Source organism: Phycodurus eques, chromosome 1 (assembly GCF_024500275.1).
Source record: "Phycodurus eques isolate BA_2022a chromosome 1, UOR_Pequ_1.1, whole genome shotgun sequence".
NCBI classification, from domain to species: Eukaryota; Metazoa; Chordata; class Actinopteri; order Syngnathiformes; family Syngnathidae; genus Phycodurus; species Phycodurus eques.
Window position 1 is genome coordinate 22010961 of NC_084525.1, and position 141967 is coordinate 22152927.

Here is a 141967-nt window from a genome sequence, read left to right on the forward strand (position 1 = left end):
ATGAGCAGTCCCTGGTTTTAAGGCCAACAAGTTCTATCTTGGTCTCATCAGTCCAGATAATCTTATTTCTCAACATCGTGGAGTCCTTAATTTTTTTTTTTTTTTTTGTTTGTTTTTAATATAAGCAAATTCCATGCGGGCTTTCATGTGTCTTGCACTGAGGAAAGGCTTCCGTCAGTGCCATAGAGCCCCAACTGGTGGAGGGCTGCAGTGATGGTTGACTTTGTAGAACATTCTCCCATCTCCCGACTGCATCTCTGGAGCTCAGCCACAGTGATCTTTGGGTTCTTCTTTACCTCTCTCACCAAGGCTCTTCTCCCCCGATTGCTGAGTTTGGCCGGACGGCAAGCTCTAGGAAGGGTTCTGGTCATCCCAAACATCTTCCATTTCAGGATTATGGAGGCCAGTGTGCTCTTATGAACCTTAAGTGCAGCAGATCTTTTTTGTAACCATGGCCAGATCTGTGCCTTGCCACAATTCTGTCTATGAGCTCTTCAGACAGTTCCTTTGACCTCATGATTCTCATTTGCTCTGACATGCACTGTGAGCTGTAAGTTCTTATATAGACAGGTGTGTGGCATTCCTAATCAAGTCCAATCAGTATAATCAAACACAGTTGGACTCCAATGAAGGTGTAGAACCATTTTAAGGATGATCAGAAGAAATGGACAGCACCTGAGTTAAATATATTAGTGTCACAGCCAAGGGTCTGAATACTTATGGCTGTGTGATATTTAAGTTTTTCTTTTTTAATAAATCAGCAAAAATTTCAACAATTATGTTTATTTCTGGCGGCACGGTGGCCGACTGATTAGAGCGTCAGCCCCACAGTTCTGAGGACCCGGGTTCAATGCCCGCCCCCGCCTGTGTGGAGTTTGCATGTTCTCCCCGTGTCTGCATGGGTTTTCTCCAGGCACTCCGGTTTCCTCCCACATCCCAAAAACATGCATTAATTGGAGACTCTAAATTGCCCGTAGGCATGACTGTGAGTGCGAATGGTTGTTTGTTTCTATGTGCCCTGCGATTGGCTGGCAACCAGTTCAGGGTGTACCCCGCCTCCTGCCCGATGACAGCTGGGATAGTGAGGAAAAGCGACCCTAGTGAGGAAAAGTGGCTCAGAAAATGGATGGAAATGTTTTTTTCTGTCAATATGGGGTGCTCTGTGTGTACATGAATGAGGAAAGAAATTAACTTAAATGATTTTAACAAATGGCTGCAATATAACAAAGAGTGAAAAATGTAAGCGGGTCTGAAAACTTTCCGTACACACTGTATGAGCATGAAAGAGATGGGTGGAGGGAGAAGAGATAGCAAGGGTGGAGGACTTTAGATACTTGGGGTCAACAGTCCAGAGCAATGGTGAATGTGCTAAGGAAATGAAGAAACTGGTCCACGCAGGTTGAACGGGGGGAGGAAGGTGTCAGGCGTTTTGTGACAGAAGAGTCTCTGCTAGGATGAAGGGCAAATTTTGACAGCGGTGAGGCCAGCCATGATGTACGGATTAGAGACAGTGGCACTGAAGACACACCAGGAAGCAGAGCTGGAGGTGATGGAAATGAAGATGTTGAGGTTCTCTCTAGGAGTGACTAGGCTGGATGAAATTAGAAATGAGCTCATCAGAGGGACAGCCAAGGTTCGATGTTTTGGTTACAATGTTAGAGAGAGCAGACTGTTTTGGACACGGCCAGAGGAGAGATAGTGAGTATATTTGTAGAAGGGTGATGAGGATGGAGCTGCCAGGCAAGAGAGTTAGAGGAAGACCAAAGAGAATGTTGATAAATGTAGTGAACGAAGACACGAGGGCAGTTGGTGTTAGAGAGGAAGATGCAGGAGATAGGCATACATGGAAAAGGATGACACGCTGTGGCGACCCCTAATGGGACTAGCCAAAAGGAAAAAAAAGATATCTTTGGCAATAACCCTGACACTGACTGTTTTAGTCTTTGCCGAACCTTAATAGGTGGAGTGCAAAAAAGTGAAATGCAGAATATTCACAAACACCTATCAAACTCACCATCCATAACTCCAGAGTACTCTAACTCAAGTCAACCAAGGTGTACCACAGGGTCTGGACTGGGACCCTCATTTTTCAATTTACTTGCTTCCCTTTGGTCAGATGAGGGTCAGGCTGAATGTTTTACAATTAGTTGCAAATTCTGAACAGTGGAAGTAGTACTGGGACATAAAAAACAGATCTAATTCATTTGCAACTTTGTAATCTTGATAATATTTTCATTGTTTACCAACATTTGACACAATTAAAATATAGAAGCATATAGATTCTGGTCAACAACTGAATAAATGAATAAATAGTAAAAGGGAACTAAACAACAAAATTCAACCAAAATTCCATCATGCTACTGCATTCACAACACTCAACCCATTAAATTTTTGAGTGTGGGCCTGGTAATTTTTTCTGGTGTCCATCCACGCTACATGTTTTGCATGTACCGACACCGAAGGCTTCAGTGATAGTCTTTGTAGCACTAAACACACACTGCCATATTCTTCTCCATGCTTCCACTGGGAAATAAATAAATAAAAATCTATCCAGCTGGCCAATCAATGAGGTTTCATCTTCCATCATGTCGTTAGCCTAACGTTCTCGTTGCTGACATAAACTCAATGCATCATGTGCATCTGTGTTATCGGTGTGCCAAGAATTAGAGCACTGAGAAAGGTTTTGAGTCATTTGGAGTGCAGAGATAGAAAAGTTTGATCGGGTTTTGGAGAACAAAATTTCAACCTTTTAAAATGGGCTCTCAAAGAGGAGAGTTTTAAACACCCCTGTTATCATTTCATTCAATACTTTTAAATGGGTACACGGCAATTGTATTGATATCACAAAACATCCAAATTAGCAAATCAGTAAAAGTATTTTTTTTTTTTACTAAATTGTTTTAGGTCCAAACATTCCCTAATCCACTGCCCCTCCTCTCAACTACTGTTAGATAATCATCATCATCATGTTTTAACTGATCAAAAGCAAAAAAATTTAAGCAACTGATCGCCCCTTTTACTCAGGTTTAAGTTACCTTCCTGAAATACTTCCCAGAGGATAAATTGAGACATTTTCCATGACGACATATGTGATCCATTAGAGTTTACCTCTTTCCTGTGAGGCTATTGTTGCTAAAAGCAATACATTTCCCACCACCCAACATGAAACTGGCATTTGCACTGAATTCAGAAAGATTTGCTCAATTTCATGTGTTTTTTGTCAGTGAAACAATAACAAGGCTTAAAGTTTTACATCAAAGCAAAAAAAAAAATGCTAATATCTGATGCAGAAGTTCCGAGATATGCAAGGTCAATTGTCATATTGAGTGAGCAAAAAATGTATTCAAAGATTATTGAACCATTTGGATTTCATGTAGCCTCAAGATACAACACACAATACTGTTGCTGTGTGACCTAATATAATTCTAATTAGGTATAAATAGCAAGGGTTTGTTTTTCTACCATCTACCATCACCTAAGGGATTTAATATTCCTATCAGAGCTGATACCCAACTGATTTTGCCACAAGACGACTGAGGCACAATAGTTGCGGCAAAGCTCACTCGACTGGTTGTAACTATCAATCTGATAAAGGGAACAATTAAACAACACATCCTAAATCCCAGTGAATGAGATATTCCAGTTGAAAATCTTTATTTATTACATAGTGGAATGTGTTGAGAACCAAAAAACAACAACATAAGAATGATTAATGGATATCAAAATCCTCATTCCAAGGAGGTCTGGATTGAGAATTACTCTCAAAATCAAAGGAGAAAATCATATCACAGGCTGATGCAACTTCTGAGCAAATCCCTTCAAACGAGAGTAGAGTAACAGTCAACTCCTGAACAGTCTGTGGTGCGATGTGGCGTTGGTGGATGCAACAAGAAATGATGGCTCAGATGTGCTCAATAGGATTCAGGTCTGGGGAAGGGGCAGACCAGTTCATAACATCAATGCATTCATCATGCAGTAACTTGTGACACACTGCAGTCACAAGAGGCCTAGCATTGTCATGCATCAGAAGGAACCCGGGGTCCACTGCACCGGCATATACAGTTGTCTAACAAAGGGGCTGAGGATCTCATCCGGGTATCTAAAGCAGTCAGGGTACCTTTGGCTAGTGCATGGAGGGTTGTGCGGCTCCCTAGCCTTCCCAGACCATCACTGACCTTCCACCAAACCGGTCATGCTGGAGGACATTGCAGGCAGCAGAACATTGTCCACCGCTTTGCCAGACTCTATCATGTCTGTCACATGCTCAGTGTAAACCTGCTCTCATCCGTGAAAAGCACAGTGTGCCAATAGCGAATCTGCCAATTTCAGTGTTCTCTGACAAATGCCAATCGGACTGCACAGTGTTTGGCTGGAAGAACAGGCACCACTTGTGGATGTCGGGCCCTCATACCACCCTCATGAAGTCGATTTCTGACCGTTTGAGCAGAAACATGTACATTAGCGGCCTGCTGGAGGTCAATTTGTAGGGCTCTGGCAGTGCACAAATGGAGCAGATAGCGGTCCTGCTGCTGGGTTGTTGTGCTCCTTCGGTCCCTTCCACGTCTCCTGGCGTAGTGGATTGTATCTGGTATCTCCTCCATGCTGTCGACACTGTGCTTGGAGACACAGCAAACCTTGCCACAGTACGCATTGATGTGTCATCCTGGATGAGCGCCACTACCTGAGTAACTTCTGTGGGTTGTGGTGAGAGCACTGGCAAAATGCAAAAGTGACAAACAATCAGACAGACAGGATGAGGACAAGGAAATGGTCTTTGGCCACCACTTGCAGAACATTTTCTTTATAGAGTCACCTGTTGACTGTAGAATTTGCATAGCAGCAGGTGAAATTGATTCACAATCAGCGTTTCTTCCTACCTGGACAGGCTGATATCCCAGATTGACTTGGAGGCACATTGTGTTGTTTTAGTGTTCTCTTTTATTTTTGAGGAGTGGATTTAATACTGATTCAATTGAAAAAAGTTTTCATTCTTTTAAATACAGGGGAAAAAAAGACACCTTAACATCAGTACATGCATTGTCAAATATTTCCTCACATCAATGTTTTCTCATGAGAGAAAAAAATAAGCAGACCTAGTTTTCCTCTGAGAGAGGGACAACACCTGGTGTTGAAATACTTTGACTTGCAAGCCAAAATGAAGCAAATGCATTAAAATGTTGCATGATAACTGGGGTGGAATAAAACAGGGATTTAAAGATAATTGCCCATATTTTGGTGAATGTTGCAAGATTCCTACCTATCTTTAGTGTGACTATCACAATCAACAAGCACAAGATTACCCCTCAAACAAATAACAACTAATCCATCTTAATCCGGCACGGCAGCTGTGCAACTCTGGCCTCCCACCTTGCCGTTTGCCATCCAACAGATCGAGGTCTAATGCTGCGCTAATGAACATTAGGCATAGTATGTTTCCTCACGCTGCTGACTCACCCGGCCTGGAGACATGCGTGATTACATAGACTAATGCAGCTTATGATTTTATGTGATTAAACAGAATTCCTAAAACCAGCCAGTGAGAAGTGCGGTGTTCGTCGCAACCTGCCAGCCGTTAATGGGGTCTCAGTGACCAACGCCAGTGAGCTGAACGCTCATGTGCATGACCTGATTTTTACATGTCAAGGTCAAAGACTTTGGCGTTTTGCTTCTCTATAAACTGTCCCAATTGTGTGTGAGAGATTATGAAGGCCATGTGATGCAGCTAAAAGCGCTCAAGGCTTGTGAAATAATTCTAGTTAATATTAGTTTGGTCAAACTACAACTGAGTTCAGAGAGGCGCTCTCCTGGGTATAATACAGCTGTGAAATTCTGTCAGTCGGGTGGTAGCGGGGTCAGCTCTTAACCCAATGGTTGTGGGTTTAATCTTGACCATGCCGAAGTGTCCTTGATCAAGACACTAAACGCCCAGTTGCTCCTGATGCTGCGTCATCTGCAGTTGAATGAGGAGACGGTGTTAAAGTGCTTTGAGTAAAAGCCCATTTACCCATATGACATTATTGTTCTTAACTTGCTTTTAAGCTCGCTTCTGCAGTCCTGCCTATTCAGACTTGAAATCTACTGTAAATACAAATCAATAAAGCGGGACGTTTTTTTTTTGTCTTACCTCTCACTAGTGAAATTAAATCATGCTGATTTTGTTTCTAAATACGCAGTCATCAACACTCGAGCTGCAGTTTGTCAGGAAAGAAAATGTAGTGACAATAGACAACTTGAACTTGTTGCCAAGTGGTCTGAAGCCTTCTCATTCATGTGTCAACATTACACTCCTGAATAATATCAGGTCATCATGCCTCATCGGTCCTTTACTGCCTTTTTGTGTCTTTTTACAGCACTGAGGCCATGGGAATCATCTGTGCCCAAACACAATGGGAGAGAAAAGACCTCTCCCTTCTTCGCTTACTGCCACTGTTAGTCTTAATCGAGAGGCAAGCTTGTCACTGGTGAAGTATTTAAAGCCACACTGGCCTCATCCCCAGGCACTGCTGTAAGTCTACAGGTGTGACAGCGTATTCACTCAGCCAGGAAGCGCATGGCTACATCCTACATCCTTCCTCAGTCCATTATTACACAGCTGCTAGGTTTACCTGCGGCCTTCACTTTGTCTCCATGCTGCACAAATGTAAGCTAACCATTTGAACTAGCATGTAAATCCTCATCATGACAATCTTTTTTTTTTTTTTTTAATGCTCAAATTATCCCAAGATTTGTGTCAAAACAGAAAAACCATGATGTATGAAAATACGTTTTATGATGTTTTCAACAAGTGCCTCCGTTTGGTTGCTCAAAGTACGCATCAAACACGTATACTGTAGCAGTCTGCAAAAGTCTTACGTGATCAGTGTTATTGATGACCACATGAAGATGTTATGGATTCAATTATTATCCTGATTATCCTGAGAAAAATGATAGCTACCTATACAAATTTTACAAACCTTAATTTTATCCAGTTAAAAGCATTAATTGGCTAAAACATGATCAACAATGATTGACAAAAAGTTTGCTGATGATAAAAGTTTATTATGTATGTTTGAATATTAAAAATCCAGATTCTTTTTTTAAACAAACAACAGTGTATTTCACCAACCCATGTGATCAAAACAATATCCAAAATGGGTAGTGATAGACTGACGTTTTTTTTTTTCACTACTATTAGTAGTCAAGGAGGCCGATAACCGATAATTGCAGCTGATATTCTTTTTGCGGTAAAAAGGAAAATATTGGCGTCAAAATTTTAAATAATAAAAACTCCAACACTTGACTTCATTTAAATGCCTTTAAGCATTTTTATTAAATAGCTTTTCATATATGCAAAATGTTACTTTTTTTTAAATCTTAGAAAATAGGCATCTTTGTTTTAAAATTCTAACAAAAAGCGCAAGCAGCTCCCAGGTTCCGCAGAATGTCTTACAAAGTTAAATGAAAACTTTAACAAATAAATACCTCTCTAAAGTTTTCTATAGTAAATAATGTGTTCCAAAATGTCAATACAATTGAAATGTTTTTTTTACATAATAATAATAATAATAATAATAGATCACTGATGGTGTAGTGGTACACTCACCTCACTTTTGTGCGTGCAGCGTGGGTTCAGTTCCCACTCAATGACGATGTGAATGTGAATGCGAATGGTTGTCTGCATCTATATGTGCCCTGCGACTGACTGGCGACCAGTTCAGGGTGTAGTCCGCCTTTCGCCCGAAGTCAGCTGGGATAGGCTCCAGCGCCCTGCAACCCTAACCAGAATAAGAGGTACAGAAAATGGATGGATGAAAGGATGGATAATAATAATAATAATAATAATAGTGCATTAAATTAATTGATTTCTACACTGGTTCAGAGGATTTGATGCCTACTGTTCACATATTTAAGAGTGGAATGGCTATACATATATATATATATATATGAAATTTTTTGACTTGAGTTCATTGTCACATTTCTGTGGGACCAATTATGTATTACTCGTGCACTCACTGTAGTTGTCTCGCCATGCTGCGAGACAACTACTTTGCACAACCATCATTGTCCCAGATGATCGCACTACTCGTCACTTTAAACCGCATACACTCCTTGAAGTCTCAGCGCCCTTTGTACAATGGTCATTGCACCGGACTATTGCAATATGAGTCGTTCGAACTGCTCTAAGTGCTAGAGGACTCTGCATCTTTTTGCACAATTGTTTTTTGTCAATGTCTTTATGTCTCCAAAGTGTTCTGTAAATTGACTGTCTGTTGTACTAGAGCGGCTCCAACTACCGGAGACAAATTCCTTGTGTTTTGGACATACTTGGCAAATAAAGATGATTCTGATTCTGATTCTGAATGGTTGTTTGTTTGTATGTGCCCTGCGATTGGCTGGCAACCAGTTCAGGGTGTACCCCGCCTCCTGCCCGATGACAGCTGGGATAGGCTCCAGCACGCCCGCGACCCTAGTGAGGAGAAGCGGCTCAGAAAATGGATGGATGGATGAACTAAATGCCTAGTTGAGGTGACATTGCATTAAAAGTCCAACCAACAATCATGTATTTCTACATTTGTTTCTCAAACAAGGAAACATAAGTTTTTCCAACTAAGCCTATTAGTTGAAACAACATAAAATTTTAAGGCAGCCAGGTTACTTTTTCAGTAAAAGATGACCTCACTGACAATCTTAATTGTGATCAATACCTCCAAATCGCATTATTTGTCAGGTCAACTAAATCACTTATTACATACATATGGAATACATAAAGACATTACTTTTCTTTTCTTAACAAATTACATTTGATCACAAATCTATAAATTCATAAAACAATGAAAATATAATTAAAAACATAACAGTTGCAAATTTAGAGGAGCTTTGAACAGCTGCACTCCAAAAATGTTGAACATTTTTCATAAGTATCTGAATCTTACACTGCAAGTAATGTCTATGTATGGAGAACTGACAAAGGTACAGTTTGAAATGCATTGACACTCATTTTGGCATATTATGTTGATATTTTTGTCTCCTTCAATATTTAATCTCATCAACAAATGCTGTTCTCTCACTCCCACGGTACCTTCTTTATTTAGGTAATGTACAAAGACAAACAGAAAGATCGAAAGAGGGAGACAGTCTTATAGCATATGGCCAGGAATTTGAGCTATGCAATGTTTACCACAGAAGAGTATCAAATAAATGAAAATGTTAAAAAAAAAAAAGAAAGAAAAAAAGGAGGCTGCAGAATTCACAGGAGCAAAAATCTTTACTTACCTCGTTATGTCGACTTCTGATCAGAATCAGAATCAGAATCATCTTTATTTGCCAAGTATGTCCAACACACACAAGGAATTTGTCTCCGGTAGTTGGAGCCGCTCTAGTACAACAGACAGTCAATTTACAGAACACTTTGGAGACATAAAGACATTGACAAAAAACAATTGTGCAAAAAGATGCAGAGTCCTCTAGCACTTAGAGCAGTTCGAACGACTAATATTGCAATAGTCCGGTGCAATGACCATTGTGCAAAGGGCGCTGAGACTTCAAGGAGTGTATGCGGTTTAAAGTGACGAGTAGTGCGATCATCTGGGACAATGTCGGTTGTGCAAATGTTACAGATACTCCTCAATCAGTGTACTCTGTCTTAGCCTTGTAAAAGAAAATGGCCTCCTTTGCAGGGGGCAGTCTTGACATGTTGGCCTGTGTGGGTTCTCCCGGGGAGTTTTGCAGGGGCTACTCATATTTAATCTAGTCAACTCAGCAATCTGAATGACCTGAACTGCTCTGATTTAACTGATGAGTTGGCAATATTAGAACTTAATGTTTCAAGTTGACCCAATGATTTAGGTACTTTTAGTTGGACTGATTCAGAAAAATGAGTTGAGGTAACAAAAAACCCATATTCATTTTTACAGTATACTACTACTACTAATAATAATAATTGAGTTTAAATTTCAGAAACACAAAGTGCAGGGAGTTCCCAGAGTCAACAGCATCTCATTAAGTTATCTGCAAATTAAAACAAATGAAGTTTTATAAAGTAAATAAAACAGAGTTGTCACATCCACCACTGGAGAGGTGGTGGATGTGACAACTCCACCTGTTGCTGACTTTCTCTGAGGTACAGATGTAGCTCATCCTCAACGCAGCTTCTGGCCAGCATGTCACCAGTGTGATGTGCCAGCACAGAGCTGAACATCTCATCAACACGACTGCGGAAGGATGCGTGCTCTCTCCGTTGCTTATGATGGGTGTTTCCGTCATTCTCGTTTGTTCATATGCAGCTGCCTGCTCCCCCTGTAGCGGCAGAAATAGTTAAACAGCCATTATTTCCCTACAGTTTTAGACATTAATGCTTTGCTGTTGCGTGCACACATGCGATTCTCTAACCGTCCCCTCAACGTGCGTGCTTCCCTGCAATAAATCTAAATGAATTTTACTTTCCCTCTCTCTCACTTATACACACACAAAAACACAAACACTTCTTACTTTTATCACTGACCATTTCCCTATCAATATTATTAGCAACTATGTTTCACGTGGTTAAACCTCTGCCCGGAACCACCTATGTGGTTGACGTAGCAAATTAGCAGCTAGCTTGGTGTTAGCTTGTGAGCGAACCTCTTCACATTGTCTACTAGCGGGGGTTAGCTCAAGGCAAGGCACTGGCAGCTTTATTTATTCAGTGCATTTAATACACAAGGTAACTCAATGTTCTTTACATGATTGAAAGTACAACCAGGGTTTCCCACATGTACATGTAATTGTGGCGGGGTACCACAGTTAAATTTTGTCCGCCACAAATTTATTTTGGCTTTTTTGCGACGTGAATTTGTGCCCCGATGTGCTCCTTCTGTGTGTCTGCTAATGATCCATACCACTGATTTCCTTTCTGATACAATACTGAAAACACAGTCCCTCAAATGACTGAAGTATCAAATGTATCAATATTTAATTTTGAGATACGAGCTTCTGGTATCAGCGCCATTGACATTTGAGACAGTATTGACCCTTCCCCACGCCAGTGACGCTGTTCCAGCCGGCGTATCTCATCACAGCACATTCGGAGCTGTTTTTGTTTGTATTCGTGTGTATTTTCGCTCGGAAACGTCACTCCGTGTTGGGAAAAGCCTACATACGGTTGTCAGGACCTTTCGTGTTTGGATTACACCGCGAAAAGACTTACGGAAGCAAACCAAAGGTGCAGTGCCGAGCACGGCGAGTCCCCCCATGTCTAACCTAACTCTGTTGACTCCTTTATCCACAAATATTCATTTTCAAAGTTATGTAAATTATGTAAATAACCACTTTACTGTAAGCAAATTCACGCGTGTAAGACTAACATGTACGTCTGCAAGGACTGCGATTGAGCAGAGCTGCTGCATGTGTTTATATATATATATATATATATATATATATATATATATATGGGCTCATCGTAATGTTACAAGTAGTTGTACGTTGTAGAGGATACTCTATACTGGCGCTGTGGCGCAATGCGGGCAGAGAACTGACTGACATATTTCTGTGTATATATCAGTACAACTTTGCTCTGGCTTAGGGCTGGATCTCACTTCGTACCCGGAAACGCAATTTTGGTTGTGAAAGATTATGTGATACAGCATGGCATTTTTGAATAGCCGTTACATCTGCGACATTACGACGCTGTTCACGTTCAAATTTCGAATCACAACAAAACTAGTTGACGATGGTTGGCCACTCATGAAAACTAGTTGCACAACCCCACACACTACCTGACAGTTCAGTCACATTCACTTGTGTCGCAAGGTGTGCAGCCGGTGTTATACCTGAAACAGCTTGTGGTGCTTATCAATCTACCAAAGCCGTATGCTCCCAATGTTCAAATTTACGACCAGAATCTCTAAAACTAGAATGGGAGGCAGCACCTTTATTTGGCTCCTCTCCTGTGGAACCATATTCCCAATTTTGTCCAGGGGGCAGACACTCTAACTATTTAAGAGCAGACTTAAAACCTTGTTGTTTCATAAAGCTTATTGTCAGGGATGACTCAGGGTTGTCCTGAGTCATCCCTTAGTTATGCTGCCATAGGCCAAGACTGCCAGGGGATCTACTGTGACACACCAAGCCCATCTCTCTTCCTCGTTACCTTTTCACATTCATATGCTGTCCATGGATATCACTGAGCTCTCTCTCTGGAAGTATGAGGTTTAAAGGCACAATATCTACTGATTCTGCATCTATACTCCAGGTCCTCACATCTTGGAAACAGTATATGGTGTTCTAAGTTCTAAAGCAGCTGCCCCTTTGGCAAGCCGTTTGAGCATTTATTTGAAATCCTACTCGTGTGCTAAATTGTCCTTGTACTAGAATGCTATTTGTCCTCGCTAGCAAGACTATTCAGTGCACGAGTAGAACGACTGGGGTGCAGTAGTTGAACAACTACATGTTATTAGTAAGCAGAGGTGGGTAGTAACGCGCTACATTTACTCCGTTACGTTTACTCAAGTAACTTTTTCCATAAACCATACTTGTCAGAGTACTTTAAATGCACCGTAGTTTTTACTTTTACTTGAGTATTTATGTGAACAAGGATCGATACTTTTACTCCGTTACAATGATCAACATGCTGTTTATTTATTCATTCTGCGTGTCTATTTTTAGACTCCATCTTTGACTTCCGCATAGGTCGCCCGTTGCGTCAATCAAATGGGATCACTAATGTCATTCGACTCCAATTCAACAATCAGACGACACATGACCTTCCACGTAGCTTTTGCGAGCCAATCAAAATGACTTTTTTTTTTTTGCGGGGGGGGGGAAACAGCCGGGCGACTGTTTATTTTACAGACTCCAAAAAACAACAGATTTGTCATGCAGCTCTTAAATTGTGACTGCCCAAACTTGGATATTTCAGCCCACTTCTAACTTGACAAAACACCTTGCGCTAAGTCTCAGATGTTTCTATTGTTGTTTTGGCAGTGGATATGGAAAAATTAGCACTATCCCTATGGTGTCGCACACGCACACACAATCACTAAGTCTATTCGGCAAACAGCTTCTTCATGAAGTCATTTCAGCGAATAAAGCCAATAATGTTTCTGTAGGCCCCAATGTATGTGTTGTTGCTTTTTGGGCAGTTAAAAATTGAAATTATTGCAGGTGTGTGTCGACGCCCATATATATATATATATATATATATATATATATATATATATATATATATATATATATATATATATATATATTATTTTTTTTTTTTATTTGATTTGATGTTCATGCTCTGATTTAAAAAAATAATAATAATAATAAATCAGAAGTTACTCACAAGTTACCTTTTACTTGAGTAGTTTTTTTCAGAGAGTACTTTCTTACTCTTACTCAAGTAAATATTTGGATGACTACGTTTTACTTTTACTTGAATCATATAATTCAGATGTAACAGTACTCTTACTTGAGTACAATATTTGGATACTCTATCCACCTCTACGAGTAAGGCAAAACTGTGCACTAGTTGACAACTGTGTACTACTTGTGCTACTTAGGACATTATAAAATTATATTAGTTACCATATAATGAGTCACTAATAATACTAGCACAGACATGTCAATTAGTGCATAATTTTGCCTAACTAGTACCATGTAGTTGTTCTACTATTGCGCAAAAATGTTGTACAGTAGTGGAAGGCAGTAGTGGAAAAAACATCTCTAGTAAGACATAGTCCTTTTACTAGTGTGCAGAAATGTCATACAGTGTTGGAAGACAGTACTGGAATAAAAATTCACGAGTAAGATATAGTTGTTCCATTAGTGGTCCCTAATCGTTCTACTACTGTGCAGAAATGTCATAAGGTAGCGGAAAGCAGTCGTGGAAATTGTGTCCCCGGTAAGACCAAATTGTTCTACTAGTGCACCATACTTCTTCTAGCATTGCTCAGAAATGTTATGCAGTCATGGAAAATAACATTACCAGTAAGACATAGGGTAGACATTCTACAAGGGAGCTGTATTTGTTTTACAATTGTTCAAAAATGTCATACACTAGTGGAAGACAGTTGTGAAAAAATTGTCACTTGTTGAACATATTCGTTGTCACGGTGCACTGAATTGTCTTAGTAGTGAAGACAAAGAGTATACTAGTACACGGACAGCGCACTAGTAGGGTATTGAATAAATGTTCAAATAGCTTTCTGTATGCCTCCAATCACAAGGCATTGACTGCTGTTTTAAAAGCCTTTTTGACATTTGACAGCAGTAAAATACTCTAAATGTAATTCTTTCACTCAGAAATTGTATGACATTTTCTAAAGTGACCCCAAATCCACAAAGATGTAAATATTTAAAAATGTCATTCCTTTGTAAAGGTGCTGCAAAGTTTGTGTAAAGTCCAGGCATGAGTAGGATAAATTGTATACAGTTAATGATGAGTAAAATTGATTCATTTATCTCTTGGTTGTCTCATTTTATGACACAACATCCAGTTTAGGGTGCATCAACATTTTCCTATTGACTCTCGTTCTATATTTTCCATGCGCAGTCGGTCCTCGCGAAATACAAAAGATATTGCCGAGGTAGACGTTGGATTCCAGCACCCTTTAACGTTAAACAGGGTTACTGTTAAACACTCCCACCCCCATCAAGTTACTGTAAAAAAGGAATTTGGTAACAAAAAATAATAATTGCTTGCAATATCTCAACATTATTTTATTTTATTACATATGATGATTTGAGGCGGCACGGTGGCCGACTGGTTAGAGCGTCAGCCTCACAGTTCTGAGGACCCGGGTTCAATCCCCGGCCCCGCCTGTGTGGAGTTTGCATGTTCTCCCCGTGCCTGCGTGGGTTTTCTCCGGGCACTCCGGTTTCCTCCCACATCCCAAAAACATGCATTAATTGGTGTCTCTAAATTGCCTGTAGGCATGATTGTGAGTGCGAATGGTTGTTTGTTTCTACGTGCTCTGCGATTGGCTGGCAACCAGTTCAGGGTGTACCCCGTCTCCTGCCCGATGACAGCTGGGAGAGCCTCCAGCATGCCCGCGACCCTAGTGAGGAGAAGCGGATCAGAAAATTGATGGATGGATGATGATTTGACATTTTGGTACAGATTTTAGCAAGAATCATGGAAGTTGATGCAAAATATTTCCTTTCATGGGCCAACTAAATGATATGGCAGGTCGGATGTTCCGGGCCTCAGGTTTGACACCTATGGTGTACACTGAGGCCGTTGCTGATCAAATAGTTGTAATGTTGAGAACCTTGAAACTGCACTTGCTATAAATGTGTGTATTCTTTTAATGGGACAGTGGTAACAGTGATAAAAATGGCGCTCGAACAGCTGTCTTTGTTCCCACCAATTTACACAGGTTCCCACAGAATACGCAACCGTTGGTTGGTCTTTGATTGTCACCATTCTCGGAAAATAAATAAAGAGTAAAAAAAAAGACCCATGCAGTATATACTATGCATGGAAAATGAACAAAATCTAAGGGTTAATAAACTTCACTCTGTGTTGTCCAATTGCAAGCCAGAGAGAGAGAGAGACAGCGAGAGAGGGGGGGGGGGGGGGGAGAGAGAGAGAGAGAGAGTGGGAGAGAGCGAGAGAGAGAGAGAGAGAGAGAGAGAGAGAGAGAGAGAGATTCTCCTGCTTTCTTTATCGCTCATCTTGTCCCACCGATGCACTGCCTTTCTGGCACCGCAGTTGGCTCCATCAGTTTCCAGTGCGGCTGCAGTGACACATTGAAACATCTTCTGTGATCAGAAAAGCTGGTCTATCTTCTATACGCACAAGGCGCACACCACGGGATTTTCAAGAGTTGTGCTGCATTGCGCGCGCGCGCTTCCCCGATTTGGATTTCGACAGCACCGATTTAGTGGAGCTGGATTTAAATGCGCGTCTGTCTGGACCGGCACAAGGGAGTTTAAAGGGTCGAGGTAAGAATATTCTGGTATTAACCAGGACGCAGTGCATGCCGTCATTTTCTGCGCTCTTCCTCTTCTTTACTGCTGTCAAAGTGATGTATTTGCATGTGACTATTTAATAGCCTTTTAAATCGGCAAACGGAACAGTTTTCTCGAAGCCTTTAAGGCTTCGTTGGAACACTTTGGTCCGAACAGAGTTGCGGTTGCGCTCGATGCGTCCAAGAAACGGCGCATCGGCCGAATGATTGAATGACGGCGCAGTGGAGGAGACTCGATGGTCACGTGGGCGCGTACATTTTTTGGTTTTTGTGTTTGTGCGTCTCCACGTGCGTCATGTTCTGTTTGAACTGGGCCAACGCAACAGCGCGTTCACTTTTATAAATATTTCTATTTTAAATGTTTGCATTGGAGGAGAGAGACGGAAACACATCAATGACATCCTCCTTAAGTGTGTCATCAAAATGCAGGCTGGCATCCCATAGTCTGCACGCACGCTCTTTGCCAAGCAACCACAAGATGGTGGTGTGTGAGAAGAGGGGTTATTATTTTTTTCGGGGGGTGCAGGAGGGAGGATGATCTCCTCTGGCACCTTAAAGTTTTAAGTTGTTGGAATATTGGAGTGCAGCCTCTTATCACCATTTATTTATTATACTGATTATAATGTCTCACGGGTAAATTCAACCTACACTATATTTTGTGTTGCACACCACACACAAAGAACCACATCACATACGTGCAAAAATGCAAGGAGAATCCGAGTGCAAAAAGTGCTTCACCTCTTGAGTTGGCATCGATGCCTTGCTCAAGGGCACCTTGACAGTAGCCTGCAAGAAGCATAGCATCTCTCTAACAGCTGGTCGCCATTCTTTTTTTCCCCTTTACATTTTGTCCACAGTAGAACATGAACCCTCCAATCCCATGGCTCAAGTCCTTACAGATAAGATGTACCACCTTCAAGGGAAATCTCATACAAGAACCGATACCTGTCCGTCGTGTTTTAGTCGCTTGTAGGACCTGCAGAAGCCCAGACATGACATAGGGGTAGGGAGCAGCGCAATATACATATAATATGCACACAAAATGCAAATTTATGTCCACAAAATACAAAATATAAACAGAGAAATAGATACAACGTGCGCACAAAATACGTATTTGTGGATTTAATCATTTACATGAACATCTTGGACATGTGAATAAGCAAATGGAGTGCACCTTTGCAAGAAACTATAATACGCAATGTTTTCAGGTCATATCTCTGCCGGTACACTCTTATAAATACAGGTCTTACATAGTACTCAAATGCGGTTCTTTGGCATTCCTAGTAGTGGTTATGGGTGCTAAATAGTAACTAAAAGTGGTTCCCCTATGCATACCGGCCCCAGAACTAAGTACAACCTTTATGTTTTCGGGCTCTATTTTCCTGACGAGCGGAAATCCGGCCCAGCGCATGGCGTAACTCTGCGAGGGAGCAGGTTAGACCGGCTTGTTGTAATGTCGCAGATGTGCGCAGCCGGCGTATTTAACCAAAGGGGCTGTCTGCACCGGTGGGCTTAAAGGGAGTCGACTTTATTTGCCGCCAATCAAAGTAGCTTAATTCATTCATTCCCGTTAAGTGAGGCACAATGACAGTCTCACATGCATGGAGAGAGCGGTCCGTGCATCACAGGAGCATTGTCACTTGGCAGGTGTGCTTAAAAGACAATGTGATAAAATACAGGATCACCTGGCGATAATTGTAGGTGGCTTAAATATGTCCGCGAACCTCAAGTATCTATCCCCACCCATGCAGGATCGTTCGCGCATGTGCCTTTCCTTCCCCTATGGCTGCGTGCTGGCCAGTGGGGTAATTTAAAAAGGTGTGTGTGGGGGAGGGGGGGGGGGGGGGGTAATGATGATGATGATGCATTCAATGAAATGCTTTCTACAATGACTCAGAGAGTTCAATGTCCATTGTTCACATATTTATGAATGAAATATGTCAGATCCACCCGACATATCCGTGGAGCTCGTGTATCATTTGCCCACTCTGCGAGAAGGCGGGCTAGACCCAGGTTTGGTACTTTTGTGGACCTGCGTACCCCCAGCGCACGGTTCTGCGCTGGTGTGGGCAACACAAGCCTCTCCTATCAAAGCGGGCTATGTTATACCCTTTAAAAGCGGCTCAATTAGTCTCGCATGGTGACGGTCATATATGCGGTAGAGGACTCAGTGACACGTGTGAGCACTGAACGTTAGCGGTATATCCATCCATCCATTTTCTGAGCCGCTTATCCCCACAAGGGTCACGGGCGTGCTGGAGCCTATCCCAGCTATCATCGGGCAGGAGGCGGGGTACACCCTGAACTGGTTGCCAGCCAATCACAGCGTTAGCGGTATACCCTTAATAAATACAGAATGAGCTGGTGACTGGTGGCTGGCAAATGAAATGTCTCCACGGACTTCACAGATTTATATCCTCTATGATGATCAACCAAAGTGTCACATGCTCCGGGCAGAAGCCAAAGGACACATCCCCGCTGCGCCGACACTGCCCAACTTGACGCTGACAGGTCTGCCAAATAGACATAGCGAGCCTTGCGCTGGCGCAACTATCTCGATCCACACCATTGGCACTCTGTTGCCCAGTCCACGAATACATAGCGCTTAGAGTGTAAAGCAAATTGGCTTTTAATTCTTTATGTAAATCCCTCTTGGTAATAATCATTCCTTGCAGTGCCAAGCTTTTCAGAAGGTCTTTTTTTGTTTTCAATCAAATGATTAGCATTTGTTAGTGGTTGAGATGAGGAGGATTCTCTATTCAAACACTCAATAAGCACGAGAACAAAGCAATGTGTGGACTTCCAACATGGCGGCGCATGACGTCACAGGACAAATTGTGCAGCTTTCGCCCCGTCCTCTACCTCAGTGACTCCCAACCTTTGTTGAGCACATGTTTTACTGTCGAAAAATCTCACGGCACACCACCAAACAAAGATGTGCCAAAAGTAGATACATCAGTCAATTATACACTTTCTGCCATCTAATAGAAGAGCAGTTATTTGTTCCGTCTATCTCTATATGCCACTGGCATAGATACAGTAGATGAACAAAGATACATTATTTGTTGTGAATAAATAATATTCTGACCAATGAAGTGGAATTTGATATTTTTCCGCAGCACACCAGAAGAGCTCTCACGGCACACTAATGTGCCACGACACACTGGTTGGGAATCACTGCTCTACCTCTGCCTTGCCGTTTCTAGAAAAGGTATTGCAGATTTGTCAGTGGCGAATGGTGAGTTTGGGACCTGGGCCTTCCGTGACCTAATCTGCCTCTTAATAAGACCATGACATTGCAAAAATAATGTACAAAAATGCTACAAATGTACAACCCCAATTCCAATGAAGTTGGGACGTTGTATTAACCTTAAATAAAAACAGAATACAATGATTTGCAAATCATGTTCGACCTATATTTAATTGAATACACTACAAAGACAAGATATTTAATGTTCAAACTGATAAACGTTTTTGTTTTTAGCAAATAATCATTAACTTTGAATTTTATGGATGCAACACGTTCCAAAAAAAGCTGGGACAGGGTCATGTTTATCACTGTGTTACATTACCTTTTCTTTTAACAACATTCAATAAACGTTTGGGAACTGAGGACACTAATTGTTGGAGCTGTGTAGGTGGAATTCTTTCCCATTCTTGCTTGATGTACAGCTTCAGCTGTTCAACAGTCCGGGGTCTCTGTTGCCGTATTTTATGCTTCATAATCCGCCACACATTTTCAATGGGAGACAGGTGTGGACTGCAGGCAGGCCAGTCTAGTACCCGCACTCTTGTACTACGAAGCCACGCTGTTGTAACGTGCAGAATGTGGTTTGGCATTGTCTTGCTGAAATAAGCAGGGGCTTCCATGAAAAAGACGTTGCTTGAATGGCAGCATATGTTTCACCAAAACCTGTATGTACCTTTCAGCATCAATGGTGCCTTCACAGATGTGTAAGTTACCCATACCATCACAGATGCTGGCTTTTGAACTTTGCGTCCATAACGGTCCGGATGGTTCTTTTCGTCTTTGGCCCAAAGGACACGACGCCCACAATTTCCCAAAACAATTTGAAATGTGGACTCGTCGGACCACAGAACACTTTTCCACTTTGCATCAGTCCATCTTAGATGAGCTCGGGCCCAGAGAAGCCGGCTGCGTTTCTGGGTGTTGTTGATAAATGGCTTTTGCTTTGCATAGTAGAGTTTCAAGTTGCACTTACGGGTGTAGCGCTGAACTGTATTTACTGATACAGTTTGGTTTTCTTAAGTGTTCCTCGCCCCATCTTTGCTTGTGAATGACTGGGCAATTCAGGGAAGCTTCTTTTATACCCAATCATGGCACCCACCTGTGGGAACAGGTGGCACCCACCTGTTCCCACAGGTGGGTGCCATGATTGGCCTGTTCACCTATGGAATTTTCCAAACAAGTGTTTGATGAGCATTCCTCAACGTTTTTTCTACCTGTCCCAGCTTTTTTGGAACGTGTTGCAGCCATAAAATTCTAAGTGAATAATTATTTGCTAAAAACAATAAGGTTTATCAGTTTGAACATTAAATATCTTGTCTTTGTAGTGTATTCGATTAAATATAGGTTGAACATGATTTGCAAATCATTGTATTCTGTTTTTATTTATTTTTAACACAACGTCCCAACTTCATTGGAATTGGGGTTGTATAACTGTGTGTGGCATTATACAAGAGACAGAAGCATTCCCCATATTTGAGGATGAATTCTATTACTATAGCAAGAAACACAGTTACCTTTATCTTCTTATACATCACCTGCAAACAACTCAAAACCTCTATAGTCATTGTAGTGTATAAACTACAATATATCTGTTCACAATAAATATTTATCTCATAACATGACAAAAGCGTCAAAACATTAAATAAAATACATCATACTCATCTGAGATGCTGATGGAGATGCAGCAGATCTCCTTTTTTTTCTCCTGCTTGTCTTTGTAATCTACCTCATACATGCTGCTCTGAAAGTGCCCGAAAATCCTTTTCTGGGTTGAAAACAAGCCTGACAGTAATATGTTGGTTGAACTAGCCCCACAAAGTCATTTGGCCTTGACAGTGAATTTTTAATCATGTCCAAAATCCTTCTCTTCAGTAAATGAATTCTCATGCACATACAGAGGCTGAAATAAGTATTTAACACGTCACCGTTTTTCTCAAATATATTTCCCAAGGTGCTACTGACATGAACATTTCACGTTGGGAGCAACCCAAGTAATCCATACATACAAAGAAAGTAGAACAAATAAACTCAGAAATGAAGTTGTGTGTAATCATGTCAAATGGCACAGGGGGAAATTATTGAACATGGTAACTGGTATTTATTTAGTACTTTGTACAAACGCCTTTGTTTTCAATGATAGGTTCAAGACAGCTCCAGTATGGAGAAACTAGTCACATGCATTGCTCTGATGTGATTTTGGCCCATTCCTCCACACAAGCAGTCTTCAAATCTTCAAGGTTCTGTGGGCTTCTTTTATGAACCTTGACTTTCAGTTCTTTCCATAGATTTGATTGGATTCAAGGTGCTTGGTTGGGCCATTCTTGCAGCTTTTTTTTTTCTTTGAAACCAATTGAGAGTTTCCTTGGCAATATTTTTGGATCATGATCCTGATGAAATGTCCACCCTCGTTTCATTTTCATCATCCTCGTAGATGGCAGCAGATTTTTGTCAAGAACGTCTCAGTACACTTGCCCATTCATCCTTACTTCAGTAATGTGAAGTTTACCAGTACCATTTGCTGAAAATCAGCCCCACACCATCATGTTCCCACTTCCGAACTTCATTGTTTGCATGGTGTTTTTAGGGTGATGTGCAGTGCTATTTCTCCTCCAAATGTGGTGTGCATTACGGCATCCAAAGAGTTAAATTTTGTTCTCATCCGACCAGATTATATTCTGCCAGTATTTAACTGGCTTGTCCAAATGTTGTTCAAGAAACTGTAAACAAGCTTTGAGATGCTTTTTTTCAGTAATGGGGTCTTGCGTGATGAGCCTGCATACAGGCCATGGCGGCGGAGTACATTACTCACTGTTTCCTTGTGACAACAGTACCTGCTAATTCCAGGTTTTTTTTAAGATCTCCACAGGTGGTCCTTGGCTCTTGGACAACTCTTATGATTATTCTTTGCACTCCTCTGTCAGCGAGGAACACCTGATTGAGGAAAATTTATGGTGGTAGTATTTGCTTTCCTCTTATGTATTATGGCCCCAACCGTGCTCACTGGAACGTTCAGAAGCTTAGATATGCGCCTGTAACCAATGCCATCGTTATGTTTTGCAGCACTTAGTTTGCAATGGTCTTAAGATAGCACTTTGCTCTTACCCATCATGAGATTTTTCTTGACTCACTTTTTTTCTAAATAAATTGTCAAACATGCATACCACATTTCTTATTAAGGCATAAAAACAATACAATACTCTACCTTGCCTTTCATAAGAGGTGAACGAGGTCTTGAGTGATATTATCCACAATTGCGGCTCAAACGTTTTGTGGAACGCTGATCGGGATTTGGCGTCCTGTGGAAAAAATATCACTTTGGTCCCCATCATATCAGTGCTACAAAACTGAAAATACTATTTTCTTGGGAATCGGCATCACTTTTCTCTCCCAGAAAGGAAGTGTTCGCTATAATTAAGAACATTTGGTGCGGTCATGATGTTTGTTTGCTTTTAGTTACTTCACTGATTACTTGATTTCAAAAGTCACTGTGTTAGAAAAAAAGTTACTTTTTAGTTACTTTCAGCAGCTGTCAAGTGGCAGGAATATCACTTATCCACAGTACAAAAAAAAGCATTAACTTAACCGTACCCATTACTTGGTAGTGACTGTATTTCCAGTTTAAGTATGCCAATCCCTCTTCAGTCGTCAGCGTCCATTGTTTGCGCCGGTGGCCGCTTGATTACATGTGAGTTGACTATGTGCGGAAAACGTGCAACACGTCACGTGACGTCATTGCCCCAGACGGCTCCGTTTATAAATATTTTGCCTTTTTTCGATATTGTAGTTAGTCGTTGTGTGCATGTTAGTTATGGATAGTTGAGAATATAGCTTGTTTCGCCTGTTTAATTAGTCATGACTAAAAGAAAGGCTGAAAATTGGTCTACACTTATGGCATGCACCGTGACTGAATCAAATGTCTTGGTTATTGACTTGCCTCATGTTCCCAAGCACTGTAGTTTGTTATTGATAAATATCTGTTGCATAAGCATTAACAGCATATTATTATTCAAAAGCAACCTCTGTCTTTTTTTTAAACAAAAAACTAACTATTGGCAGATAAATCAAAGTAACTGTAATCTGACTACTCTAATATAAAAAGTAACACATTAGATTAGATATCACCGTATCACATGTTTTGTAACCGGCATCACTGGCAATAAAAAATTCTAAATGATTGAACACCATATTTTAACACCCCATCTTTCAGAATTGACACCAACAAAACATCCATCCATCCATTTTCTGAGCCGCTTCTCCTCACTAGGGTCGTGGGCATGCTGGAGCCTATCCCAGCTATCATCGGGCAGGAGGCGGGGGTACACCCTGAACTGGTTGCCAGCCAATCGCAGGGCACACATAAACAAACAACAATTCGCGCACACATTCATGTCTACGGGCAATTTAGAGTCTCCAATTAACCTACCATACATGTTTTTGGGATGTGGGAGGAAACCGGAGTGCCCGGAGAAAACCCACACAGGCACGGGGAGAACATGCAAACTCCACACAGGCGGGGCCGGGGATTGAACCCCGGACCTCAGAACTGTGAGGCAGATGCTCTAACCACTCAAAAAAATAAAATGAAAGCTAAATATTTTACTCTGTCTGGATATAATTTTCTTTGTATTTCACTGATAATAATAACAATATAACACACATATGTGTCACATAATTATAATGCTCTTTCTCAGCATCAAAACCAATGTTATTTCAACAATGTTAAGTTGTTTAAAAATAGTTAAACAAACAAACAAAGAGACCATATCTAACAGCCTCAAAGACATACGGTGAGATTCATGGCCTGTGAGGCACCGACATTTGAGTCTGATTTACATTTACATTTATGAGCCAAACAGTGCCGTGGCAGCCTAACGGGTAAAAATAAAGAAATGAATAAAATCTGGCCATAAGGAGCGTTGCAGCTCCAGCGATTTAAAGAGAGCGAATCAGCCATCCCAATTTTTTACTTACTCGATAGACATACTGTAATAGGCTGCGGTTCAAAACTGCAGCCCAGCTGAGCCAGCATTACCTACATCAGCAAACAGGTGAAAAACAGCAGCATCGGGGAAAAAAATACAACACAATGATAACGATGCAGAGATGCATAAATGGCACCAGCAACACATTTCTACAGTGGAATTAAAATCAGGTTTTTGATATTTCTGCATAACACATGAACAATTGTGAATCAGTTTAACACGGAAAGTAGATTTTTTAAAATGACAATGAATAAGTCTTGGCTCATAACAATTAGCAGAGGTTTTTATTAGTATATTCGACGGTAAAATACAAAATATGAAAAGAATATGAATACTTGATAGACAATTCAGAGGGATCGTTCAAGAAACGTTCCTTACCACAGTGCACATTCTGTCACGTTTAAAAATCGTATATGAATTGGATTGGACCCAAGAGCAGACTGAGGCGGAGGGAGTAAATTTAGTGCTAAAATTTAATGCTTTATTGTGGGTTGGCTCAGGGTGAGGATATCCAAGGCAAGGTGGTGAACCATCAGGACAAGGAAAAAAACAATAACCGATCACAGATCCGGAGATGATGGAATGTGTCCATTTCAATGACCTGTTCATTTACTGTATATACTTGTGTACTTAATTGCTTAAAAATTATATTTACAATAATGTATCTTTGTTCATCTATTTATGCCAGTGAGGCATAGTGACAGACAGAACAAATGAATGGTCTTCTATTCGATGGCAAGAATACATACACCATTCATGTATCCACTTTTTGTGACATTTTTGTTTGTTGGTGTGCCGTGAGATTTTTCAATTGTAAAATATGTTCCTTGGCTCCATAAAGGTTGGAAATCACTGCTCCAGTCAGATTATGTATTCTAATCAGTCAGGTCAAACCAACATTACATGACAGAAATAATGGGTGCTAACTTACTCTAATTAAATTACTTTATTTTTTATTAAATTACTTCACCCACACCGAAACTTTAGAGCATGAGTCGACAGAACGGCAGCATGTTTCCAACCGTTCCTTGTACCACTAGCTTGCTAGGCTACATAACGTTTTGTTGCCCGCTTGCGAGCCGTATCGTATTCAAAGTACGTGAACATACCTTAAACGAACGTCCTCTCCTGTCCTGAGCACCGGTGACCACCAACACACGATTTCCCCCATTTTGTCCTTGTAATACAGTCGGCACGATTCACTCTTGTTGTCGTTGCCACGGTAGCGAGTGTAGCCGGTCGCATTTGAGTTGACAAGATAAAGCCCAATGATCGTAAAAAACGGGATGCGGTGGATTTTATTGCAGTAGTCTGACAAAGTGTAATCCTGAAAGACGAAATTTGTCTTGTAGTCTGATCCAGTCATTACGTGTTGTCTGTCCCAGACCGCCGAAAAGTTTTTTTTAGATAACTTTATTCACGGTCAGATATTTACAGTACTACGTCAAAAGACTTGCGACAAGGCTAAAAATAAAATAGCTTTTGGATTAAAATATACTGTGCACGATGGCGACGCGGAGTAAATGTCTTTTGCGGAGCCAATCAATTATGTCATTGATCGGATCGGCGAATTATGACATTACAGTCGATCAGCATAAAATGCTAAATATCGTCCGACACCGATCAGACATATAAAATTGGTGTAAAGTCGAGTAAGTAGGGTCAATTATGTTTTTACACAAGTTCAAGGGCTGTACAATGAAAGACCAATAAAAGCTATACATGCACTGATAAAATGAAATAGTAAAACTAAATACAACATATATTAGAATACAATATATTTTCCAGAAAAAAAACTGCAAAATAAAAATGAAAAAGTAAAAACAAATAAAAGAAGCACAAAAGCAAATAGGTCAAGCTCAGTTTGTGTTAAAAGTTAACCTGGTGCGAAGAAAATCTACTCTTCAGATGAAGACAGTTGTGGATTTTATAAGCAATTTACTTAATAATTAAAGTAAAAATAGTTATTGGATTTACAATAAATGCCAAGGCATTTATCCCACATGGCAGGAATTCAGAAACAAATCATAACAGCAAGTTGTGATTATACCTCATTATTGAAACCAAAGTCAATTTCTGTGAAACAATCTCAAAGAAATATTGGCAGGAAAATCAACCATAGCAACACTATGTTTGTCAAGCAGCAAAGCACACTTTCTTGGCTTCGAATTGCTTAGTCAGGAACAAGAAGTGTTGTAAACACCAGCTGGTCTCAATTTTTTAAACGAGAGAATTCAGTTGAATGCATCTTACTGTATATCCACCCATGTTTTTTTCTATTGGTTTTTAAGCAATAGCAATTTTTGGTTTTCTAATATTGTATAGGAAATAAGCAGAGGTGGAAGTAAGTCACATATGTGCAAGTCTCAAGTCATAACCTTCAAGTCTCAAGCAAGTCCCAAGTCACTGCGGGGAAAAAAAACAAGCAAGTCAAGTCGAGTCGCCACTAAAGTTCAAGAAAGTGGAGTCAAGTCATTACTTGGTTTAAGCAAGTTGCAAGTCAAGTCATACAATCTTGCTCCAGTCACAACATATATTGGAGTGGTAATACAATGTTTTTTTTTTCACAAATCATAACACTAAAAAATTATTTCCACTTTATAAAAGTGAAACGAACACCGAGATTATGAGTGATTGAATTAATTGCACTGAATTGTTTTAAAGTTGTATTTCAAACTCAATTTAACTTTGCTTTACTTCTGAACAAACTATGCTGATTACTTTGTGGTGACAGCCTTCTAACCCCCATAGTTCTTAAAAGAACACTATTAAACAAAACCCATATATTAAAAAAAAAAAAAACTTTTTCACCTTTATTGTGACACAGAACCTGTACAAATAATTATAATTTTTTTTAAAATCGTTTCAAGAGAAGTAAAAATAAACAACATGCTTACTGTATATGTGGACATGCTCCTATAACTAGGGTGGCTGGGTTTAGAATTAATCTAATTTAGAAGCACTGACTCTGGACAATTGACAATTGTCGTTAGATTAAAGGTTTTGTTTCATATGCTGTGGTCTCGATTTTAAAAATAGTGCAGACAGCTTTATCACGGAGCCGACACAACAGATGACATTTTAATATTGACACTTCAGTGAACATATTCAGTATTATGAAAATTATATTCACACATAGCTACTCACAATTTGTAGTGTACTTACTAATAGTAGAATGCACTTCTGTCAACGACTATTTTATTGGTGTGATCATAATGCAAGGTGATCCAATACAATAGACCGCACAACACTGCGGTTCGCCGCGAGTTGGCGACCTATTACCGTAATGCCTAGTATGAACAAAATTAGGGGCGGCTGGCTTGACTGCTACTTTACGAGTGGAGGCTGGCTTGACCGCAGTCGCACAACACACCTGTCATCTTCTAGCGCTGACTCTTTCTTCATGCCCGCAAACATCGCCGCACTTTTTTTTTTTAATCTCCACAACTGACCGCCAACAACGCAGCTTCACTTTTTCTGCATTCAGCAGTTAGCATTCTATTTTAGATGCTACTTTCTACTCTGCTCTCGCCTCATTAGTAAATGAGAGAGAGAGTTTTGCGTGGCTATGAACCGAAACGAAAGGTTCCGAAAATTATCATAAACCGTCCCACCCCCCTTGTTACTTAGCTGTACTAAAACGTTCACAATGACATCATATTTTTATTAATGCGAGAGTTGCAAGCCTTGCAGGTTGCCACCCTCTTTTTGCAGACTTCATCGAAAACATAATCCTTGAAAGCAAATTGTATTATCTTTAGGAGCTCCCTCCATCGTTGTTCATGCAGGTGGCTCCGTCACACTGGCAAGTGCGCAACAATGCAGACTGTGTTGCCCGGTTGGCGCAAATGACCCCTCCAAATCATTTCTTTCTTTAAAAAAAAGGCAAACTCTCTTAGTTAAAATGCTGATTTCCAACTCTAAACGAGATGACTTGTCAAGTTATGTAGTTCAAGTCAAAGTCACGTCTCGTGGCTACCAAGTCTAAAGTCAAGTCTTTCTTCAGTATTTGGCAAGCAAGTCGTAAGTCATAAAACTGGCAACTCAAGTCGACTTGAGTCAAGTCAATTGACTCGAGTCCTCCCATCTCTGTAAATAAGTCTGTGAAGTCATTATACCTAAAAGGTGAAATGTCATGGGAACCAAGGTGTCTAGCCTGACCCCTGAAAACAATGTAGCAGCTTTTTGGGGGCCTGGAAAAAGCACAGTTTCATTGAAGTCCATTACCTATGAGCTATGAGTGAGTAGTGTTCAGCGTTCAGTGTTCAAATGGTCTCAACCTGGAACAACATTTTCCCATGCTCATTAAGTCACTAAGCATTGTTAACAAAGTCAACCAAGCTGACGAATTTGTCAAAAATAGTCTTTGTCATCCTTTTTAAACACAAATAAAGCATACATAACTACACTCAGAGTGCATTTCAGAGCACCTGCTTAAGGAACTAAGAGGAAAGGAACAGTAAATCTAAAGGTTGCACAAAGTAACTAAGACCACCTCCAGCATAATGTGTCTGAATTAAGCACAAACTGAGAAGGAAAATGACAAATGCATGTATACAAGTTAAATAAATCCATCCATCCATCCATTTTCTGAGCCACCTCTCCTCACTAGGGTCGCGGGCGTGCTGGAGCCTATCCCAGCTGGTATCGGGCAGGAGGCGGGGTACACCCTGAACTGGTTGCCAGCCAATCGCAGGGCACATAGAAACAAACAACCATTCGCACTCACAGTCATGTCTACGGGCAATTTAGAGTCTCCAATTAATGCATGATTTTGGGATGTGGGAGGAAACCGGAGTGCCCGGAGAAAACCCACACAGGCACGGGGAGAACATGCAAACTCCACACAGGCGGGGCCGGGTATTGAACCCGGGTCCTCGGAACTGTGAGGCTGACGCTCTAACCAGTCGTGCCGCCACAAGTTAAATAAATATTAAATAAATATTAAGATCACAAAATTAGACGTTCCACTTAAATCTCTCTGTTGAGCCCAAACTGAGGAGGAACATGACTGAACTGCATTGGAAAAGTGCAAATTCTTTTTTTTTTTTAAAACAACACACATTAGAAAAGTCCCTATATCACACAACCTTTTCAACCTCAGTGTATAAAAAGCCACATTTTAAAAACCTCTGGTCTTATTACCATTTGCCATCGCGAATATCAGCACACATTTTTTTTTTTAAATTGCTGTATGTGAAACATCGAGAGCAGGTTCATGTCCCATGTTCATGTGCTGATTGTGGAGCACCACATGTTTACTGTTGGAAACGAGGATAAAGAATATATCCCTGTGAGTATTGTTATATTACCTGTCAACATGTGTTGCTCCACCGTTTGTATTCAAATATCCGTTATTTAAAGCGTGATAAAACCGCCACATAGATGCTAGTTGTTAGTCCATCTATGGTGTTTAGCATTAAGGTAAGCGGATTTTCCTCAGGCAAAGCTATGTGATTGTTTTAAAATACACATTATGTGATTTTCTTTGTTTTCTGTTTAGTTTGACAGTAAACTTAACTGGGAATGGCATTAAACAACTTGAAGCATTTTTGAAGAATGCTTATTTATCCATTTAAGGCCATTGAGAACAGATTCTCATTTGCAATGGCGACCTATGCACAGACAGCAGAATAAAACAAAGAAAAATGAATGTAAATACAAATCTATATTAAAAAAACTGCATAAATGTGAGCTACAGTAGTTAAATATTTACATATTCCATTACATTTCACCATAGCACATGATGAATAAAATGTTTATAACAGGCTAAAAACAGGAATTGTTCACTATCTGCCAAACTGCTGCTTGTTTTGAAGTGTGTTGTGTTAAATTTACGACCACAATACAGCGCACGTATCGCAAATGTTTGCTTGTACGTCAAAGCAAGAAATCTGGCTTGTATCCCGAAAAACCTGGGTCACTTGTATATCAAGGCGCCACTGTATGTCTTTTGAAGCCTGTCCTGGAATTTTTCTGACACACCTTGCATGTAGTAGTATATCGTGACGTGGATATGTGAATAATTGTTAGCAGCTGTAGTTCAAAGTGTCAGTCATTTTACAGATAAGACCTGAGTCTCAGGCTCGATCATGTTGTGATTGGAATGCAAATGAGAATGCACTCCTCCATTGGTATTCATAAGAGTTAGCCGTGATAATCAGTAGGAGTGAGAACAATGTAGGCCATCCTTGTTCATGGAGATTGGCAGCGGTGGCGGAGTGCACCCCTCACATTCAGCCCCCTCACTCACCATAAAGAACAATTTATCGTTATGTAAATACACACAAATAATGTACACAGTCGGTTCATGAAAAAAATAAAAATAAATAAACATTTACAAGCCTTAAACCTCGCTTGAACGATGAGCAACAATTGCAACTGAGGGAAGTGTCGCCACATTCATCCTTTTTGCCTTTTGATGTTTTTGTGCTACCGTGTGAAGTGCCCGCAGATGTGGCCGCTATTATCTCTCTATATAGTGATTAATGTCATCATTACATAATCACTCACATCAGCAGCAAATGATGGAAACCCTGTGGGTGTACTCAAAATGCTTAAGGCAAAAAGATCTATTACTGTAAATATAGGGGGGGGGGGGGGTGGGGGGATTTCAAATCAAGCTGTCTTACACTCCAAGTTGTATTTACTAATAAAATAAGAAGTATGCATACAGGTAGGTCACATATTGTATGTAATCTTCTTTCTTCAAATGCTTTTAAACGTCACGATGTTTACAGCCACCATGTCTTGTAACAGTGACTGATTCAGAATGCTACACCGGTTTGTAATAAGTACCATGTCATCGATCGTTGCCCTGGTCACTCCAAAATACTTACTTCAAGGCTTTATTATACTTCTGGATATCTCTTGTGCTGCCAGTGCCTTGTATGGCAGCAGTCGCCCATTGGTGTATGAATGTGTGTGTGAATGAGTGGCTGTGAGGCTTTGTAAAACGCTTTTGCCACTGTGATAGTGTAGATAAAGCACTATATACAGTAAGTGCAGTCCGTGTACCAATGTGTACACTGTATTATTTTACTGTAATATCTTTAGTCGATTCATACTTTTTGTATTGCTCTACCAGGTTTAGGGGAACATGGGCCCAAGACAGCAAAAAATAGGGTGACACGATTATAAATGGATAGTTCAGTGTTCCTTTTATATATATATTGGCATATAACCAAAACATCTTGTGAGGCTGCAGTGGAATGGACCTCAGACCAGGTACTACAAGAAATGAGTTAATTCAATACTTGGCGAATGCATTGTCCATGACGGTGTAGGAGACAGAGGTTTGCCATGTAAGTTTCAGGACAATCTCCAGACATCATATTCCATCAAGCTGAGTTAAAGCATGTTGAACCCTTTAGCCCCTGATGGTGCTGTGGCTTTGTTCTTGCCTGCACACTGCTTTAAATCCCACTGGGAGGCTTTCACAAGTGGAGCGTTTTGTCTGCCCATTAATGGTCTGCAGGGTTTTAGTTTATAAAAAAAAAAAAAAAAGCTTTAACCCACACCCACGCGGTCAGTATGCCGTGTCCAGATTGACTTGCCGTCTGTCAAAAATAGACCAGCTGCATATTTTTAGTGCAGAAGGGGAGGCTTCTGGGATTTTTTTGGAAAGGCATCATGCCCCTTCCTGGAGAATCAAAGTAATTGTTTCGATTGCGCATGGTCAGTTCCGGTGACCGATCTGATGCCAGATCCAGAATGACTAACCCAAATGAATGGTTCTGTTATCCTGGGTTCTTTCTCAGATTTAGATCACGTATGAAAAGGTACAGGCTTGTCCTTAAATTTACTTTGATGTTAAGTATGGTGTCCTGACTACTTATGCAATGTCCTGAACTGACCTTGAAGACCACAAGTGAAGCATTTCATTAAGAGGTCAATGGTGTTTAGTGAGTGTGTGTGTGTGTGTGTGTGTGCTCGTGTGCGTGCGTGCAAGCACATGGGCTTGATGGCATTGTTTTTAACATTTTCTTTGATGTATAAAATAATAAAATCCAATTAAAAAATAAAATAAAATATTTAATATTTAATTATCATAATTTGAAATATAAAAATGAAAAATCTAATTTTGAAATATCCTGTATATGGGAGTAAACTCATGTAATCATTTGATTTCAAAATTACATTTTTGGTGCCTTTCTGTTTCCCCCAATATATTAGTGTATTTGAACGGCTAAATGAGAGTTACTAACGTCGTTCATTTTGTAGGTTTCCCCTTTATGAAGTTCTGTCTGTTAACTTGCATTACTTTACAAGTGGATCTGCCACATCAAATATGGTGGACGCCCTGCACAGTAAAAAGTTAAACCATTACGTGGCCCTGTCTTCGCTAACATGTTCACAAACATATTTTAAATGGTCTAGTTTCCCATTTAAGTCTTCATATTTTCAATAATTTTTATATCTTATCAATTCAGTGCATAGCTAACATGAATATTAGTTCGTATTTGACCAGCTATTGGTGAGTTAAATTGTGAAGTTAGCATAGTTTACCTATGTCTGCAGTGACACATAAAGTTGTGTCTCTCATCTTTGAGCTTCATGTTGCCATTCTCGTTTTCCTGATTTGTTCCAAAACATAATCCTTGAATTGAAATGTAATCATTTTAGGATCTCGCTGCATGATGGGTATTTCATGAGGTGGCCTCATAGCGTAGTGGTGGGTTGCCAGGTTAGCAGCATGCATGACTAAAGAAAGTCAAATGTGTTTAGTTTCCTTTTTGACACATTCTCCAGTGGTGAGCACTACTGGTATTTTATCACAAGTTGTTAGATTTGTGTGAGATATGTAATACATGTTTGTTTGTTAGCATTTGGCATGGTTACAACTAAAACTAATGTCATTCATGTTTTTCCTGTTTATTTCAGGCTCCCATCAAGCTGGAGCTAAGGCAATTGTGTCTAAGATCTCCTTCTCCTGATGTTCGGACCTGAGAAACTCAGGATGGGAAATTCTGAGCAAGCCATGTTGTTTTGCGAGGCCGCTGTCTCCCAGCTTTTAGCCTGAGGAAAGAAGGAGACAAAGGGGCGGTGAGGAACCCGAGTGTGGACTTAAACCACTACAGACTTGGCTCAACACAGCAGGAGCATGTCTGCTTACAGAGGCCCTTCATGGATGGGTTCCACCATGGCTTTCCTGCTGCTCTGGATGGGATTCATGTCCATCTGTGCAGTCACAATCCAGGGTCAACAGTACCCTGTGGTCACCACCAACTATGGAAAGTTGCGAGGAGTGAAAGTGACATTACCCAATGAGATCCTGGGACCAGTGGAACAGTATTTGGGGATCCCATATGCATTGGCCCCAACAGGTGAACGGCGGTTTCAGGCCCCGGAGCCCCCGATGTCCTGGCCGGGCATCAGGAATGCTACTCAGTTTGCTCCCGTTTGTCCTCAGTTTTTGGAAGATCGCTTCCTGCACAATGATATGCTCCCTGTGTGGTTCACAGCCAACTTGGATACACTGGTAACCTATGTGCAGGAGCAGAGCGAAGACTGCCTTTATCTGAACGTCTATGTACCCACTGAGGACGGTAGGTAGAATTTCTGTGGGTGGATTTTCTTTTCATGCCTGTATAAATTCATTTAACTTTACTGAGGCAAAATGGTGGAACTTTTGCTTCCACTACGCAGGAATGATGAACAGCAGACAGTTCTGCCCTGGAGTGTGTAGTGTATATGGGTTAAATTAAAAAAAAAATTAATTTAGGAGAAAAGAATAAGCCAGAAGCGACGCCTGTGTGACTTCCGGTTTAGCGTAATTTTTAAGTTTAATCGTTAAAATCAAACTACCATGTCTCAAAAAGGGGCACAAGGTCACTTTTTATGTGGATAAAATTTAGGGAAAGTGAGGCGAAACCTTTTTCACCTCACTTGAAACTTTTGAAACTGAAACCTTTTTCTCAGTCCATAATCTGAAGGTTGCTACACTTTATGACATTTTGAGATATAAATGAGAAGTTTACTTAAACTCAGAACACACACAAAATATGACCAAAAGTGGAATTTTATAGTATATTTAATGACATCTACAAGGGATCTAGAGGGAAACACACAAAGGGCACAGCAACTGTTCGGGAGGCTTAGCAGCAGGGTTCCACGGAGGCTAGGGAGCAAGATCTCCATCCCCACGGCCCGCGGTTACCGAGCCGTGTGCCCGAACAAAGAAAGGGCAAAGGGGGGAGGGGTAGCCGAAACCAGCCCATGGCTAGCGAGCTGCCAGACAGAACACTTAATAAGTCAGAGGAGAGAAAAAAAACACAGAGAGCCAGAAGGCGGAAGTTAAGCGTTAAATACCCTAGAGGCGGGGCGTGGGCAAGAGGGATTGACGACTTGGAGAAGACCACACCCATTATCTTGAATATAGACTACAAATTTGATAAAATGGGTTTAAAATCATATATTAATATAAAATAACCTCAATTTGGTACTCTCTTTACTCAGAGGTCAAGCATATCAGACTGACTGTTTATACTTTAGTTTTGGCAAATCAACTGCTTATGCTGCAAATCACATTTCATGCTGCTTGGAGTCAAATCAAGACAAACAATTGTCAAAACCTCACGCTTGCACTTGTAAAGTGACACAGACATCAAGGCATGCATTTGGAAAATTTCTGCAGAGTTCGTGAAATATCAAAACAGACATTTATCCTTGGTTAAACATCAAATGAGGGTCCGGTTTTACTTTGTAGTTCCTCTCGACGCCTACGGGTATCGCCTTGTCCTAGCAATTGTTCCTGTTCCCAGACAGGTGGTCCACCGGTGGGAACCTTTGACCTTTGATGCTTGGGAGTTCAGACTTTGAGTGTAGACGTTAATTAGTTTAGGGTCCACGAGGAGGAGTCTCCTCACAGCAGGGCCGCTTGAAAGAATGCATTTTATCTAGGTGGGTGGGTGGGGGTTCTGTCAACTTGGTCAGATTCATTTTATTTAAGTTCTTAATGAAATGATCTTAAATTAGAGTACAACTCAATACAACAAGAACCAATTTATGGAGCCTCGTCTTATGATGCAAGGTGCAGGAACAACAGTGTGCTGGAGGCGCAGAAATACTGGGCAGAGTTTCCTGTCCACCCAGTCCCGTTAATCTTACAATGTTTGAGATAGGATTCAATGGTTTATTAAGACTAATTTACCAACTTCTCCACAAGCAACTACAACCTAAATGTGCTCTTATCCAATTGTTATCATCTATGACCACAGGTCACTAATTCTCTGGTTTGAATTCAGTCACCTTTGTTGGCTGATGTAGCTGCAGGTGTGCTACGCATAACTTCATGTGGGTGGAAGTTGGCGAGCTGGCAGTTCTAGGGGGGCCTGAGATGATTTGTAAAAAGAAGGAAGCCTGTGTGGTCGTCATATTGGACTGCTCTGAAATATACTGATCTATCATTGTTTCAGGTTTTTGCTACTATTGTGTCAGGGAGCTGGTCAAAGCAATGTTTTTAAGATCAGCAGGGAATGACATGTCCATCCTTAGTATATACTGTACAGTAAGTGCTCCCTTCACTGCACATCATCTTTTTTCCCCCCAACCCACCCTGAGATTTGGCCTTTTGTAATAGGCTTTCAGTCAAGGATCAGGATGGGAGCTCTTTTTTTGCCACATCTCAAGTGGACTGACAGATAAGTGACATACATTCTTTATTTGAGTGGAGATTTGAAAGCTAAAGTCCATTTTACAGCCAGTGCCAGTGGCAATGCTAAAATAACTGCTATCACAGGCTGTCACAATAAAAGGCAAAAAGAAAAACCCAAGAAAAAACAAAACACATGCGTGAAGTTATTCCTTTAGGCTGGATTGCAATATAGTTCTATAGTCCCCAATTCTTAATTTGTGTCTGTATCCCTGTATTGCACATGTCAAATGACCCATTTTCAAAAAACCACACATGCAGACATTCAAAATGCAACTGCGACAACACAGGTTGTATTAAGTAACCAATAATACATAATAAGACACATATTAAATGTTGGATACCGTTTAGTTTACCTGGACTTACGCTTTCCCCCACTCATTTGAATGAGAGTAAACAGTAAAACACACATAAGCAAACTCATGCAGGAGCTTCTGTCTACCACGGCTCACGCCCCGACACTCACACACAGACGGCCCGACGTCACACGTCACACAGCAGGCCCCGCCTCTTAAGGGCACATGCATGAACACACTTTTTTTTTGATAAGTTTTATGCTTGCAATTTTTTTGTGGTTTCCAATGTTTATAATGTGTTTAAAATGTGTGTTTAAATATTAACATTAAATATAAATATTTTGCTCTGGAATGCCACTTCACAAACAGCATCATGTTCCAGTCGTGCTCATGATTTATTCAAAGAAAGCTCCTGAACCAAAATTTTTAAAAATAATTCAGGTGTTGAAGCAAGCTGGTCTTTCCATTAAAAAACAACCACCCTTCTTGCACTTTATGGGATAGAGATAAAACCCAGCAGGATCACTAGGTGAGCAAGTGACCACTTTGTGTGATAGATTGCTGTTCTGCCTTTTTTCTTTTTTTGTAGATAACCAACACATTAAGCAATTAGGTCATTTCTTCGGGTGTAATGTCAATGGGTCCACTTTTCATTTTGATTTTAAGTGCTCATTCTCAAACTCATGGCAGTTACTTCTGACCACATATATGCGAGTTGAAAAAATGGATGGATGGATGAATTTGTTGAATTTCTCCCAAAAAGTTTCATTTCTTATCAGCTTCTTTTTAATAACTGACATTCCTATATATGGCTTTCATGTTCCATGTTCTAAAAGCCATCCTCTGTGTTGAAACGACTTTTGGGATGTAGTGGACCAGATGAATCCTCCCGACAATGTTCAGGTCACAGATTTGAGGGTCAGAGTGAGGACCAGCCAAGTGTACATATGAATACAGCTGGTAACTCTGTTGATATTGTAATTATAGTGATATTGCTGGACCATAAAATGACAACAGACATACTAAATTGACAAAACTATTGCGACTAGAGGAAGCAGAAGAAAATACTGTATATGTAGAAGAATCTAGTCCGTGTTCCATCCAGCCCTGCCTCTGATTGATTAATTAATAGATTATACCGTGGTGCCCAAGACTTTTGATTATTGTCTTGGACATAAAGGACTTACTTAACTTGAATATTTTTCACAGAACTCATTATACCAATTTCTGTTAATAGTGGAATAATGCTGCCCATGTAAACATGGGCACTGGCAGGGCTTGTTGCTTTTCATAAGGGCAATCAACTTGCAGGCTTGGCGTGCAGCTATGACAGTTGTAACCTTTAAACATTGGAGAAATCAAAAAAGAATGGAGAAAAAAAAGTTCATTTCTTGTTTTAGTTTCACATTTAAGAATGCAAGGGAAAAGGAAATCCGGCAGTTTTGAACTGCACATGACTGCTCTCCCCATGCACGGCACAGTAAACTCAAACTCAATTCGTGTCTATAAATGTAATTGCACTTTCAAATAAAATCACAATTACATGTTTCCAAATTATACACGTCTTCTTTCATTTGTTTTTATTCTTTCATGTTTTTCCTCAACACTAGGAGTGAACTATCACAGAAAAGGTGCAGATTTCAACAGTAATGATGGTGGCAGTGATCAAGGTATTTTTCTTTTATATTTTTGCCCTCGAAAATAAAAGCCTAACTCCATTGCATGGCGGAAAACCCCTTTCCTACTTAAAGTTGTTTTTCACGCTTAACTTCAAGACAACAACATCGCAGTAAACATCACATCTGACCTGTTTCTGCTGAATAAAATATAGACTAAAAACAGCAGCTCTGCATGTTATTTTGCAATGTCAGATGAAAAAAGAAAAAAGAATAAAGCTCATTTTCTAACCCAGCTCCACCCTGCATGATAATAACACAAAATACAGAGGTGGTTTTGTTTTCGTATTGTTGGGGGATATTTTTTAGTGAAAGGGGAACTTCTTCAGTCGGGAGATGGGCAAGTGCCCAGAAAAGCGCTGACATTTCTGAATTACATTATTATGGACAATTGTTCATTTTTCTTTCTTTCTTTCTTTCTTTCTTTCTTTCTTTCTTTCTTTCCAATCCTCACTGCGCATTCTTCCGCATGGGTTGGCACTAGCAAGGGAAGCTCTGCAGGTTGTGTCAACCGAGAGACTGCCTTTGAGGAGTTGTATACTAGTCATTCAACTTGGCTCGTTTTTAAATTTTTATTATAATTTTTTTTTTTACTTTTGTCATTTTAAACACTTCATCTAGGAAGCCATATTTGAATCTCATGTCCCAAAGCCTACATTTTATGCACCACCATATGGACAAAAGTATCCGGGCAGCTTGTCATTACACCTACCTTCAGGAAATAAGGGTGTCCCTTATTATTCACACAAGGGTAGTGGTTCTCATTCTTTTTACACCAAGTACCACCTAAAAGAATAATTAGCTTCCTAAGTATCACCATAATGACCAACATGCAAATACAGTAGCAGTAAGGTGTTCATCAAAAATGAGAAAGAGGTTTTATTTTTAATTGAATGGTTATTGTGGAATATAATCATAAAAATAAGCACACGACCAGTGTACTTTGTAACGCGTTACTCCAAAAATCCACCATTTTTGGGTAACGCATTACTTTTCCCGGGAAAGTAATTAGACTACAGTTGTTACTTCAGTCTAACAATAGTTACTTTTGCATCATCAATGTCTCTCACCAAACAGTAATTTGTAGCTAGTGAATAAAGCAAAGAGCAGTCCAAGTGTACAGTTCTATTTAACCAAGACCTCTCTTTTTTTCCCACGAATAGAAGAAAGCGATTGGGAAGTGATTGTTGATTCTACAATGCACAGTGACGGTGCAGTACCATAAAAGTGCAAAGAAATGCACAATTTCACTTTCGCCACACTATATGTGTTATTTTCCTGAGTAAAAAGCATATTTGATTTTGGTTACTTTTTTCTTTATAATACAGTTTTACTCGTGTGTTAAACCCGCCATGCGTTGTGGATTAATTATTCATACCGAGTACTCGATCATCCATCGGTCATGGAGGGTAAGGACCGACTCACTGAAGGACTTTACAATACTTAGCTTAAATAATATTTACAATGAAAAGTGAGAACTCTCAACTTCGTCTGTGAGCTTGTTGAACGTGCTGCACGGCTGACGTCACGTAGTAAGAAAAAGGTTTTCTTGCTCTTCGCATCAAAATTACTGTGGTGGGAGCAATGCTGTGTGTGTGTGGGTGTGTGTGTGTGTGTGTGTGTCACTCACTTTCACGTTCACGTACACGGATGCACAAAGGTACGCACACACACACACACACACAGTTGCTTTCATGGACCACAACCAGCATTGTACTGAGAATGGTGTGCTTGTTTACATTTAGGAAATTACTATATTGTGTTGGCATGTCAAGTCTGCACTAAGTTGCTGATTTAATGTGCCTAAACTACACTAACATTTAAGTTATTGCTTCATCTAGATGACATAATTCTGTAACTTGTGTGGCGTACATTACCAAAGAATGGGTACGGTGAAGCTAATGCTATTTTTTGTACTGTGGATAAGTGCCATTCCTGCCACTTGCCAGCTGCCAAAAGTAACTTAGTTATTTTTTTAGTTATTTTCTAAAATCAAGTAATCAGCAAAGTAACTATGTTACTTTTAAGCTCAAGTAATCACTAAAGTAACTAAGTTACTTTTTTCAAGGTAACTGTTGCGACACTGCACACAAGTCAATTTACCCTCGTTTTTGGTGATCTAAAGTCACAACCGAACCCGGCACCTGACAACAACGGGCCTTAGGAGGAAGCCTAGGTAGTTAGACAGACGGCACTGCCCTATTCACTAGTATCAATATCAAAAGTGCCAATAGCAGGGCACATATAAACAAACACCCATTGGCAATCACTTTTATACCTACGGGCAATTAAGAGTCTTCAGTTAACCTCCCATGGATGTTTTTGGGATTTGGGAGGAAACCAGAGTACCCGGAGAAAACCCACACAGGCACGGGGAGAGCATGCAAACTCCCTACAGGTGAGACCTGATTTGAACCCGGGTCCTCAGAACTGTGAGGCAGATGTGCTAACCAGTTGCCCACCGTGCCGTCAACTAACATTTTTAACATTACTAACATGTCTATGACAGACTTTCAAAGTATCTAACTGTCGGACAATTATAAAATGAATGCAACCACTAATGTAAGTACACTACAGTAAAACATAACAAGCTTATACATATATCAACCTTTGTCAACAAGTGGCAAGCGTATGGTGAGTGGTGTTGCAAGAAGCTAATGCAGCAGCATAGAGTTGATATAAAAAGTCTACCCACCCCTGTTCCAATGCCTGTTTTTTTGTTTTTTTATATATAAAGAAAATATTTTTTCTTTTTTTTCTTTTTTTTTTTTAAATGATCCAAGATCATTTAAAAAAAAAATCAATCATTTAAAAACGTTTTCCCAAATTTAATGTGAGCTTTAACCTGTATTAATCAATTGGAAAAAAAATAATTAGAGAGGAAATTAAACAATAAACAACTGAGGTAATGTGGTTGCACAATTGTGCAGACCCTCTTAGCACAAGGGGATGTGACTGTGTTCAGAATTAACAACATCAAATTCAAACTCATGTTTAACTCATTGACTGCCAGCCTTCCCAGTTAACATGCATATTTGACTTCTGAAGCCATCAATGGCAGTGAATGTGTTAATGTGAGTCAGCAGACACATGCCACCATTTAATGTGCTTCTGAGTAACTCCAAATAACTGTCCCGACTTAAGCCGCAAGCCATGGTCCACAGAGAGTGTCTAGTAAAAAGGTACTAAACAATTTATAAGGCATTATAAATTGTGTTCTGTTATTGGACTTCTGTGCTCATCACGGATTGTCCATAATGAACACCATGTTCAAACATAAGAGTGTCCACATGTGCACTTGGCACCAGGGCACCCTAGGTCGCAGTTCGATGATCGACTTTGTGGTCATGTCATCTGACTTGCGGCCGCATGTCTTGGACACTCGGGCAAAGAGAGGGGCGGAGCTGTCAACTGATCACCACCTGGTGGTGAGTTGGCTCCGATAGTGGGGCAAGATGCCCGTCCGACCTGGCAGGCCCAAACGTATAGTGAGGGTCTGCTGGGAACGTCTGGCAGAATCCCCTGTCAGAAGGACTTTCAACTCCTACCTCCAACAGCACTTTGCTCATGTTCCGGGGGAGGCGGTGGACATTGCGTCCGAGTGTTCCGGAGCTGTGGCCGTAAGGTGGTAGGTGCCTGTCGTGGCGGCAATCTCCGAACCCGTTGGTGGACACCATTGGTGAGGGATGCCATCAAGCTCCTATCGGGCCTTTTTGGTCTGTGGGTCTCCTGAGGCAGCTGATGGGTACCGGCTGGCTAAGCGGAATGCAGCTTTGGTGGTCGCTGAAGCAAAAACTCCGGCATAAGAGGAGTTCGGTGAGGCCATGGAGAAAGACTTCCGGACGGCTTTGAGGAAATTCTGGTCCACCATCCGGAACGTTGTGAGTCGGAGTGGCGAATACTTCCTCAACTCCACCGACACGCCTTCCCATGAGGAATCAGAGTCTGAGTTCTCTGAGGCAGGCTGTCCTATCTCTGGGGTTGAGGTCACTAAGGTGGTTAAAAAGCTCCTTGGTGGCAAGGCCCCGGGAGTGAATGAGATTCGCCCGGACTTTCTAAAGGCTCTGGATGTTGTGGGGCTGTCCTGGTTGACACACCTCTGCAACATCGCGTGGACATCGGGGACAATGCCTCTGGATTGGCAGACTGGGGTGGCAGTCCCCCTTTTTAAGAAAGGGGATTGGGGGGGTCTACCAACTACAGGGAAATCACACTCCTCAGCCTCCCTGGTAAGGTTTATTCGAGGATGCCGGAGAGGATCGTCCGTCTGGAAGTCAAATCGCAGATTCAGGAGGAGCAGTGTGGTTTTCGTCCTGGCCATGGAACAGTGGACCAGCTCTACACACTCAGCAGGGTCCTCGAGGGTGCATGGGAGTTTGCCCAACCAGTCTACATGTATTTTGTGGACTTGGAGAAGGCGTTCGGTTCGATACCCCATACTACTTCGGGAGTAGAAACCAACCGAACCGCCTGATATGGGCTGTTTGGTCCCCGTACGACCTGTGTCAGAGTTTGGTCCGCATTGCCGGCAGTAAGTCGGGCTCGTTTCCGGTGAGGGTTGGACTCCACCAAGGCTGGCCTTTGTCAGCGATTCTGTTCATAACTTTTATGGACAGAATTTTTTGGCGCAGCCGAGGCGTAGAGGGGTCCAGTTTGGTGTCCTCAGAATTGCATCATTTGCGTCATATTTAGGAATCGATTGTTCAAGCAGTTGGACTAAAACATCGACATGCTATAGAAAATGCTTCCCTTTCATTCATTTTGAATAAAAAACAAAAAAAACATAGAAGGACACCAGTTCCTTGAGCTTTAAATCATTCTGCAACACATTCCAGGATGAGGGTGCAGAGGATCCAAAAGCCCTTCTCCCAATTTCCGTCTAAGTGTTTGGAACAGAGAGCATAAAGAGGTCCTGAGAACACAACGAATACTGTCCGGTACTTCTCTGTCTGATAAAAACACATGGTAGGAGGGAAGCAGAGCAAGAATTGCTTTATAAATAAAGGTGTACCAGTGAATGAGCCTGCGGGTCACAAATGCAAGCTGTCCAAACCGAGAGTACAACTCACAAGGGTGACACCTCCAAATACCAGTCAATGTTTACCTCTTGATGTCAGGAGAAACTTAATCGAGCATTTGAACCTTTTTGGGGGTTAATCAGAGGTATTTTAAATGGTGGCAGTTGTGTGCGGACTCCCATTTAACATGAGTTTAAATGTGAACACACATCCCAGTTATAAGAGGGTGTGCACACCTTTTTTTAACTTCTTCTGAAAATATTTATTTATTTTTAACACTTGAGTTGTACATGTTATACATCACATTAATTGTAGAAAAAGTTATGAAATTATGTGGCATTTGAATTAGGGGTGTGTAAACCTTTTATATCCACTGTACATCTCTGCTCGTGCTCTTGCTTGTCAAACAGCACAGATAGGACTAAACCGCGTGTCACATGTCACAGAATATCCTCCTACCAAAATAAAACCTGTGATAGCACTAAAGATCACTTAACAGAAACAACACTTCTGTTTAATTGTGCTGCTGCGCCGTAGATCATCTCCAAATGACGTGGCACTGAAACGCTTGGTAAAGCTGGACAAAAGTATGTGGACAATGCTTCTGCGAAGAATGTGAGTCCTTCAAATGTTTTATGAGGTGTTCCTGCTGAATTTAAGACCACAAAGCAGACAAAACAAAAAACTGCATTATTGTGTTTGTCTAATTGCTGAAAGTGGAGAACGGAGTTTTTGCATACGTTATTCAATGTTATGCCTTTTAATGCCTTTTATGGTTGTGATTAAAGGTGAGCCTACACCTTTTTGATTGTGATTAAGGGTATTTGCAATACTAAGCAAAAGTCAGTAGTAATAAACATATTAATCCACAAAGGGTCCATATTCAGTCACCCTTTTATCTTACATCCATTAAATACACAACCGCTTCAATAGCGAAGATCCATTTATGAGTGCTGGGTTACACCCACTGCCTATTTAGTTGTGCATGTTTTATTGCCTGTCAGTGGCAGAAGAACAGAATTAGCATAAATAGAAATCTCACTTATTGGAATACTCATGCACGTGACACAGGCCGGTCATAATGTTGATGTGATAACCTCCGGCCTGTCATCAGATGAGGGATTTAGGAAGATAAATTGAGCCAGTGTCTGAGGAGAGGAAGAAAATTGAGTGATGTGTGTCGGTGATTATACAAGCATGTCACACAAAATACAAATACTTTATATAATGATTATGTTGGGCAATCGTGATCCTTTGTAGTCCGAAGGGCTTTGTACCAGTCGGAAGATCCAGTACATTTTATTTTGTCTTATTGATGACAATGACACATTCTGTTATAATACAGAGTGTAGAAAAAGACAGAAAAAACACATCCTGATGTTATGATATGTAAAATAATTCAAATACATTGATTAAAATGCAGTCTATAGCTTTCCTAACAATAGCATTTTATTTCATTTTCAACCTTATAACACTTTTAATACTGCATTATGACCACTTCTTCTTAGCGGGACTAACAGCAACGGGTCAGAAAGACCTGGGGCCTCATTTATCATGTACGTGTATGCGTAGAAGTGAATGTAAAGCGTAGTTACGAACAACTCCACGCAAAGTACGGGATTTATCAACTTGGACTTATGCGTGGCAATGTGCATAAATTTACACAGCTCTGACCATGTGTACACACAAAATCCCTGCAGGATCTTTGGCCTTTTGGACATTTCAGCGGAAGATTGGAGACATGTGAGACACCATCACCAACAAGAGGAAATTAAACAAGGGTCTCCCAAACATATCGGAGCCGTATAACGACATATCGCCAGTAATGCTTGCAATACGGGTATAATCCATAATTACTTGTACTTCCCCCAGTTGACTAAAGATAATTCTCATCTGTTGGCCGTGACATCTTTTTTCGGCATTGAGTTTGATGTCAAAGCATTTATTTTGACTGCATGCTCTTTTCTCTGATCGATACAATTAACAGCAGCAGTTAAATTACTCCATGTGTCCCACATCTTTTTTTCCCATGAATTAAGACCGCTGCTTAACTTGCCTGGAGACTAATTGGCGACCTGATAGCGAATCGACTCTCCACTGGTTGCGGAGACGCCTCTGTGTGGTCTTCTGGAGTCTCCCAGAGATGAGCCAGTTCACCACGGAGTCGCGGTAAAATCGAACATGCTCGATTTCATCGGAGACCTTTTGGCGACTCCTCTATATGTTCACAACAGAGAAAAATCTTTACGTAGCTCAATGTCACAAAACTGCACTCAATCTTCAACAAAATGTATGCGAACATCTCTACTAATGGCCACTTCTGCCTCGGAAAATATGGATTTTATGGACGTTAAAGCGATGTTCCCAATAGAGGACTGTACCGGTGTCTGTGCTTCGCCGGCTGGGCACGGAGCAAGCACAGCACGCACATACACACACGCACACAGACACACACACACAATATACACGATACATTTATTAAAAGAATATATATATAGATAAATATATATATAGTACTGTATATAGGCCTATATCAGCGACATCTGGGCGATTCATCAGCCAGGGCTGTCTCGGCGACGTCTCCAGCAGTGAGATAGGCCCTTAATTGTTCCAAACAGTACTGTTTGGTTTCTGTAACCCATAAAGCGAAATTACAAATGGTTTACATTTCCACTTCTCAGTTGCTCAATCAATGTCAGTCTCGCTGAGATATTCATTTCCTCCGCCCACTTTTTTTGAGAGGAAACTCCATGCCCACATTCTTAAAGAGAGTGTTGCTGACATAGAGCATATGGTCAATTGGAGGCATTTCTCCATGAAAATGAGCTTCAGCATACGCAAGCTTGACAGTTTAGAACAGGTGGGATTTATCAACACACATTACGTACAGGTGTGCATGCCACAGGTGCCTGGCCCACGTTTGATACATATTGATTTTTTGTACGTACACACATTCTACATTTTAGTTGTACAAACAAATTCACTCTTTGATAAATGAGGTCCCTGGAGATGCTTACCACCAAGATGTTTCCACTATCTGCTGAGGGTGGTTACTACCTTTTTCAGCAAGATGGTGCATGGCCGCACTGGCATCTCACTGTCGAGGATTTTTACAAACCCCCAATTCCTGCAACTTTGGATGAGCTGAAAAATTGCACCAACTCCAACCAAAGCAATACTGATGATTGCTCTGCATAGGCCGCAGAGAGTCTGAACAGAGCTAAACTATGGACGAGTTGCATCAGGTCCGTGACGTAGTTCCAATCTTGCAAGTGATTGGAAAATTTGTTTCCGGTTAACTTCCCACTCCATTCATAACAGCGAGAAAATTACTTCTTCTTTTCCTTTCGGCTTTTCCCTTTAGGGGTCGCCAGAGCGCGTCATCCTTTTCCATGTAAGCCTATCTCCTGCATCCTCCTCTCAAACACCAACTGCCCTCATGTCTTCCCTCACGACATCCATCAACCTTCTCTTTGGTCTTCCTCTTGCCTGGCAGCTCTATCCTCATCATCCTACCAATATACTCACTATTTCTCCTCTGGACGTGTCCAAACAATCGAAGACAGCTCTCTCTAACTTTGTCTCCAAAACATCGAACGTTGGCTGTCCCTCTGATGAGCTCATTTCTAATTTTATCCAACCTGGTCACTCCGAGAGCGAACCTCAACATCTTCATTTCCGCCACCTCCAGCTCTGCTTCCTGTTGTCTCTTCATTGCCACTGTCTCTAATCCGTACATGATGGCTGGCATCACCACTGTTTTATAAACTTTGCCCTTCATCCTAGCAGAGACTCTTCTGTCACATAACACACCTGCCACCTTCCTCCACCCATTCCAACCTGCTTGGACCTATTTATTCACTTCCTGACCAAAAATAAAATCTATATAAAATATCCCATAATGACACAGTAAAAACATATTTTCAGACATTTGTGTACATTTATAAAAGATGTAAACATGTAAACATAATATGTACATAAGCATTCACACCCTTTGCTATGACACTCAAATTTAAGCTCAGTTGCATCTGATTTCCACTGCTCATCCTTGAGATGCTTCTACAACTTGTATGGAGTCCACGTGTGGTAAATTCAGTTGATTGAACATAATTTGGAATGGCACACTCCTGTCTATATAAGGTCTCATAGATGGCCGTGCATATCAGAGCAGAAACCAAGCAATGAAGTCTAAGAAATTGTCTGCAGACCTCCGAGACCGGATTGTCTCAAAGGCACAAATCTGGGGAAGGATACAAAAGAATTTCAGCAGCATTTAATATCCTGAAAAGCAGTGTGGTCTCCATTATTCGGAAATGGAAAAAGTTTGGAACCACTAGGACCCTTCCTAGATCTGGCCGTCAGACCAAGCTGACTAACCGAGGAAGAAGAGCCTTAGCCAGAGAGGTGAACAAGAACCCTATGGTCACTAAAGAGGCGCTCCAGTGTTCCCTTGCGGGGATAAGCGAACCATCCAGAAAGTCAACCATTGCTAACACACTCAACCAATCAGGCCTTTATGGTAGAGTGGCCAGACGGAAGCCACTTCTAAAATGCACATGGCAGCCCGCTTGAAGTTTGCCTAAAGGCATCCTAAGACCTGCAGAAACAAAATTCTCTGGTCTGATGAAACCAAAATATAACTTTTTGGCCTGAATTGCAAGGGTCATATCTGGACCTATATCATACCTCGCTAACCATCCCTAGTGTGAATCATGGTGGTGGCAGCATCATGCTGTGGGGCTATTTTTCTGCTGCAGGAACTGGGCGACTAGTCCGCATAGAGGGTAAGATGACAGCTGCCAAATATAGAGAAATTCTTCAAGAGAACTTGCTCCAGAGTGCTCTGGAACTCAGACTAGGGACTCAGGGACTCAGAACAAAATGATGAGACAGGTGGCCTCACAGTTTGAAGTTCTTATGAAAATGATTCAGAAGAAGGAACCAGTTGGCACAACACCTGATACCACCACGGTACCAATGTTTTCATGTGAAGCAGGTACCATGCAACCAACTGCCAACTCCGCTGCTGTCTGCCCACAGCTCTCTCGACCGGAGAGGTTCTCTGGGGATTCTGGGAGTATTAAGCCGTTCATCACTCAGTGCGAACTTAGAGCTGCAGGCAGCTGCCTTCCCTACCGAGCGGGCAAAAATCGCTTTCGTCATTTCCCACCTGACTGGCCGTGTGGTGGCGTGGGCTACTGCTGAATGGAGCCGGAATTCCGCCGCGTGTCATTTGAGGGCTTTTTTCGTAAAGACTATGGAGCAAATTTTCGAGTTTTCCACACCAGATTGTGAGACAGCTCGCTCCCTTGTCACCTTACACCAAGGCAAGAGCAGGATTTCAGATTACGTGATCGAGTTTCGCATTCTAGCAGCTTAGAGTCAGTAGAATAATAGGGCACTGCTCGATGCATTCTTTCAAGGACTATCCCCTGCCGTCAAGGATCATTTGGTCCCGCTAGACCTGCCGACCGACTTGGACACTCTCATCGCTCTCGCCATAAAAATCGACAAGAGGCTTTTGGATCGCGAGCTGGACGGAGTTCGGCGGAGGGCTGCATCACCGCGCACTTGGAGGACGAGCCTCGGTGACCAGCCAAACCAAGGCAGATCCCCTGTTTCCGGTCTCAATCCACTGGCTAGCGTCACCACGGATGAACCCATGCAACTGGGCAGTGCCGTCTCTCCCCTGAGGAACGTCATGCCGGCTGAGGGAAGGGCGGTGCTTCTACTGCGGGCAGTTGGGTCATTCCGTGAGCAACTGTCACATCAAGGTTGCCGGTGTCGGTACCTAGGGCACGGGAGCGGAGAGTCTAAATTTCATTAAGGAAGACCCTACCCGGGTTCTTCCTAAAGTGACACTATGCTCTCCTGATCAAGAAATTCATACACTTGTGTTAATTGACTCTGGTTCTGACGCAAACTTACTCAACTCCCTCCTCGTTAGACGGATGCACCTTAGAACCTTTCAAATACAGCGCCACCGCAATACCTATGCTGCCGACGACAGTTTTATGGGCCATATCAATCACTGCACCCAAACACTCACATTGACATTTCCTGATTCTCATTCGGAACGCATTATTTTCATGTTTTTGACGCCATGAATCATGACCTTATTTTAGGGAACCCATGGTTGAAATTACATAACCCCCACATTGACTGGTCCTCTGGGCAGGTTATGTCATAGGGCAGCAATTGCGCCCAGAACTGTTTCAAGCCTCCATGTGGTGTTCAGGGCTATGTTTCAAATGACAATCCACAGACCCCATCTTGGGATCCTGACTTATCTCAAGTGCCCTCCTGTTACCAGGACATTAAAGATTTTTTTTCCAAGTCCAAGGCCAAATCCCTTCCACCGCACAGACCTTATGACTGTGATGTTGACTTGCTGCCTGGAACCACACCCCCACAAGGGAGGTTATTCTCTCTTTCAGGGCCGGAACACAAGGCTATGAAGGAGTATGTGGATGAATCACTGGCAGCCGGGATTATTCGCCCTTCTCCATCCCCTGTGGGAGCCGGATTTTTCTTTGTGGGCAAGAAGGACAAGACTCTGTGACCCTGTATCGATTACCGGGGTCTCCACGACATAACTGTGAAAAACAGGTACCCTCTTCCTATCATCTCCACCGGCTTAGAGTTCCTGGAGGTTGTCAAGGTTGTCACCAAACTAGACTTAAGAAATGCATATCATCTCGTCAGGATAAGGTAGGGGGATCAATGGAAAACGGCATTCAACAGACCAACGGGACATTACGAGTATTTGGTGATGGCTTTTGGACTAACTAGCGCTCCAGCTACGTTCCACTTTGCCAATGATGTCTTGCGGAACATGTTGAATGTGTACGTTTTTGTATATTTGGACAATATTTTGATATTCTCCCCGGATGAGGAGACTCACATCATTCATGTCCGCTCTGTGTTGCAGCAGTTACTGCAGAATGCACTATATGTCAAGGCTGAGAAATGTGAGTCCCACAAGGCGTCCGTTTCTTTTCTGGGGTTCGTGTTGGCTCCATGTGAAATCAAAATGGACCCTTGCAAAGTTGATGCCGTGACAAATTGGCCCACTCCCACGTCACGCAAAGACATACAAAGGTTCTTAGGGTTCGCTAATTTCTACAGAAAGTTCATTAAAAATTCCAGTTCTATACCCTCGCGTTTGCATGATCTTACCTCGCCACACAGACCTTTCGTATGGAACCCGCTTTGTCAGGCAGCTTTTCAGAAACTTAACTGGAGCTTTACCTCTGCTCCCATCCTCACTTTGCCATATCTCAAACAGCAGTTTGTGGTAGAAGTTGATGCTGGTATAGGAGCAGTGCTCTCCCAGGAGCAGTGCTGTCCCAGAAATGTCTCAGGGATGGTAAGCTACATCCTTGTGCTTATCTCTCCAAAAAACTGACCCCAGCCGAGAGAGATTATGACATTGGTGACAGTGAACTGCTGGCAGTCAAGGTCAAGTGTATGGACAGATCACAAGTACCTGGAATATCTTAACTCTGCTAAGAGATTAAATGCGAGGCAGGCTAGATGGGCTCTGCTCTTCACTAGATTCAATTTCATATTATCCTACCGACCTGGTTCTAAAAATGCTAAGCCAGATGCTTTATTGCACATTTTCTGCACAGAGAATTCTTTGTCCGACCCTAAAACCAAGTCATGTTTCGTTTCTGCTTTTGTTTGGGACATTGAGACTGCGGTAAATGAGGCTCTGAAGAACACTCTTAGCCCTGAAAATTGCCCTGAAAACTTTATGTGGTTCCGACCTTAAGGGGAAGAGTCATCCACTGGGATCACACTAACCGGACTGTATGTCACCCAGGCACTCCCAAGACTCAAGCTGCCATAGCATAGCCCCAGAATCCACAGTTCCAGCGGGATTGACCTTGGTGAGACACTGCAGGAGGACCTGGGAGCGAGCCTGCCAGATGCTGCTGCACCAGGGACGGTCCTACAAAACCGCTGCTGACCGTCCGAGGACAGCAGCCCCGAACTACAAAGGGGTTTAGCGAGTTTGGCTGTCCAACAAGCATATTCCACTCCGGGTGGAGTCCCAGAAGCTTGCTCCCAGGTTCGTCGGGCCCTTCCCCATCACAAAGCTCATCAACCCTGTCACCGTGAAGCTTAGGCTCCCAAGGTCGATGCGGGTCCACCCTGCTTTTCATGTCAGCGTGGTCAAGCCCGCCCGGGAATCCCCTCTGGTCCCGCCTTCCACGCCCCGTCCTTCTCCCCCGGTTCGTGGATGGGGGGCCCTGTTTTCACTGTGAGGCGGCTGTTGTCGTCTCGTAGGAGGAGGAGGGGGTTTCAATATCTGGTGGACTTCGTACACATCTGCTCCTGAGAGCAGTGCCTCGTTCACCCTAATTACCCCTTCCATTTAACCTCGTGTCTCTTTTTTTTCTAGTCGCTAGTTCATTGTACCTTCTTGTCGCGTTCCAGCATTCCTTGTTTCCACGTCACAGACTCACAGTTAGACTAGACCCTTTTCCGATTATCGACCACGCCTTTTTGCCTCACGTTTTTGGATACTGTTGCCTTTTTTGGATTGCCTACCTGTGTACCGACTTCTGCCTGTATATTAAACCTCTCTTTTTGAAACTGTCCATTTGTTTTGGAGTCGTGCATTTTTGGGTCCTATCCTCTGTTCCGTTCATGACAGCCCTGCGATTGTCTGGACAACCAGTTCAGGTGTAACCCGCCGCCTGCCCGATGATAGCTGGGATAGGCCCCAGCACTCCCGCAACCCTTGTGAGGATAAGCGGCTCAGAAAATGGATGGATGGATGGAGGTTACATTCATTTGATACTTGTAAAGAGTTTGGCAACACTTGTTTGGGCCTGTTGAAGAAAAAGATGTTTGTTTGGCACATTTGACCATTTGACATTTGAATGCTATTTTTATTTTCAGCCTGACATTTTCAACCCATCTTGGCCTCTTCCATCTGTCCATCCTCACTGTTTCTTATTGCGACAGTATGCTCTCAGGAGCGGTAAGGTAACTAATTAGAAAAAGCAAGCTATACAGAGCTAACCAACTCTATTTGAGATGGCAATGCGCCAACCAACCGTAAAATCTATCTGATGTATTGCATTGCCATACAGAGAGGCTGCACTATCAGTGTAACTTATGGGACAAGTGTCTTTTTTTCCCATTTGCCCTAAAGTGAAGTGAAAGTGAAATGGCCCACTGGGAATTCTCCTGATTCTCTCCATTTCCCACCTAGAAGGTTACACGGAAGAAAGAACTGAAACATTTGCACCAGACACACACGGAAAAAACAGTAAAAGGGCAAGGAAATGAGGCCTTTGTGAATCAAAGGCAGTTGAATAATTGTGGGCAGGCTGATCGAATGAAGGTTGGCATATTGAAACCTATTACTTGGCCTGGGCCACCAACCTCACAATCTTAGCTTTGATCCTCCAGGAATTTTGGCTGTCGGAAAAGTAATTGCCTTGACACACCTACAGTAAATCTCTCACTGAAAAAGTTTCTATAATTGATCTGCAGTTTGTTACTTGGTTCATTGTGTTATGGTTGCTGTGGCGTTGAGGCATGGTGGACCAAATGCAAACACTGGGGTGAGGTTCTGGCAGAAATACTCCATCAAAGGTATATTACATTTCAAAACCGGAAACATAACAGGATTTAAATGACAATGAAGAAAGAACAACTTTACTGAAACAAGGGAACTAAATGCTGTACACCGAAACTTAAAGGCAATAAGGTGAGCAAGACTTGAGGAGAGAAGGAGATGATTGGACAACACAAGGAACATTACATACAGAAGAGACGGACACATTTAAAACTATTGACTAATTAGGCAACAAAAGAAAGCGCATAAACAAAACAGGGCCAAACATGAACCAAAATTGAACTTAAATCATGTATTTAGCAACATCCAAAAAAAACTAGTCCACCAGTGAACCCTGACACCCTCAGTGCATTGGGACAAATTAAAAAATGGTGGCCTACAGTCTATGTTATTTATTTAGATATAAACTACTCACAAAAATGTAGGGATATTTCACTTAAGGGGGAAATGTATGGATGTTCCTTTTTGCACAACTTGCTGTCAAAACACGAACAGGTGTTTTTGGGCTATGATGGGACCTATACGTTTCCTGGTTCAGTTAAACATTGGTATTTAAACAGTCCTCTTCATCATGCTGTTCACATCGTGATATCAGGAAAACAAAATGACACCTAACGATTGATCAACAGTACATCGTCATTGTGATGGTTCAAACAAGTTGTTCCTTAGAGGGAAGTGACCACTGATCTGAGAGTGTCAGAGTGTCATAGTGGCATCAGCAGGTTGCAAGAGATTAAAAAACATTGGAAGAGTGAGAGAAAGGCATATTGGTGAACATCCTTGGAATTTTTATTGGGTCTACAAAAAGGACGTGCATTGAGATGTTTCGAGAAGCTAAAAATAAGTTCACCTGTCAAGGTTATGGCATAGTTTACTGTTCCTGAAATGTCATTTGAAATCCTAATATGCCCAACTTTTTGTGAGTAGTGTGTGCATCACATTGGGCTTGTGTAGTAGGCGGTCTATTTGCTTTACAATGAAGGTCACACTGACAGGATTAGAACATGATCTCCTAAGACCACCCTCCTTTATCATGGTCAATAACATGCCTTTGGATCAGTAAACCACTGCAGACTTCTGACGACAAGTTTTAGTCCATAACAACACAAGCACAGTAACGGTCTTTTTGCCTTTTTATTTATTTATTTATTTAGCATAAGGAAGTGCTGACCTTCACGGCGCGTGGCATGCATTGGATCATTAATAGAAGATGACGACTCATTTTATACTGTTTAATGCAAAAGACAGGCTGTTTAATTTATAATGACCACCAACTCATCAACTAATCACCAGGTTTAATCACAACTGGCCTAACTGCAAATTAAGCAACATGAACAAATGGGCCGATCCACAGAGGAGACAGATGTTGAGATTGTCGGCTTAAAGCGGTTGGGAATTTCTTATCAGTCTGCAGAAGGTTTTAAAGCCTCTGAGCCATCCCATTGCTGTCAGGTAGAAATGATTGTTGAACAAAAAAGATTCAAACAAAGGTTTTCTGTTTAGACTGATACTGTGTTCTTTTGCCCTCTTGGTTACAACAACAACAACGAATAACTTAATATGGCAGAAGTACTTTTTTTACTATTTTTTTTTTTATTACTGTTGGAAACGGCATGTTTAGGAAAAGTTTAAATAAAACTGCTAATGGTCTTCAAGGTATAGTGCCAAAGCTACAACTGGGGTGAGACAAAGCTTGCAGACTTTATTTGTCATGTAAAAGTACACGACACCTTCATAAAGACAACTTTTAGAATACTGTGGTGTGGATAAAAATAATACTGGGTTACAAAAATATTTGGGGGTAAGTTGTCTGTTTTTTCACCTGATTTAGCACAATTTTGCATCCCTGAATCAGAAAAAAACAACAACAGCAACAGCAAAACAAAACAAAACAAAAACAAAAAAACACATGGCCATAGTTCAAAAGGTTGACCTGATTGAGCAAAACCATTTGATATTAGGATTCAGCACATCAAAATTGTCGAAATAATCAGCTAAAAAAATCGTATACAATAAATTTGTTGTTGACCGGGGTAATCCTCGCTGACAGAGCTTTTCAGAGCAAAAAATAAGCCATGCGGTTGAAGGCACACCATTTCTATTCAATAAATCTGTAAACTTTGAAAATTAAATTTTGTCTTTGTCTTCATGGGTTAATGGGTAGAGATTAATGAGGAGAGAAATGAAAGGGCATCTAAACGTTATCTAAATGTTCTGCTGTTTGCAATGGTGCATACATTTTCAATTACTTGGTAATGAAAAATGAATAGTATATTATCCAGTGTCTTAGTTTTACAAATCCGTGTCTGATTTTCCATGCCTTAACAATTATTAACAAAAAATAACATACCTCGGTGGCACGGTGAACGACTGATTAGCACATCTGCCCCATAGTTCTGCAGACCCGGGTTCAAATCTGGCCTCGCCGGTGCGGAGTTTGCATGTCCTCTCCGTGCCAGAGTGGGTTTTCTCCGGGTACTCCGGTTTCCTCCCACATTCCAAAAACATGCATGGTAGGTTAATTGAAGACACTGATTTGGCTGTAGGTGTGAACGTGAGTGTGAATGGTGGTTTGTTTATATGTGACCTGCAATTGGCTGGCGACCAGTTCAGGGTGTACGCTGGCTCTCGCCCAGAGTCAGCTGTCCAGAACGCCCACGCCCCAAGTGAGGAATGAATAACACACCTCTTCCGAAACATAACATGGACCAGTGCTGATGATGTACCAGTGGCATCAATGTCAAAGCCATCAATTCTTAAGCTTTTTTTCCCTCATTAACATGTGTATTATTTGCAGATATTCACGACGAGAATGGGTTAAAGCCGGTCATGGTTTACATTCATGGCGGCTCCTTTATGGAGGGAACCGGCAACATGATTGACGGCAGCATCCTGGCGAGCTACGGCAACGTCATTGTCATCACAATCAACTATCGTCTCGGCGTTCTGGGTGAGTGCCCCAACTGGGACCTTTTAATTATTTTACTTATGGCTGATTGAATCTTAAAGTGACATTGGATGATCAATTTAATGACGAATTTGCTCTCACTATTGTCACCAATGAGCTGATCATTGAGGTGGAGGACATTTGCTATATAAATGCAGGCAGTACAGTCCCAGACACCCAAGCGCCTTGTTAAGCTCTTTTTAATGACATTTTTCAAATATTTAATGACTTAGGTCAGGAATTGTGTGTGGATGTGTGTGTTACTTGTGAATCTATGTCCCTCATTTTAATTATTCACAGATATCTGATGCACCTTCCAAGGACTTGATTGCTTTGAGAGTGTAAGCTCACACTTTTGCTGTTTGTGTGAGTGCAAACATGTCACTGTTTCATTCGTTAAAGAAACAATAGTTTGTCCTTTTAGCCGAATCCCAGTTTTATAATAATTTTGCTGCACTAGGGAGAGTAGCATATCTGTTGTGGCCATGGCAACTCTGTATCGCCCACACGTTAACACCGCTCATGTGCTAGTGTAGCGGACATGCTCCCCGCAAACGGAGGTGACTCCCCACACAGTGACTCCCCACGGTTTGATAAACTGCATCGTCCGAAGCCGCCCTGCTGTGAGACTCCCACAACAAGACGCTTTGGACCCTGAAGTAATTAGCAGGTCCCCTTGAAATCTTGGTTTACAGTCAGCAAAGCGTCCTTTCTTCGTTTGAACTCACAACAGCCCAAAAGGGACCGATCGATGACGTGATGCAAATACAGCAACAAACTATTTGCTTAATATCCAAACGTGCATCCAAGGCGCCACCCATTGGCGTTTGAGAGGACTGCAACCCGTGAACTCTCATCTCATGTTTAACCAAGGATCAATGTCTGTTTTAATATTTCATGAACTCTGCAGAAATATTCCAAATGTATGCCTTGGTGTCTGTGACAGTGTGTCAACTTTACAAACGCAACTGTGAGATTTTGAGAATTGTTTATCTTGATTTGACTCTAAGCAGCATGAAATGTGATTTGAATCATAAGCAGTTGATTTGCCAAAACTAAAGTATAAATATTCTATGTGCTTGAGCTGTCAATAAAGAGAGTACCAAGCTGAGGTTATATTATATTAATATATTATTTGAAAACAATTTGATCAAATTTGTAGACAAGATTCAAGCGGGTGGGTGTGGTCTTCTCCGTCCCTCTTCGACACACCCCTGGGGTGTTTTTTCTCTCTCCTCTTGTCTTGCTGGCAGTGTGCCAGCTGGGCCACCGTGGGCCACCCACCCCTTTCTTTGCTCGGGCACACGGCTCGGTAACCGCAAAGGTTGTGATGAGAACAGACTTGGCTTCCCAGACTATCCATGGGCCACCGCTAGGCGATCAGAGCAGCTACTACGAAGGTACCAGGTACGCTTCCAGATAAGCGTGATTGTTCTGAAATTGCCAGCGAGCCACAAAAAAGGCCGGAAGATAAACAGTCACGACTCTCCCAACAAGGTGTGACAAACAACAATTTTTCTTCTTCCACCTCTTGTGTTTTGCTTTATTTTTCTACATCTTTTTCTTCTGCAACCAAATCTGTCGCCTTGCTTCCTGAGCCACTTCCGGAGAAAGAGACGACCACCCACCAGCTTGAATTTACGCTCGTGAGTAGACACGGCAAAACGTTTGCCAGACTGTACAATATTAGTGCCTAATAATTTCGGGGAAATTACTAGCTTCAGACGAAATCTCAACATTGTCCTCTCTCCCGTACGCACTGGATCCAGCAAACGCTCAAGTTTCCAACTTTAGTCCAACACACGATGTTCTATTTCCCTTTTCGTACACCTATTTTCCTTCTTTTTATTATTATTAGTGTTATTTTCGTTCTTTAGTTAGACCCGTTTGTGTGTTTCCGTCTAGATCCCTTGTAGATATAATTAAATATAACCATACAATTCCACTCTTTGTTGTATTTTGTGTAAATTCCGAGTTTAAGTAAACCTCTGTCATCTACAACTCAAAGTGTAACAACCTTCAGATTACGAGACTGATAAAAAGGTTTGTCGTAACTTTCCCTGTATTTTATACCTATAAAATGTTACGTGGTGCCCCTTTTCGAGACATATTAATTACATTTTTACCAATTGAACTTAAAACTACGGTAAACCGGAAGTAATGCAGGCATCGCTTCCGGTTTATTCTTTTCTCTAAATTACATTTTGAATCAAAATTTTTATTTGACTAAAATACGCTACACTAGCAAAAGTCACATATTAGGTTTAGTATCATGTAGGCCAATTTACAAAGCTTGATTTGTAAATGGCATCTTATTTTTAATCTAGAATATTTGCAAAGCTATGCATTCATACTAATTCTGCACAACAACGTTAAGGCCTGATATACTAAGATCCCAGTGAATGCGAGCTTGCATGTTCCCTTTAACAGATTGCGCATTCTGTTCATGAATAAGATTAGGATCTTGTATTAGGAACAGCGGGCGCTAAATTGCATGTTTACTCACGCTAACCCAGGGGTCTGCAACCCGCTGCTCCAAAGTCACCTCCATCCTTCTGCTGTGGCTCTCTGTGACAAAATAAATAGTGAGCATTTCATTTAAATTTAAATTAGTTTTTCAAATGTAATTGTTTGCATTTTTTGGTCCACTGCAGAAGGATAATTAAACTGTGGCTTTAATTTCATAAATACAAGTAGGACTCAAAAAGTCATTGACTATTTTTTTGGGAAAGTAAGCTTCAACCAAGCATCTTTTTCGAGATTTCAAAATGTTTTAGTTACATGCAGAAAAAAAGCAAGTCATTGATTTCATAAATGCAATACACTATACAGTAGTTTTGTTTTTATATATCTAGGTAAAAAAAAAAAAAAGATATTCTAAATGCAGTGCTATCGTCACTTTAAAATTGAAAATTTTGTGTTTTCTGGGATAGGCTCCAGCACGCCCGCAAGGAGAAGCGGCTCAGAAAATGGATGGATGAATGGATGGATGTTTAGTGTTATTTATTTATTTTTTTCATTGGGAGACTGTCCAAAGGACTGTTTGACAGTTTCAGGTTGCCAACCCTGCTCTAACCGATTCTGTGCACTGTTGGCAACAGGTGTAAAAAGGAAGGATGTAGTGGATGTAACAGACAAGAATTTAAAGTTGAAATATTCCATGTAAACTACATCCGCACATCCGTTCTGTCGTGGTGAGTTCAAGACTTCAACTATTACTAATATCACTTCAGATTAGCAGCGAGTTCTCCCGGGGTCAACAAGCTGTTTGTATCCGTAAGGGAAGGCCGTTTTACCAGGGAATTGTCTTCACGGATGACTGAAGCGCGGCACGTCATCTCCATGATGATGGTTTTGCACAGGAAACATCCCAACAGCTCATATCCCGTACCTAAAAGGGTTTCGTGCTCTATGTAGCTCTAATTGTTTTCACTCTGAAAAATTTGGGAGCGCACTGCAAGCACAAAATGAAGTCTGAAGTGATGTAATTGGAAGTGTTAATAAAAGAAGCAAGAGTTAAGAGAAAATAAATTAATTGCGCTGATAAATTTAGGTAAGCCTGCAACCACAATAATGTTTAATTGGATTTACCCCCCCCCCCCCCCCCCCCCCCAACTAGTGCATGACATTTGGATGTATATACAGGTGCCCATCCTGTGCAACACTCAATTTAAAACTTAGGACAGTACACCCGGAAAACTGCTCTGGAAGAGGCCAGCACCAATTGTCACATTGCACTGAAATGACCAAGACGCATGAAAATGCAGAATTGATTCATACATTTGTCTTAGGTGATATGACATGAACTTCTTTTGACTTACCCCAAATCAGCCCTTAGGTCGTCCAGAAGCTCCAAAATCACATTTTATCGATGATCATTTTTGTTGGCTCTCATTTTGCCTGCCCTATGCTAGCGCAATCAGGTTTGATAAATCTATCTACTTGCATATACTCCTCCCACAATCCTCAAAATGAACTGTGGGGCAATTGGCAGACGCAGTCCTCATTGCGTCCGGTTTAGGTGCCGAATCAAGTTTGCGGCCGTTTTTACACGTGCAAACCTTTAGGAAATTATGCCCTTAATGTTTTAAAGGCGGCGGCACGGTGGCAGACTGGTTAGAGCGTCAGCCTCACAGTTCTGAGGAGCGGGGTTCAATCCCCGGTCCCGCCTGTGTGGAGTTTGCATGTTCTCCCCGTGCCTGTGTGGGTTTTCTCCAGGCACTCCTGTTTCCTCCCACAGTCCCAAAAACATGCATCGATTGGAGACTCTAAATTGCCCGTAGGCACGACTGTGAGTGCGAATGTTGTTTGTTTGTATGTGCCCTGCGATTGGCTGGCAACCAGTTCCAACCAGTTCAGGGTGTACCCCGCCTCCTGCCCGATGATAGCTGGGATAGGCTCCAGCACGCCCGCGACCCTAGTGAGGAGAAGTGGCTCAGAAAATGGATGGATGGATGTTTTAAAGGCACATCGTGTAACTGCGTTGCCATTTCTCAACTGATTCTAACTCAACCAACAAAAATAAGAGGCTCATTTGGATACAGTTGATTATTTTTCTCACTTCAATTCACTTTATCCCTTAACACTTCTAAAATATTCAAGACTTTTTGCAAGAAAAATCATGGAAAAATAAAAAGCAACTAGGTTTGCAAATACCACAAGGAATATTATAAATTAAATGATTCTATTTTACACCGGTAAAATCCCCTTTTCTCTTTTGCTGTCTGGTATTTATCCTTCAATGTTGATGCAAGAGTTTTTCTGTCGCAGTGACGCTAGTCTGAATCTCTGTGCGCATGCTGGTGCCGATCCGCTCCACTTTATTTGCCATTCATTACAAGGCCTAGCCTGTCTGCCCCACTCACTATATTTAGTTCCCTGGGAGGCAAGGGGAGAAGGTGTTCTGTGAGTTATGCTGTGTGGAAGTGGGAAAAAAGGAGGGAGTGCAGATAAGAAAACCACTGAAGAAGAAAAATGGAGCAGAAGATGGAATGTTGCAGGATAATGTGAGGCTTTGAATAACCTGCCGCTTAGACGCAATGCAAGCACTGAGAAGATCAGAGGGCTCTTTCGCTACTTAATTGACACTCATTTGAGTCACTGAGTGTGTTTCTTGCAGGTTAGCGTCATCAACAGGAACTGATGAGCATAGTGTAGTTGACACAGGGGACGTCTGTCACCTTGCTTTATATTGCCATATGCTTATACATGTTGTGAGAGGCTTCCTTATTCCCATATGACGGATCCAGTTGAAGGAACTAATGATTATTGTCATAATCATCCATCAATCCGTAGATTATTTACTTAATTAATTGAGCAATAAGATTGAGCAATGATTCTCAAAGGTCACAGTATTGGTAGCTATTCTCAAATTATCAATAAGGAATCATAAAACTGCGATTGATTGCAAAAATCTCTACAAAATCCATACAAAAACATACATGTTTTGAAAGATGAGCAAATAAATTGCCTGATTAAATGTTTAGTATTTTTTAGCTGTTTTAGGCAACTTCATGTTGATTTTGGGTTTAATGGTTATGAAAGATAATTATATTTGGAGATGATTGAACCTAGTCTAGCAAGAGTGATGTTTTACTATGTGGTTTATATTCAGTGTTGCCATTGGACATTTCATTGTCTGACTACTTACGCACGCTTTACTGTCTTTGTGCTTTAACTCAACCAGAGTTTGACAGTTTGATTATTTAATCCTTTGGCCACTAAGGAGAGGAGCAGTTGAATGCAAGACGATGGTCATTTGCACATAAAAGTTGACTTACTCCTGAACAATGTATCCCTCTCACTTCGGAAATGATGACTGCATGCCCGCTCACAGGTGACACATCGTTATTGCAGTTAGTGTATGTAGCATTCCATAAGAAGTGTGGTCACGACGTAATGTTGGGTTATGCTCACTGGTTCTTGAATTTTTTAGTAACCAAAGATTGAGTTATGTTTCCTTTATTCATCTCCAAAGATTCCTCATAAACTGAACTGGAGGATGTCAGAGATGTTGCCTCCTCGATGGGGGTGTGCATGTGACTGCTCAGCTCTACTCAGCTCTTCTCACCTCAGTTTGGGGGAGGGGAGTAATTTGTTTTCATCGGCATTACCACATTACTGGTAACCTTTCATTGCTCAGTGACTCTCCGTATTGTGTTTTCATGTCATGTCTCAAAAGTATTTTCTGTCAAATGGCTGTCTGTTGTCATACTAGAGCAGCTCCAACTACCGGAGACAAATTCCTTGTGTGTTTTCGACATACTTGGCAAATAAGATGATTCTGATTCTGAATCCACTCGTGGATTGAACATGCAAGGTTGGGAAGGTGCAAAATAGGCACCAAAACAGGCCAATTGTCTTAGTGTGTACCGGGCCGTAATCAGCGGATGGCAACCAGAAGGCCCTTTTGAGCCCGATCCAATCGGTAATAACTCAAATCATAGACAGAAAACCCCAAAAGAAAACAAAATCAAAACCTCTGCAATAGCTTAGCAGGCTTCCACCCCAGCCAGCAAGCAACACTGATGATCCAAGAAGAAAACAAAGAAAACTTGAACAAGAGAACCATAGCGATAAGGGAAGGTGTGAGACAGATGACTTGTCTAAGGCAAACCTCTATGTTGTGCACCTGCAACAAAATTAGCCACAAACAATTTCAAAAGGAGTTAGCACTACAACACTAAGTACAAAGGCAAATACAACAAATACACGAGAGCTGCTACCATTGCAGACTTACAATACCATAATATTCCTCGTGTTTTTGCATTGCTTTGGTGTCCTATACTGTTGAAATGAAGCATGTTCCAGAAAAGAATCCCTTGGCAGACATTGAAGAAGTGGTGCGCCGTGGAGCTTGCTAATGCTTTTGGAGATTATAGTAAGGATAAAAACTTTGAAACGGCCTCTCTGTCCTGGCGCACAGGAAGCCGAAACTAGCCATGCATGAGTAATACTTCGTCTTAGCTGTGGACGAGGCTACAGATGTGATGGATGTCATCCAGCTACTTACATTCACAAGCGCTTTTGACAGTTCATTTGAAGTGCATGAATAGATATTACAATTGGTGTCTTTGCACGGCACTACCAAGGGCACACATATTTCCATCACTGTTAATAGCGTTGCTCTGGAATATCATAAATGTGGAAAGTTTGATTTCTGTCTGTTCAAATGACTATATGCAGAAGAGGACTGCGTAACTTATCTATGTATGCTGGCATAATATGTTTCATAAATAATTCTACTGCCGACAGTTTTGTCCCTCTAACTATTTGTGGCACTCTTGATCATCAAAGTTGCGCATTTGTATTCTAAAAGCTCATTGCTTCATTCACATACTGTATAGATACACCGTTATAATGGGGTTAGCCCTTGAGATGATCATCTCTCTCACATATTGGTTGTGTCAGTGCTAGGACATGACAGATCTCTCAGGTAACACGAGGCCCCGTCTAGTTATCACATGGCCTAATCTGAGTATAAAGGTTAATTTATCAGATGTGTCAGGGCCACATGGCTCTCATAGTAGCACAACAGACTTTAGCTTCTAATTTAGTCGACACAGCAGATACAGCATAGTGTACAGTACAGTGGTGTTGCAGGAACAGCCTCATCCTCTCTCGATAGTAATTCACACATTTTAAATCACACCTTTTCCACCTACATCGCCATTTTAATTTAATAGTGAATCCATACATGGAATTGTATTCAACAGGCATACATACATTAATTCAAATGAAGAGTGACAAGTTATTATGACTAGATTTGAATAGTTACTGTTAGGTTCATTGAAGACTCTAAATTGTACATAGGTGTGAACGTGAATGGTTGTTTGTCTACAGTATATGCACTCTGAAACTGCTGTGTCAAGTGATTGATTTCTCAACCAGTGAATGAAGACAGCAGTGAGTGAAAATTCAGCAAATGACCTCTCTATCGTCAGGAAGGTGGGACTTGAACAGAAACACAAACCACAGTACAGCAGTGGTATAATTCAATTTTATGGCCATGTCCGAGGATAACAGAATATGTAGTCGCCCTAATCAATGGACAGCAGTGTGTCTAGTACTATTCTGTATTGTGTACTGTACTACCGTGACCAGTACTCAAATGAAAGAAAACGAAAACTCTAATAGTCTATTTCGATACAGAGCCCCTAAAGGGACATGGGGGAAAAAAAATAATAAGAAGAATTAAAATTACCAAAAAAGAAATGTGTACCAGAACAAACTGATGTGTAGAGACAGACAAACTCAATCATCAAAATGGCGGCTGCTATTTCATGCGCTGTTGAACTGTAGATTACAGCATTTTAAATGTGATCTGAGCTTGAGTGCATGATGGCTGTACTCAACATGCACTAAACTTTCCCCAAGCGCCGGTGAGTGTGACAGTCTCACGGCATGCCTGCTGCATGTCTGTTCAGTGACTCTCTCTGCCTGCCCGCTTGAAAATGAAATAATCTGATCTATCAATTCAGTGAAGTAAAATTCAGTTGTATTTACAGTATATAGAGCCTAGTAAGACCAAAGGTTAAAATAAAAGTCACTTTCCATATGGAGCAGGTGCAGGACCACGCTCCCCGCACATGAAAGACCCTGTAAAGTGAAATCACAGATTTGTTTCTATAGTCAATACATTATATATGTTTGAAGCTCATTGCTAAAAACATGCATAGACGGAGAACTATGTAGTACTGAATTATGGAAATATAGTGTTAAACTGTTTCACACCATTTCAGTTTTCTGGATTTTTTTGCACCTGGCTAAGTGCCCAGTTACACTCTTGGATGTCCAGCATGAGTCACCCCTTCTCCACTATATAAAAACTTGATTGCCTTCATTCACACCAGTGGTTATCTGGCACAATTGAGAGTTACTTAGTTTACTAGATCCATTTTTTTGACCATTACAGTGCGCCGTTAGCGAGATAGCTATGCCTGCACACACAAACCTACAGAAAAAAGGATCTTTCTTGAATGCCACTATTTGCAGAACAGCTTGTGTGGTTATTTAAATTCCCAAGCGAGAGTAGCCCCGGAAGCCTGTTAGCTTACTAGCTAGCTGATGGCTAGCACCTCTCGTCGCAGCATAGAAAGCTTCAGGACGAGCCGGTGGGATATATTCCAGCCAACAGAGTTTTTAAGCATATATATTTTCGCGGTTCATACATGCAGGGTTGTGTAGGCATAGGGAAGATGCAACACAAAGTGGTATTTCATTGCCGACTGAGCGGGGCGTTGTTTCAGAGTGTTACATTTAAAGAAAATATATATTTTCATTTTACAAGGACCAATAAAACCAGATGAAGCCCACATGAATAAACAAGTTGGTAACAGAAGCAAGCAAAAAAACCTTTTATAAGGAAGTAACCTCAAAATGAAATAAGACTCCATCCATTTTCTGTACCGCTTTATCCTCACTAGGGTCGCGGGCTGCTGGAGCCCATCCAAGCTATCTTCAGGCGAGAGGCGGGGTACACCCTGAACTGGTCGCCAGCCACTCGCAGGGTACATCTAAACAAACAATCATTCATGCACGCATTCACACCTACGGGGAATATAGAGTCTTCAATCAACCTACCACACATGTTTTTGGGATGTGGGAGGAAACCGGAGTGCCCGGAGAAAACCCACCCAGGCACGGGGAGAACATACAAACGGCACACACGCGAGGCCGGGATTTGAACCCCGGTCCTCAGAATTGTGAGGCAGGTGTGCCAACCAGTCGTCCACCGACTCACAATACATCTCTTGAGCGGTTGGCTCAATATAGATGTGACCGGTGGTCTTCTGCGTTGTGTCGGTTTGAAGAATGGTGTGACACCGGGACCTTTTTGGAGACAATCTCCTTTTATTCTGACAGAATAAACAACAGCAGAACCTCCGTGTAAATTGGACTGTCCACTCGAGCCCCTACACAAAGAAAATACAGATGACGACATCGGCAACCCGGAAGTCAGTTCGGCTTGTCACAGCTTTAAGCCAGTGTTAAAAATACTATTTTGAAATGTAACTCCGCTGACACGTACCCATTATGTGACAAGAAAAGACATAACAATAACATTGAGACTAAAGATGCATAATAAACCAAGAGAAACATTAGGATGGTTCAGGATTACCAACTGATTGAATTATGGTCACCCACCTCTCCCACAGGAAGATTGTACAAAAGGGCAGAGGCGGGGCCACAGAAAACATTTATAGTGGGGAGCACAGAAGAAGACCTTACAGGAGGAGGAGCACCGAGCTACATACACACAGTTTACACTGGATCGGGAGGCATTTTCTTGTCAGGCAGTAACAGGTTTTGTGTAATTATGTATAAACTTCATTAAACACACAGATTGACCCGGTTACATAGAGAGCCACAGAAGAGGGATCAACTTGGCTGAATTGGTCACGCGTTAATTCTGCTCATTTAAAATGTGTACTCACTGGCTGCATGTTTCGACAGCACAAAACAGCTGTTTGATTACTTTTCACAGTCCAAACAAAGGTGAAAAGCAGACAAGAGAATTTACTTCAGATGTTCTTGTGTAATCTCTATACCACATGTATTAATCAGTGTTGTAGTCCCAATATGTTTTCTTTATCAATATTTTAAGAGAAATATGGTTTCTGGGACCATGCTACTACCCAGCTAAACAAGTATTTTGTCTTCTTATGATATTGTTTTCTTTTTCAAAGCATCTTCAGTCACCAGAGGGCAGCTACTCGGCCTTCCCGCAGCCTCCTCTTTCTCCTCCTTCATAAGCTCTTCTGACTCCGCAAGGACAAAAATGGCTGGCAGGAGGTCATGACCGCTCCAACATTGTCTCTGCCTCCCGGTGATGGAGTGACAACAGCCGGAAATGTGCAGCCTCTGTCTCATGACAATTGTCACAGGCGACTATCCACTGTGGTCATGACTCAGATGCTGAGGTGATGCCTTCTGACATGACACAGCAAGGCTGCAGCTGCACTTCAGAGGAGGGGAAAAACATGGCCGGCACACATGATTGGGAAAGGTTTGGAGCTTCTGTGGCTTTGACACAACAATCAATACAAAGACAAATGGATCTCAGTGTGTGCCTTAGACCACGTGTGGTAAATCGTGGTTCACACCACTGACAGGCCCCTTGCTTGTTTTTGTTTCAGCATACACAAAGTTCGGCGCAAAGGCTAGTTAAGATAATTACTGTTGCAAATGAATTTCAAGAAATTGCAGCATCGAAATGTGGCAGGCTCATTTCTTTCAAAAAGTGAAAGTGGATCATCATGTGTGGAGGATAATGAAAGCGAACAACAAATGGCTCTCACAAATGGAACCTTGAACAAAATGGTTTGCATAATTTGGGCATAAAGCTTAATCCTCAAAACATGTCAGCACAGAGTTATCACAGAGATAACAGAGTTGTGGTCAGTCGGACAGTTGATTTCCCATTTGTGCGGCAACTTCTATTATTATTATTGGTTAAACATGGAGATGGGCGAACCGTGGATAACATTTCAGCCTCATAGTCAAAAGTTCTGGGTTTTGAGTCTCGGCTGTGTTGAGTTTTGCATGGGTTTTAAGTGGGTACTCCAGTTTCCTACCACATTCCAAAAACTTGCATCCGTTTGCTTTATTACATGATGGAGGATCCCCCATTCAGTTTTGATGGCATCTGTCCTAAACCGATGAATGGTTTCTGCTGTGGCCGCTGTATTTTGTTCATGAAGTCTTCTGCACAACAGGAGATCACCTCTCTCCTGCCCTCTGGAGGTGGTTCCTGATGTCAGTCGGCATTGTTTTGGGGCCTTCATTACAGCTCTTACAATGTTTCGGTTATCAACTGCTGCAGTTTTTCTTGATCTACCTGAGCCAGATCTGTTACTTCTTCTTCCAGATTGATGTTCCAAGAGGTTATATGAGCATTGTTTGTGTGATGACTCTTAATTGAATTTCATCTCTTTGGTATCTTGTAGGTTAGACCTCTATATACTGCATTATCAATATAAACCCAACCCTGACCCTTGGAAATGACGCATTCCAGTCAGTCACACGGTCCAGTACTTTTGTGTCAATTGAAGAATGGGTGAATTTACACAAAAGGTGCTCTCTTTTAAATTGTGTATCAGATCAACCTGGAAATGTAATCTGAGATGTTGATCTTGCCTCAGTGTTTTTAATCTACAGCAAAAACAAAGGGATTAGCCTCACTCCACCAATGGAATTTTTGGAGGAGATTTTGTGTGTGTGCGCATGCATGTGTGTGTGCGTGCGTGTGAACGACTTTATAGTCCTGCAGTGGGATATTTGCATGGGGATCTGGGTTTTGCTATAATATGCTGTGATGTATTAAGCGGTTTTGTGCTCCTCAGTTCATTGATTTCTATGTCAGTTAGACTAAACAGTATCTCAGCTCTAGTCTGTAGCTAGCCTGTGACTCAGCTCAAAATGTTTTTCAAGCCCCATATCATTAGTGTGCTGCGTCTTTGGGCCTTCACACTATTTCATTTCAAGCCATATCCTTAGGTTACATGCAATTGTGGAAAAATCTGATTTAAAGTAAATGTTTGTCATATTTTTTCTTGGACTCATCTTTTATTTTAGTACCTTTTCGTGTTATCATATAGCCATTATCTACACAACACTGCAAACACAACATAAGCATTTTATTGCTTGATGTATATTCATCTGTGACCCTTCAGATGACAGTCTGCTGGGCGGTTTCGAATGACAGCTGAGGTAGAAGTGGTAATATGAAACACTAAACAGTAGTGGGGCAAGATGACTGGCTTAGCAACTTAAGTCGCAGCGACTCAAGCGTGTCTGTGAATATACAGATGTCATTGTGTGGCTCGAGGCTAGAAATTGCACTCCAGTTATGGCTGGAGAGCACATGAGCTTGTGTGCACAATGGACTTCCCGCAGACAAGCTAGTACATCAACACAGCCAGGCCTTTTCACTTGAAAAGAAAGTCTTGCACGAAAGGATGTTACAAAAAATTCTGTCTGCAGGCTGTCACAGGCTCTTTTTGATGCAGTCAGAAAAGCAGATATCTCAGTTGCTCCAAAACCAACAATTTAAATCTTTAATTAAATCCTAACTCAGTATTGCAACCTGCCATGCAATCTGTAACAATACAGTACTTCACCCTTTCTCCACAGCTGTGGTCAGGTTTCCGCATGCCTATGACTCTCATGTTATAATAAATCTTTACTTTAAATTACATATTTATTTTCCACAGCATAATGATTATACAATATAAATTATCATCACTTATTTTTATAAACAAGAATTGGGTTCACAAGCTTAAATTCATTTTGCATTAAACTTTCAGTACCACAACTGAAAGTTCTTTGAACTGAAAGATAATAACTACTATTATCTTATTGTTAGTGATCATAATTGATTTTACCTTGTAGTTTGTCTTTACCAGCATAAAAGGGTTTGTTTGACAGCATTTATTAGATTTATTAATATGCAGAACAATGGGGAAGTCTAAAAAACATTTCACCAAGTATGGAAAGACTTTTGAAGCCATTTCTAATCAACTGTAGATCCCAGTCAGTTCAAAGAAGACTGCCACCGATTGGTTACGATGTTCAGTAATATCCCAGGAACCACCTCGGGCTCATTCTTTGTGACTAGTACAAATCTAGGGCTGCACTTGGCGTAACTCTGTGAAGAGGCGGGCTAGACACGGTTTTGGTAATTTGTGGACAGGTGTACCCCCAGAGCGAGTGGGACATCTGCGCTGGTGTGGGGGTTGTCACAGCCGACCTTAATCCTGTCCAATCTAAGAGGGTTCTTTCTTTCACTTTAAAAGTGGCGCATTTAGTTTTGCATGGAGACGTCTCTACATGCGGAAGATGATGCAACAATCCATGTGTGACTGGAGCTTTGAACGTTAGCGGGTACCCTAATTAACTACAGAATGGAATGAGCTGGTGAAAACCGCTGGCGATTTAAATGTGTCCATGGACCTCATGCATCGATATCCCCTCCAACGATCGTTTGTCCCCTCCCCCCGGATCCCATAGCTGTATCACACCGTCATTGATGAGAAACGTGATTTACTCATAAACAAGAGGGTAGTCTTAGGGTAAAAAAAAAAGGCTGATGTAGGTCACAGAGAGACATTCATGTAGTCATGACACTTTTCTGCGTCAAGATCAAAATGAAAATGTCTTTTAACAATGTTTTTCAGTCACGGCATCAAACTCCTAACTACACATCAGAAGGAAGAAGAAAAAAAGGGTGGAAGGATGAATATAGTGTGGATGGATAAAGTGAGTCAAGGAAAACCGTTGAGGACATCTTTTACTTGTCATGCTCATCAACAGTCCATAAATGTGACATCACAAAATACACACAGGACCCAAATAGACTTTCTATAACATTTAGCCTACATTTGTTTCTCCATTTTGCTGTTTTATTGCACAATGACTTTGATGCTGTAATGGTAAATTGAGAGAGTTTGATATTTTATTGCAATTTCGAGATCCACATCATAAATCATGGCTGGTTTTGTGTCATATTACAAGTGGCCGAGTGGCTTTATCAAATTACAGACAAAAGGTTTACCTAACCGGGTGCAAATCTGGCATTGGCTGGAGGGCATAAAAGAGCTGATGTGATGTCCTTTTTAGGATCTTGCCACTTCTATGAGTTAAGTTCTACAAAAACAGAATAACTAAACAGAAGGAAAAAGTTTTACTCCATCAGATGTCAAATGCATCTCGATGAGGAATGGGAAACTTTGATGATCACATGAGCCACATACATTCCCCTAAACAAATAGTGTTCTTTTTGGACAATAAACCTATAGGCCTCACAAAATCTTCTCCTTGTCTTTCAACCAATCACTGGGACAACCTCGCCTAGCTTGTATTAGAATTCCTGATGCAAATATTAGCTGTGGTGTTAACGTGTTACCATAAGCTTGAATCGCTTCATGGTAAAGTCTGTTTTGTCAAGTCAAGTTTATCTGTATATCCCTTAATCACAAGAGGGCTCAAAGGGCTTCACAGGTGCACAGGGACAAAGACTGATGATATCCGCTGATCTATATCCCCCAATCAGGCAACGAAGAATTCAATATCCCATTTGTGGAGAAATAAGAAACCTCGAGAAGGGAGTGCAGATGGACGTATCTCCCTTTCAGGATGACCAGACTGCAATGGATGTCGAGTGGGAAACATTTATCACGTTGTATGGTGCTGTACAATGTTAATTAAGATGGCATAAAAGTCAATTAAAAGAGATGAAGCACGGGGGAAGGAGAGACTACTTGAACTAAAAGTGTAAAAATACGTTAAATAAGTTAATTCATTCATCTTCCGTACCGCTTATCCTCACTACGGTCGCGGCCGTGCTGGAGTCTATCCCAGCTAACTGCGGGCGGGAAGTGGGGTACATCCTGAACTGGTCGCCAGCCAATCGCAAGGCACAAGGAAACAAGCAACCATTCGCACTCACATTCACACCTCACCACACCACAGTCTTCAATCAATAATTGACGTGGGAAGAAACCGGAGTACCTGGAGAAAACCCACGTAGGCACGGGGAGAACATGCAAACTCCACACAGGCGAGGCGGGATTTGAACCCGGGTCCTCAGAACTGTGAAGCAGATGTGGTAACCAGGCGCCCACTCTGCTGCCTAAGGTAAAATTGTGATTTGAAATTTTCTGAGGCACAATTTGACACAAGACAAACATGAGCCCTCATGTAGTCCTATCACTTAAACTTATCGAGATGTATTCAGAAGCTAAAATGTGCGTGCTATATGCTAACAAAACTACCATATATAAAATAAAACTGTCTGAAACATATCAGCACACAAGTTCGTACAAGCACTGCACTCAACTCTGCAGAATAATGTTAGCCTTGGTGCATTTGCTGAGTCGCCTACACCACACGATATATTTCCAAGCAGGTGCACCACAGCAATTAAAGTGAATTGCATTTCACCTTAATACTACTTAGTATACAATAAGAGATGATTAAGGGTCAAAGACTGACAAAGGCCCAACAAAATGTCATTTTCTCTTTGTGGCGTTGCCCTCAACGGGCCCAAAGTGAGTTTTTCTCCCCCTGGCAATCCCTCAATATCCTCACCATGCAAGCTTACATATACATGGCAGTTTTAAAACACTTTCTGAGGGCATCCTCTTGACCATTAAACCACCTCTTGAACTGCCAGGTTGTAACAGGCTACCTCACAATTGGGTTTTGCATGGTTGAGTTCGGATTTGCCAAAAGGAGTGAGAAGGATTGAGTATGCCTCCTTAGCATCATCACAAAGAAAAGTAGTAGTCCAGTTTTTCCTTGTTGGACATTTTACATGTTGGTGGAGAGACGCCTGGTAAACATGATTTGATATCCTCAGAGTTTGCAATAAATGCTTAATGATGCTAAGTTTTTCGTGCTGTAATGAAAGTGTAGAATGGACTCATCCCTTGTTGGAATATAAATATGGATGTCGATGGCGTGTGAGAACTTCACTGGCTATGTGATATGGCCTGACGCCAACAGCTTGCATATCCGGATTGCGACAGCGTATCTCAGTTTTTACCGTCAAATGTCTGGGGGTTGTGCCATCTCTTGTTAACATAGAGAATTAGCCCACCACCTTTACTTTTTCAGTGTAACCGTCACGGTAGTTAAGAGCAATAGAGTCATGTTAGCATCTGCTATGGGACTTGTTCCTGTGGGAATGACTGATTCTTCTCGTAACATTGCTTGCCCTGTGCTGTCAGTTCATACAGCTTGTTGGACAAGGCATCAACATCAGCACAGAGGGGAATGGATGGTTTATAATTCTGCTGGCTATATATATTTTTTTTTATTATACTGATTATTATGATATACTGATTATCCCTAAAGATAGTTTTAGCCCTAAGCTCAGCTTTGTGTTTCCGACTGGTTCAACATCCGTAAAGTCCTGCTGACTGGGATGACAAATACTGGCTTCTCTGTTTCTCCTTCACGCCAGAAATTCTACTCTCAAATAGACGAGTCTACTAATACAGGCTTGTATTAGCACACTAGGATAAAGATAGAAGTAAAGACGAATGCGCATCGGCCCTCAATGAGCAGCAAACTGACACATGCACTTTCGCAGATGTTCTACAAGATCACAAACATGTCTTTGGTGATGGCGATGTTAAAATAAAGCTGCAGATAACAGTGAATGAGGTTTAGCCTTCAATCTGATGTGGGATCAGTGAACTGAGATTTAATCTGAAAAAGTTGTTGGTGTAGCATTCCATACTTCACCTCATCTCCTTTCTTTTGTCTTCCTCTGGTTTCTGTTCTTTTATGGTCACTTGCATTTGCATGGCTCTCTGAGCAGTCATAGCCAAGAATGGTAATGCTAGCATGAAGATGTCTCTCTGAAGAAGACAGTGCGCTGTTGATGTGATACACTGTGCATAATGTCAATGTATGATTACTGAATCATGCCATCTTTGCTTGCTTATACTGACTTAAAAAGCAAGCAAAATATGGCATGATTCATCTCATTGACAACAGAAGTTGTCAATGAGTGCAAGGCACTTCAGATACAGCAGGTCCACACTGCATGAAAAAGGCAATGAAAAACGGTCTAAAGAAAAACCTCAAACAGACCCGAGACGCGTCTCCCTTGACCGGTTGGGTTGGGACAGAGAGAACGAGAGAGCAAGAGAGAGAGAGAGAGAGAGAGAGAAGAAATAGATTCAAGATTCCATTTATCTTCATATGCAGAGTAATAACACAACAATAGCTAGGAGCAATGAAATTCTTACTTTGCTAATCTCCGTCCACTTATACAACGAATATAAAAGATGAAAAAGAACAATTTTAAATAATGTTAGATGAAGAACAAAATAAGTATATAACTTGCAAAGATGCAGGTATTTGACTTCAAGTATAGCAGGTCGGACTGTAAACATTCAAGTGAGCAGGATTACAAATGAAAAAACATTGCACAGTGTGATTCACAGATTGTGATGTCATTTGTTCAGGAGTCTGTTGGCGCGTGAAGCTCTTTTATGTCCCGTCGTTCTGGCCGCGACGCTCCTGTAGCGTCTGCCACATGGAGATAGGATAGAGGATTTGAGGAATGGATGAGGTGGCCATGTGCATAACATTCATTTTGTTAACAATAACAGTGATATGGTGTTTGGCAGTATTATGCTACTGTATTACTACTACAAAGTTAATCATAGCAGATGTAAAGGCATTGCTGTTGTCTACACCTCTGGAAGCACAGGCACCTACTACGTGTACAATGTAAAGGGGAAAAGGAACAATACATTTCATAGCTTGATCCTTACTGGAATAGTACACGTGATATTTGCACCATTTTTTTCTTTGTACTTGGCTGACATTTGCCAAACTTGGTTGGAACATCGGGTACCTGCCGGTTTATACAGTATGTATCAAAACAAAACGATCCCTAATAGTTTTCAGAATATCAAGATGCAACATTACCAAAATAGACGCACTTATGACTGAACATTTTTAAGCGCTTGAGTACTACATTAAACATAGGGAGTTATTGCTGTTTGTTAAAATGATAAGCCTATGAGCAAGCATAATGAATTGTGTTAAAAACAGCAGGGTTTTATTTTTTATTTTTATTTTTTTTTAGCTGGCTGCATCGAGTACATCCTTTTTGACCTGTTGGACCCCCAATAGATTTGATAAAACGGAGTTTAGAGGACAGATGGTATGCGGTGAGGGTGACAGTAGTGGCTTATTCTGTGTGTGAGTGTGTCTTGTGGCTGCATGTGTGTAAGGGCAGCTGTTGAACAAGAGGATTTAATAATGCCTTGTGACCTAAATCTAGCCGAAGCAGTTCCGCTCAACTGCCGTTGTATTAGAGTGAATAGGGATGAAACGCATTGACAGATGAACTGTGATCAAATATATCTATTACATTTTAAGAATGCTTAGTATAGTTGAGGAGTTCCAACACAAAAGCCTACAAAGTGCCACACCAACTAGCAGATTGCCGATCGATGTTGGTCGCCATCAATTGGGTCAAAAGAATCTTCAGGATAGCAGCAACGAAGACGATAACTGACTGTGCAATCAGTGTGACTTGTGCCTCCCTTTGAAAGTTTAGGATTCAGGGTTAATTTAAGTTAAGCGTTAGCTCAAGCAACTAGTTCTAATACACTCACCTCTTCTGTTATGAATTTTTATTTAGAAAGCACCAAACCATTTTAGTGTAATTTTATTGTCGTGAAAGTTTTGCACTTATGTTTCTGAAGAAAATGTTTCTCTTTTCAATTGTCTGGTTTTGCGATGAAATTACATGAACGACCTCTTGAAAAGACTTTTCAAGAGGTTAATTCTTCAGTTGTGTCTTTTGAGTTCTTTCATCCGGTGTGAACACATAAACAGATAAGGATGAAGATGAAAAAGAATGGGGGTGGGCAACAGATCTTTTTTTGGGTCACTGTCACTGTTGTCTTTGAAATTTTAAGTAGATATTGTTGGGTCCTCTTTTGTTTGTTTCCATTTACAGTTTCTAATGTACGGACAAGTGCATTAGGTTTCTGGTTTCATGTTTTTTCTATCCAAATTCAAACTTGTTTCCATGCTTTAGGTGCATGTATCTGCAATATTGTGATAATATTGTGGTAATTTTGATCAGTACAGTCGTGATATGAAATGCTCATACCATTTCATCTCCAAGAGTAAATGCGGGTATAGCGATTCATCCCATCCACAGTACTGTGTTATCGCTTGTTGCGGCCCGAATCTGCAAACACTCCTGGGTTTGCAACAGGAAATCTGCCTAGAATACAAATGACAGTTAGGACGTGACGGCAATGTGTGTCGAAGCTGCTCGCACTCCATCAATGTCCACTAGCTGTCCCCTACCAAGACCAAGTGTCACTCCTGAGAGTCCCCCAACCTAACCCCTGTAGTAATGTCACCTTAAACTAACAGCTTCTAAATCCTTTGGATGCTGCACTGGTTTGAAAAAGGGAAAATACAATCCCAGTCATGTTCTTTGTGGGCTGAATCTGCCACACAAAAGCTTGCAAACTATATAATACATTGCTATGGAAATATGTTCTATGCGCCTATGACTGATAGTCGTGCCAATGAATGTAATGCCCTACAGTTTATCTTCATGTTTGGGTCACTATGTCTTTTATTTTTTCTAAGATCAGTCATAGCCAAAAAATGCTTTTTAAGTCAATCGACTCCATTAAAACGAAATTAGAATACTGGTACTTACAAAATGATGGTTGATGTGAAGGTAAGGCTTTGTTCATCCATCCATCTATTCTCCATTTAGGCGGACTACACCCACATGGTTGCCAGTCAGTCGCAGGGCACCTATAGACACGGACAATCATTCGCACTCACATTCACACCGTCACTGAGTGGAGACTGACCCCACGCTGCCCGGACCAAAGTCAGGCGAGTGTACCACTACACCATCAGGGACCCATCTATTCTCAATACCTCTTATCGTGTTCAAGGTCACGGGGTGCTGACTGCGCGAAAGATGGACTACGCCATGAACTGGTCGCCAGCTCGTCGCAGAGGCTTCGTTTTATTCATTTAGTTTTACAACTAATAGGAACGCTTGCAATCATTAAACAAAAAATATGCTAACCAGAGGGAAAGAAGATTTCTTACTAATGAAATTAGATTGCCTGGTTAATTAATTACATTTAATTTGTCAGGCATGTCAACAAAAGCCAGGGAAGAGTGCAACAAAAATAAAACATAAAAAAGTCACTTTTTCTTATTTTTTTTCTTACTAATCACACAAAAAGATACAAAATTGAGCTAAATTTATATATTAATATTAATTCAGTCAATGAGTGCTTCAAAGTACCATGACAGGTGAGTCCATAAATAAAGGAAATAGGGCAGAAAAGTGGACAAGTGATTAGCACTGCTGTCTTACGGCAAGACGTAGGGCGGCACAATTCATTGAATTTTAATCGTCATTGCGATATTTGCTGCCACGATTAAATGAGCCTGATTGTCGGCAATTTTTTTACATTTAAAATGCAAGCACTGCTGCATATGAAAAGTGCTTCATTTGAAGCAGTGCCCGCAACCGAGTCAGCCAGCCACCAGGGGGCGAACACATGGTTCATGCTTTACTAAGGGTCGGGCCGCAGTCCATGGCCAACTACAAAATAAAAGCTTTAAATGGCATGAATGTCCAATGTAATATGAAGCTTTTACTTTGAAGTTGGCTCCCGCAGCACGTTGGCGGAGAGGCAACATGTGACATTATGACACTATTTATAATCATTGTAGCGGCTGCCTTGACTTCAACTTTTCCATCGGCCTGACCGCAATGGAAAAAACGCCACGAGTAAAAAGAGAGGGAAAAACACAGCTGTCGAGTTCTTTGCAGTTTGTGACCATGTGCAACTGAGCCATGGTCAAGCAGTACAACGGAGACATACCGTCCTTGACCATTCACTATACTGACGACGGGGTTTTCAATTGAAAAGTCAGTGCTTGCAGCCTAATGGCATTGCCTGCTATGCATTAACTACATTTGCTTCCATTAAGTTGCAATTTGTGATTGCACTTTGCAATAATTTATTCAGTTAGCCCTTGCTAAAGAAGAATTTTTTTGGGGTACATTTATTTGTAATTATTATCTATTGTTTATTATTTAAAGATTTGTTTTAACTGAAAATGTACATATTGTTTGTTAAAAAGTAGTGCAATAAAAATAAGATTTTTCCTTATCATGAGGAGTAATCATTGAGCCAAGTAATCGTGATCATTATTTTGGCCATAATCGTGTAGCTTGTTCTTTTCATAGTGGAATTTTCCTCTTCTGCGTGTGCCTTTGTGGGTGTTAGGACTCTGGGGGATGTGGAGGATCCAAATGCAGAGGCTGGAGGCAAGGTGGCAGAAGTTTATTTTACAGTGGGCGTCATGGACATTGCAGTGATCCAGGGGTGTGAAGTTCCAGGTGGTGAATGGACTCTGTGGCTGTGTTCCAATTCAACAAGTGCAGGGTACAAGGCCGGCAGGCAGGCAAGGAGTGCTCGTGAAATAGTCTGGGGGCAAGGTAACGAGGCAGAGACAAAAACACAAAAGATACTACACTAGGAATACTTTACAATAGCTAGGTGCATAAATGTTCGAGAGTTGTAGATCTGGCAACGAGGTGGCGTTCGGGACCGGCTTAAGCAGACAGCAGATGATAATTGCATGCACCTTGTGTCCCTGCTCTACTCGTCTCATCCTCCACAAGGACACACACACACGCACACGCACACAGAACATGTGGGGTGGAGCTCATGGAGCAGAGGCAGGAGCCCTAACGGTGAGTTCTACGCCAGCTCCTTTCTGAGGTCCAAACACGTTACTCCAAATTGTTAGTAGGTGTGGGTGTGAATGGTTGCGTGTGTCAACCCTGTGACGTCTGGGATAGGCTCTCGCCCCGACAATCAAGATAAGCAAAACAAAAAAATAAATGTATGAAATGGAAGGACCGGAAAAAATAAAATAAAAAAAAGCGGGAAATAAAACAGACAAAAATAAATTAATGTAGAATTGTAATCAAACATAGTTGCCTTCCTGTCCTTGCAGGGGCGACCTCACCATTGGTGTGTACGCATTGCCAAGATTCTGTTGTAAAAGCTTACTTTCAGAAGACATGATTCACCAAAACATTTTATTTCGGGAAACCTATACCTCTGCGTTTGCCCTCATTCCGTCCTCCGCCCAGTGCAGATCTGCCATGGCTGGCTAAGTTTCAGAAGCAATTTGGAAATGTAAGTAGGGGGCTGCCATTCCAGCTCTACTCAGTGATGGAGAAAGGCTATGTGGGGGGAGAGAGAGCAGGGCAAGACAGACTTCCAGGCCTGCTTGTGATTCTTTCATTCTGAATATTTAGTAGGCGCTTTGTCAGATATTCTATGCCAGTCTTGCCAGTTCCTAACCGCCTGTGTTAGAATGCGTGCCATCACATTTCCATGATGATAACACTTTAATGATGTGGGTGTTGGAGCAGCAGCAGGCCTGCCCCGGGCCGGCCCATCATGATTGCAAATGAAAGAGCGGAGGCGGAAGACGCTATTTGGGAATGACACGTGGTCAGATCTGACAACTGCTCTGACGTTAATGGACACTCGCTGAATGCAATGCCTCAGGAGCTGAGCCTCCTTTTCTATTGTCAATAATACGTATGATATTTGCAAAGTTACTCAACTGACAGTGTAGAGCAGGGGTGTCAAACTGAGTTTTGTCACAGGCCACATTGTAGTTATGACTCCCCTCGGAGGGCCGCTACAACTGTGAACCCATATAAATGAAAGATTACCTCCTATACTGTAACTACATAAAGTATACACAACACATTGATGAATTGTCATGAACGGAACAGAGGATAGGACCCAAAAATGCACGACTCCAAAACAAATGGACAGTTTCAAAAAGAGAGAAGTTTAATCAACGGGCAGAGGTCGGTACACAGGCAGGCAATCCAAAAAAGGCAACAGTATCCAAAAACGTGAGGCAAAAAGCCGAGGTCGATAATCGGAACAGGGTCTAGTCTTACTGTGAGTCTGTGACGTGGAAACAAGGAATGCTGGAAGGCGACGACAAGGTACAACGAACTGGCGACTAGAAAGAATGAGACACGAGGTTAAATGCAAGGGGTAATTAGGGTGAACGAGGCACAGGTGGTGAAGATGCTCTCAGGAGCAGGTGTGTACGAGACAGGGGGAAGACAACAACCGGAACACACACCCATGACAGTAACCCTCCATTAACGGCCGGCCCCAGACGGCCCCGGAGCCCCTGGATGCGCAACGGGGAAGTCCCGAATGAGCGAGTCATCCACGATAAACGCAGACGGATCCCATAAACGTTCCTCAGGCCCGTAGCCCTCCCAGTCCACCAGATATTGAAACCCCCTCCCCCTCCAATGAGACGACAACGGCCGCCTCACAGTGAAGACAGGGCCCCCATCCACGAACCGGAAGGCGGGACCAGAGGGAGTCGGGCTTGAGCAGGCTGACGTGAAAAGCAGGGTGGACCCGCATCGACCTTGGGAGCCTAAGCTTCACGGTGACAGGGTTGATGATCTTTGTGATGGGGAAGGGCCCAACGAACCTGGGAGCGAGCTTCCTGGACTCCACCCGGAGCACATACTCCTTCATAGCCTTGTGTTCCGGCCCTGAAAGACACCCATGACATGAATAGCCAGTTTTGAAATCAGAATCCTATAAAAACATGTTTTTCAACTATTACATTTCTTTTCAAATGGGGATTGGTTACCAAAAGAATCCTTGAAAATATCTCAATGGTATTACACCCGAACACAATGAGCAATTTTGATTCGCTTTCGTGGGCCACATAAAATAATATGGCGGGCCGGATCTGGCCCAAGGCCACCAGTTTGAAACCTGTGGTGTAGATTGAAAATGTTTCCTTGATTGTCTCTCTTATTCATGTATCCACTCTTTCATCCATCACAATAGCAATGGGTGACTTCAATATACAGTGGATAAAAAGTCTACACAACCCTGTTTTTGTTATATACCAATAAGAGATTTTCGCGCATTTGGGAGATTTTGTTGTGGTTTGATGAAATCAAAGTTCAACTTTTTGCTGTAATTCCAAAAGGTACGTATGTTTGGCGCAAACGCAACAGTGCTCATCACCAAAAGAACACCATACCTTCAGTGAAGCACGGTGGTGGCCGCATCATTTGCTTCTACTAGAATTTGGTCCTTAGACAAGGTGAAAGCAATTCTGAACAGTTCGAAATAGCAATCCGTTTTAGCACAAAACCTTCAGGCTTCTGCTAGACAGAAAAGGTGAGGAAAGCCAATCCTTGAACATCTGAACTAAATGTTTCAAATTGTGTCTATGTGTTTGCTTTTATTTTGCTTTTTTTTTTTTTTTTTACTCTGCTGTCTATCACCAGGTTGGCATCAGAAATGAGAATCTTTCCTTACCTGGATAAATAAAGGTTAAATATGAATAAATGAAATTGGGGTTAATCAGAGAAACATGCTGGCAGGTTTGTGCTAACTCCCATTTCCATGAGTTTGAATGTGATTCCGAACACAGCCAAGTCCCACTTGTAAGAGGGTGTCCACATTTGTGTGCAGGTTATAGGTCACATTAATGGTTAAATATGTTTTGAAAGAATTTATCTTGGTCTCATTTTTTATATCACAAAATCCTGTCATTTGCACAGAAGTATATAGAGTATTTATCTCCACTGTATGTTGTTTTTTCCTGTCTTTTTAGATTACTGATATCAATCTCAGAGAGGTTGGATAATGAGTTTCCCATCAGTGAAACAATGAAACATCAATGAAACAAAAGCAGTGAAGGCAACCTCTGATACTTGTTGTCACTGCTCAACAATAACGTCAGATGCGTCTCTACACCACAACCTCCACTCAAACTCAAACTGCAAACATCTGCAAAGATCTATCAGCAACTCCCTTCCAGCAATTCTCCTCACTCCCGCTCTGATACTCAACGCTCTCCTCTGTCGTTCACTGTCACTCTCTTCCCTCTACCTCAGGAAACCCAGACACACTCTGTAAAGCAAAAATTTCCAACTGTCAGTCATTTACAACACCCTCTTGACAGCATTGGTTCAAACCTGCCTCCTCATTCTGCTCCCTCTTTTTTTAACTGGCATCATACATTCCTATCTCCCTACTGGAATTGTTCCTACCATGTAAAAATTACAATAGTAACCTCTGTAATGGTCCGGTCCACAACAATTTTGGACCCCAAGGCTCTGTGCTATGGCCACTCCTCTTTATCACAGACACTGTTTCTCATTCCCATCAGCGATTTAAAAAATTGTTTTTTTTTTAACTTAAATTCTACTTCAGTGCCAATTTTGTCAAACTTACAGCGACAAACCTGAATTCCTCCTCGTTGGGTTGAGTTTTCCATTACCATAGGCAACTCCTTCATTTACCCTTCGGCCCACGTGCCATCCTCGGCAGTACCTTATCATTTCAAGCCCTCCTAAATAACATCACACGATCGGCATAGTTTTATCGATGTAAAAATGTATCACCTTTGCTCCTCCCTCATCCCTTGTTCCACTGCCATCCTCATTCACAGGCTCATTGCCTCTGATTGATTACTGGAATTTCCTTCTTTTTTGATCTACCTTCAAATCCCTTCATAAACTCCAACAGGTTCTGAATTCCATTCACACACAAAAATCCTCCTTCCACCACCATTTACAACAGCTCTACTGGTTACTGGTTCAATTTGGAATCTATTTCAAAATTCTTCTGCTTATTTTCAAGGCAGTACATAACTTTGCCTCCCCCCATACCTTTCCAACCTTATTCAGATTGTGACCCCTTCAAACTTCTGCCCACCTTACTACTGTGGGAACAGAGCATTCAGTCACTCAGCGCCCCTGCTGTGAAAGTCGCTACCACCTGACCTGCGCAACAAAAACTGTAATTCCCTCTTCTAAGCCAAACTCAAATATCTATATCTGTTCATACTGCCACTATTTTTTATTTTACGCTGATGCTTTCATGTTTTAAAATTAGTTTTTCCTCCCTCCTTTTTGAAAGCTTGAGTCTGCAGAGTCCTTGGGTCCTCTGGAACATACAGTATTATTGAAAATGTAAACTCCACACAGAAAGACTGAACTGTACTATACCCCATTTAGAATCAAAATAAAATTTTACAGCATTTCTATTTTTTAAATGCTTTTTCTTGCACTGTACATTTTTTTGTAATTTTAGTAAACTGTCTTTTCATTTTCTGTACTTAGTTTTTAAATGCTTTTAAATGCATTTTAAATTTTTAAATGCTCATGTAAAGCACATTAAGTTACCCTGCCTTGCCTTATAATGTGCTTTATAATATGGTACATATAAGGATTACAAAAAAACATTGTAGTTGAGGAACATGTGAATTAAGTGAAACTGCATTAGCCACTAATCACTTTTTTCTTTTTTTATCCCAAATTTGTTATGAAACTCTGGTAGTATCATAATATGCCAATATTAGGATGATAAATTATTACAATGTAGTTATACTGTTATACTGTGTAGCAGTAGATTAGGATGATAAATGATTACAATGTAGTTATGCTGTTATACTATGTAGCAGTAGATTATGATGATAAATAGATTATATTTATAATTATATTATATTTATTTTATTTATAATTTTTATATTATATTTATTTTATTTATATTTATAAATATATGTATAATTTATTATACTTATAATTATATTATATTTATTTTTCAATGTATACTGTGGATCTACATGCTTAATAAGCATGTGCTTCTGACAGTTTGATCTGAAAAAACACAAACAGGCAATGTGTATTTTTTAATTTGTTGTTATTAGCTAATTTAGCATTTTTGTTTGTCGGGTCACAACCTTAGCAAACCTATGAGAACAAGTTTTGATGGCATGTCAAATCTTTTTTTTCCCCTTCTCAGTGCGAGTCTTATGCAAGTTGATTAAAGAGAGAAACTGTTTTTGTGTAGGGTTTTTTTTCCTGATGTGCCAAGTTATCAAAATTGGTATTTTATGTACAGTAATTGACAATAAAAACTAAATGTTCCTTTTGTACATCAACATTTAAAATGTCCTGTTTTTACTGTTACTCATTGTAAGTAAAGATGTTGAGTCAGTATTTTTATTTTTTATTTTTTCTACTTGAGTACAGTGTGAGTACTTTTACCACCAGTCTAGACCAGTTCAGAGTGTAGCCCGTCTTTCGCTCCAAGTCAGCTGGGTTAGGCTGAAGCTCCCTACGACCCCGAAAATGATAAATGGTATAGAAAGCGGATGGATGGATTTAAAAGAAAAACATATTTATTGAGTAAGCATTGCAAAAATGTTTATTATTATCTCCCAGGGCCAATTACAATATTAGAAAAGCAGGGAATTGATCAATTGGTCTGTGATACATTAGCATGATATACTGTAATTACATGCTTTATTTACTTAAAGCCTATAATATGCGTTGTTTACTGTAACAGAATCTTTGCCTATTTAAAATGGCTGCACTGCACAAGGCTGCTTGTGCCTGTGAGTTGTTTGTGCAGCTCTGCAAGCTGTGCAAATGTCTCCCTACGGATGTCAAATAGATTCTAATTAGCTCTGCAGAATTTAATTACCATACGCTGGTGGATCACTAGGATAGCGTCCCGGCTGAATGGATGTGTAACCAATCACACTTTTCCACAGTTGAGTGCGGCTCACTGCAGAGAAATATGTCCCTAGCACATGAATGCTCTTTTTTTGTGTGTGGGGATGACCTTCCTTTATTTTTTTTATTAAAAAATGTTTTTTGCCATGTTTCAAGAACTGTACACACATATTCTTGTAAGATGAAATGGATCAACTACCAAAGCAAATTGAAGCAGTTATTCATTTCCACAACCCAATTAATCACATTGAAAAGGTAAGGCCAACCTTTATGAAGGACCCCTCTCAGAGATGTGTTACATTCACACGAATCTGATAGAAATTGATTTTTTTTTCCTATTATTTAAATTGTTTCTTTCTCAGCAGACCCTTTGAACTCATAATTAATTAATTCTGCCAGTGCTGTTTCTTATGTAAATACATAACCATTTCTACCAGGGATTATTTACAAGAACCCTATTGATTTTGAAACCCATTCAACAAGGGAATGTAAAGACGGTTGCTGAGTTTGTGTTGCTTTTCAGGATTCCACCCAGTGTATAGTTTTCAACCAACCCTCTCCAAACGTTTCAGATTGCTTGTATGTCTCAAAGCAAGAAGCCGAGTGACTTGGAAGCTTATGTCTCACAAGATTACCTCGATATGACTTCAAACGTTACATAACATGTTCTATTCCATGTACTTAACGCTGTTTGTCAAAGCAAGAACACTAAGCAATTCACTAAGCAAGCAACAATCATTTTGACTAGTTGCTTCATCTGCAGTTAAGAAAAAAATTATCCATGCCATGGCCAAATTTTGAGTTACTGTTATTTTTTTTTAATTTGTAGAATTGGTTTCTTTTGGCTCAAACTTAGTTTAGAAACAGTAAGTTTTGGGAAGTAATAAAAAGATTTATTCATGAAAATGCTTGCAATTTTTCATTTATTTCGAGATACTCGAACCAGTCCTGCTAACTTGTAACTTAGACCATTCTAATCAACTATAAATGTCAAACTGAGAATGAAGCAGAGAAGTTACCAAAGTCAGTGGCTAAAGATTATTTACTATCATACTGTAATCAGTGGCAGTCCTTTTGGCTCCAGCATAGCCGCGACCCCAGTGAGGATTATTATTTTCATTTGCTGTTGTTATATTATTGTAAGGAAGTAGACAGGGGTATGATATATAAAATAAGTTTGACCTCTTCCAACTCCCTTTTAAATATGTATCATGTAACTTTTTTTTAAAATTATTTTGTGTTCAAATTTCGCTGCTTTTCATTTTTTCACATGTTCAAAATAAAGAATTCAATTCAATAAAAAAAAAACAAAAAAAAAAACACTGCCTCCATGGCCAGGGAATGTCATTTGGCTTGTGGAAAAATTTCAGTCAACATAATACAAAAAGTAAGGAATGTTTGGTCGTTTGTTTATTTGTTGTTACAATGCCTCTTGGCATAAATATTATACCGTTGGAAAGCCTGTTTATTTCCCTTTTTAATGGTGTCAGAGGGCGACACGGTGGATGACTGGTTACCACATCAGCCTCACAGTTCTAAAGGTCCTGCTTTCAAATCCAGCCTCACCTCTGTGGAGTTTGCATGTTCTCCCTGTGTTTACTCCGGGTACTCCGGTTTGCTCCCACATCCCAAAAACATGCATGGTAGGTTATTTGACGACTCTAAATTACCCATAGGTGTAAATATCAGTGTGTATGGTTGTTTGTCTCGATGTGCCGTGCGATTCGCGGGTCGCGCAGTTCAGGATCTACCCCGCCTCTCGTCCAGAGTCAGCTGGGATAGGCGCCAGCATGCCCGACCCGAGTGAGGATAAGCGGTAAGGAAAATGAATGGAAGGATGGAGGTATGGTGCCACATTTGTAATGAACATGTGTATTGTGACATGAGCAGCAAAAATGAATTGTAGGTTGCATCAAATCTTCCCTCATAATTCCAAATATCTTCTTCAAGATAAGATTCTAGTCTGGGAATGAACTCTATCCTCCACGCTTTACCCCCACAGATCGGAGGTTCATCAGAGGTTACCGCCAGAATTTGGGAGTGGAGAGGATGGCACGGCCTGCCAGCAGTCCTGACCTCAACCCGACTGAACATTTGTGGGATCAGCTTGGCCGTGCTGTTTGTGCCAGAGTGGCCAACACAACCACGCTGGCTGACATGAAGCAAATGCTGGTTGAAGAATGGGATGGCATCCCACAGCAGTGTGTGGTCAGGCTGGTGAACAGCATGAGGAGGAGATGACAGGGTGTTGTGGCTGTGTATGGTTTTTCCACACTCTACTGAGGCTCCTGTTTTTTAAATGAGTACATTGTTAAATTGTCAATATGTGTTGTTTCGTCAAACTTCAATGATCTAATCCACTAAACAGCAGTCAATAGCAACAGCAAAATAATCAGTTTGGCATTGGCAGAGAAGATTTGTCAAATCTTTCATGGGCGCAACCCACATAACCCAGAGTTCTGCTGGTCATTCCTCAAATGCATGTTCCTTACAAATGTGGCACCGTTTAAAAAAACAAATAAGGTTTCCAACAACATGAGATTTATTGCCAAGAAATGTTGCTACAACAAAACCTGAATGAGTTTTTTTTTTTTTTCGCTTTAACCCTTGTGAACCAATCAGCTCATCACCTCCCAAGTCTTGTTCAGCTGTAATCATGTAATACATTTTTTTTTCATAGTATTGTCATGCTACGACCTGCTGCTGAAAGGTTTTGTCGTGTTCCGTTTCATGTCGTATTTTGGGAGAATTCAATTATTCTCTTATTGTCCTGCCTGCGGTCCTGTGTTTTGCTACATTTGGGACCACCTGCCACCAGCATGACAATGAGGCATTGTGACACCTTCAGTAAAGAAATAACTAATTTTGGATGATATTCAGTCCATCATATTTGTGGTAGTTGTGTCAAATATGTCAGTGTATTGTGTCACTCTTTGGTATTTTATTGTGGAGGACACAGAGCTCTTTTTAAGTAAGAAAAATAAAACATTTTGAGATTATGACCTGGTTTTGGTCCTGGTTTATTGTGTATGCAGTGTTCATACATACTGTAGATATGCGTGTTTGTGAAAAACAGGCTTGTCCTAGATCAGCAGATGAACTTGTTGTTTCCTCTGATCTGGTGCAGAACATCCAGTGCTGTCGAAAGTAAACAGACAACTTTTCCTTGTTACTTGAACAGAAGTGATACATCAAAGATGTTCACATTAGTACAAAAACTTGAGCTTTGTGTATTGATTATCGATTCAAAAGAACACCCAGTCTATTAAACTCTGCAATATTTACACGTACCCTTGCATTGTTTTTGACGTTAAGCATACAGAATTTAATGCTTTATTGTTCTACTGCATTTTCATTTATCTGTGATAACCTTGGAATTTTTGTTAATCAGAATCAGAATCATCTTTATTCGCCAAGTATGTCAAAAACACACAAGGAATTTGTCTCCGGTAGTTGGAGCCGCTCTAGTACGACAACAGACAGTCAATTGACAGAGAACAGTTTTGAGACATAAAGAAAGACAAGACAAGAAAAGAAAAAAAAAAAAAAAAAAAAAAAAAACAGTCACTGAGCAATAAAAGGTTGCTAGTAATCTGGTAATGCCGGTACAATTTTCTTTTTTTTTTCTTTTTTTTTTTGACAATTGTGCAAAAAGATGTCCTCTAGCAATTAGAGCCGTTTGAAATGACTAATAGAACAATAGTCCGGTGCAATGACCATTGTGCAAAGGGCGCCGAGACTTCAAGAAATGTATGCAGTTTAAAGTGACTAGTAGTGCAATAATCTGGGACAATGTCGATTGTGCAAATGTTGCAGATGCTACTCAAGCACATAAGTGGCCAACAACATATGCAAATAGTGCAGCGTGGCAAGACTACTACAGTGAGTGCACGGGTAATGTATAATTGGCCCAACAGAAATGTGACAACAAACACAAGACAAGAAATTGGCAGCATGTTACAATGGAATTGTAAGTTAACTGTTTAAGAAGTTAATGGCAAGAGGGAAGAAGCTGTTGGAATGTTCGGTAGCGCCTACCTGAGGGAAGGAGCTGGAAGAGGTGGTGACCAGGATGTGGAGGGTCAAAGAGGATTTTGCATGCTCTTGTCGTAGTTCTGGCAGCATACAGTCAAAGTTTATCATTTTTTGTAGCAGCACCAAACCAGATTGTGATGGAAGAACACAGGACTGATTCGATGACTGCTGTGTAGAACTGCCTCAACAGCTCCTGGGGCAGGCCGTGCTTCCTCAGAAGCTGCAGGAGGTACACCCTCTGCTGGGCCTTTTTGAGGATGGAGTTGAAGTTGATCTCCCACTTCAGGTCATGAGAAACTGTAATTCCCAGGAACTTGAAGGTTTCAACGGTTGCTACAGGGCAGTTGGACAGAGTGAGGGGCAGCTGTGGCGAAGGATCGACGATCATCTTTACAGTCTTGAGCGTGTTCACCTCCAGGTTGTGTCGGCCGCACCACAGCTCCACCCGCTCCACTTCCTGTCGACACGCAGACTCGTCACCGTCTTTGATGAGGCCGATGACTGCAAACTTCAGGAGTTTGACAGCCGGGTGCGTTGAGGTGCAGGGCTTTTACCAATTTCATTTACTTGTTCAGCGAGCGTTAGCAGTGCAGCATTCGTGTTAGTTTGGGGCGGAATGTAGACACCGGCGAGAATGAAAGATGCGAACTCACGAGGCAAGTAGAATGGGTTACAGTTCAAAAACAGCGACTCTAAATGCGGGATGCAGTGTGTGCTGAGCTCCGTGACTTCAGTACACTATTTTACGTTGATATAGAACCATATCCCGCCACCTTTTGTTTTCTCCGATAATTCCATGACGCGGTCTGCCCGGTGAAGATGGAAGCCCGGAAGCATTACGGCACCATCGGGGACAAGTTCTCAAAGCCATGTCTCCATAAAGCACAGGGCGGCAGGAACGTCCAAAGTCTTTACTGATCTTTGTCAGAAGATGAAGCTGGTCCATTTTGTTGGGTAGGGAGCATAGATTCGCGAGGTTGATCGACAGGAACGCCAATCTGTATCCTCTCTTGTGGAGCTTCACTTGGGTGCTGGCTACTTCGCCTCCGTCGCCATGCACCAAAGACCGCAGGCCCCCCCCTCAGACACATAAACTGACCTACATCAGGAAACACATCACTTACGAGTCGAGCCGGCTCAGGGACTAGACAATATAGGCAAATGCTAAGGGTGCCGTGGCCTCCAGGGGGCGCCACAAAAATCGGGAAAAAAATAATCTTCAAAATAACTGCGTTTTTACATTTAAACTACTCATTACAATGAACTCTTGAAATGGAAATGCTAAAATGAATGTAAAGAAATGGCCAAATAATAATATTGCAAGTGATAAAACCAAACCACATAAGATACTGTAATGAAATGATCAGTTGTACTACATCACTTATTTAGCACAGTACACTGTAAAATTGATAACTTGCTTCTAGACGAGTTGCCTCAACATGGTATGCTAATTCGTAAATAACCAATTTTATATTTCTGTAGTTGAATGGCATGGAGGTGTCCGCTGATCATTTTGTGTATTTGTGTATATTACTGTATACATTCATAGTAGACAATGCGTATCGATTAGGTTTTTAAAAAATATATATAATAATTATTCTAAATTTTTGTTTATATCTTAAATTGGGTGACATGTTATCTTAGATATCAAAGACAATGGTAAAAACAATGCTATTCGATTTCTTTTATAAGAGTACTGTATTTTGGCGACCATAAGGTGCACCGCATTAAAAGGCGCAGTCTCAGTTATGGGGTCTATTTCTGTATTTAACACACACATAAGGCGCACCGCATTATTGGGCGCAGGCATGGTAAAACATACGCTAGCTTAAAACATACGGTAGAATGCTTGCTAGCGTATGTTTTTAAAAAGGCAGCGGGAGCAAAACTGAGTTCGGTTGTACTTTATTGAAGTATTTAACAATGTACTCAAGTTATTTTTTGATCAACCCTCATCCACAAATCCATCAAAGTCCTCATCTTCTGTATCCGAAATGAACAGCTGAGAGTTTGGAACTCGGTGCACACATCAGGCGCGCCACATTATAAGGCGCCCCGTTCATTTTGGAGAAAATTTAAAACTTATAAGTGCGCCGTATGGTCGTGAAAATATGGTATATGTAAATTGCTGATAGACGGGGGCGCAGTATTAATCTTGGCTAGGTCGCCTCATTGATTAGGGCTGGCTGGCTCGGCATACAAGAACAGATGAACAAACGGTCGGTAACTACAACTTGCAGATGCCTGACAAACGATTTTCTAGGAAATGAGCAAAGAAAAATGTAAGGCTGATGGTGAAAAGCAAAGCAAATACCCGCCGTCTTGCTTTGGCTTCTGCTGCGTTTAAATACTCAGCTGACGATCATCAACAGCAGGTTCAATGCAAAAGGCTGTGGGCAGCAACGCTCAGCAAGAACACTGTGGAGACAAAAAAACAAAACAAAACAAAATAGCACATAGGCAGGCTGAGAAACAGGAACATGAAACGCAGGATATTGTTTTGTGTATGTATATATGTGTGTGTGTGTGTGTGTGTGTGTATATATATATATATATATATATATATATATACTGCACAAAAATATAAAATAAAAACGCATCACTTTTGTTTTTGCTCCCATTTTTCATGAGCTGGACTCCAAGTTCTAAAACTTTTTCTACATGCACAAAAGGCAATTTCCCTCAAATATCGAGATAATCCATCCCACCTCACAGGTGTGGCACATCAAAATGCTGATTAGACAGCATGATTATTAGGCTGGCCACAATAAAAGGACACTATGAAATGTGCAGTTGTATCACACAGCACAATGCCACAGATGTCACAAGTTCTGAGGGAGCGTGCAATTGGCATGCTGACTGCAGGAATGTCCATCAGAGCTGTTGCCCGTGAATTTAATGCTCATTTCTCTACCATAAGCCATCTCCAAAGGCATTTCAGACAATTTGGCAGTACATCCAACCGGGCTCACAACCGCAGACCACGTGTAACCACACCAGCCCAGGACCTCCACATCCAGCATGTTCACCTCCAAGATCATCTGAGACCAGCCACTTCTGCATCTGAGACCAGCTGCTGCAACAATTGGGTTGCATAACCAAATAATTTCTGCACAAACTATCAGAAACCGTCTGAGGGAAGCTCATCTGCATGCTCGTCATCCTCATCGACCTGACTGGAGTTCGTCGTCGTAACCGACTTGAGTGGGTGAATGCTCACATTCGATGGCATCTGGTTTGCTGATGTCAACGTTGTGGATCGAGTGGCCCATTGTGGCGGTGGTGTTGTGGTATGGGCAGGCATATTTTATGGGCAACGAACACGGGTGCATTTTCTTGATGGCATTTTGAATGCACAGAGGTACCATGACAAGATCCTGAGCCCCATTGTTGTGCCATGATGCAAGGATCTGTACACAATTCCTGGAAGCTGAAACATCCCAGTTCTTGCATGGCCAGCATACTCCCCAGACATGTCACCAATTGAGCATGTATGTGATGCTTTGGATCGGCGAATACGACAGCGTGTTCCAGTTCCTGCCACTATCCAGCAATTTCACACAGCCATTGAAGAGGAGTGGACCAACATTCCAAAGGCCACAATCAACAACCTGATCAACTATGCAAAGATGTGTTGCACTGCGTGAGGCAAATGGTGGTAACACCAGATACTGACTGGTTTTCTGACACCCCCCCCCCCCCCAGACCCCCCACAATAAAGCAAAACTGCACATTTCAGAGTGGCCTTTTATTGTGGCCAGCCTAAGGCACACCTGTGCAATAATCATGGTGTCTAATCAGCATCTTGATATGCCACATCTGTGAGGTTGGATGTATTATCTCGACAAAGAAGAAATGCTCACTAACACAGATTTAGACAGATTTGTGAATAATACTTGAGGGAAATGCTCTTTTATGGAGAAAACGTTTTAGATCTTTGGGTCCAACTCATGAAAAATGGGAGCAAAAACCAAAGTGTTGCTTTCAGTATAAATTATATATATATATATATATATATATATATATATATTATATATATATATATATATATATATATATATATATATATATAAAGACATGTCCTGAGGTCTCTTGCAGGTATCAACACTTCCAAATTCTAAAAGTAAATTTGGCTCCTCAGTGGCATAGATGCTAGTTGACTGTTGGAGCTGAGCTGGCTTTGCTCAGCACATCTCATACCTCCCTTCCCTGTCGTTCCCTTTGTTAATTAACATTTCAACTTACAGCTATGGGGGTAATTATCTTCTGGACACAGAGCACAATTAACTAGTATAACCGTCATGTTGTCAGAGTGCAATGTCTCTCTCTTGAAAAGTGTGATGGATGAAGGCCTCTGCATGGATGCTAAAATGAATATGCTATTTTCAGGTGTTGTTGTTTGGGGGTTGATCCAGGGAAAAACAAAAAACGAAATCAAGGCCTCTGGCTCACGTGGACTCAGAACATTTGTTCCGCACTGTCATGGATGGAGGGACAGACAGATCGATAAAACGTACACTGCTCAGTATCACATTTTGTACTGAGGAGGGAGAAAGTTTTGTCAGATAATTGATGTTTTTTGTTCATTACTATTGAGAAATGGAGTGCAAATGACATTAATTTTTTGTCTGGGTTAGAGAATATACTAACAATGATTTTCCATCATTGGTGTCACATCATAAGCAAAGCTCTCATATCGCCAATGTTATTTACATCTCATTAGTGTCATAGGGAAGCTCTGGTAGTTGGGGAGAATAAATAACCCCAGCTGCAAAATGGGCTGGAATTTTGCATTATGAATTGAGCCAAGTCTCTTGCTCTGAATCTCGTTTACTGGAGCTGTGTTGCAACATTCTTTTTTTCAGTACACAGAACAGGCTGAACGCTATTCTCTAAAATTCTTAATATACACTGCAAAAAAAAGGAAATGGCTTGAAATTGGTTTTGTTAATGGAGGATGGACAAAGCACAAATTGTTATGTTCTTCCTATTCTATTTCCATTTTCACATGAAAGTGATTTCTGTCAATAGTTTAATGGACTGCTGTGTGTCTAGTTCTAGCCAGGACGCTGACTGGGGTGGTGGAATCTTTTGTACTCAACGCTGAAGTTAAAAAAGTAGGGTCAAAGTTGATTAATCAATGGCGTCATTGATAGTTTTTCAGCCCAGTACGGCGATCCCCAACCTTTTTTGCGCCACGGAATGGTTTCACGTAAAAATATACGGTACTTTGACGGACCGGAATAGAAACAAATAAAAACAAATTATTAAAATTATTATATTATTTCTACAGGTACTCCTGTTTCCTTCCATGTTCCAAAAACATGCATGGTAGGTTAATTGAAGACTAAATTGTCTGTAGGTGTGATTGTGCGTGTGAATGATTGTTTGTCGATTTTTGCCCTGCGAATGGCTGGCAACCAGTTCAGGGTGTAACCTGCCTCTTGCCCAAAGTCAGCTGGGATAGGCGCTACGGCACCTGCAAACCTAGTGACGATAAGCGGTAAAGAGAATGGATGGATGTGACTGTGCAACCGGTCTCATTTCCACACGATTGTCTAAGTATGGCCGATCATGCTGCAACAAGTGTGACAACACTGTCAGTGTCATAGAGCGACATAAGTGTTGTGATGTATGATAAATAAAGTTGGTCTTAGCACAGTTGTTGTCCGCGAATCTCGGCAAGAAAGATATAGCTTCACTTCGCGCTGCTACCTGCGTATCTCACCACCAGTCTCGTGGGTCTGCTTGTATGAATCTTTCAAGACTAACGGCTAACTGAAGCTAGCGACCCGAGGCTAACCACTATGCTTATTCACAGCAAGTTGAATTTGACTCTCAGAATTGCACAGACATATGAAGACTGCGTCTGCTCCACATAGCATTAATAGTCTGATGACAGTAGCAGATGGGCAAGTCAAAAGTCCTCGGGAAATTGCCCATTGGAAGACAAGATGCCAAAAACAAGTGGTTAGCAATTAATCATCTTCAAGTTCTAAATGTCAATGCAGAGTAGTAAAGTCAATCTATCAACCAGTAGACTTGTCTATCCAACCCCTATTGGCTACCTGTGTGCCTCACAATCAATTTTAAGATGCTTTTTTTAAAGATTGTTAATTTGGTTGCTTATTTACCACACATGCTTTTACTATATGAGTTCCTTATCGTTCCTAGAATAACAACAAAAGGCAGTTTTCTGTTATTCTGGCCCATGTATGTGGGATTGCCTTCCAGGGGGCCTGAGGCATGCTCGGGAAATTCATATTTCTTAAAGCAAACTTTTTATCTTTTAGATAAATTTTAATTTATAGATTTATATTATTCTAATTTCATGAACTTTTACAACTTTTGTATTTACTTATACACTACATTGCCAAAAGTATTTGCTCACCTACCTTGAATGACATGATTTTAAGTGATATCCCATACTAAATCCATATGGTTTAATATGATGTTGGTCTCCCCTTTGCAGCTGGAACAGCTTCAACTCTTGTGGGAAGGCTTTCAACAAGGTTTAGGAGTGGGTTTATGCCCATTTTCCCAGAAGCATATTTGTGAGGTCACACACTGATGTTGGATGAGAAGGCTTAGCTCACTGTCCACTCGAAATATAACCCAACGGTGTTCTATTGGGTTGAGTGCAGGACTGTGCAGGCGTGTCAAGTTCCATCCATCCATCCATTTTCTGAGCCGCTTCTCCTCATTAGGGTCGCGGGCGTGCTGGAGCCTATCCCAGCTGTCATCAGGCAGGAGGCGGGGTACACTCTGAACTGGTTGCCAGCCAATCGCAGGGCACATACAAACAAACAACCATTCGCACTCACATTCACACCTACGGGCAATTTAGAGTCTCCAATTAATGCATGTTTTTGGGATGTGGGAGGAAACCGGAGTGCCCGGAGAAAACCCACGCAGGCACGGGGAGAACATGCAAACTCCACACAGGCGGGACCGGGGATTGAACCCGGGTCCTCAGAACTGTGAGGCTGACGCTCTAACCAGTCGGACACCGTGCCGCCGCGTGTCAAGTTCATCCATACCAAAATTTCTCATCCATGTCTTTATGGACCTTGCTTTGTACACAGACATGATGGAATAGGAAGGCGTAATCCCTAAACTGTTTGACTGTCCAAAATCTCTTGGTATGCTGAAGCATTCAGAGTTCCTTTCATTGGAGCTCAGGGGCGTCTGGGCGTCCCTGCTAAAGCTACTGCCCCTGCGACCCGACCCAGATAAGCGGTAGAAAATGGATGGATGGATGGATGGAGCTCAGGGGCTAAAATGTTGGGCATTTTCAACTTTTTGGGAACAGTCTGGAGTTGGCCCCTTCCTGTTCCAACGTGACTGTGTATCAGTGCACAAACCAAGGTTCGTAAAGACACGGATGAGAGAGTTTGATGTGAATGAACTTGACTGTCATGCACAATCCTGACCTCAACCCCACAGAATACTTTTGGATGAATTAGAGTGGAGACTGAGAGCCAGCCCTTCTCTTCCAACATCAGTGTGTAACCTCACAAACGTGTATCTGGAAAAATGGTCATAAATTCCCATAAACATACTCCTAAACCTTGTGGAAAACCTTCCCAGAAGAATTTAAGATGTTATAACTGCAGAGGGTGGACCAATGTCATCTTAAACCCTATGGATTAAAAACGGAATGTCACTTAAATTCATATCAAATACAAAGATTTTTAACAAATCTAAAATTGTATTTATATGTCAGGTCACTAAAATTTGATTTGTGGGAAACCAGTGTACAATCACCTGTCGTTTCATTTTCTGTAATGTTTGTCCTCATTAAATTCAGTCCCTATCCCAGCGAATGCAGAGTGCTAATTTAATTAATAATATAATAATTACAAGTGTTGCACTGGTGAGAGGTTAACCACATGATTTTGGCACATTACATGTGCCAACTTTATTTACTTCAATGTATGGTGTTTTAACAACAGTGTGAAAATAATTTAGACAAGCTAAAAGTAATGATTTGTAATGATGTTTGCGAAGGACTGAAGAGTGAACCTGTCGAACTCCTCACTGGACTCCTGCTATGCTTCATTTGCCACAAACTATAGCAGCTCTTATACAGTCTATTTTTGGTTTTGAAATTAGTCCTTATACATTTCCAGAAGTGCCTTGTGGGCATGTCTGAACCATTTGCAAAGAGGTGAGAGAGGAAGTAAAGAACAGAATTTACACAAACTGCATGATGTTCAAATGAGTGGAGATGGCAAACAAGAGCACGGCCAGGATTGGTGGTCGCCGAAGGCTGCCAGAGGCTATGTAATTCTGACCCGCCCATTTGCTATCATCCCTGAAACTTGCTTTGACAAACCTGAGGCTGCTCTCTATCGTTGAGCCACAGGCTTCCTCTCTTCTGCCTTATTTCATCTTTCTCTCCAACCCGGTGGCCGTTTCATTTTTATTGACACTGTAATTTTGGAAGGCTCACGGGCAAAGACTTTTGTTGCCAGGCATTGCCAGCCAAGCCTGCGGGCATGGCAAGGAGGGGCCAACGGTTATCTCCAGGCAATCTTTTTGGGCAAGTTGTCTTTTTTTGTCAGTCAGTTCTGAAAGTTTGTCGGTGAGCATGCAGCCAGACAACCTGATGTTTTCATCAGTATGTCACTGGACAAATTTGTAGTGAGTGACTTATACACAAGTTATATAGCTAAGTGTTACCTTCATTGGATTCGTATTAAAAATCTTAGTACACCCTAAAAAAAACTCAGCAAACAAATAAACAAACTACAATAATGCTTTTGCTTAGACTATTGGCAAATTGAAATTTAGATACCTAACCCTGTGATTTACTCTGACCTGCCATTCAGCCATAAAGTAGAAATATCCGCTTCACGAATTCATGCAAAACTGCCAGTTGTAAAACTGGCGCCTGCTTATCTCCTGCTTTTATTCATCACTGCAGGGTTCCTGAGCACAGGAGACCAGGCAGCCAAGGGCAACTACGGCCTGCTTGATCAAATTCAGGCTCTCAGGTGGATCAAGGAAAACATCCAGACCTTCAAAGGAGACCCAAAACGAGTGACCATTTTCGGCTCCGGTGCCGGGGCCTCGTGTGTCAGCCTGCTGACTCTCTCGCATTACTCAGAAGGTACAACTTTGCTTTGACGATATTTGACAGACCATATGACCATGTTTCATCATTTTGTCATGTCTGGCCTTGTTTTAGGATGTAATGAACTCATCACAATACATTAAAGCTACAAGCCCCTATAAACAGGTCTTCTCATTTTTTCCCTCTTGCTGAAGGAAATTAAAGGAAAAGCTCTGACCACCTGGAGGGAAGTTATGACAGCATCATTATTTCAAAGCGTCCTCTATGGTTGTTATATTCTGTCATTATATTCTCCATTTACTTGTTTTCATTCCCTTTGCTCCTATGACATCTGGGGGTTGGGGGATGATTAGTAGGAACTACTTGTTAACTAGAAGGGTTACACCTGATGCCATCGAAATGACTGGAGCATTCGACAGCCGGCACGCACTCAGCTAACCAGTTTGTTAGGCCTACGCAGCATTACATACAGTATACACAAACTAAGATAACGCCAAATAATTCATAATTATTGACTACAAAGAAGAAAGGAAGGGACAAACTTACACAAAGAAGACTATTTTAGCCCCTTGTGGCTGTGAACCCACAAGGTTTGTGTACCTTTTGTTTTACTCCTTTGTCTTTCAAAATGTTTCTTTTATTGTTTCATAAGGGTGACATGTGTTTGTTTTATGTTTGTGTTTGTGACCAGCTCTCATGGGTTGTCAAGATCAAGAATAAACCCTGTTTTTTGCTCAACTTCGTGCCGTGCTTATGCTACATCCGCAGGGTGCTACAATGGTCATCATTCAAACCGCTTTCTTTTCTGCCAGTTTGGAGGCATGAGATTTTGGTTAAACCCAGAGTTACTGAAAGTTAGTCATTTACTTAACTTGCTTTTACTCAGTCTGTTGCTAAAATTTTGAATCAGTAAATGAAGTTCAAACAACAAAGACTGCAGTTTTAGGTGAAATGAAAGGATGCTAAACCTTGCTGGATGCCTAAAACTGTACCTGTGCATTCACTTCAGGAGGGAACTAGTTTAGGGGTTATCATGACACCATATGTATAAAATGGTGACTGATTTGACCCAAAAGGAAGTATTCACAGTCCTGTATATGCACCAGTTTCCTTAAATGTACCCTCACAGTCATCTTTCCTTTTAATTATTCCCATTTTGTGTTTGACTGATTCTAAATGATTGGTTTTGATAGGTCCTCATACTCAAGAGGGAACCAAATATGGCTGATACCCGACATCTTAATTAACAGTGGCAACAGCAAAAGCTTGGATGTTGCTAAAAAGGCCTGAGGGCGGGCGGTGGGGGGGGGGGGGGGGGGGGGGGAGACAGGGAATGTCTAATGTGAGGCCAAAACCTCCTTTTGAAGTAGGCTTCGTTGAGTCATCATCTTAACTTGTCTGCATGGGTATAAATACTGCAAAAATAAATATACATATACTGAGGCTGCAATCAATTTCATCATCGAGACATGGGCCAATATTTTAGGATTTCTAATTGGCTTAATGTAGGTATTGGTATGGTGGTATGAGGATTTATTCATCTCATGATTGCATTCAACACAGCACATACACTGGATTATATAGTATGAGATTTTATGTGTGCTCAGGTCAGTTTTATTTGGATAACATTTAAAGTATTTACATTTTTGTTATAAAATGTCAATGTCTGAAAATTAGCTTTCATTTTAAGTGCAAATTTTTCATGCCGCATACGATATATTGTCATCTAAGAGGAATGAATGGATTTATTGAAATTATCCAACTGTATTTTTTATAAATCCAACAAAACAAATAATGTTTATTTTATCTACTGTATTTAATCCCTCAGTTAACTTGTTGTGGCTCAGTTTGGTTGTACAAACTCGTTATCATAAATCCCAAACCAAAACCCTTGTATAACCCTGACCCTATCCCGGAAACATCACACTTTAGCGGAAATCGTTACAAAGCCAACAATCCAAATCCAACTCTAAGCGTCTTTTCATAGCTCACCTAGGAGAGGAGAGCGGTCTGACATCACAATTCTGTGTTTGAAACATGACATGTTATTGTACTTTGATGTGTACGAGGAGTGACCTGCATGAGTTGCACTAATTCTTGATGCCATTTTCAGATATGTTCCAGAAAGCTATCATACAGAGCGGCACAGCACTTTCCAGTTGGGCAGTCAACTACCAGCCCGCCAAGTACACACGAGCCCTGGCCGAGAAGGTGGGCTGCAACATGCTGGACACCATACACCTGGTGGAGTGCCTGCAGAACAAAAACTACAAGGAGTTGATTGAGCAGTATGTGACGCCGGCCAAGTACCACATTGCCTTCGGTCCTGTGATCGATGGCGACGTAATACCCGACGATCCTCAAATCCTCATGGAACAAGGCGAGTTTCTCAACTACGACATTATGTTGGGCGTCAATCAAGGCGAGGGATTCAAGTTCGTCGACGGGATTGTGGACAGTGAGGATGGTGTCTCCGCCAATGATTTTGACTTCGCTGTGTCCGACTTTGTGGATCATCTTTATGGCTACCCCGAGGGCAAGGACACTCTACGCGAGACAATCAAATTCATGTACACCGACTGGGCAGACAAGGAGAATCCAGAGAACCGCCGCAAGACCCTGGTAGCGCTGTTCACAGACCACCAGTGGGTGGCGCCAGCAGTGGCTACAGCTGATCTCCATGCCCAGTATGGCTCCCCTACCTACTTTTATGCTTTTTACCACCACTGTCAGAGCGACATGAAGCCCAGTTGGGCCGACTCAGCCCACGGTGATGAAGTACCCTATGTATTCGGGATCCCAATGATTGGCCCGACGGATCTCTTCAACTGCAATTTCTCCAAGAATGACGTGATGCTGAGTGCTGTCGTCATGACCTACTGGACAAACTTTGCCAAAACAGGGTAAATATTATTTTCAACCAAATTTAATTTGACAGGATGTGCCACATATACACATTTGTCACATAAGACACGATAAGAAAACTAACCTGTCTTTACACTTATATAAAAATGTTTAGCTTGGTTATACAGGTTCTACTAGGCTATGTTGTTGTTGTTTTTACAGATTTTCTTGAAAAGATAAATTGACACCAACTTAGATTTTGATCCGCCGGTCTCACACAACATCACAAAATAGCAACCAAATATGTCTAATACTGGATTTGTCATTTAAAACAAAACCCAGTAGATTCAATATTTTATATGACAAATATAATACAACATCAAATTAAGATGTTTTTCGATTTTAGAGAACAGATCTATTATATAACACCAATGATAGTCATGTCAGTGTTATTACATACTTACTTGAAAGCTTAATGGAACCTTACGTGAGAAAAGTTCACAGTTCAATGAGCAGGGAAGAGAAGGCCTTTAGCACTGTGTTAATGTTTGCTAATTCATCTGCAGAGGAGGGGCATATTGTCGGAGCATATGTTAGCGCTGCGATGACAGGCGTTGTGTAGAATCCCACCACATGCTAGCATGCTGTGTATGATCCCTAATGTAGTCACAGTTCAGAAAGCAGACGTCGTAATATGGCACCCTTCACTCTAATCTTAAAGCAACAGTAGTGGCAGTTTGGGCCTAAAATACAACAAATCATTTGGATGACGTAATGGCTTGTTGTTGCTGGTTTGCAACCTCAGATTATTTATGCTCTAATATTAGTGACGCATTCTGGAAAGTTGATTACAGTAGATGGTGTTAGTCCTCTTCTGCAGAGGATGTAATTCTGTAGCAAATCAAGCATAACAAAACGTTACAGCTGTCTGTGGACTCAGAATACTAAGGTTACTGTCATGACCAACCAAATTTCAAACCTCAGATAGTCTATATTTATTTGGTCGAGAGCTGTCCAGGGCTCCTCATTCTACCTTGAACACTGCACAACTAACAATCCTCAATGAATGAGAGCTGGCACACTAATATTACTGTTTCTTAGAGTGACCTGCGGATTTTCAGGAAACGAATCAAATTGTCTGGTGGCTTGACGTAATCCAAATATAGCAATTCCAGGATCAAAGAGACCAACATATTCTCATTGCATGGATCCCACAATTTATGAACTGCGCTACAAACTATTATGTGCATTGGATTTAAGTTAAATGAGCATTAAAGTTTTAGTTTTTCTGGGGGGTTTGCATACGTTGTTTTGTCTCTCTTTTAGCTAGCGCATATATAAATCTCAAACCGTTTTGATCAGTAATTCCCCGGGTGAGCCTAATTAACGGAAATTTACTGAAGGAGGTTTGGTCCACATTAGCAAAACACAACTTTTATGCATAATAGGGAAGAAGGTTCTTTCTGCTGAATTGTCCAATCCACTGCGAAAGGAAGGAAAACACAGGATATTTCAAGGAAAGTATCAGCCTATTAAATTGTTTGTGTATGACTCAGACAGAAAATTAGTTTATTCCAATAAATACCTGTTATATTAAGTTTCTTCCGTGATTCAGAAAGCTTTCAGCCACCCCTAAATGATCTCACAAGGAGAAATGTCTACAGTGAGCTCAGAACACATACATAAAGATTCATAATTATTCACCAATAAATTCTGTGCTACTTTGGATGGAGTTCTCGATAGTAGCTGGAATGCCACCATGTCCAGACAAGGTTGCAATGTCAGCAAGGAGGTGGCAGAGTAAAGGTCAAAACGACCTCTTTAAAATGTGCGGCATTTCTAACTGACTTCGCATTTCCTGGCATTGCTTTAAAAGAAGAACCATACCTTCCACAGTAAAAGATTACTCTTTGATTAAAAACACACCATCTCATGCTACGAATCAAGCTATAGTTGCCGAAGCAAAACTAAGTCAAACTCATGGTGTGGCCATCATCATCCCATTACCTCAACGCTATTGAGAACCAGTAGTCCAGCAGAAAGATGGCAGCTACCTCCAAACAACAACTCTTTCTTTCAACCCTTTCTTGCGTCCTATGAGATACAGGCATAACCTATCTGTGGAATTCATGTACTTTTAATGGATGAGAAAGTTGTTAGGTGAGATTGAGTACCTGATCATTCCATTAACATTTTGGTTCTAATAGTATTGTTTAATTATGTAAATGAACTGTAATCCAAAAAGGCGACATTTTCTTTACTGCCTATTTGTTTTCTTTTTAACTGTGGTGCTGAATCATTGATAACACTGTATTTTAAACAATTTGTGGGAGAAATAATAATAATAATAATAACTGTGGATGATTGAAAAATGTAAATCACATTTATATTTTAGCCAAAAACAGAGCATTAATCTAATAATTTGGAACAGTAGCATAAATAGTGATTAATTCTGCTTCAGTATATTGTGCCCTTTTTTGCTTACACAATACTACACCTTTTTTTTTTTTTTTTTTACCACTGTCGAGTTGTATTAGCACAGTAGTAAGTGTAAATCATAGCTCTGGATATGTTTTTTAAAATATCTTCCCTCTGTTTTTTGCTTTGTTTTTCAGTGACCCAAATCAACCAGTTCCACAAGATACGAAGTTCATTCACACAAAGCCCAACAGGTTTGAGGAGGTAGCCTGGACAAAGTATAATCCCAAAGACCAGCTCTACCTTCACATTGGTCTCAAACCTCGGGTCCGAGACCACTACCGTGCCACCAAGGTCGCCTTCTGGCTGGAGCTGGTGCCGCATCTCCACAACATCAATGAATTCTTCCAGTACGTGTCCACCACAACCAAAATACCGCCGCAAGACACCACACCGTACCCTTACACCAAGCGCTTTCCTGGCAAAAACAATTGGCCCTCTACCACTCGCCATCCAGGGGTGCCATCCAGCAACACCAAGCACACCACGGATCAGCGCAAAAGCGACGACCTCATTGACGAGTCGACCGTGTTGATCGAGACCAAGCGGGACTACTCCACCGAGCTGAGCGTCACCATTGCTGTGGGCGCCTCCCTGCTGTTCTTAAACATCCTGGCCTTCGCTGCGCTATACTACAAAAAAGACAAGCGACGTGCCGAGTCAACCCGCCACGTCCCCACCCCGCAGCGCAATTCGACGCCAGTCAACGTGCCCTCTACTGCCAACGACGTGGCCAGCATGCAGAGCGAGGAGTTGATGACGCTGCAGATGAAGCAGCAGCAGCTGGAACACGAGCAACAGCGCGAGTCCATGCAAGTCCATGACACACTGCGCCTCACCTGCCCACCCGACTACACCCTCACGTTGCGCCGCTCACCCGACGACATACCGCTGATGACACCGAGCACCATCACCATGATCCCAAACTCAATGGCTGGCATGCAGCCTCTGCACAACTTCAATACTTTTGGAGGCAGCCAAAACAGTACCAACCTGCCCCATGGCCACTCCACCACACGGGTATAGCTCTGTTGGGATCGGACCGCACCAGATTCCCACAGTGGGGGGGAACTGATTTGACAAAGGCAAATGGTAGTGATGGTCTATGTGAAGCACAGACTCCAAAATTTCACAGAGACATTATTTTGCTACGCTGCCTTCTTGACAAAGCATACATAGTAAAAAATGATATCTTTTTAAACAAAGAAAATATGAATTGTGAATGTCACTGTAGTAATATGGAGCTAAGCTTCATGGAGTTTTATCAACAGAAAAGCGGAGACAGTGAATGACTGAGTTGATATTCATCTTATAAAAAAAGCAATCTAATGCATTGCGACAACTGATATACAAAGACATCCTCTGGAATCTCATTTTTATTGATTATAAATGTTTCAGACTCCTTACTGGGTAACAGATTATTATTGACTTCAAAAGAGAACTCTTGAGACAATTAAAAAAAGACAGTAAAATACTTTGAGAATTCTTCTATTGCTGATTTTAATTTGATTGTTTTGTTCTGAGCTTTCTGTTGAGGTGTAAATACTGTATATATGAACAGAGCACATCCTGTTCCCCATGATTCAATCTTTTTTTTTTCACTTGCACAGCCAAAACAATTTCAGCCTTCGAGAGTTGTGCATTTTGGGCCTCCAGGCCATGATGTAAATATTATGTCGTTTTGCGAGATCCTTTTTTGTCAATTCAGGATGTTTGCAATGATTTTTTTTTCCCATTTACAGACTTCTAAAAAAGAGTAATTTGGTCTGCTGTCAGGTGGTTTTGCTTTTTTTTGTGTGTGAGGGCGGGGATTTTTTATTGTATTTATATTGTTTATTTCTGCTTGCACCAACAATGTGGCCTGAAATATATAATTACATTCATTAAGGCAGTATCAATATTAGTTGTAAAAGAATAAATGTTGTTACATAGTTCAAATTCTACTCATATGTTATCAATATGTAAAGTATTGTGTCTGGCTTGTGATATATTTTGGGTTCAAAAGCAAGTGAATGAATGTCAATAGTCTTATTTATTATGAAATGAAAGCGGAATAACTCAATGTTCATTTTGTTTTGCATCTGTTATGCTACAAACAGGAAGACACTACATCTGCTAAATCCATTTAGGGAAAAAAAGTGAAGATAAGGACATTTCACAATTGTTGGTTTCTTATACAGTATTTGTTTGCTATTTTGCCTTAAGTGATGATAGAGATACTATTTCTGGCTGGACACATGTATAAAGTTTTTCTGCAATGTTTTTAATAAAATAAAGTATTTTCTATAAGGAGAGAGGGGAAAACATCAAAGGCTCAAATGAATTTGATTGGGTTTATACTGTCAAGGAGTCACATTTCCCCACAAATTAAAGCAGCAATTGAATGCAAAAGACGATAAACGGCAAGTCTTGCAAACGACCCGATCATATTTCCGTCTGTTTGTGACGTAGAAATTGCCTAATTATTCAAGTACCTGCCCACTTCATGGTTGGTCCATGCTCACTTATCTCAGGAAAATACAGCTGCGTCATGTGCAAAGCTTTGCGTCACTAGCCAAACTCAAGACGGGTGGAGAAATAAATGGCTCCAATTTATGTTTGGAACTAGAGCTGTCAAAGTTAACAATTTAACTCCCGATTAATCACAAAAACAATTATCACAGTCAACATGTATTAACACACAATTTAATTTGACCACACACCCTCCTTTACCGTAACCTCCCAACCCTTAATATGAATGATTGCATTACCATAATGGTGGTTGTCTCCTCATTTAGATCTATGTATTAGTAATATCAGGTGCATTTGAGACTTACCCATTTCACCCAAATAAAGTTTTCATTTTCCAATGAACTTTATATTCATTGTAATAGGTAGATGTTACAGTATGCTGTTATAAATGCATGGGTCAAGCTCCCACAGGTGTTTTTTTTTTTTTAAATACATTACAGTAACTGCAAACAGCAAAATATGTGAGCGTGCTCACAGGGTGGACAGTGACAGGGTGGACATTTTTGGCCAATGTTATCATTAAATTACCACATGGTGGACCTTCACTTAGCCAGTGTTGTACCTGAACGAGTTCAATCAACAAAAGTTAATGAACTAGTTCATATTTTAGGAAAACGTGACCTGAACTTATTGAGAATGCGCTCATTCTGGCATCAAAGAACGCTTTTCGAACGAAAGTGCCATTTTCATTCAAGAGTGCCAGGTGTTGTTAGGGACTTCCAGGACAAAACCCGTCTCAACACACTATATACGAGCCTTTATATGTTGTGGATGAATGCTGTATTTAGCAACCGCCATTCATGTTTACATTCGGCGGGCACATCACAGCAGCCAGTGTGTGCGAGGCGCGTTCAGTGACACTGCGTAAATGGGAGTGAATGTGTTCTTCGGTTGTTTTGTGATGAATTACATCATTGTAAAAATGGATTACAAGGAAAATTATTATTTGTATCAGAATGATTTAGTTAAAACACTGCTATCACACCGTGATAATATGGAATTTATTTTGTTTTGTCACATAACAATAGATGAGATAAAATATATTGTTAAAAGTCAGCCAGAGCTGCAAGGATTGCCAAGTTATCCATGTCCTTTCACCATCGTTCCTGTCTTACTGTCTTGGGTGTTTTTGTTTCAACATTAAGGACAAAAGTCCTGTTTTTGTTTTAATTCCGTCATTGAAAAAAAAGACTATTCAAGCAACAAGTTTTATGTTTTTGAGATTGTAAGATGAAAGCTGCAGTTAGCACCTATTGTGGATTTAATGGGTGGGAACAATGAGGCAATTAAATGCCTATATTTTGAGGGTAATAGCCTGACAGCAACATATTGAGAGAGAAAAAGACTTATTAACTAGTTCATTTTTGGAACAGTCAATTTAGTTCAAGATTTTGAATTACAAACTATGAATTGAACTCGTTCATGTTTGTAACGGTGAACTAAACTTTTAAATAGTTCACATTGAAAATTAAAGTTTCCCCAACACTGCACTTAGCAACATGATTTATTCTGTAACTAGCCTTTTCTTCAGCCACCATTAAGAAAGACTGAATGCTGGTGATGATGTCATTGAAGCTATCAGAGGGTTTCTCAAAGGGACATGTGTAAAATATTCAATATGATCATGAAAATAGAATATACATGATCAAAAGGACTTGTTTTTTCAAATAACTTGCTGTGGACTGTAAACTATAAACTCTATTTAAAAAAAAATATATTATCGTTGAACCACTTTTTACAGCCACTGTAGTTAGCAAAGCAGTGTGAGGGACATGCCAAAATCCTGTACATCCAGTGACAAAAATTGAGTAAAATGAAGAAAAAACCTTTTAAGATTCATCATTGTACTGGTATGCGTGCAAATGTTTGAGCCCTTACTGCCCAAGATCACACAGTTTTCCTTATTCTGATGCATTTTCATGATGACTGAGTGACTCTGATGAGGACACCAAAGACACAAGTCATATTTATTTATTTATTCAAAGCAATACACTGACATAGGAGAAATGTTCATGAACAAAATGCTTTGACACAAAATGATAAGATGATGAGACGAGTTGTTATTAGAACCCTTTTATGAATCGCTTTTAATTGTGCCCAAGCAAACAGAAACCATTTTAATTGAGTTGTTTGGCTGGAGGTTGGAAGCTGGAGCAGCACTTTGTGCTCGTGTTCATTAAGCTAAAAACAGAGCTCCATCACTCAACCATAGTCCCAGACCTGTCATTCAAGCACCCCTCCCTTCTTCGCTTCACTTAACCCCCAAAACAGGCATCATAAAACCTGTATTAACTGAACGGGCAGTTTTAAAGCAGGATTCAATATAAAGACGTTATACAAAACATTCAGTCTTAGATTTAATAGTAAATGGCGTAGGCATAATATTAAGATGGGTTTGCTCCACACCTTGATTTATGAGTAGTAATGGGAATAACATACCTGCCAAATACTCCGGTTTTGCCATAATGACTACGGTTCTAAATAACCCATTCCGGGATACTGCTGGAAAGATTAAAAACAAAAATGTTGTTTTCATAGGTCTGAGCGATTAATGCGTGAAAACAGCCAATCGGAGTCGTCCTTTTCCTGCTCCACTTCCGTTTGCAAAGTACGGGAGTAAACATAAACGGCGCCTCTTCGGCTGGCCTACCCTGTAGCGAGATTGAGACGCCGACTCTGCCATCATACCACGAAGCCTGCTGCATCGGCGGTGGCCCGTTCTTGCCCTGGCGACGGAGGCGGCAAGTACCCAATGGTTGTGTGGCGCCATCTCTGAAGCGACATGGAGCAACGCTATTAACTAGCAAGCTATGTCAGCGTCCTCAACAATGAGCAACACTGTGTTTTTTCATTTGAAGAAGTACCACCCAAGTGATTATGTGAAAAGCAAAAAAATGCAATTACGGTCATTACAACCAGTCACTCACTGCTGCCAGCACATGTAGTCTTAGCAGTTAGCCACTGCTAGCGGTGAGGTTACCAGACTTCCACGCAACAATCAATCGTGTCATCGTTATTCAGGAGGTATGTAAAATGCTTATTCGCTAATCTGGTCAATCTGTATTGTTATTAAAGATGATGCACATACGAAAGTAGCAAGAATGTTAACATAATAGGGTCTGTAACGTCATAACTGGAGAATGATAATGTGTACAATCCAAGGTGTCTTCATTATCCCAGAGGGAGCAATTTGTTTAGTTTGGGCCAATCCCAATTCTACCTCTTAGCCCTTCTTTCACCACTTAGCCCTTGGTCTTGCACATGCACGAGAACGAAGGAGCATCCCAATTCTTAGGGGAAGGGCTAAAATGACTGTGATCGGCTGGCGACCAGTTCAGGGTGTACCTTGCCTCTCGCCTGTAGATAGCTGGCATAGGCTCCAGCACGCCTGTGACCCTAGTGAGGATAAGCGGTACAGAAAATAGATGGATGGCTGAGGGCTAAGATGAAGGGCTGTATAGCCCTTGAAACCAAGTGAGATCTGGGAGCTCACTTGAAAGCGAGGGGTTTGGGACTCTTCCTCTGTTGACAGGCAACGAGCTTGTTTACAAGATGGCAGAACTGACAAGGAAGTACAAAAATGTAAGTAAGCATAGTTATTGATATTCATAATGACAGCTATGTTTTTATCAACATGAATAATTAGCCATGTTTTGAATTGTTGGTTCTTCGTCTTGTTATAACGAGCTCGCACATCGCAAGTCTACCGCAAGACTATGGTGACAAATTCACATTATAACGGACTTCACTACAATGTACTGCATTTTATAAATGATTAGACAGAATTATTAGACAGCTAAGTCACATTCAGAAGCTACGTAGGCCAACGTAGCGTCAAGTAGTGTCGCTTCCATATAGTTAAACTGTAGACTAGAATCACTAATGCAGCATTTCATCATCAAGAAGCCATTGCTGTGATTCCCTGTGAATATTCTCGTCTGACATCGGGTTTACTAAACACACGAGGTCAATGTAATAAAACCCCGGGCGCCTTTTCCTCCACAGGGACGCAACAAGACAACCTGTCTTCTACAACAGCAGACAACATTTTTTTTTTTTTTTTTTTTTTTTTTGGCCAGATCACCCACTCCGAATTTCACATCATAATCTCTTCCAGAAATAGAACAAGACAGTAGTTTATAGTTGCTTATTATTTCTATACCGGACACTGGACTTAAGGATCGCCTCAATTTTCAGTGCTGGTAGTATTCATATTTTGAATGCAAAATAGTTGAAGGGTTTTGAAGGGTTAATCACAACATAACTGCAAAAATATTGCAGAGGTAATGAAGATTTTATTGTAAGCCAATCAAAGGTAGGCTTTAGACAAACAAAAGCAAGCATAGTTGTCAACAACAATCGCCAACAGGAATAGCGAGCCCGGTTAAACCAGTAGCCTTCTTGAACTGGAAGAATAGTATGAACAGTATGAAATTAAAGTAAAATCATCACCATATTGCACATTATTGCCTGGACAGAAGTGCTTCTCCATGTGTATATATATATATCTATATATATAGATATAGATATAGATAGATAGATGGATAGATGGATGGATGGATGGGCGGGCGGACGGACGGACGGACAGACCGATAGATTGACAGACACTTTATTAATCCTGTGAGGGAAATTAGATAAATTGGCAAATTGGTATTATTTGATAAGTTAGTGGCCATTAATACCAATGGAGATGAAGACAGTCCCACGCAATCAGAACAACTAAAGCAAGATTTACCGGTCCCACAAGTTTTTTTGTCTGACTGAGCAGTGGTGGAGCCAGGGCTTTTTCTGGGGCGTGGCCAGCAGGTGGTCAGAAAATTACAGGGGTGGCCACAAAATGGGGGTGTCGTGGGTTGCGTGGCTGGAATTCTGATTGTCAACGGGGGTGGGTGTGAGGTCGGCAATGGATTTTGTCAGGGGGATCTGGGGAGTGGATGGCGTCCCCCTGGTTGGGTCCCCCACTGGACGGGCTCGCTGGCTTGCCCCCCCCCCGCCCCCCTCCCCCTTTGCGTGCGGGTGACGGGGTAGAGGGCTGGGCCCGGGCTGGGCCCATCCTTCCTCAATGTGCCGGTTTAGCAACCCCATACACCAATTGACTAACATGCATGTGATATGGCGTTCATTCACTAATAAATTCAACAGACATGCTATACCCTTTAATTGCTTGTGCTAGGACCACTAATAACAACACAGGTTATATTGACATATAAACTAACAGGTTCTTAGACATTAAAAAGAATTCCCCCCCCATACCCTTTCCAGCTGTATTTTCAAAATTATGTATTTTTTAGGTTTTTTTTATTTTCCAGCTGTACATCAAAAATGATTACAAAATACTAGTGCCCCAACCTTTGACTTTTTCAAGTTATGAGCCGTCGCTCGGTCGATTTTAATTATTTATTAGCTCTGACCCAGTTTCAACATTAGCGTTAGCTTTTGGTGCAGCAAAGTACTTTGTCTCTCCGATGAGTGGACGGATGTGACACTTTAAATTTGGACTAATGCTCTTTTCCCCAGAAGACTAACAAAAGAGAGAACAAATATTCAGTATCAGCCATGTTGCTCCACAAGCTGCAGACACTCTCCAGTCCACATATGCGAACATGGTGGCCATTATAGCACTGACTTGTGGGTCACTCCCAGATGTTGTTTCGTCTTGTTGCTGCAGCATCGCCAAATGAAAAAATGATGCAAGTTGATGAATGTTGGCTGGCTCGCAGGAGGGCAGCAAGCAGCATTTTCATTTGCCAGACGCGGGAGGCCACAAATTGGGTTTCGCTCTCCTAATGTAAAGGCCTCTGCCTCATACCTTGAAATCTAATCATGGTCTTCTTCCTTTCACATGGTACTCTTTGGTATTATTTGGTCTTAATTCCCTTCACAATAGTAGACCCAGTGTTTTAATCTTAGCTTCAAGAAAAACACACCTCAATCCAGTCCGAACACTCAATGGTGTAGTGTTAGTCTATAAATTAAATATTAATTAAAAGCAAAAAGATCAATCGTAAAAGTAACACAAATTCCAAGTTGGATGGCATTGGATTTCCTAAATTGAATAACATGATGTAGTAGTCTTCTTGACAGGACAGTAGAGCATTTGGTTAGCACGTGCGCCTCAGGATCAAAGGTTCTGGGTTTGAATATTTAAAAAAAATTCTAAAAAATCCACAACGAACAGCATCTGGAAGGCTAACCAGGCTACAGAAGATGGCTAACAGCTTAGGCGTGTCGTGACAGGCGTTGTCCGGAGTTGTTAGGTAGACGCGCAAAACGATTGCCGTCCGCCTGGATGGCAAATACTTTATTTAATACATATCTACATAATGCAATACGCTCAGGTCACAATCGGTTACAGTTTGAAACAATATCACATATCGCACAGGAAGTGTAGCAGCTGGTGCTCTGGTGCGGCACAACCTGGAGCTGGACACGCTCAAGATCGTAGAGATGATTGTGGATTTCACAGCTGCCCCTCATGCTGTCCAATTGCCCTGAGTCAAATGTCGGGACCTTCAGATTCCTGGGAATTACAGTCTCTCAGGACCTGAAGTGGGAGACCAACATCAACCCCATCCTGAAAAAGACCAGCTGAGTATGTACTTCCTCCAGTTGCTGAGGAATCACAGCCTGTGTTGCGAAAGTTCTAAACAAGAGTCATTGAATCAGTTCTGGGTTCATCCATCAGAGTCTGGTTTGGTGCTGCAACATAAAAGGAATAAAAAATCCAACAGCAACCGTCACTCAGGACTGCAGGGAGGACCATCGGTAACCCTCTGCCCACTCTTGAGGATTTGCATGCTCCAAGAACTAAGACAAGGTCAGGCAAAATTCTGTGGGAGTCATCGCACCCCAGACACCACCTTTTCCCGCTCCTTGTCTCTGGTAGGCACTATTAAACAATGCACACTAAAACTAGCACATACTCCAATAGCGTCTTACCACTTGCTATTAACCTCTTAAACAGTTGACTTACAATTTCATAGTGACGCCTTGTCGACTTTGCATATCTCTGTACTGCCATCACTAGTGTATTCAGCGTTGTACATATGTTACTCTGCATCATTTGCAAAACTGTTGTTAATTAGTATTACTGCACCACTGGAGAAACTATATTGCTGAAATACTCTTATTTTTATTTTTATGTCCTAAATATATATTTTGTTGTAGTGGCTTGTTTTCTTTCGTTCTAAGGGGGCTCCAACTACCAGAGACAAATTCCCTGTGTTTTAACATACTTGGACAATAAAGATTATTCTGATTCTGATGATGATTCATGTAGCTGTGGGCATACCTGAAAAGAAACACATTCATTATCTTGACTGGTTGACTCCCAGTCACTATTTAGTTGTACTGTAAGTGTGGACAGAGCTTGAGAGGATGCAGCAGCGGACCATCCATCCCCAATAGCCCACGGACCCATGACTGTTGTGTCCTTGAGCAAGACACTGATACCCTGTACTGCACTTAATTAGCGCCCTGCTCGAGTGTCTGCCACTAACAGTGTGTTTGCTGTGTTCACAACTGTGATGGGTTAAATCCAGCGGAAACATCTTGTGTAGACGCCTTTCTCGATATAAAAAAAAGATGATTTTTCTTCTTCTTCTTCTTCTAATAGTATAAAGCAGCACACATTTGGCTAATTTTGATGGGACTTAAGGCCTCTTTATACTGCCGCGCTCGTGCGGCCGACAACGCCCGCATTGCATCACGTGACCGACGAATTGGCCCGCGCGGCCCGTCGTCGTAGGTTGACGCGCACACGGCAAAAATTGTTGCTGCGCGTCTCTCGTGATTGGTCCGTTTTAGTCACATGCTATGATGACGTACTCAGCGTGCCCCTTGGTTCTACATACCATCTACACCGCCGCCTTCTCGATCGACTTTGCAGCATAATTAAACGTATCATCTGGTCATCTAGGTCCATTTCAGAATCAGAATCAGAATCATCTTTATTTGCCAAGTATGTCCAAAACACACAAAGAATTTGTCTCCGGTAGTTGGAGCCGCTCTAGTGCAACAGACAGTCAATTTACAGAACACTTTGGGGACATAAAGACATTGACAAAAAACAATTGTGCAAAAAGATGCAGAGTCCTCTAGCACTGCTTAGAGCAGTTCGAACGACTAATATTGCGATAGACCGGTGCAATGAGCATTGTGCAAAGGGCGCTGAGACTTCAAGGAGTGTATGCGGTTTAAAGTGACGAGTAGTGCGATCATCTGGGACAATGTTGGTCGTGCAAATGTTACAGATACTCCTCAATCAGTGTGCATTTGTTCTAGCAGACACTGTTCCATGGTCGCCAATGTTGTTGCTTTGTTCCTTGTTACGGAAAGGAAAGGAAAAACGGCTATCAGAAATGGCAGAGGAAACCACCCTGTGGTGTCCTAGCCAATACCAGCCCTAGCGACACCTCCGACTTGGAGGGGAACTGCAGTACATTTTCAAAACTGTGCGCGTGGGTTTGCCTCGAGTATAAACGCAAACTACGCGTGGGACAGCCACAGTGACGTCAGCGCGAGTATAAAGCCAATTGTAATGTACTCATGGCAGTAAGAACTATTTTTGTTTCTCCATGAGTATTTATCCCACACATTTCAGGAAAATACTGTTTTCTGACTATATCTCATCTGTCAGCACCACAGAAAAAGAAAGCGAAGTGACTTTTTGTTCAGTTTGAGAGAAACAATGATCCCGCCTGGTATACACTTCTTCTAACAGAATTAATTCCCGCAGTGAGGGTAAATGAGTGATGCTGCGTGCTGCCACCATTTGTTGCACTGTGCAATTTTAATTCCAAAAGATGCAGCAATGTTTGTCTTCACAGCTTTCCAAGTGATTTAAGGAGACGATAGTAGCTTTACAACAACTAACAGAAACACAAAAGCAAAATGCAAAAGTGTGTAGGAGAGGGGGAAAAACACAATCAACTACTACCTGACCAACACTGAACAAAAAGCTGGAAACAACATAAAGACTCATGACACATCAATGTGAAGCTGGACACCATGCAAGTAGAAATGAGGAGCTAATTGGTGAAGACACGAGGGGCAGCCGCAGCACATAATTGTACTTCCTTTATATATGCCAGCCATAGCAAAGACGTCCTGCCTTGAACACCTTCGGGTAATGCATTAATCATAATCAATCAATCAATCAATCCAAAAGACACCTCCACCATAAGCAGTTTGGCTCTGGTAGGAGCCAAGCTTCTACTGTACAGAACTAAATTGAATTAATCCCGTAGGGATGTTAACAACGAAAGATATGTATCCTCACAGCAGCAAGGAGGCTCCAGCCAAAGTTCGCTCAGCCATCCACTCGGTGCCATCAGGATAAGCTGTCTGAGGCACATTGTTTGATAAGTGTGAATGTGGTCCTATAACAACTATAATGAACATTTGGCGGCATCTGGTGTTTGATTAGTATCTCATGATGGGCAGGGTACCAAGTGGATGCCAGCTGTAATAGCCATGGAGTAGTGTCAACCACTATGAGATAAATTCTTGAATATGATTATTTAATTACAGTGGTGCCTTGTGATACAAGTTTTATTCATTCCATGACCACACTCATACGTCAAAACACTCTCAAATCCTCTTTCCTCATTTAAATGAATGGAACTGCCATTAATCTGTTCCAGCCTCTGCAAAAAAAAAGTATGTAATGTGTTTTTAATAACAAAAATAGCACTCGATAATATTGTACTTAAAACATACGGTAATAACACAATGAAATTAAATATAAAGAATTAAACAGTTTTTGCATCATGATTAATTCATTGCAGCTCCTTCTGGTGTGTACAGTCATGCAAACACAAACAAAGTAGAGTTCCACATGTACTGTTAGTGACAGTCGGTCACTGTCAGTATGATGCAGAAATATCAGTCGTTTTATAGGATAAAGAATATAGGATAAAGAATAATGTGCCTGTTGGTATTGTTATATTGTCTGTCTACATGAGTTGATGCTCCGTTTGTTTGCGCCACCAAATAGATACTATTCGTTACCCAGTCTATGGGATTGTGCACTGTTTGTTAGCGTTAACCTCACATACTTTTCTTCGGCAAAACTATGCGGTTGTTTTAAAAACACCATCTCATAGTCTTCCCTTACCTTACACAAATGACAGTACATCACATTCAATCCCATGTTTCATGTACTATATAAATTTTACAGTCACCGTGGCACTGTCTCACGAGGCCAGAAAATCTTGAAGTGATCAGGTGCTCGGTATTGAGATACAACTGAATAAAATGTAGTTTTTCTCATTCATCGCTTTGCTGCTCTAAGCTCCTGGGGGCATGTATTTGAATTCACAAGCGTTGCCTGGTGAACGGCAGCCTTTAGAAATTTAGACGAGACCCACCAGTCCTTCAGATTACATCTGAATGCTGAAGTTTCTTTCATTTCTTACCTTGATGGTTCTCTTTATTTAACCAACGTCATCCGCCACCTGTTCAAAATATAACTTTACCCTCAGGCCCTTCAAAAGTACTCGTCATTAAAAATAATTATTTTAAAAAGCGCTGCAAGGGTTGTTTACAATGCTGTTCGACCACTAATTGCTTGAAACAGATATGATGGATTCTGCTAAAAAAAAAAAAAAAACAGGCATGGCAGAGAGACCAGATTGGAATGGAACTCCAGTTTGCAGCAAATTTGAACAGGGTTATTTTACATATACCATTGACCTAGCAGATAATAAAAGCTGTACACAACAGAATGGCCTCTCAATAGCCTTATATTTTTTATTGGCATTGATGAAGTTTTGGAAACGGGATCTTCAAATATAAATAGGCTTCTGTAGTTAAATTCACTCATTCCTTCTCCCAAGAAAGCAAAACCTCTATGCATTATTGACTGCAAATTTAGGCTTACTTTCTGTAAGTAAAAAAAAAAAAACAACAATAAAAAAACAGCTCCACACCTGAACAGTGGAATGAAAAGCGGAATTTTCTTTCCTCTGGCTTGGATTTGTCTCAGCTTTTGTGTCTTCATGTAGGCCAGGTGTGAAGAGGTTTACCCACTTGCAGTCTTGCAAAGCCTTCCCTTCAAACTTAATTAAATCAAATCGATTGGATTGAGAGCAGATGTGCTTTCCGAGCTGCAGTAATCAGAACAGACACGGTATATCTAAAGGATTATTTGTTGGGTTTTTCCACTGCACATGCCATAATCCACTCACTGTTTAATTTATGGTTTGAAAGCTCCAATTGTTTAGGACTTGTTTAGTTTGTGGATTACTGCGTTTAGGATGTATTTGTTAGATTTCCTTTCGGGCCACCCACAGAAAATGTGACTGCCTAGCGTCGGTGACTGTGCAATGATCAGTAAATAAGAAGGGGACTATTCACACTATGATGAATATATATATATATATATATATATATATATATATATATATATATATATATATTGCCCTGCGATTGGCTGGCAACCAGTTCAGGGTGTCCTGCCCGATGACAGCTGGGATAGGCTCCAGCACGCCCGCGACCCTCGTGAGGAGAAGCGGCTCAGAAAATGGATGGATGGATATATATATATATATATATATATATATATATATATATATATACATATATATATATATAGATATATATATAGATATATATATACATATATATATATATATATATATATATATATATATATATATATGGAGTTTTTGACCAACTTGTTCAATAGAATTCTAGTACGTGAGAATATGCCTGAGGAATGCAGGAAAAGTGTACTGGTGCCCATTTTTAAGAACAAAGGTGATGTGCAGATGTGTATAGAGGAATAAAGTTGATGAGCCACACAATGAGGTTATGGGAAAGAGTAGTGGAGGCTAGACTCAGGACAGAAGTGAGTATTTGCGAGCAAAAGTATGGTTTCATGCCTAGAAAGAGTACCACAGATGCATTATTTGCCTTGAGGATGTTGATGGAAAAGTACAGAGAAGGTCAGAAGGAGCTACATTGTGTCTTTGTAGATCTAGAGAAAGCCTATGATAGAGTACCCAGAGAGGAACTGTGGTACTGCATGCGGAAGTCTGGAGTGACAGAGAAGTATGTTAGAATAATACAGGACATGTGCGAGGGCAGCAGAACAGCGGTGAGGTGTGCTGTAGTTGTGACAGACGAATTTAAGGTGGAGGTGGGACTGCATCAGGGATCAGCCCTGAGCCCCTTCCTTTTTGCAGTGGTGATGGATAGGCTGACAGATGAGGTTAGACTGGAATCCCCAATGGACCATGATGTTGGCAGATGACATTGTGATCTGCAGTGAAAGCAGGGAGCTTTAGAAAGGGAACAGTTAGAAAGATGGAGGCATGCACTGGAAAGCAGATGAATGAAGATTAGCCAAAGTAGGACAGAATATATGTGCATGAATGAGAAGGGTGGTGGGGGAAGAGTGAGGCTACAGGGAGAAGAGATAGCAAGGGTGGAGGACTTTAAATACTTGGGGTCAACCGTCCAGAGCAATGGTGAGTGTGGTCAGGAAGTGAAGAAACGGGTCCAAGCAGGTTGGAACGGGTGGAGGAAGGTGTCAGGTGTGTTATGTGACAGAAGAGTCTCTGCTAGGATGAAGGGCAAAGTTTATAAAACAGTAGTGAGGCCAGCCATGATGTACGGATTAGAGACAGTGGCACTGAAGAGACAACAGGAAGCAGAGCTGGAGGTGGCGGAAATGAAGATGTTGAGGTTCACTCTTGGAGTGACCAGGTTAGATTAAATTAAGTAAAATTAGAAATGAGCTCATCAGAGGGACAGCCAAGGTTCGATGTTTTGGAGACAAAGTTAGAGAGAGCAGACTTCGATGGTTTGGACACTTCCAGAGGAGAAATAGTGAGTATATTGGTAGAAGGATGATGAGGATGGAGCTGCTAGGCAAGAGAGCGAGAGGAAGACCAAAGAGAAGGTTGATGGATGTCGTGAGGGAAGACAAGATGGCAGTTGGTGTTCGAGAGGAGGATGCAGGAGATAGGCTTACATGGAAAAGGATGACGCGCTGTGGCGACCCCTCACGGGACAAACCGAAAGGAAAAGAAGAAGATTAATATATCTACATATGAAACTGAAGAAAGGAAGATTGAAAGCTGTCTACTCGTGCACATTCATGGTGCTAAAGTTTAAAAATGTATATTGTAGTTGGAACCCAAGATTTGTTTCTGACAGATCAGATTTTTATTTTAAACTTTCATACATATACAACACATCATTGTACCGGTAATGTCACTCCCCTTTCAAACGCGCTGGGGGTACACCGGTGCACGAAATCATCAAAACCAGGTCTAGCCCGCCTTCTCAAAGAGTTACGCAAGCATCACAAACATCCTTTTTTTGAGAAGGCCACAATCCAACAGTGTAAGTCAGGTTTTAGATGTTCCATTGTACTGTTGTTTTAATAAATGTGCTCTACCATCTTTCTGGTAAACCAAGCCAAGAATGAATGTATATAAATGACGATGGTGATAAATGTTGATTTAATCCATTATATCCCACATCAATCAAATATTGGTCCATGTTGATGCATAATGGCCTTTAAGGGCAAAGATCTTGAGGTTTCTGATCATCCTGTCATATTTAGGTAGAGAGGAATAGAAAATGACGGTGCTCATTTACTCTTGTGACACCAAAGGACCTTCATTTAAATGCCACTCCGTGATCCTCAGCCCTCTGTCAACTGGCCTAAGGTGAACAACCAAGGTGAATAAATTGCACGGTTAACTGCAATGGATATTTGGTCTCAGGCTTGGTTAGAGTGCTGAATGTGCGAGTGCTCATGTGCTTCTGCAATTTAGAACAATTATGTGGTATAATCGAGTCCCCTTTCCATCCTATCATTGTGGTGATAGATTGGTAAAAGTACTAATCTAAAAGGAGACAGCACTCTGCACACATAATGGATTAGTAATGAGAAGCAGGAGAGTTGAGCTATAAGATGATGATCTGAGAGGCAGAAAGTTGCTGCTCCTCAGCTTTGTTAAAACCATTGTCGGGCTCTCCTGCTCTAGCTGTCCAATAACTGACTAGCCATGAGAGCCATTAGCCATTCTTTGACCGTCCAGAAATCAGTTTTTGTGGTCTTCTTAAGGCTCGCAGTAATTAACTGGTCAACATTGTAATGGTGTAAAGTGCTTTGAATATCTGAAGGGTGGAAAGGTGCTGCTATCTGGTTCTATGGTTAACCAATAAGCTTCACATAGCTTAATAAGTATGATTTACAACAAAAGAATACACTCTCTCAACCTTTTCTCTCACTTTTTCTTCTGACCTGAACCTTCGCTCTCATACAGTGCAGATGCTTGCATTAATGTCTTTATGACTTAAAGTGGTTGATGTAAATTTCTAAATGACCTGTCCAAAGATGGCCGAAACTTGGACCTGCGCTGAACAAACACTGTACCTCAAACTCTCAGGGATTAATTATTGTTGGATATCAGAGCAAGAACCACAGGGATTTTGAATGACATCTGGTCAGTGATTCTTAAGGTAGCTGGAGATGATCAATATGAGTGGCAGTCAGCTGAAGGGCATGTGACTATCATTGAGCCACCCCTCAGGCAGCACATTATATTTTTTTAACTTGATATTTTTAAAGCAAGAGGAAAGGGAGAGATGGGGAGACGTAGTGATAATTCCTTTATGGCAACTGGGCTCTCTGGAGATGACCAACTGAGTATTGCTCCTGGCAGCTACAATTATCACTCGGCTAGACTCAATGATTCTGTTTGATATCTGCCAAGGTAATTTAGTGGGAAAGATTGAACTGAGGTTTTTTTTACACCCCCTCTGCATCGTAAATGACCCTTGTGCATGGAATAAAGATGCTTTCAGCACTGGCAGTGTCTCGTATCATCTGTAACTGCAACAATATTTATTCAAGTGCTTTGGAACTGACAGAATACATAAGATCCTTCAGCAATATTTACCAGACTTGAGTCTAGTTTCAATAATGGCAGCATTAAAACACACACTGAACTAGAAATTTGAACAGGAAATGCCAATAGGTATAATGAAAACAAAAACAAACAAAAAATTGTGTTAGAGCTTGTTGGTGAATCGCTTATAGAAGATGCAAATGTCCTTGGGAGGAGGCAGATATATATGCAGGTGACTGTATATTTTGTGTCGCACACCACACAGACAATCAGACTACATGTGCAGGTATACAACAACGTTGGCCTTGCTCAAGGGCACCTCTACAATAGTCAGGATCCATACTAGCTCTTCAAAAACTAATTGCAATTTCTTTGTGTCCACAGCTGCACTCGAACCATAACACTCTTGATTCAAAAACCGAAGTCCTTCACATGAGTGACTGCAGCCTAAGGAGAACATGAATAAACACACAACTGAATAAAACGGCAGCAGTGCGCTGTAGACGTGCGACACTGCTGTCGGAATCATTTTCAATGACAGTTGATTATGCGAAAACTACTCTGCACACTTTCAGCCCGACACGGTCGCAGTTCCTACCGATCCATTTTTAATAAAGCAGGCAAATGTGTGGTTTTAGCAGGCAAGAGTGCTACTGTGGTTCTGATGCCAAATCTCTACACTACAGCAATTCACAATTATTATTTCTCTCATAACATGACAAAAACCTACAAGTACAAACTTTCAATGAAACACATACAAGAGATGTGTATTATTTCTAAACAAACTCCATCCTCTTTTTATACCTGGGTTGGGTCCGTTTTTGAAGTGGCTAATAAATCCCCAGTTTGAAGACAAGCCAGTCAGCTACAAGCATTGTCCGACTTAGCGTCACAATGTCGTTTGTCATGAAAAGTCTGCCTTGAAAATGACTTTCTAACTATAATTTCCGTCATGTTTGTCATCTTGCTCAGCTGCCGGCTTCACTTAATGTTATGAGTAGCTCTAAACTAATCAGAGTACGGAAAAATTCTAACATCACTGGTGACCCGCTAGCTACCACTGTTAATTGAATCTGAAATCTGATTGGTTTATATTGGTTTAAAGAAAAATAAAAGGAATCTGAGATTTATTTTCTGTGTATTTTGCATTGGCCAGCAACCTTGGGTCTGAAGGCCTTGGGAAGATGACATTTATATGGCAACACACACCTGAAATCTGAATGGACCCCCCAAAAAATTAACCCTTAAATGACAGGAGGCTGCTCAGCCAAGATACACGCTATGAAATGAATACAAGAGACTGTTGGAAAGAATAATATTTGATGTAAGTTGTAAATGCAGGTCAGTGCTTTTGATAATGGTTAGGCCTGCAGAGAAGGCTCTGAGGGTGCCCACTGCACACGTCTGGTTTACATGCATTTTAATGCGTTATGGTTTTCCATATCACATGTACATGAGCTGACTTAGACAATGCAAGCAGTCCAATTAACTGTCTTCGTCGAGTCATGGGGCAGTTTGCCTAAACGGTGCATGCAAACAATCTTACACTGTTGAATTTCTCGTGTTCATGTATTGATTTTATGATGGAATCATGCCGTCCATGTAAATGTAGTCTATAATACATCACAAAACATTTGTTTTTTGTTTTTTTCAATTATAACCATGATATACGATACATTCGATGGGGATTTGTTTCCTGAGCACATCCTTCGGTAATGTTCATCACCCTCAGCCTGTAATCAACAGCCACAAGTCTGCCGCTGTTGCTTCTTTCCACAGTTGCACATTAATCATTTCCACATCAGCCACCGCGGCTGTCACTTGCGTCTGAAAATGACACCAGTGCTTTATTTTGCCAACATGTGACTAACTTTCACCTTCAGCTTACTGTTGCACCTGAATAACATTTCATAAACTATGAATAATTCAATCCAAAAAAAAAGAGAGGTTTTCTCCAAAAAGAAGTTAAACATGTATCAACCACAAAAGAAAATAGAAACTCAACAGTCACTTGACAGCACAGGATGATTATTGCTTTAATATGTATGCAAGTAAGCTTTGCCCAATTTGAATGTGTCCTTGTGTGGATGGTTTGAAAATTAAAGAGCTGTGATTAAAATATGTGTGAAGTGAAAAGTGCTTACCAATGGCGCTCTTGAATATTCCTGGGAGAAACAGTAAAAAATAAAAATAAAGGATGGTGGCAACGTCAGTTTAAGCCAGAGCCAGCATACTTTGTATGAATACAGCTTTATCATTTCCTTCAACCAATGCACACATTATAGATTCAGACTCTGCAGTTGTTAGGTGCAAATATTTGTATTACCGTAATAAACATGGGGAAACACCAAGGGCCTGATTTTCCAACTTGCAGCTTTACATTAATAGGTTGCACAACATACATACAGTGACACAAAATTACAAATCCTCATGCACATCATTCTGATAGATGTATTGCACAAAAACGAGCAATATGGTTTTGTAAAGAAACCAGTAGATTCATCCACCTGAATCTCTTACCATGGTGAATCATTAAACCTCTCTAAAAACTGCGCCTCGTCCTCCACCATTTCATTCATTCATTTACCGTCCCACCTATCCTCACTAGGGTCGCGGGGGTGCTGAAGCCTATCCTAGCAATATTTGGGCGAGAGGCGGGGTACACCCTGAACTGGTCGCCAGCCAATCGCACCTCCACCATTTCAATTCTTTTTGAATCTGGTGAAAGGCAAAAGAAAGGACATTTGCGAAGACTCACCGCAGCCTCAACAAAATATTCACTGCAAATGTCCAAGGACGCAGAATCAGAATCTTCTTCGTTTGGGCAATGCAGTCCACAGCTCAGAAGGAGGCCTTTAAGCAGACGCATTTGTTGGCGTGGTGGACCTCAATAACAGTTTTTGTCCATCATGTTCATGTTTTTTTCATTCAATTGGCCTGTCTGTTAAAGTAGGGTGTTTTTTCCGCAATGCGCTGAAGCAATGAAGCAATTTGTAGGGTTTTATTAGCTAGTTGGTCAACACAAATTACATGTAACAGGTGTGGCGCTTGTGTGTCACCTGGAAGGAAGTCTGTAAAAACGATGGTGCTGCAGAAGGGTCTGCAGTTTGTTTTTGGCTGATTTTTTTCAAGGGCTAACTTGCATGACCAATGCATGAAATAGCACATCAGAGTCGGGAGTGGAAATTGTTGTTTTTAAAGATAAAGGGCTCTATTGTCATAGACTGTGCAATTGCAGGGGAGCGCAAAAACTGATGTATCTGGATTTCCATGCAAGCGCAAAGCTCACTGTACGTTTTTTACCAATTTGGCAGAGCGGTCTGCGCCAAGCTGATCATTTTGACACAGCAACGGTGTGCCCTTTGACACGCGCCCGGCAGCATGACAATTTGATCAGTCTCGAATCGGTCTAAACCTACGCCTGCTGGGACGATGTCTAAATCCGGCATAGTAGGTAGACCGTCGGGTGGTGGTGAATTTGATTAGGAGACAAACAGACAGATTCTGAGGTCCGTAGACATGTGGTGGATGTCAGACATAATCCATTCAAAAATATGTAAACAGCGGGCATCAAACCCTGTTGTTGTCGGACGCAATCCTGGGTGTGGCCAGTTAATAGCTCAGCATACACTGTTTGCATGGCGAATCAAGTTTGCGGCCATTTTTGATAATGCAAACCTTTTTTTTTTTAAATCAAGCACCAAAAGTTGTCTTTTGTAATTTTATTCCACGTGTGAAAGAGATGTCGGTGCAGCAGTTTACAGGGTGCCACACACAAGGTCCTCTAATTAGCAATGCGGCAGTGGGGGCTCTTATAGGACACTAGTGATGGTAGACAATTGTTGACATGAACTTTGTAACACAGCTTGCAGAATTAAAGCAACTATAAGTTTACAAATGGAGATGTTAGAATACCAGTATGGACCAAAAAGCAGGACAAACACAACCAGAAACATTAACTTTTAATTGACATGAAGTTTGAAGGGGATAATCCTTCAAAAATGGTAGGACCCAAGTGGAGGATGGAGCTCCTGAGAGGACAGTCCAGATGCGTTCAGTATAATGATGGGTTGTTGTTAACCCTGGCGATTTAATGATTACAAAAATTCGAGTCATTCCTGACGCCCAAATGCGTCACTGGGAGCCCCCAGTTTTATCCACATCCTCGCCAAAATATCAGGAAACTGGAAAAGGTAAAAAAACAATCAACAACAACAAGGATATATATATATATATATCAACAAATGAGTACTGCATAGTTCTCAGTCTTGTACATGTTTTCACCTAATATCTTCAAGCATGGCGGCATGGTGCCCAACTGGTTAGCACATCTGCCTTAAAGTTCTGAGGACGGGGGTTGAAATCCCGGCCCCGTCTTTGTGGAGTTTGCATGTTCTCCCCATGCCTGCGTGGGCTTTCTCCAGGTACTGCGGTTTCCTAACACATACCCCCAAAAAAACATGCATGGTAGCTTAATTGAAGACTCTAAATTGCACAGTATATTAGTGTCCAGTGAACCCCTGCCTATTCGAGTTTCGGTACTCATAAATCACCTATTTGTGATTTTCTTTCTTTTTTTGTGGGACCCATCCTCAGGTATTCGTTGAAAAACATATCGACCGGTATTTGATGCATGTCCGTGTACAGATGCACTTCCAGTGTATTTTTTTCTAATTCAAATAATCTATAAACAATTTATTTTTAAGGGTAATGTAAAATGAGTGTGAAATGATATTCATGTGTTATTGCGGTCAGTTTGTTGTATGTTTTGTTGCTTAAATTAATAACATAGGCAATTATAAACAGTCACGATTTTTCACTATTTTCGGCAGGTTCAAAATCGCATGTTTAATTTCAATTTCTAGGTTTATCATCATATTGTTACCCTTTGAGACAATGTCCCAAAAAGGCACCTATGCACTATTGTGTTGTTCATCCTTATTTTATTCGAATAAATAAACGTGACGTAAAATGTAAGCAAAGAAGGTAAAAAGAGTTTTTCATGGCCCCGGGACACGTTTGTTGAAAAGCACGGCCATCTTTTTGTGGTGTTGATGCTACGATCGGTTATGAGCTTGGAGTTGTGTATACTGATGGTACAAAATTTGATGCATGCTAAAAATCAATCGTGTATTATTCATTAAAAGTGAGTCAATCAATTATTACTAACTGTGGCAGTACAGTAGGACACCGGGAGTTGGAAAATAACATGAAGATTCATGTTCACTGGCCTACTCTTACTGTCCAACAGGGTGAGAGATGAGCGGCTACATTGCTACTTCACTTTTAGCACTTGATAAATCGAGCTGTCCAAACATAACTCTACTGAGCTCCATCCTTGTGAAAGAGTGTGTGAGCTGACCACAGGTTGGATTTATTGGAAATGCTAACAACAATGCTGCTGTCCAGCATGGCTCTAGAATAAAATAAAATGACGGTGTCTTAAATTAAGTCATGCATTTTATAATAATTAAACATTCTCTATTAAAATTGACTGTCCTTAAATTAAGTGATAAAGGATTTATGGTCATTGATATATTTAACATTTATCTAATAATTACTTATTTTTCTCAAGTTTCCTTAAATATGGTAAATTATGCAATTTTGGCCACATTCACACTGCAGGGCAGGATGCCCAATTAAAATAAAATTTTAAATCCAAACTTTTTATGTAGTCATTCACTTTACAAAAGCAAATGCAGCTTCTACTGTGGACAGATTGCGTCCGTGACAACACACACATACATACGCATAAATCAGGACACGAGGCCCCGAATTTACAGAAGCAAATATGGCCCCACGCGTAGGCCTCGTCATGATGCATTTGTGGCCATTTCAAGGATTTTGTGCAACCGGAGCCAACATTTGCTTATATTTATCAGTTGCATCTTCTTTTCCACTGTTTTCTGCTACTTTATCCACCGTTGCTTATATTGTTGACGTTTGTCGCCTTTTGATGACATGTACATTGGCTGAGCATGACTTGCGGGTCCATATTGCATTCGCATCAGATACATATCCAATTTATATCCACATGTGAAAGAGGCCTGGTCGGATATGAAAAAAATCTGAATTGTACTGTTCACACTGACACTTCACATTGGGCAAAAAAATGTGAATTAGCCTTATACTACAACTGGTCACAAGAAATTCAATAGTGTAAGATTGTTTGCATGCACCGTTTAGGCAAACTGCCCCATGACTCGACGAAGACAGTTAATTGGACTGCTTGCATTGTCTAAGTCAGTCATGTACATGTGATATGGAAAACCATAACGCATTAAAATTCATGTAAACCAGACGTGTGCAGTGGGCGCCCTCAGAGCCTTCTCTGCAGGCCTAACCATTATCAAAAGCACTGACCTGCATTTACAACTTACATCAAATATTATTCTTTCCAACAGTCTCTTGTATTCATTTCATAGCGTGTATCTTGGCTGAGCAGCCTCCTGTCATTTAAGGGTTAATTTTTGGGGGTGTCCATTCAGATTTCAGGTGTGTGTTGCCATATAACGCCTTTCCAAGGCCTTCAGACCCAAGATTGCTGGCCAATGCAAAATACACAGAAAATAAATCTCATTCTTTTTTTTTTTTTTTTTTTTTTTCTTTTTTTTAACCAATATGAACCAATCAGATTTCAGATTCAATTAACAGTGGTAGCTAGCGGGTCACCAGTGATGTTAGAATTAGCCTTATACTACAACACAGTTTTTTGCATTGTGAGAACCTTTGGATAACTTTCCAACATTTATTCCTCCATTTAAATTGCAGCCTCTGTTCAATAATTGACTTGAGGAAATGCACTTCTTTTAGACAAAAGTGGGAAAATGGATCACAGGTGCCACAGTGAACAACTGGTCAGCACATTTGCTTCACAGTTCTGAGGACCCGGGTTCAAATCCGGCATCGTCTGTGTGGAGTTTGCATGTTCTCTCCGTGCCTGTGTGGGTTTTCTCCGGGCACTCCGGTTTCCTCCCACATCACAAAAACACGCGTGGTAGGTTAATTGAAGACTCTAAATTGCCCATAGGTCTGGAAGTGAGTGCGAATGGTTGTTTGTTTATATGGGACCTGCGGTTGGCTGGCGACCAGTTCAGGGTATATCCCGCCTCTCGCCCAGAGTCAGCTGGGATACGGTCCAGCACGCCCGCGACCCTTGTGAGGATAAGTGGTATGGAAAATGAAAGAATGAAATTGATCACAGCTTAGGCTGAGTGAATGACTGTGGCAAGGCCAATCTAAGTCTTCAGAAAAGTGCTGACTTTAAGGCAAAAAAAAAAATGCTAATAAATTCTTAAAGTGAAGGACTATTACAGGGGAAGCCTGCAAATGACAGGTGAAGAAATAATCTCCCAGGTGATATTGATCAGTCAGTTTAAGGGGGGCCTGTCCTCATTCTCCTACACAAGCACCTTAATGTTCAGCTTTTAATTAAATATTGATTTGCATTCTCAATGAGTATTTCAAACTACCGTCTTCTTTCTTGAGGCAATTCTTGTTAGGACTCAAATGGAATATCTTCATTTTTATAGTGCAAGCTAAACACCTTTATAAAACTCCCACTTCAGAAAACCAATGTCAGTAAATACAGTACGGTGCTACATCCGTAAGTGCAACATGAAACTCTACTATGCAAAGCAAAAGCCATTTATCAACAACACCCAGAAACGCCGCCGTCTTCCCTGTGCTCGAGCTCATCTACGATGGACTGATGCAAAGTGGAAAAGTGTTCTGTGGTCCGACGAGTCCACATTTCAAATTGTTTTGGGAAATTATGGACGTCGTGTCCTCCGGGCCAAAGAGGAAAAGCTCAAAAGCCAACATCTGTGATGGTATGGGGCTGTGTTAGTGCCAATGGCATGGGTAACTTACACATCTGTGAAGGCACCATTAATGCTAAAAGTTACATACAGGTTTTGGAGAAACATATGCTGCCATCCAAGCAACGTCTTTTTCATGGACGCCCCTGCTTATTTCAGCAAGACAATGCCAAACCACATTCTGCATGTGTTACAACAGCGTGGCTTCGTAGTAAAAGAGTGCGGGTACTAGACTGGCCTGCCTGCAGTCCAGACCTGTCTCCCATTGAAAATGTGTGGCGCATTATGAAACGTAAAATATGATAGTTGAACAGCTGAAGCTGTACATCAAGCAAGAATGGGAATGAATTCCACCTACAAAGTTTCAACAATTAGTGTCCCTAGTTCCCAAATGTTTATTGAATGTTGTTTAAAGAAAAGGTGATCTAACACAGTGGTAAACATGACCCTCTCCCAGCTTTTTTGGAACACGTTGCAGCCATAAAATTCTAAGTTAATAATTATTTGCTAAAAACAATAAAGTCCTCCCACATCTGAAAACATGCATGTTAGGTTCATTGAATACATTTAGTTGTTTATAGGTGCGAATGTGAGTGTGAATGCTTGTTTGTCTATGACAAGGTTTGTCAGAAACATTCCAGGACTGGTGTCATAAAAGATACCTTTCAAAAGCAAACTACAAACGATGAGTTTTTTGTTCAGTGTGGGCCAGATGAAACCAGCATACCTACAATGAGATCTTGCGGCGTTTGCTTGGTTCAGTGTGCGAGAAGAGGTAAGAGTTGTGGCAGGACAACTCGTGGTTGCTTCATCATGACAATACGCCTGCTCACAATGCCCTGAGCACCTGACAGTTCCTGGTCGGGAAGAACATCGCCGTGCTCGAGCAACCTCCTTCCTCGCCCAAGCTGACTTCATGTGATTTTGTTCCTCTTACGGGGCCGTTCGTTATTTGGGGGGGAAATTACTATTTAAAAAATAATAATAATAATAAAATACAGTGTTGCAAATTAGTATACAAACCAACAACAACAAAAACCCTATACCTGTGGGTTATAAAGAACGCTTTACATATGTTGCCAATCAGGTTACGTTTACATAGAAGCACATCCTAAACATCACTTTAACAACTTTCATCCATGGAATACATGCAAGAATTGCCTCCCAGAGTTGCTGTTTGGAGGTCTCCACCCTCATAGATTTAAAAAGTGACTAAAAACAGTTTAAGAATTTATTTTCTTTTTCTCCTGGTGAGATTGGTTAGGGGTGGCCAAAATACATGTAAGTATTTGGAAGATAATCCATCGGAAGGTTCTCCCAGAGACACCAGCAACTTCAAGATCTGCTTGCTGCTCATCACTGGCCTTTTAACAGCTGCTCTCTTAATCAGAATCAGAATCAGAATCAGAATCATCTTTATTTGCCAAGTATGTCCAAAACACACAAGGAATTTGTCTCCGGTAGTTGGAGCCACTCTGTACGATGCATTTGCGTCACAGAAACGTTTCTTAATATGCCTTTATTGGAATTGTTCTCTTAGTCCCACACAAATTATTTCACAGGACAATGATTGTCTTGAAATGTGCACTTGATGATGGAATATGGAATATTCTGCACTTTTTATAAGCAGAAACAATCATTATGCGTAAAAAGTGTGAATTGCTTAATAATGCAGCCTTGAGGAATTTTTCTATAACTATGCTCAACTGGGAAACAAATTAAACAAAAAATTACTGTGATGGATATCAATGATCTAAACACACAGGAAAACAATTGAATCAAAGAAAGGAAAAATTACACTTCGGTGTGTGCGCGTACTGTACATATCATCACGTTTGACTTTATTGAGTAGAACCTTGCAGAGCCTGCTGCTGTTTCAAGGATGCCAATGTGTTTCCGGCGACTCAGGAGACATTTATATCAATACGCTCTTGTTCGCACAATGATTGCGCCAACAACCATAAATCATTGATTTCTTGATGGAATCGGCCTCCGAGATACTTTTAGACAGATAATGAGTCAATTTCATGGCCGAGCCCAAGTTAAAACCCACGGCTCAATATGTCGGTATCAGTGAACGGTCTGAAACTACATTTGCTTAGAAAACAGGTTTGTGTTGATACAATACAATACAATACAATACAATACATCTGAAATTATGAATGATTTTTTTTCTGCATGTGTAGACTACTAGAGTAAATGAGTATATGGCGGGACAAGATAAGGGTAGTTGATTATCTATTTACAGTAAATGTCATTTCTCTGAATTTGAGATCCATGGTATGCCATATGTAGCGGACATGCCACGCAAAAGATGCCAACCGGCACCACAGCCTCGCACTATCGCCGCTCCCCACCGAGGTAGACGTTAACTCCAGCGTCACACGCAGACTCTAAATGGATCAACACCATAAACTATCGTCAACAAGACACAGACATTTGCTTTGCCATGCCGACGCTAAGTGAATCACGGCTGCCTGGCCCTTCAAAGCGGAGACCCAAGGATGCCGAGTTCGCCCCCGGACGCCAAGTTAATTAACTCCCCGCCAGTCGAAGGATTGCACCAACAAAGGCGCCTCCACCCTGTTGAGTAATGCCACTTGGGAGTTGGAACAGGCAACAGCGACACCCACGGGTGATGGAACAACACTACAGACATGGTTTCATAAGACAGTCTGTGACTCGACTGGGAGTTAATATTTTAATAACTTTACATGAACGCCACTAGTGACTGTATTGCTGCAAACTTGAATGTCTAACGTCGAATATGTTGTTAACTGAACCAGATGAAATGTTCAAACCCACACCACAAATGTCACATGAAAATAGTAATGTCTCCACACGACACAACATTTGAAACGTTTATTACAGGTATGAAAGAGGATGAGAGTTGAACAATGCAGGGTGAGGGAATGGTCTCTTTATCTTAAATACAATAATTCATATTTTATCCCACTGGTTTTAAACGACAAAATAATCCTAAATTTGAAAATAACGCCAAAAGGCAGTCCAGCCCCTCGGTGTTCGCGAAGGTGGTAAAAAAGGGGGGTGGGGTAAACCCGCCCTTTTTGACGCGCTCCGGCCCAAAAAGGGGCCGCAGCTGGGATCAGAGGAGGAGTTTTTGGGAGTTTTGGTGGAGAAGTCTTCCTTTGGTCTCACCCCGACCAACTCGACGACGACCGGGCCAGGCAGGACGCCCACCTCATCCGAGGTGGCAAGGACACATCGGACGATCCCCGGCTGCAGCTTCCTCCAATTGCTCCGAGCCACCCTGCTTGGGGGCCCGAACTCAGTCTGAGGGAACGGAGGCGGACGCAACGCGCCCGCTCCGAACGTCTGGCAAACAAAGACACCCGAGAGACATCCTGCCTGATAACTCGTTGGCCTCCTGCTTTTTTTTTTTCCCGGTGCGGACCGGACCGGCCGAACACTCGGGAGCCTGACTCGCCTGCCTCAAACGTGTTCCAGACACGTAAATCCAACATTGCGGTCTCCTAAAACTATGGATTAGTGCATATTTGGGTTTACATTAATGAGACCAGGAGTCCTCAACTATACGCATTCTCTACACGCCCATTCAGCTCATATCAAGTCACAAATCTCCTCCTTCGCCAAAGTTCGTCTGTACCTTGTTTGTTTTGTGTTTGTCTGTGTTTTATTCTGTAGAAACCCCTTTTTATTATTAAATTTTCTATAAAATTCACCACTTGCATTGATTATGTGTGTGTTTGGGTTCGGAACGAAACCTCTAGAAAGTCTACAAAGTTTGTAAAATGCAGCCACCCTCCGATAAGAGACTGATTACAAAGGTTTGTCGTCATTTCGCCTCAAGTTAAACTTATGACGTGGTGCCCCTCATATATATCAAATATCTTGATTTCCATCCATCCATCCATCCATTTTCTACCGCTTATCCGGGTCGGGTCGCAGGGGCAGTAGCTTTAGCAGGGGCGCCCAGACTTCCCTCTACCCAGCCACTTCATCCAGCTCTTCCGGAGGGATCCCGAGGCGTTCCCAGGCCAGCCGAAGGACGTAGTCTCTCCAGCGTGTCCTGGGTCGTCCCCGGGGTCTCCTCCCGGTGGGACGTGCCCGGAACACCTCACCAGGGAGGCGTCCGGGAGGCATCCGAATCAGATGCCTCAGCCACCTCATCTGGCTCCTCTCAATGCAGAGGAGCAGCGGCTCTATTCTGAGATCCTCCCGGATGACCGAGCTTCTCACCCTCTCTCTAAGGGAGAGCCCGGACACCCTGCGGAGGAAACTCATTTCGGCCGCTTGTATCCGGGATCTCGTTCTTTCGGTCACGACCCACAGCTCGTGACCATAGGTGAGGCTAGGAACGAAGATCGACCGGTAAATTGAGAGCTTCGCCTTTCGGCTTAGCTCCTTCTTTACCACAACGGACCGATACAAAGTCCGCATCACTGCAGACGCTGCACCGATCCGTCTGTCGATCTCCCGTTCCATTCTTCCCTCACTCGTGAACAAGACCCCAAGATACTTGAACTCCTCCACTTGGGGCAGGCTCTCATCCCCGACCTGAAGAGGGCCCGCCACCCTTTTCCGACTGAGGACCATGGTCTCAGATTTGGAGGTGCTGATTCTCATCCCAGCCGCTTCACACTCGGCTGCGAACTGCTCCAGTGAGAGTTGGAGCTCACGGTTTGATGAAGCCAACAGAACCACATCATCAGCAAAAAGCAGAGATGCAATACTGAGGCCACCAAACCGGACCCCCTCTACGCCTTGGCTGCGCCTAGAAATTCTGTCCATAAAAGTTATGAACAGAATCGGCGACAAAGGGCAGCCTTGGCGGAGTCCAACCCTCACCAGGAACGAGTCCGACTTACTGCCGGATATGCGGACCAAACTCTGACTCCGGTCGTACAGGGACCGAACAGCCCGTATCAGGGGGTTCGGTACCCCATACTCCTGAAGCACCCTCCACAGGACTCCCCGAGGGACACGGTCGAACACCTTCTCCAAGTCCACAAAACACATGTAGACTGGTTGGGCGAACTCCCATGCACCCTCGAGGACCCTGCCGAGGGTGTAGAGCTGGTCCACTGTTCCACGGCCAGGACGAAAACCACACTGCTGCACCTGAATCTGAGATTCGACTTCCCGACGGACCCTCCTCTCCAGCACCCCTGAATAGACCTTACCAGGGAGGCTGAGCAGTGTGATCCCCCTGTAGTTGGAACACACCCTCCGGTCCCCCTTCTTAAAAAGGGGGACCACCACCCCAGTCTGCCAATCCAGAGGCACTGTCCCCGATGTCCACGCGATGTTGCAGAGGCGTGTCAACCAGGACAGCCCCACAACATCCAGAGCCTTTTGGAACTCCGGGCGAATCTCATCCACCCCCGGGGCCCTGCCACAGAGGAGCTTTTTAACTACCTCGGTGACCTCAAACCCAGAGATAGGAGAGCCCACCTCAGAGAACCCACACTCTGCTTCCTCATGGGAAGGCGTGTCGGTGGAATTGAGGAGGTCTTCGAAGTATTCTCCCCACCGACTCGAGGTCAGCTCGAGTCGGTCAGCAGCGCCCCATCCCCACTATACACAGTGTTGGTGGTGCACTGCTTTCCTCTCCTGAGACGTCGGATGGTGGACCAGAATTTCCTCGAAGCCGTCCGGAAGTCTTTCTCCATGGCCTCACCGAACTCCTCCCATACCCGAGTTTTTGCTTCAGCGACCACCAGAGCTGCATTCCGTTTGGCCAGCCGGTACCCATCAGCTGCCTCAGGAGTCCCACAGGCCAAAAAGGCCCAATAGGACTCCTTCTTCAGCTTGACGGCATCCCTCACCGTTGGTGTCCACCAACGGGTTCGGGGATTGCCGCCACGACAGGCACCGACCACCTGACGGCCACAGCTCCGGTCGGCCGCCTCAGCAATGGAGGCGTGGAACATGGTCCACTCGGACTCGATGTCCCCAGCCTCCCCCGGAACATGAGCAAAGTTCTGTCGGAGGTGGGAGTTGAAACTCCTTCTGACAGGGGATTCTGCCAGACGTTCCCAGCAGACCCTCACAATACGTTTGGGCCTGCCACGTCGGACCGGCATCTTCCCCCACCATCGGAGCCAACTCACCACCAGGTGGTGATCAGTTGACAGCTCCGCCCCTCTCTTCACCCGAGTGTCCAAGACATGTGGCCGCAAGTCCGATGACACGACCACAAAGTCGATCATCGAACTGCGACCTAGGGTGTCCTGGTGCCAAGTGCACGTGTGGACACCCTTATGCTTGAACATGGTGTTCGTTATGGACAATCCATGACGAGCACAGAAGTCCAATAACAGAACACCGCTCGGGTTCTGATCGGGGGGGCCGTTCCTCCCAATCACGCCCTTCCAGGTCTCACTGTCATTGCCCACGTGAGCATTGAAGTCCCCCAACAGAACAATGGAATCCCCAGCGGGGGCGCTCTCCAGCACCCCCTCCAAGGACTCCAAAAAGGGTGGGTACTCTGAACTGCTGTTTGGTGCATAGGCACAAACAACAGTCAGGACCCGTCCCCCCACCCGAAGGCGGAGGGAGGCTACCCTCTCGTCCACCGGGGTGAACCCCAACGTACAGGCGCCGAGCCGGGGGGCAATAAGTATACCCACACCTGCTCGGCGTCTCTCACCGTGGGCAACTCCAGAGTGGAAGAGAGTCCAACCCCTCTCGAGAGGACTGGTACCAGAGCCCAAGCTGTGTGTGGAGGCGAGTCCGACTATATCTAGTCGGAACTTCTCGACCTCACACACCAGCTCGGGCTCCTTCCCTGCCAGAGAGGTGACATTCCACGTCCCTAGAGCCAGCTTCTGTAGCCGGGGATCGGATCGCCAAGGTCCCCGCCTTCGGCCACCGCCCAGCTCACACTGCACCCGACCCCTATGGCCCCTCCCACAGGTGGTGAGCCCATGGGAAATATCTTGATTTATAACGCTGTAATTTAAAATTACGATAACCCGGAAGTGACGCAGGCGTCGCTTCCAACTCATCGTTTCCTTCTAAATTAAGCACAATTCTCATGTCATTACATAACCGCTACACGTATCAGGAACAATTATGGGGTTTGGTGTTTGGCTGAAGGACAAATTCAGCTGGAAGTTAGAGCAGAGGGAGCACTGACCCTAAGGACACTAGAGGAATTTTAATTCATACAAGGTAGCACGAACGTTATCAATAAATCCATAATAAAGCTAACTAACTGAAGAGGCCGTATTTGATTCAGGCTCAAGCATCAAGCTCTATGATAGACTAATTATTTTTTTGTTTCTGAGCTCCCCTCTGCAGGGGTGAAGTCCAATTGACTGCGAACATCCATCTATTTTCTGTACCGCTTATCCTGTTCAGGGTCACGGGGAGCTGGAGCCTATCCCAGCTGACTCTAGGCAAAAGATGAACTACACCCTGGACTGGTCGCCAGTCAGTCGCAGGGCACATATAGAGTCAGATAACCATTCACTGTCTTACTTACACTTTCACTGAGTGGGAACTGAACACACTCTCACACTTCAATGTCTGGACATTGGAACATTACTAACTCAACAAATGGACACTTCCTGTAGCAATGGCTTTTATTATATAATTGCAGCCCCCAAAGCCATTTTCCCAGTGATCACACCCACTCAGTGAGCTAACAGACCTGATTAAAAAACACCGATGCACCACATAGTCCAAAATAGAGAGGTTTAACTGAGAGCATCACAACCGCAGGGCTTCTTCAGAAGCAGCAGTCGTTTTTTTTCCTTTTTTTTTTTCTTTTTTTTTTTTTTTTTACCGAGCAAATCTTTTGATTTCTGTAGGTCCTATTTTAAGTATTCCTTTTGATGACTCCTTTTATATCCTCCTTCATTACCTTCTCACATATAAGCTTTTTACATCTCCAGTGGGCATGTAATTATCCATGAATCCACAGGAGGGGAGGGGGGGGGGGGGGGGAGTGTCAGTGCTCCAAAAGTGTGTTATGTCTTGTGAATATTTGTCTCATCCATTTTTAAGCGTCGTCTCAGCAGGTCCCTTTTGCAATTCCGTCACCTCCCACGCCCTCAGTTTTTCTTTTTGTTATATTATTGTTATGGTGGCACGGTGGATGACTAGTTAGGGCGCCTGCCTCACAGTTCTGAGGACAAGGGTTCAGTCCCAAATGGTGTTTTTTTTTTTTTTTTATCAGAGCATGTAAAAAAGAAAATAATAAATGGGGTTCGACACACACCTGCCACCATTTAAATTTTTCACTGCCCAAAAAACAACAACACATGCATTGGGCCCAACAGAAACATTATTTGCTTTATTCACTTCAATGACTTCATGAAGAAGCTGTTTGCTGACCAGACTTAGTGATTGTGTGTGCGTGTGCTAATTTTGCCACATCCACTGCCAAAACAACAGCAGACATCTGCAACCTGGCGCAAGGTGTTTTCTCAAGTTAGAAGTGGGCTGAAATATCCAAGTTTGGGCAGTCGCAATTGAAGAGCTGCTTTTCCCCCCAAATGAGTCATTTTGATTGGCTCGCAAAGGCTACATGCGCGGTCATGTGATGGCCTTGTGTTGTCTGATTGGTGAATTGGAGTCAAATGACATTAGTGATCCCGTTTGATTGGCGCAACGACCGCCCTAAGCGGAAGTCGAAGATGGAGTCTAAAAATAGACACACATGCGCATGAATGGATAAATAAAAGTAGCGAACGGCATGTCACTCATTGTAAATGAGTAAAAGTATCGATCCTTCTTCACATAAATACTCAAGTAAAAGTAAAAAGTACAGTGCATTTAAAGTACTCTGACAAGTACAGTTTATCGAAAATGTTAGTTGAGTAAATGTAACGGAGTAAATGTAACGCGTTACTACCCACCTCTGACCACAATACAATCAGTGTTCCTATCTAATACCTAATATACAGTATCATATACTTTATCTTACACTGACGGATCCACAAGACTGGTTGTGTTACACAAACTGCACAAAATGATGGCCCTGCTGTGAAGCAAGCACTGCAACCGAGCACTGCAGCAGATAGTGGCAGTGCTTCATGGAGCTAGGCAGACTATCTTAATATTGTATACGTATCACATTCTACGTATTTTTCTTTTTCTTCCTTTACTATTCTGTCATTTTTTTCCCAGACAAAAAGGAGCCCACGCTGATTAATGTACCCCCACAAATAAGGTATCAAAAGATGCATTTCAACCAATTATTTGACTTGTACATCCCGAATTGGACTGCAACACACATTTTTCACTCAGTCAACCTTAACTTAAAAGGCCAGTTTGCAATTTTCCAAAAACATTACTTTTTATCATATTTGTTAAAACTGTCAGTCTGACCTGACAGTCGTACATAAATGATCTGTGGAAAAAAACAGCCCACTGTGGTCCCATTTTGTACCTTTAATATGATTTTTAAGAAACAACCATGCCCGAGGAAAAACAACAAATCAGAGACAGATGTGATCGATGATGTGTCAATCATTTGCCGAGGACACGCCCCAGCCTTGTGCTGACCTGTTAGGATGGGCTTTAGGAGTTTTGTTGAAACGATGGTGAAAAATCCATCCATTCACCAATTTTCTATACCGCTTATCCTCACTAGGCTAGCGGGCGTGCTGGCGCCTATCCCAGCTGACTCTGGGCGAGAGGCGGGGTACACCCTGAACTGGTCGCCAGCCAATCGCAGGGTACATACAAATAAACAACCATTCGCACTCACATTCACACCTACGGGCAATTTAGAGTCTTCAATGAATGTTTTGGGGATGTGGGAGGAAACCGGAGTACCCAGAGAAACCCCACGCAGGCACGGGGAGAACATGCAAACTCCACACAGGCGAGGTCGGATTTGAAATCAGATGTGCTAACCCTGCCGCCGGCAAAAAAATCCGCTTCTGGAAAAAATGCCCATCCTTGGATTGCTAACCACTTGGCATAAGACTAGCATACAGAAGCAAAGTGAAGGGACCTCAGGCAGCTGAGAGGATTCAGAAGCAATGCGGACTTAGCAACATTTCTGCTTGACAGGTAAGTTTTTTCTTTTTGCTATTTTGATTTCATTTATTTTTGATTTTTTATTTTACATTCTAGAAAATCAAACTTCAAACCGATACTATTTAGTGTTCTTGTAACAGTCCATTACAAATAAGTTAGGCTACCAATGGCTAATATCGACTTTTTGATATGGTTCAAAAATCTGCAACTCAAAATTGTCAAATGCAGTGAATATGTGCGGGTGTTCACTGTACATGAGTCATAGCTGAGAACCTGTTCTATTATTTCTACAACTCTACTTATGACAACCAGGATGCTGTTGGCAGCAAAAGAAAATAAAAGGAAATCAAACTTCAACCCTCTGATTGTCATCATCTCTAATGGTAAATGTGCTGAGTGGCCCACCGCTCTTCCTCAGGGAAATAAATGGGTGATTACAGAGTCCGCTTGACTCAGGGGAGCAGGCCCATTCAAACGCTCATATATTACATTTCTGAGCCCATAAACAAGGGGCATTTTGGAGTCGTTCTTGGTCTCCATTTTGTCATGTGCATGCTGTGGGAAGTAGACATACTCTTTTTTTTTTCTTTTTTTTTTTACTTTAAATGTGGAGGCTCAACATTCCTTTTATCTGTCAAATCATACCAAAATGACTACATAAAACCACTTATGTGCAACTTCTTTATTCAAAGGTTACATTATTGTTAACAAATACCCCAATAAACATGTTATCATATCATTTACTATTTTTTTCATCGCAGCAGCGGCACGGAGGACGACTGGTTAGAGCGTCTGCCTCACAGTTCTGAGGACCGGGGTTCAATCCCAAGCCTGTGTGGAGTTTGCATGTTCTCCCCCGTGCCTGTGTGGGTTTTCTCCGGGCACTCCGGTTTACTCCCACATCCCAAAAACATGCATGGTAGGTTAATTGAAGTCTCTAAATTGCCCCGAGGTGGGAATGGTTGTTTGTTTGTATGTGTGCCCTGCGATTGGCCGGCAACCAGTTCAGCGTGTACCCCGCCTCCTGCCCGAAGATAGCTGGGTTAGGCTCCAGCACGCCCGTGACCGTGAGGATACGCGGCTTGGAAGATGGATGGATGGATTTTTTTATATCTTTTAAATTATTATTATTATTATTATTTGTTTTTTTTCCCCTCATGTCCTATATTAAGTTGCACTTAAAAGACAAATTGTATTGCTACAAATGTCAAGTATCCACCCAGTGGTATCTTTTAATTTATTAGCCAAAAGTGCAATACTAAAAGATTTATGCCATCAAGTCCAAATACTGTTCATGATTAAGAGTGTGGAGCACGGCGAAGCGTTTGGTTAGCATGTCTGCCTCATATTCGAGAGGTTCTGTGTGTGAATCTTGGCTCAGGCCTTCCTGTGTGAAGTTAGCATGTTCTCCCTTTTTTTTTCGCTTCGCCAGCTTCCTCCCAAATACCCAACAAAAAATATTTTTACATTCACTGAAGACTCCAAATTGAATGTGAGTGTGTATGGGTTTCATCTACAGAGTATGGGTCCGCGACTGACTGGTAACCAGTCCAGGGCATATCCCATCTCTCGTCCAATGTCAGCGAGGATACTTGCTCCAGTTAATGAAAATGGATTCATGGATTATTAAGAGTAATATTTAGTAAATGCATTCGTCACATTTTTTTGTATTTACTTCAACTGGAGAAGTTAACACACCTTTCCGACTGTACTGAAAGGCAAAAGCGTTAAATAAAGAAATAAAGTAAAACATAAGAGTAAAGGTAGGAGGCCTACTGTAGAACTTTAGTACCATTTAATACAAATTCTGTAATGTAAAAAAAATAATAATGTAACACCCATTTCACCCATCCCAATTTTGTATTAACTATTCATTCGAATGTTTATATTCATGTAAATATTCTGCAAAGACCACTTAATATCTATTCTAATCAATTTTGCAACACTTCCCAAACCAAAAATAAAATTGCTACGTGGAATGGTTTGTAATGGCATGAAATGTCAGTCATTGTCATTTGTATAGGGAATTTGCACCCGCTTGTTGAGTTACCCTCTGTAGAAGAGATGCAGGTTGTGGGTGGGAGGTGTTGGGTAATGTAGGTTACACGTGCCTTCAACACGGAGAGGAAAAGGTCAAAGCCATCAGGTGCACCATTTCAAAGGAAAAGAAGAAGAGGAGGAATGAGCAAAAGACGCACCTATGAAGCGCTTCATTCTTACGCATATGGGATGTTATTATTTTATGGGGGGGGGCAGGGGATTCTAACTTGAAATCTTCCATAACCTCTCATGTAACATTTATTAGCATTATGACCCCTTGTAATGTCTCTTTCATCAGCCTCTGACTGGCTTATGTATTATAAATGAATCATGTATTTTAATGTTTAATTGGCCTGAGCACCATAAGCACACAGTTTGGGGGCAGATATCATACAGGGACATCATTGACAATTTTGCATCTCGGGCCAGAAGGCGACACTTTGGAATGAAATGAACCAATCTAATCCGTGACAAAAGAAAGCGAGCACGGTGGGAAACAAAGCCACAATTATTCCACTAAGGATCCCTTAGGTTTTTTTGTATGATGCAATATTTTTTATTTTATTTTTTTTTAGTCTTTTTGTTTCCTTAATTCCAAATAGGCTTTGTTGTTGCTGGATCCATTTTTGATCACAATTCAATATATTTTAAAGAAAATATAAGGTCCACGCAAGAGTGTCGATTCATCGATGTTTGTGTGTGTGTGTGTGTGTGTTACCCACTCACAGTTCCTCACCCACACACACACACAAGCAATTCACTCATACGCTCTCTGTCCACCTTACCGTTGCCTGACTCGCTTCTCTTTAAAAAGAAGTTATATATCTTGTCGCCCTGTCTTTTCATTTCTCAACAGACCCTATGAAAAAAAAAGGCCAGTTTTGTTACTCCGACCATCACTTACAATTGCACAATGTTATCAAATCCCCACTTCAAGCCTAAACAATGTCAGGGGAAATAAACCACTGTAGATGTAAGTTTAATATTCAAATTTTCAGCTACTCAGTGGTTCCCAACTGGTTTTGCTTCAGGACACAAACTTTAACTTACCGTATTTTCACGACCATAGGGTACACCGCATTAAATGGCGCAGTCTCAGTTACGGGGTCTATTTCTGCATTTAACACATACATAAGGCGCACCGTATTATTGGGCGAAGGCATGGTAAAACATACGCTAGCTTAAAACATACGGTAGCATGCATGCACGCTAAAACAATGTTTTTAAAAAGGCAGCGGGATCAAAACTGAGTTCGCTTGTACTTTATTGAAGTATTTAACAATGTTCCCACGTTATTTTTTTTATCTATCCTCATCCACAAATACATCAAAGTCCTCATCTTCTCTATCTGAAATGAACAGCGGGGCAAGTTCTCAATCAAACACGCCAGGTTCGAGTCAGTCTCGTTGCCGTGCGAAAGCTCGAACAACAGTGCAAGCAGACACGTTAGCCACAAGCCATTCACATATTGCGGCGTAACTCGCCCGGCGCTGCCTCCTAGTCTTAGTCAAGCTGTGTTCGTCATCTGTCATCCATGGCTTCCACGCCGCTCGCAACTTCACTTTGAACGCCCGGTTTACACGGATGTCCAGCGGTTCGTCAAGCCTCCCGGAATGATGGCAAGCCCCGAGTTATTCTTTGCTCGTTAATCCATTTCCCAAGTTGGTCTACTCGAGCCGCCTCGCCTTGTTTCCACGGTTTGTTTTTCTTTTTTTTCCGCGAAAACTCAGCTTCATCTTCTTGACTTGGCGAAGCTCATTTTCCTGCTTCCTCCACTTGCGAACCTTGGATTCGTTGATCTTGAATTCTCTCGCGGCTGCTCAGAGGTCCTTAGCCAAACCGATGTTGTTTTGCACAATGCACACCCCGGAAATGCTCCCAGTCAGTAAAGCGGTAAAAATAATAAAACCCTGGCGCTATATTGCTACTGGGGGCGTGGCTTTAGCATCCTTCCCCTGTCCTCAGCCACGTCCGCTTTTCCTCTGCATAAGCAGCGTGTTGGCAGGAAATGCTATAAAAAAAAAAAAAATTAATAAAAAAATAAATTAAAAAAAAGTCAAACAGAGCCCTCATCACACAACAACATTTATAGATGTTGGAACTTGGTGCACACATAAGGCGCACCGCATTATAAGGCGCCCCGTCCATTTTGGAGAAAATTTAAGACTTTTAAGTGCGGCTTATGGTCGTGAAAATACGGTAGTCATTAAGTCGCAACCCACATTTTTGACATTCTTTAGCAACTCAAATTTATTTTACAAAAAATAGCCCAGTAATACAAAAGCCTTTATGCACTGTTGAAAACATGAAAACAGTTGATTTTATATATATGTATATATATGAAACATGAACAAGCATGGCAAGAATGAAATATGAAATAAAAAGGCACACTTTGTATGAAGTAAATAAAAAGGCATACTTTTTTTTTTGAAGTTGAAAAAGGCAGACTTCTTGAATCAAATAATAAAATAAAACAGACAAAATACTTAAATAAAAAGGCAGAATTCACATGAATTACAGGTAGGCTACACCTATTTTTAAACAAGCTACACTGGTGATACTGGTGAAATTTCAAAAATCAAACTCTGAAATATAAAGGCAGAATTCACTTGAATTACAGTAAGTTACACTTGTGATGCTCATTAACAGCACTTTTGTGATGGCCGAAACTCAACTTTTCACTCCACTAGTTTGTCTTCAAAGTGTTTTTAGCTAGCCTGTTGTGCAGTACATTATGCATGAAATAAGATGCTGCATAGAAGAGAAAAAAATGCAACAGCAACACTTTTGACACTGTCACGGTGTCAGTTTTTAAAGCTTTTAAACAAACATATCAGGATACC

The 141967-nt window shown here is 41.6% G+C and overlaps 1 protein-coding gene across 1 annotated transcript; it reads left to right on the forward strand.

The window, feature by feature from the left end:
- The first annotated feature begins 15641 nt into the window (after positions 1-15641).
- nlgn4xa (neuroligin 4 X-linked a) lies at positions 15642-104698 on the forward strand. Its single transcript, XM_061683018.1, has 6 exons — positions 15642-15888; positions 33030-33694; positions 55185-55337; positions 96434-96619; positions 98697-99486; positions 102043-104698. The coding sequence occupies exons 2-6, from the start codon at positions 33250-33252 to the stop codon at positions 102929-102931; spliced, it is 2463 nt and encodes an 820-aa protein (XP_061539002.1). The 5' UTR covers positions 15642-15888; positions 33030-33249; the 3' UTR covers positions 102932-104698.
- Positions 104699-141967: the final 37269 nt, after the last annotated feature.

Excerpts from the sequence above, each read along its gene's own strand:
- nlgn4xa (XM_061683018.1), top strand. The coding sequence starts at position 33,250 with ATGTCTGCTTACAGAGGCCCTTCATGGATGGGTTCCACCATGGCTTTC. Across the intron at positions 55,338-96,433 it reads CTATCGTCTCGGCGTTCTGG|GGTTCCTGAGCACAGGAGAC; the intron begins GTGAGTGCCCCA and ends TCATCACTGCAG. Across the intron at positions 99,487-102,042 it reads ACAAACTTTGCCAAAACAGG|TGACCCAAATCAACCAGTTC; the intron begins GTAAATATTATT and ends TTTGTTTTTCAG.